The sequence below is a fragment of the Physcomitrium patens genome, chromosome 19 (assembly GCF_059467195.1).
Source record: "Physcomitrium patens ecotype Gransden chromosome 19, ASM5946719v1, whole genome shotgun sequence".
Lineage (NCBI taxonomy): Eukaryota > Viridiplantae > Streptophyta > Bryopsida > Funariales > Funariaceae > Physcomitrium > Physcomitrium patens.
In genome coordinates, this window is record NC_143428.1 from 2,664,286 (window position 1) to 2,808,464 (window position 144,179).

General features: G+C 32.7%; 9 protein-coding genes, 2 long non-coding RNA genes and 1 pseudogene across 12 annotated transcripts; 6 read left to right on the forward strand and 6 right to left on the reverse strand.

The window, feature by feature from the left end:
* The first annotated feature begins 53,059 nt into the window (after positions 1–53,059).
* LOC112296107 (uncharacterized) lies at positions 53,060–55,056 on the forward strand. The gene is made up of 2 exons (XM_024548279.3): positions 53,060–53,448; positions 54,256–55,056. The coding sequence occupies exons 1-2, from the start codon at positions 53,281–53,283 to the stop codon at positions 54,826–54,828; spliced, it is 741 nt and encodes a 246-aa protein (XP_024404047.1). The 5' UTR covers positions 53,060–53,280; the 3' UTR covers positions 54,829–55,056.
* Positions 54,792–56,038, reverse strand: LOC141044501 (uncharacterized). Its single transcript, XR_012216067.2, has 3 exons — positions 55,905–56,038; positions 55,379–55,731; positions 54,792–55,192 (listed from the first exon to the last, which is right to left on the reverse strand). It is a non-coding gene; the product is annotated as an uncharacterized LOC141044501 (long non-coding RNA).
* Positions 55,987–60,253, forward strand: LOC112296106 (squalene epoxidase 3). Its single transcript, XM_024548278.3, has 8 exons — positions 55,987–56,721; positions 57,247–57,358; positions 57,653–57,827; positions 57,983–58,151; positions 58,291–58,509; positions 58,686–58,961; positions 59,249–59,527; positions 59,696–60,253. The coding sequence occupies exons 1-8, from the start codon at positions 56,443–56,445 to the stop codon at positions 59,801–59,803; spliced, it is 1,617 nt and encodes a 538-aa protein (XP_024404046.1). The 5' UTR covers positions 55,987–56,442; the 3' UTR covers positions 59,804–60,253.
* A 15,465-nt stretch (positions 60,254–75,718) lies between these two features.
* On the forward strand, positions 75,719–79,223 carry LOC112272696 (uncharacterized). Its single transcript, XM_024500721.3, has 2 exons — positions 75,719–78,250; positions 78,896–79,223. The coding sequence occupies exon 1, from the start codon at positions 75,961–75,963 to the stop codon at positions 78,217–78,219; it is 2,259 nt and encodes a 752-aa protein (XP_024356489.1). The 5' UTR covers positions 75,719–75,960; the 3' UTR covers positions 78,220–78,250; positions 78,896–79,223.
* A 1,646-nt stretch (positions 79,224–80,869) lies between these two features.
* Positions 80,870–86,587, reverse strand: LOC112272697 (suppressor of mec-8 and unc-52 protein homolog 2). Its single transcript, XM_024500723.2, has 15 exons — positions 86,382–86,587; positions 85,948–86,236; positions 85,538–85,624; positions 85,055–85,204; positions 84,849–84,898; positions 84,616–84,724; positions 84,386–84,434; positions 83,979–84,068; positions 83,738–83,806; positions 83,385–83,468; positions 83,078–83,114; positions 82,441–82,838; positions 81,938–82,087; positions 81,412–81,663; positions 80,870–81,315 (listed from the first exon to the last, which is right to left on the reverse strand). Exons 2-15 carry the CDS (start codon positions 86,148–86,150, stop codon positions 81,031–81,033), a joined length of 2,013 nt encoding a protein of 670 aa, XP_024356491.1. The 5' UTR covers positions 86,151–86,236; positions 86,382–86,587; the 3' UTR covers positions 80,870–81,030.
* Positions 86,588–88,534: 1,947 nt separating this feature from the next.
* Positions 88,535–90,147, forward strand: LOC112295871 (syntaxin-125). The gene is made up of 2 exons (XM_024547890.3): positions 88,535–89,198; positions 89,349–90,147. The coding sequence occupies exons 1-2, from the start codon at positions 88,684–88,686 to the stop codon at positions 89,773–89,775; spliced, it is 942 nt and encodes a 313-aa protein (XP_024403658.1). The 5' UTR covers positions 88,535–88,683; the 3' UTR covers positions 89,776–90,147.
* A 13,844-nt stretch (positions 90,148–103,991) lies between these two features.
* On the forward strand, positions 103,992–105,637 carry LOC112296063 (H/ACA ribonucleoprotein complex subunit 3-like protein). The gene is made up of 2 exons (XM_024548193.3): positions 103,992–104,120; positions 105,170–105,637. Exons 1-2 carry the CDS (start codon positions 104,067–104,069, stop codon positions 105,308–105,310), a joined length of 195 nt encoding a protein of 64 aa, XP_024403961.1. The 5' UTR covers positions 103,992–104,066; the 3' UTR covers positions 105,311–105,637.
* A 3,285-nt stretch (positions 105,638–108,922) lies between these two features.
* Positions 108,923–112,543, reverse strand: LOC112296064 (uncharacterized). Its single transcript, XM_024548195.3, has 2 exons — positions 109,459–112,543; positions 108,923–109,207 (listed from the first exon to the last, which is right to left on the reverse strand). Exon 1 carries the CDS (start codon positions 112,045–112,047, stop codon positions 109,957–109,959), a length of 2,091 nt encoding a protein of 696 aa, XP_024403963.1. The 5' UTR covers positions 112,048–112,543; the 3' UTR covers positions 108,923–109,207; positions 109,459–109,956.
* A 13,141-nt stretch (positions 112,544–125,684) lies between these two features.
* Positions 125,685–128,658, reverse strand: LOC112272718 (leucine-rich repeat receptor protein kinase EMS1). Its single transcript, XM_024500757.3, has 2 exons — positions 127,644–128,658; positions 125,685–127,433 (listed from the first exon to the last, which is right to left on the reverse strand). Exons 1-2 carry the CDS (start codon positions 127,893–127,895, stop codon positions 126,240–126,242), a joined length of 1,446 nt encoding a protein of 481 aa, XP_024356525.1. The 5' UTR covers positions 127,896–128,658; the 3' UTR covers positions 125,685–126,239.
* Positions 128,659–129,097: 439 nt separating this feature from the next.
* Positions 129,098–129,979, forward strand: LOC141044536 (uncharacterized). The gene is made up of 2 exons (XR_012216102.2): positions 129,098–129,380; positions 129,787–129,979. It is a non-coding gene; the product is annotated as an uncharacterized LOC141044536 (long non-coding RNA).
* A 3,314-nt stretch (positions 129,980–133,293) lies between these two features.
* On the reverse strand, positions 133,294–135,112 carry LOC112296000 (phragmoplastin DRP1C-like; annotated as a pseudogene). Its single transcript, XR_016498428.1, has 6 exons — positions 135,108–135,112; positions 134,839–134,866; positions 134,499–134,642; positions 134,198–134,398; positions 133,941–134,071; positions 133,294–133,755 (listed from the first exon to the last, which is right to left on the reverse strand). The product of XR_016498428.1 is annotated as a phragmoplastin DRP1C-like (transcript).
* Positions 135,113–138,778: 3,666 nt separating this feature from the next.
* On the reverse strand, positions 138,779–143,243 carry LOC112295998 (chaperone protein ClpB1-like). Its single transcript, XM_024548078.3, has 7 exons — positions 142,407–143,243; positions 141,884–142,165; positions 141,513–141,682; positions 141,243–141,388; positions 140,498–141,106; positions 139,446–140,264; positions 138,779–139,301 (listed from the first exon to the last, which is right to left on the reverse strand). The coding sequence occupies exons 1-7, from the start codon at positions 142,814–142,816 to the stop codon at positions 139,011–139,013; spliced, it is 2,727 nt and encodes a 908-aa protein (XP_024403846.2). The 5' UTR covers positions 142,817–143,243; the 3' UTR covers positions 138,779–139,010.
* Positions 143,244–144,179: the final 936 nt, after the last annotated feature.

Genomic DNA, 144,179 nt, shown 5'->3' on the forward strand with positions numbered 1-144,179 from the left:
ATCACATGACCAAAGATTGTAGGTTTAGAAAGCTACTACAAAATGTCAATAAATCTATAACAAGTATCATTAAAGCTAAAGACAAATCATCAAATTTTGAATAAGAAGCAATGTTTTTTGAAGTAGAAGTAAATCTTACCAAAATCACAAAAAGAAGAAATGAAGACTTCAATTATTATCTTAATAGTAGAACTTTACAATACATAACAAGTACCAAATCACCATTGAGTTCTCTCATATCAACAAGATAACTTCATAAAATAAAAATTATTGGTGGTGAATCACATCACACATTTGATTAAGAAGAAATTTTTATAAAAACATATAATAAAAAGCCAAAGAAGATAAGTAATGTTTTATTTATACTTTCTTTAAAACAAAACTTGTTATCAACAGATTTTTTTGCAAATGAAGAAAATATTGTGATCTTTTCAATTAAAAAGTACTAAATTATTGATCAAAAAAGAGAACAAAGTATAATTATCATTAAATTTTAAGAACCAATTAATAGTTTATATCATATAAATCAAATTACACTAAAAGTTAATTCTAATATTACAAAAAAAACCAAATTATGATAAAATAGATTTAGATATCTTCTTTATTCAAGTTTGAAACAACTTTATGCAAACAAAAGAATTTGAGGCTTGCCTTCTATTGATATTGTACCTAAAGAAGTATATAGGGCTTGTAATGTTAGTTATTAATATATGAAAAAAAATTCTAATCAAACTCTCAATAAATCTAAGAAATCTCTACAATTAATTCATGCTGATTTACTTGGACTTATTTCTAAAATTTTGCTAAGTGGCACCAAATTATTTGTTGTATTTATTGATGACTATTCTTAAAGAATTTGGATTTGCTTTCTTAAATCCAAAGGTAAAGCTATCTCCAAATTTTACAAATTCAAGCTATAAACAAAAAAATAAAATAAGTGAAAAGGTATCATTATTAAAAAAAAAAATCTTATCACATTAATTTCAAGGCTTTTGTCAAAAATATAGAATAATAAGACATTTAATTCAAGCACTGATTTCTTAGCAAAATAAAATTGTTGAAAGACGTGTGAGTGTAAATTTTCACTCCTCAATCCAAGTTACAAGATGGCCTCAATTAAAAGTTGCTTGTAATTGGTGGTGTGAAGTGAAGTAAGAAAATAATAAGAACAAAAGAAGAACAACCACAAAGCAATTGAAATAAATGACATGAAGCAATTACAACATCCAAAACTAAATCATAGTCTGTTCACTGTGTTTTCATTTAGTAAAATTAAAAGTGAAAAAATAAAAATTATATTTTTAGATAGTTAATTTTATTGGGTTTTTTTAATGACATTAGAAAAATATGAATCCGAATTACTATGAGTAAGTTATGAAGTTTTAAAGATATGAAGTAAATAATTGAAAAGTGAAGTGAAAATATTTTACTTCAAATGTAACTTGTTTATAGATCAAGGATTTGAGCCTCACGAAGGCTCACATGTAGTATATAAGGGTGTTTTAGAGAGGCCACAAAGCCTTAGTCTTATCTTCCTAAGAAGATAATTCAAGGTGTTATAATCCATATGGGACTTGTGCACTCTCCTTCCTACAAGGACTACACTAGCTATTGGTCTTCCTATTTTCTACTACAAGGACCAAATTTTTTGCAATTTTGACCTAACCATGGTGTTAAAAAACATCCAATTAGCCTATGAAGCTCGTGTGGCCTTCAAATCTTCCTCCATTTCTTCATAAAGGCTTCCAAAGTAGTAAAATTTATTTTTACTAAGATCTTGAAAATTACTCTAAAAATTCTTAACAAATTCTAAATAAATTTTAAATAAAGTCTAAAAAATTCTATATATTTTATAATTATAAAATCCATTTAAGAATAAATTTTTCTATCTTGATGATTTTTGATAATAATAAAAATTAATTTAAATCTACTATAAATCCTATTTTTTATATTAATAACTAAAATGATATGAAGTTCTTTTTCATGCTTCTTCTAACTACTAAAATTTATAGTTTTTATAAGTATTACATATAGATAGAAGACCAATATAAATATTGATCTTAATAAATAATCCTTAATATTCAATAATAAAATAAAAATACTAAACCAATAAGGATAATTTCCTCCAAGACTTATTAAAATTCTATTTCCACCACTAACATTCTAATTTTCTATTTTTCTAAGGATTTCTACACTAATCACTATATATTGTGATTTGGAGCATTCTAAATGCATATTTTTATCCTAAAATAATAAGTGAGTCAATTTGATGACTCATTAGACATAATAGAATCATTGTTAAAAAAGCAAGAAGCTTATTTTATGAAAGCAAACTACCTTCAATTTTATGGCTTGAAGCCATCAATAGAGCAAATTATCTTATGGACTTATGTCTAATAAATTCCAACAATAGAAAGATACCTATGTAATTATATTACAAAAAAAACCCTAATATATATCTTCTATGGACTTTTGATTGTATTACTAATCTATATGTGCAAAAAAAAAAAAAACAACATTTGAAACTTCATAGTAAAAAAAGAAAGTGCATCTTTATTAGATATGACTCCAATAATAAAACTTATTGAATTGATGTTCCTACAAACAAAAAGTTAATCATTACGAGAGATATTATTTTGGAAAAATTAAGAATTAAATATCAAAACATTAAAAATAATAATAGTGATAAGAATCTTGAAGATGTGTTCTTTATACTAACTAATAATATAAATAGAGATATTATACCAATACAAAATGAAGAAGAACTTGAAAAATATAAAAGTCAACATATAGAGCTAAAAGAGTTATTTTTTTTAATCCACAAACACCAATACAAACAATAGAAGAATCTTTTTATATTATCCATTTATCAACATCACCAATTTCATCTATTCAAGCTAAAAACCTTTTTGTTTGTAGGAGAATAGATATGCACAAATAACCTCTTGTTAAATCTAGAGATAATTGATTATTAAGTATATATGCTGAATTAGATCCAATTAATTACTTTGAAGTAAAAATTATAAAATAAAAAGGCTATTGAATAAGAAATTTAAATTATAAAAAAAAATATATATATGAAAATCTTTGTGACTTATTAATTGAAAAGAATCCCATAACATCCAAATAGATCTTCAAAAAGAAAATTGGAACTAAAATAAATCTTAAAATATACAAAGCTTAAATTATTGCATAAAGATTTGAGCAACAAGAAGGAGATGTTATAAAAACTCGTATGATGGAATTTAATCAAAATAGTTTTTATGTTAACTATATCCTAATAATAGAAAATAAAATAATATACTTAATATTTAAAACCATCTTTTTAAATATCATACTAGAAGAAAAAATATTATTATGGACATACACATTTATTCTAATAATTACATATATAATTAAGTAGAAGTAAATAAAAGTAGATTAATTTTATAATATCTTTTAGAGATGCTTCTTATAAGCTTCATAGATATGGTGTTATAATATACTAAATTTAAATATATTAAAAATATTTAAAAGATAATTAACTTTATTTGTAGGAAAGAAGGAATATAATGTTAATATATTTATAAATTTGAATGAAATTTATAATAGAAGATTTTTGGCTTAAAAAGATTATTCAAGCTTTGAAAATACTATCTTTTAGGATAGATATCTAACTCTATTGTGATTCAAGGCGGATATTGAAAAAAGATTAAGATAGGGATTTTGACATCATATGGGATTTTTTTTTCTCTTTTTATTTAAGTTTGAGTATGTAAGAAGAGGGGTTGCTAAGATTTTGAGGTGGTAAGTTTCAAGATTGGCTTGGGATTTTTAATGCCACTTATTAAATTCTTATCTTTTTATATTGAAATTTGGAAGAAAGTTAGATTTAGTTGTAATCTTTTTAATAAGCTTTAGCATGCAAGAAGAAGATCTATAAGTAAAGAGATCCATGTAAGTTTTTAGGAAGAGAGGCCTTTGAAATTTTTGTGCAATATAATTTGAAATTGGTTTAGAATTTTCTATGCTAATTACTATGCTTTTATTATTATTTTTTGAGATTTTGAAAAAAACTAGATCTTATTGTTAGTTTTTTAATAAGTTTTAGCATGCAAAAAGAAGAGTTGTGACAAAGAAGGTCCATGTGAATTTGTGAGAGGGGAGTTATAAGAGTTTTTAGGGTGATGTCATTCAAGACCAATTCGAAATATTTTGTGCAATTCTTATTTTTTTTTTATTTTTATTTTTATTTTTTTTGATTTGAGATTTTGAAAAAAGCAAGATCTTTTTTTTAACTTTTTAAGGAGTTTTAATATGCAAGAAGAAAAGTTATAATGAAGGAGATCTAAACTAATTTGTAGATGGAGATTTTGAAAGCAATGGTTGCAATAAGTGGCCAATTTTTTTTTTCTTGATTTGACTCTCATTTTTTCAAAATTTTATTTATTTACTTTGATAATTTAAAGTTTGTAACTTGAATTAAGCTCAATGAGCTATAATTTACCTAGATTGAGTTAATAATAATTGAACTATAGGTATTTTACTAAAAAGAGGTTTCAATTTAAGATTAGAATTACTGATTAGGTACATCTTAGCTTAAGAAAGAAATTAATTTAAAGTTTTTACTCAGCCTTTGGACTAATTTTTTTATATTTGAGCTCATTCGGGCAACATTGTGCTTCTTACAATCTACTTGCAATTAAGGACCTTGTGTTTTCTTCATATAAAATTTGATGTTTCTTTTAAGAACATCTTTGAGATAATTGAAAGTAAAAGTTGAGTATAATGGAGTTATGGAGCTAAGGTGCAAGCTTGGAGCATGAGAATGAGTTTAAAAGTTAAAAAGAAGAAGTAAGAGATTTTTGACATTTGAAGATGATAGATGATTTTGTAAGTGCGAATGCAAATGGCACTAGAAGAGCAAGTACCAATGATTTGTTTTTAGCTTTAGATATGTTTATAGAAAAAAATAAAATAAAATAAAATCAGATGAGAAAGAAGTTCTTAATGCATTGCAAGGCATGGTCAATAACCATAAGAGGTTTGATGGAAGAAACATCACCAAATTTCTCTAAGTATATATAGAAGAAATAGAAGTACATCAAATCCTCGAGTCTCAATATATTCTTAGTTTTGAATTGGTATGCATTCTTGAAATTAACAAGAAGGTCAAGGATTTTCATGGAGATGATTCAAAGGCTTGAAGTGACTTTGAGGAGAAATCAAGAGATGAACTTTATAATGAAGATTCTAATAGAATCACAATGAGTCATCAAATCAATTCTTTAGTTGTTTTAAGACAAAAAGATGCATTTAAAGAGCCAAAATTATAATATATGATGAATAATATAGAAATTTTTAGATAAAAAGAGAATTAAAATATTAATTATAAAAATAAAGTCTTAATAAATCTTAGAAGTAATTATCTTAGTTGATTTAGTATCTTTACTTATTGTTAAATATTAAAGATTAGTTATTAAGATCAATATCTAATTTTTTTTGTCCAAATGTATTATTTATAAAAAACTATAAATATTAATTAATAGCTAAAAGAAGCATAAAAAAGAACTTCATATCTTTATAATTATTAATATAAAAAAATAATTTAAATTTGATTTATATTGATTTTATTATTATAAAAAATTATCAAAGTAGGAAAATATAGAATTAAATTTATATTAGCATTTTAAGTATATCATAAGAATTTTTAGAGTTTTTTTTTAAAAAAATTAGGAATTTTTTAGAACAATTTTCAAGACTTTGGTGAAAATATGTTTCATTACTTAGGGAGCCATTATGAAGAAATGGAGCAAGTTTTAAAGACCACATGTAGGTTTCTAGGCTAATTGAATATTTTTATATACCATGATAAAGTCAAAAATATAAAAATATTGATTCTACTAGTAGAAATTAAGAAGACCAGTAGCTATTGTAGTTCTTATAGAAAGAGAGGCGTACAAGTTCTATATGGGTTGTAGCACCTTGAATGTAGTTAGGAGGATAAGACTAAGGCCTCATGACCTCTCTTAGATACCATTATATATTATATGTGAGCCTTGGGAGGCTCAAATTCTTAATCTATAAACAAGTTATTTTTGAGATTAAATATTTTTATTTTTATTTATTTATTTGATATTTTTAAGCCTTCATAACTTATTCATAGTAACTCGGATTTATAAGTTTCATATATCATTAGAAAGATAAAAAAAAATTATCTTTTTAAAATTAAAATGTAAAAAATTTATTTTTTATTAAATAAAATTTTTGTGAATAAATTAAGATTAAATTTTAAATTATATAAATACTTGATTTTATTTTATTATTTTATTATTTATTTTATTTTATTATTCTTTTTTTATCTTTTTTATTTTCTTCTTTTACTTCACAATGCCAATTATAAGAAATTCTTAATTGAGACCATCTTATAATTTGAATTAAGTGGTGAAATTTACCTTCACAATAAGCATTAGGTAGTTGAGATTCTTTGCCTAGTCCTTGTACTTGGAACTTGTGGCTAGCTTTGCAAAATTAGTTTTCTCTCCTAAGAAGTAACAATAATTTTTTTTTGTGTATGCATAAGGATGATAGTCTTTAGTTTTGATGTTGTGTGTCTTCAATTAAATTCTATCTGTACTAGATGCTTGAAGCAATTAATTGATAAAGTATACAATCTACAACAATAGTAATTTTAGAAAGATATGTTGTATTTAAAGGTGGATAGTTCACAACCTTTAAACCACAATAATAGAACTAAGATAAATTATTCACTTCTAAAACAAGACAAGAACAATAAGTTAGTAATCTTATTATATTATCAATAATATGAATCTTTAAAAAACAAATCCTCAATATACTCTTATGTCACTCAAAAAGACTAAAAAATCACTCAAAGATAATAATATATTAAAGACTTCTCTAGAAGATTATATGAAATTAATCTATATTTACTTACTTCTACCTAATCATATCAGTAATAATTGGAATAAATGTATATGTTTTTGACATTACCTTATTTTCTACGAACGAGTTCCATGAGGAGTAATCATCATCTTTCATGGATCTTTGCAATTCTTCATCTTAATTTTGATAGATGTCATTGATAAAAGACTTCAATTTTCTTTCTTGTATTTATAAGATTCTTTGATGGCTCCCATGGACATTCACTAATATCATATCTGTACCAATGAATAAGATAATCCAACCTATTTTAGCATTGCCTTGAGTCTAAGACTTCATCCACCTCAAACTCGTCATTATTATCTACTTCTATAGAAGAAGGTGGCATTTGTCTTCTTTCCAAGATATTCATTGTCTTATATGACTTAAGAAGAAACAAGTAAAATACATGGTAAATCTTCATAGACTCCGGTGGATGTAATCAATAACCAACATGATTGATATGTTCATATATAAGAAAAGATCTCAGTCTATAATAGCCCAACTTATCACAAGGAGGAAGAATCTTGATATTGCAAAAAAATAACCATACTTTGTCACCTACATTGAATTATAATTGCTCCTTGTGATAGATATCCATGTAAATCTTTTGTCATTCTTGAGCTTCTTTTAATTGTGTCTTCATTGTTGCATGTAGCTCTTATAGACGATTTGCTAAATCTTTCATTTTAAGATTATCAACTTTTAAAAAGTCAAAAGTATGAAGTCATGGATGATAACTATAATTGATAAAGAAAGGTATTTGTTGAGTAGAAGAATGTACTAAATTATTATATGAAAACTCTCCCAATAGCAAAAGATTTGTTCAATCATCTTAATAATAATTAATAATACATCCCAAATATTGCTCTAGAACTTGATTCACTTGTTCTATTTGTCTATCAATTTGAGAATGAAAAGCCAAAGAGAGCTTTATATCCACCTTTAGAATCTTGATACAAATTGAGTCTTCCTATCCAATATAATATCTTTTGATAATCCATGATAGCAATAGATATTTTTAATGAAAAGCTTAGTTATTTTTTTACCTAAAATAGATTTTTTATATGATACAAAATATGCCATTTTCATGAAGCGATCTATAATTATGAATATAGAATCATATAAACTTGAACTTGAAAGATCTGTAATAAAATCCATAGAAATAAAAGACCATGGTTGTTTGGGTATAGACAATAGAGTCAATGATGAAGAGTTTTTGATCTTGAACAACCATCACATGACTGAATAAAGTCTTTTATTACCTTTCACATTTGCGGCCATGAAAAATCTCTAGATATAAGCTCTAAAGTCTTGTTTTATCTAAAATATCTTGCTGCTATAAAGTCATGACATACTTGAAGAACACTTAAAAGTACTTCTTTTTTTAGAACATATAGACATGCTTTAAAGTAGAATAGGTTGTTCTTGAATTCAAACTTTGATATATTATTAGACTTAGAAGAAAGATTCTTGATATCATGAATAAGACGATCACAGGATATACTTAATTGAATTTACTTGACAAAGATTGAATCAACAGTCAATGTTGATTTCATTGTTCAAAGATGAAAATGCTCTAGCTTCAAGAAGATTATTCTTTATTGATTAAAAGATACGTCTCCTTCTTTTGGTACAAGATAAGAGCATCTAGAAAGAAAATCTAATAAACCTTCTTGTTTTTGTGTTGGAAGTCTTATAGAATATCAACTTTCTTTACTTCATTTACAAGATCTTTCAATCTATATGGAAATTGATTGATAATGGATTTGTCATTCTAGTCAACATCACAAGGGAGGTTTTGGAATTCAATAGTATATATGGTGGCTGAACGAGATCCTTGTTGTAAAGATAAGAACTTGGTCTCAACTATTCTTTCTCAATTACTTTCTCCAAATGTAGCCATAAACACTTCTAAGAATGAATTCAAATCATAAAAGAGTCACAAATCTTTTTCCATTAAAGGTGTAAACCAAGAGAGAGTACTTTGTGATAGAAGTGCGCTTATGAATCCAACTTGAGTAAATGCATCAGAGTATTGGAAAGGGTGCAACCTTAGATAGAGCTTGAATTATTGAAAAAATCCTCAAAATTTTGATTTTTTTTCATCAAACTTCTTAGGCATACTAATCCTTGTCTCCACCATACTTATAGAAGCAAAACTCCTTGGATTTGGTTATAAGATCGATCTACTTGTTTCTTTCAACTACACAACTTCTTGCCATTGATTCTAACCTACTTTCATATGCGTAGGTAGAATACTTCCATAATTTACATTAAAAATACATGAGATTTTTATTCTTAGAGTATTGACAAATTCATGAAGATTTACAATAGTTGCAAATCTATTCTCACCTTAACTAAGAATAGTATCCACAATCTTTTCTTCTATAGATAACTCAAACAAATTCAAAAAGTTAAATTAAAGGAAGGTAATCCGTAACTTCTAATAAAAATTTCTACAAAGAGGAGTAATGCACTCTCTTTAAAAAAAAGGTTAATATTAAAAAACAAGATTTTTTGTTTAAAGATGAATAGTCCACAACCTTCAAAAGACAATAATAGAAGTGAAGTAATCCTTTTACTTTTAAAATAAGATAAAAATAGAATGTTAGTAGTCTTTCCAAAATGTCAAGGATATGAAGCTTGAAAAAAAAAAATCCTCAATACACTCTTCAGTCACTAAAAGGAACTAGAAAGTCACTCAAAGAAAATATAATATTGAACTAGAATGACTATTGCCAAGAATAAGAAGACTAAAAAGTCTTGGAATAAGACTAAGGACTAGAAAGGCATTGATAAGAGTGAAGAAGGCTTTACTCTTGCCTCTACATATACTCTCTAACTAGGAGATACGTTGTCGTGATGTAATATGAATAATAGGTGAATGGGTGAAGAAATATATCATGTTTTGAGGATCTCAATTCAAAAATATTGTAGCAAATTATCTTCGAAAAATAGATATTAATAAAAGGGTAGAAAAATTAAAGGTGCTAATGCTGCCTTGTTACAAATTATGCTTCTATTTACTTTGTAAGGCCATAAATAAAGCAAAATAAGGTAGATTAGAAAAATAAAAAATAAAGAAATATTAACGGAGGAGTTAGGAGTGCAAATTAGTAAAAATTACCTCGAGAAGATGAAAATTGATACCCAGAGAGGGCCGGTTATGAACCAGGGTCGAAATCAGACCCTAAGGCACAAAACCGAGTCTCGACGACGACTCCAGGACTCTTTGGCAGATCAGAGAAAGGGGTTTAATAGAAGATTGGATAGGGTTTCTATAGGCATTAATTTTGGGTGATTTGGAGTTGATATGACTTTGTAAAAGCTTTGCAAAGTGGAGGTTTGTTTCAGATGACTTGGGTTTTATAAAATAAAATAGGATTTATGTTTTGAGTGATTTCGAAAGTTTTGTTGCAGATCTACGGATGAATTTTTTTGGATTTATGATTATAGTTGTGTCAAATATATGTTATAAATTTGAGCTCGATCTAACGGTTGAAGTGAGAGATATTGAGGTTTAAGCAGGTCAAGGTCTTAGAAAGTAGAATTTTAGGTCTAGTGAGGGTTTTTAAGATTTCCTGCAATCTACTAGTTGGATTGGAGTAAAACTTGTGTGAGAGGGTATTAGACTTGTTTTTCTATGTCCATGAGAAATTTGAAACCAATTGAACGGTGCAATGAAGAGAAATTGGCTCTAGAAGGTTGGCATCAAGATTGGAGAAGGAGGCCGGCTAACACCCAAACACATTTTTGAGGTTTTCGTCAATTTGGTAACTTCGATCCTTTTCAAATTTTTTTGTGCTTGTTTTAAACTTGATTTTTAAAAATTATGAAAATTTTGAATTGAGATCAACGGTTTATTCATTAGATATTGAGGTTTAAATCTGTCATAGGAATTACTAGGATTTGGATTAGGGTTTGGCTAGGGTTGGATTTAGGATTTGATTTAGAGTTTAGGGTTTGGATTAGGGTTTGGTTAGGGTTTGATTTAGGATTTGGATTAGGATTTGGATTAGGGTTTAGAATTTGATTAGGATTTGATTTAGGATTTGAATTAGGGTTTGATTTAAGATTTGGATAAGGATTTAGGATTTGATTAGGATTTAGAATTTGGTTAGGATTTAGGGTTAGATTAGGGTTTAGATTAGGGTTTAGAGTTTGGTTAGGATTTGATTTAAGGTTTGGTTTAGGATTTGGATTAGGGTTTAGGGTTGATTTAGGATTTGATTTAGGGTTTAGGGTTTGAAATAGGATTTGATTTAGGATTTAATTTAAGGTTTGTTTAGGATTTGACTTAGGGTTTAGGATTTATTAGAATTTAAGATTTAATTATGTTTGGTCTAAAGTTTGAGTGAAATTCAATAGGGTTTTAAGTAGAATTAAATTAAGGTTGAATTGACATATATTTGAGTAATATTTGTGATCATTCTAATATTTCTTTAAGAATTTTATTGTTTGTTTGAAATTTCTTTGAGTTGTTTTGAATTTGATTACGTTTATTTACCATTATTATAGTCTAATTAGAGCATTGTTAGTATTCTATTAGAATCGGGATTTTGTTATCACAATTTCTATTCTTTCTTCTACAACCAGGTGCCCGGAGCATTCTCAAACAAGACTTCACACATTACGACATATTTGGTGAACCCGACGTGAAACGCTTGAGGTGGAAGGAATTTATTATTATTTTTATTATTTGAATTTTGGAGAAGGAATTAAAGGAGAATGGAAGGATGCAATTTGGATAGTGCTTCAAGTGGAGTTGGAAGAAGAGCTTCATTTGGAGGACAAGGTATGCATTTTGATCCTAACTCTGCAAGCTTGTTTGAAGCTTTGACCTTATTCATGCAACAAAAAGAGTAACAGGTTAAAGATCGCAAAGAGAGTATGGCTAATAAAGCATTACAAGCGGTCGTGGACAAGAACGATCAATTTGAAGGAAAAGATATTACAAAATATTTAAGATGTTATGTAAAAGAAATGGAATTGAAGCGTATTTCAAAAAGCGAGATGGTTCAATTATTTGAATTAGCCTCTGCATGAGAGATAAGAAATCAAGTTAAGTTTCTTATACAACACTTTGGAGGTTCATGGGAGAAATTTTCTCAAGCTTTGAAGGATAAGTTTTTCTTAGAAGATAGTAATAGGGTTACAAAAAGGACTTTTTTTGAATGGATTGAAAAGCCAGAGAAGGATCTTCTAGCAATAGAATTATTAAGGGAGTTTGAAAAGAAATATTTTTCTTTATCAAAGAAAGAAAGATAATTATTGGATCCAAGTAAGGTGGAGCTCTTTCTTCAAGCAGCTGATGGGAAGTTGCAAGAAAAGTTGGAATTTATGCTTGAAGTTAAAGAAGAAGCTGAAGGACTGACAACAAATTGGGAAAGGGTAGAGGATGATATAAGGACGTTGATAAAAAGAGAAAGGAAAAAAGATATGGGGGGTGACCAAAGACCATTACAAGCATCTAAGGTAAAGGTGTGTAGTATCCATCTGACATCTTTAATTCAACCTTCAATGACTACAACAAAGAAAGAAGAAACGGGAATTGATGAAATCATATGTGGGATGAGAGATTTGTAAATAAAATTTACAAAACTTGAAAAGAAAGGTCAATCATCAAGAATATCAACAAAAAAAAGACCAAGGCCAATGGAGGGTGTAGTACATAGATGCATGTGGTGTGATAGCATAGATCACTCGAGGAGGGAATGTGAAGAATTTACAGAGGCATTACGTGAAAGAATTTTTTTTTTTAGAGATGGTATGATACACTCAAAAGAAAATAGAGAAAAATTAGAAACAAATTTTGGTAAAGGAGGAATGAAGTTATTTATTGGAGATACTTTTAAAGTGTAGACAATCTCAAGCAATGAAGCATCAATATATTGGATAGAAGCAGATCCTAGTAGATGTTTAAATATAAATCTTGAGTTTTTGGGAGAATCTAGTTCTTTATGGACAAGTGCAATAAGGTATGCTGAAAGGAGAAATTTTACAAGAGATGATTTAAAATGTGTTGGTAATAACATTCGATAAATTACTGAGTGGGATGATCTAGTAGATAGATTATCTGTACATGCTCATATTGCAAGGAGTCAACATGAAGCATTAATAGAAGAAAAATGAAGGAGAGATGAAAATAATGAAGGGCCCTCAAAAAGAACTACAAAGGGAGAAAAAGAACGACAACAAAAGAATTCTATTCATGAAGAGACAATGGAGAACATTTCTACAAAAGAGAGGGAAATTGGAAAAGAAAAAGCAAAGGCTCCTGCTTATAAATTACAATCAATTATTGAAGTAGCTACAGATTTGAAGAAGGTATTGGAGGAGCGGATTTTAAGTGGAAAGGTTGAATTCACAATTGGTGAAATTCTAGAAATTATAAAGCGTAAATTTCATGAAGTTATTATTGATACAATAAAGAGAAAACGACAATCTATAAGAGACTCTATGACATCAAATGCACAAGGAACAAGAGCAATGGAAAGAAATGAAGATGAAGAAGATGAAATAAAAAATTTTAGAGATGTCTTGTGAGTAAGGTTTGTAGAAAAAGAAGATGTCATTCAAGCTTCTAGCCATTATTCTAGAAGTCATTGGGCAAGGGCTACAACGGAGACTTTAATAAAATTGAGAAATTTAGAAGAACCAATTGTAGCATTAATTGATCATGGTTCTGAAATCAATTTGATGTCAAAGGAATTATATAACAAGAAAAAATGGCCTATTGATACTGAACATGGGTGGATGATAAGAGCTGCGAATAATTCAAAGGGAGATTTGTATGGAGCATGTCCAAATATCAAAGTGACAATTGGAGATGTTATTCATGAAAAAAATTTCTTTGTGTAAGACATGTCTACATACCCTATTATATTGGGACAACCATATATTATTTCCACACGAATGGAAATAAAAGTAATGGATGATGGTTCAGCTTATGCAAGAATAAGAAGCCAAGATGGGATGAAAGTAGTTCAATTTTTAACTGTTTGTACTAATCATGAGAGAAATCATGATAAGTCGAGAGAGAAACCAATATCAAATGAGAAATTTCAAGACCTTCAGGGTTTTTACCACACACCATTGTAAGGTAGGGTTGCAATGGATTAGAGAAAGAAAAGCTTCCGCTTAATTTAAAAGAAGAATTGTTATCTACCGGACTTATTGGAATGACACAAGATTGTGTATTGACTTTTAAGACTATTGACAAAATGAAAAAGAGAGACAGATGTTATATTAAATATATTGAGAAAAATTTGAAAGAAAATGGAGAATTGGTTGAAAATGAATTTATTTCAGGAGCATATGAAGAAGTAGGTTTTGTAGATACTATGGAGGAATTAAATTATCCATTATAATGTGGGTTACAAGTAGAGAATAGAATTATTAATGTATGTTCTAAAGAATTTTATGATGAAATTTAAGGATTTAAAGAAAATTTAAGTCGCCAAGAGGTATATGTTGAAACTAAGTATAAATCAGTAGGAAAGAAGATCAAACTAATGGCTTTGCCACTACCATCTGATTGTGAAGAAATGATAAGTGGAGCATCGACACAACCAAATCTAAGAGATCCAAGGAAGATAGGGCATAAATTTATGGATGTTATATTAGATGGGTTAAATGTTGGAGGTGATGGATTTTTGACAAAATATGAAGAAAAATGTTTTAGGGATATGCTTTTACATCATGGAAAAGCTTTTGCATTTGAAGCACATGAAATTGGGTGTGTTGATCCAAATATTGTAGCACCCATGGTTATTTTTACTATTCCTCATGAACCATGGAATTTGCAACTAATTCTAGTACCAAGAGTGCATTTATCTAAGTTAGTAGATTTATTCAATGAAAAGATTAAAATAGAAATTTTGGAACTATCTATAATACCTTATTTTAATCGATGGTTTACAATGCCAAAGAAAAATGGAACAATGAGATTTATATAAGATATGCAACCCGTAAATAAAGTGACTATTAGAAATATGGGTTCAAGTCCAATTGTGGATGAATTTATAGAAGCATTTGCTAGAAGAGCTATCTACTCAATGGATGATCTTTATTCAGGTTATGATCAATTTCAATTGGCAATACAAAGTAGGGATTTGAAAACTATGAAGACACCATTAGGATTGGTTAGAATGTGCACATTACCACAAGGGGCTACAAATTCTGTAGCACATATGATGAATGGAATGCATAAGGTATTAAGAGATTTTATTCTAAGAATAACAATGCCTTTCTTGGATGATGTACCTTTTAAGGGATGTGAAGAAGAAAGAAAGGATGAAACTTTAGATTTAAAGGGATGTAGAAAGTTTGTGGCAAACCATATTAAAGATTGTGAGAAGATTTTGAAAAGATTGGAAGAAGTTCATTTAACCTTATCGGGGACAAAATCAATATTTGGAGTAAAAGAAATTTTGATGGTAGGACACATATGTGGTTCATATGGACGTAAGCCAAGTATAGAAAAGATTGATATTATTAAAAAGATGAAAGAATGTAAAAATACAATGGAAGTGAGAAGATTTTTAGGAGCATGTATTTTCTATCATATATGGATACCTCACTTTGCACATATAGTAGATCCATTGTATGAGTTGTTAAGAAAGAATTAAAAATTTCAATGGAAAGAAGAATAACGGAAAGCTATAGAAAAATTGAAAGAACTTCTTTTTTCATCTCCAACTTTGAAGAAAGTAAATTATGAAGGTGGAAGGCCAATGGTATTAACAGTTGATGCAAGTCCAATTGGAATAGGTTGGGTGGTTGGGCAAGATGATGAACAAGGAAATAGATATGTAGTAAGATTTGGAGCAAAGGTATTGAATTCCAGGCAAAGGGCATATGCGCAAATCAAAAGAGAATCATGGAGTATAGTAATAGCTATGAAAAATAAAAAAGAGTACTTGATTGGAGCATCAATAGTTATAGAAACAGATTGTCTATCTTTGTTAGGCATGATTACAAGTTGTTCAACTCTTGATATTGCTATGTTGAGGTGGATAGCATATATCAAATCTATGAATCCTGAATTTAAACATATTGCAGGGAAAGAAAATTCAGTTGCAGTTATGTTATTGAGAGCAAGGTATAATGATAAAGAAAAGATGATTGATTTAGAAGATGATGTGGGTACAAAATTTTATACCAATGCATTATCAAAGAAAAAAGGTGTATGTTTTAATATACCATTGGAAGCATTTTTAAGAGATTTATATGAAAATGAATAGAAAGATGTTGGAGAGTATTTGAGCACATTAAAACGACAAAAAGGTTGGACGGATCAAGAATTTAAGAAAATTTGTAAGAAAGCCTATGGATATTTTTTACATGATGGATATTTATGGAAACATCCAAAAAAGAGAGGAAAAGTACCACAAAGGGTGATATGTGGTTTAAAAGCTCAACAAAGGATTATTAAAGAATTTCATGAAAATTTATGGGCAGGGCATCAAGGTATTTGGGTAACATTCACTAAATTAAAGGAAAAATATTGGTGGAAAGGAATATACAAAGACATAGCAAAATTTGTAGAATCTTGTGAGACTTGCCAAGTGTATTCAAATATTCGGTATTGAGATGGGTTACATCCAACATACCTTTTGGCTTTACATTACAAGTGGGTGGTGGATTTAATGGCAATGCCTATGGGATTTGGACAAATGAAGTATTTGGTACTTGTACGAGAAGATTTATCGAATATGGTTGAAGGACGAGTATTAAAAACAAAAGATACTAAAGATGTATGTCGATTTCTATTAGAAGAAGTTATTTGTCGTTATGGATGTATTGGAAAAATTACGGCAGATAGGAGTGAATTGGATGCAAAAGAAGCACGAGAATTTTTTAGTAGAATAGGAATTAAACTTTCTTTGACAACGGCATATAATCCAGAAGATAATGGAAAAAGTGAGTGTGGGCATTCACCTATTGTTAAGGCATTAGTAAAGACATGCAATGGCAAAGCACATGAATGGCCTAGACTACTACCATTTGCATTGTGGGCAGATCGTACAACTCATAGTTCGGTAACATGTTATATGCCTTCTGAATTAATATATGGACAAAAGCCAATAATGCCAATAGAAGATGAAGTACATACATGGGGTGTATTGCCTTGGAAAAATGATCTCAATAGAGAAGAACTTTTAGCATTATAGATTCAACAGCTAGAAAGAAGGCCCAATGATATTAAAATAGTAATAAAAAAATTGAAAGAAGCAAGGAAAAAAAATAAAGAAAGATTTGATAAAAAGCATCGACTACGACCTAAGGCTATTGAAGATGGTGATTGGATATTAGTTTATGATAGTAGCTTAGACAATCAACATAGCACTATGAAGAAGTTTGCAAAGAGATGGTTTAGACCATATATTGTCAAAAAGGCACACAACAATGGAACATATTCATTACAAGAACTTGATGGTACAGAATTGAAGGTACTCATAGCAGGCAAACGAATCAAGTTATTTAAACAAAGAGATGAAGACATTTTTTTTGATGAAGAACAAACTTCAATACAAGATATTGAGATTGGAATAGAAGAGTACACTGAAAATCAAGAATTATACCAAGATGAAGAACATTCCACATCAACATATTGAAGAATTGTTGGTGCATGCCAGAGGATGCACAAATAGGGTTTATGTTTTGAGTGATTTCGAGAGTTTTGTTGCAGATCTATAGATGAAATTTTTTGGATTTATGATTATAGTTGTGTTAAATATATGTTATAAATTTGAGCTCGATCTAACGGTTGAAGTGAGAGATATTGAGGTTTAAGCAGGTCAAGGTCTCAGAAAGTAGAATTTTAGGTCCAGTGAGGGTTTTTAAGATTTCCTACAATCTACTAGTTGGATTGGAGTAAAACTTGTGTGAGAGGGTATTAGACTTGTTTTTCTATGTCCATGAGAAATTTGAAACCAATTGAATGGTGCAATGAAGAGAAATTGGCTCTAGAAGGTTGGCATCAAGATTGGAGAAGGAGGCCGGCTAACACCCAAACACATTTTTGAGGTTTTCGTCAATTTGGTAACTTCGATCCTTTTCAAATTTTTTTGTACTTGTTTTAAACTTGATTTTTAAAAATTATGAAAATTTTGAATTGAGATCAATGGTTTATTCATTAGATATTGAGGTTTAAATCTGTCATAGGAATTACTAGGATTTGGATTAGGGTTTGGCTAGGATTCGATTTAGGATTTGATTTAGAGTTTAGGGTTTGGATTAGGGTTTGGTTAGGATTTGATTTAGGATTTGGATTAGGATTTGGATTAGGATTTAGAGTTTGATTAAGATTTGATTTAGGGTTTGAATTAGGGTTTGATTTAGGATTTGGATAAGGATTTAGGATTTGATTAGGATTTAGGATTAGATTAGGGTTTGGATTAGGGTTTAGAATTTAGTTAGGATTTGATTTAAGATTTGGTTTAGGGTTTGGATTAGGATTTAGGGTTGATTTAGGATTTGATTTAGGGTTTAGGATTTGAAATAGGATTTGATTTAGGGTTTAATTTAAGGTTTGTTTAGGATTTGATTTAGGGTTTAGGATTTATTAGGATTTAAGATTTAATTATGTTTGGTCTAAAGTTTGAGTGAAATTCAATAGGGTTTTAAGTAGAATTAAATTAAGGTTGAATTGACATATATTTGAGTAATATTTGTGATCATTCTAATATTTCTTTAAGAATTTAATTGTTTGTTTGAAATTTCTTTGAGTTGTTTTGAATTTGATTACGTTTATTTACCATTATTATAGTCTAATTAGAGTATTGTTAGTATTCTATTAGAATTAGGATTTTGTTATCGCAATTTCTATTCTTCCTTCTACAGCCAGGTGCCTAGAGCATTCTCAAGGAAGACTTCACACATTACGACAACGTGGCAATATTATATAAAACCTCCAACTTGTGTTGACTTTATTAGCCACATATTCCAACTTGCAAGGCAAGTTATTTATGTATGTGCCACATAATTAGTTTGTTTCACAAGCTATTATATGGAGTTAATTTGTTCCATAAGCTACCAACACGTGATTAACTTGTTGGCCAAGTTTCTAACCTACAAATACATTTAAATTTAAAACAGTATCTATGAAGCTTCTAAGAAGCTTTTCTAGAAGACTTTATGAAATTAATCTATATTTACTTACTTCTATCTAATCATATAAGTAACTATTGGGATAAATGTATATGTCTATGACACTAAGAAGATATTATGAAGAGTGAAGAACGCCTCATTCTTACCTCCAAATATACTTTTGACTAAAAGCATGTTGATATTCTATATGACTTCCAACACATGTTGACTTTGTTAGACACATGTCTTAACTTGCAAGGCAAATTATCTATATGTGTGCCATTTAGTTAGCTTGTTATATAAGCTATTAATATATATGATATGTTACTAATTTCTTGACCAAGTTTCTAATCTATCAATTCACTACAAATATATGTAATATCAAAGCAGCATCTATAAAACTTCTAAAAAGATTTTCTAAAAGATATTATGAAATTAATTTATTTTTATTTATCTCTATCTAATCATATAGGTAATTATTGGAATAAATATATATATCTATGATACTTGGTTTTAAAGAACATGAAAATAATAAAAAGATTTGTAAACTCAAACAAGCTTTATATGATCTTTGATAATCTCTTCATATTTAATATAGAAGAATTTACAAATATCTACAAAAGATTGGACTAAGATAGTCATTTTCAAATTTTAATATCTACATTCATTATTATATTTTTTTATTACTCTATATAGGTGATTTGATAATTACAAGATATGATATAAAAGAAATTTTCAAGATTAAGAAAATATTTATATTTCAATTTGAAATGAAAAATATAGAAGTTTTTTAAATTAATTTTGGAATTAAATTCAAAAACTTTGAATGTGGCATAATTCTTCATGAAAAAAGTTATATAAATATTGTGCTTAATGAATTTGGAATACTAGACTACAACCTTAGTACAATTCTTATAGGTAAAAGAACTAAACTTCAATGTATTATAGGAGGTAAACCAATTGACAATACTAAATATAAAGACTTGTTGAAAATTTTATACTTATTCTACATTGAAAGACACGATTTTAGCTTTAAGGTTAGTAATATAAGTTAATACTATACATCACTACAAAAACTACTATCGTATTATGTAAATTCTTGCTTGAAAATACACTAGACACTTGGCCATTAAAAGTAAAAGAAATTTGCAGCAACAAGATTTAATAATTCTAATATAATCATATATAAAATAAAATTAATAATTAAAAAATATAATCAAAAATTAATTAATTCCAATTAAATTTTCATAGAAATTATAAAAGAAACACGAAGAAATCCTAAAGAATTTTTATAGATTCATAAAAAAATAATAAAAAAATCCAAAAAAAAACCAAAAAAAAATCTACAAGAATCTTTAAAAAATCTTAAAGAAATTCTAAAGAATTCTATAGAAATCCTAAATCTTGAATCGATCCTAATTAGATCTTAAATCCTTAATTAATAATATTTAAAACTTAAATCCTAAATAAAATTCTAATCAAATCATTAATCTTAAATCAAATTCTAATTAATTCCTAAAAAAATCCTAACTAAATTCAAATAAATTCAAATCAATTCAAATCAATCTTAAGCTAGCTTTAGAACCTCAATATCTATTGATTAAACCATTGATATTGCTTAAGTTATTTTTTATATCTTAACTTCTTAATTAACAATAAGTACAATAAATTTGAAGAAAATTGAACTTACAAAATGGAAAAAAACATTGTAATCCACTTGGATGTGAGTCAATTTCCATCTTTGACCTTAATGTTAATCTTCTAGTAGCAATAACTCCTAATTGCTCTCAAATTTTGCACAAATGATGAAAGACAAGTAAACTATTAGCTTCAATAAAAATCAGTTCAATTCAATTAATAAATTATTGTATATCTTCAATAATCTTACTAGACCTAAAAATCCAATGCTTGAGACCTCGATCTACTTGAACTTCAATAACCTCTAATCTAATTTTTCAATTAAGTTAAAATTCATAATATATATTTAATACAACTATATTTATAGCCTAATAAAATTTTATAAATAGACTTGCTTTAAAATTCACAAAATTTTTCAAATAATAAATCTTATTTTATTTCACAAAATCCGAAGTCATTCAAAACAACCTTAACTTTTCAAAGTTCTTACAAAGTTATTACAAACTCAAATTTCTTAAAACCAATGCTTTAAAAAATTCTATAAAGTCTTCTCTTAATTTTCATTCTTTGAGTTACAAAAGAACTCCAAAGTCACCATAGATGAGCACTTTTGTGTCTTAAGATTTGAATTTGATCCAAATCAACAACTAATCTTTTCCAAGTATCAATTTTTATCTTCTTGAGATAATTTTTGCTAAAATCAATTATTAATTCTTTCTTGTATATGTTTATATCTTTTGTTCTTCTAATCTATCTTAGTTTACCTTATTTGTGGTTCTATTAATTAAATAGAAGTCCACTTTATAAAAAAAGAACATTTATATTTTTAAATTATTACCTTTTAAATATTATTTATATTTCTAAGGTGATTTTTTATAATATTTTGAAAGAAAATCTTCTAAAATATAATATTTTCTTCACTCTTTTATCTATTAGCTATGTTGCATCATAACATCATATTAGAAGGCTAGAATATATATTTTATGATATGTAAAAGATATTATTGATCTAAAAATTTATTATCAAAACAAATTGGTGAATTAATTGCTTACATTGATATTAATGGAAGAAAAGATATTAATTTGCAAAGGTCAATCTCTAGTCTTTTTTATATAATTAGAGATACTCTTTTCAACTAGAATTTCAAACTATAAAGCACTGTTGTTTTTTCTACTATTGAAATAAAATATTGTATAATATTTGAAGCTATAAAAGTCATCACATAGCTTTGAAGGCTATTCAAAGATTTATACATAAAAGTTAATGAAGCAACATCAATCATTAATGATAATCAAACATGCCTAAAGTTTTTAGTTAATCTAATATTATATGTAAAGAATCAAATATATATAGAGATGCACTTTTACTTCATTTAAAAAAATATTTAATTTAGAATGATTAAAGTTTTATATATTTAAAAAAAAACTAATAGATATATTAATTAAATTAGTTAGTAAAATTTTACATACTAAGCTAATTAAAAAAATAGAATTAACTCATCTTTGTTCCTAAAATTTATATTAATTGTACATTCAAACTTCAACTTCTATTCGTCAATAAAAAACTTATTTGATAAGTTGTTTTATAGACTATTATAAACAAGCTATTCTCATTTTTAAACCTATGAAATAAATACCTAGATTATATGATTTTAGCCATGATATACTATTCATATCCAAAAGCATCAATTTTTATAAATATCAAGATACTTCAATAATTTATAGACTCTATCTCTCTTCTATAGTCTATATTTAAACCTTGTAATTAAAAAAAAATATTAATTTTTAATAGTCCATTCAATATCTCTCTCTTTATAAAACTTATATCAATTTTTAATTAAAAAATTAATATATTCATAGTAATAGAATTCCTAAAACTTTTATTACAAAATTTATACTCATAATTTATATCACAATATAAGCTTTTGCTCATTTTCAAAATAAAGGTTTATAAGTCGATTTAGGAACTTATATAGTAAGTGATAAGTATATGTGATTATATAATCACAACATTTCTTCAAAAATGTAACCAAAAACCATTCATTTAACAAAAATACCTCATATTAAATCAATATAAAAATAATTTATATAAAAAAAGTAAAAAAAAACATAAATAAAAAATAAAGAAAAAAGATATTTACTTATAAGAGGCAATTGACTTACTTGCTCAATACATACATGGAAAGAAAACAATGTTGTAGCAGAATTTCACCACATAAAAATATAAAAATAAAAAAAAATCTTAAGCAAGATGTGAAATTGGATAAAAAGAAGTATCTAGGATTTCTTCCTCTTAAAAAGTTGATACTTGCCTGAAATCCTTACATATAAGGATGAACTTGATACCTACATAAGCAACCCATAGTAAAGATATCAATAGATATGTTTTAAGATAAAGAATAATTCAAATACATTGTCAAAATATAATGCATGAAAAGAATCCTTGAATACATCACGTTCTAAAGTATATAAATTGATTATATCATATGAATATATATATATATATATATATATATATATATAATTTTTGTTGTACATAAATAAAGTTACAAGGTCTATATGTTGGAACTAATGGTTTAACCAAAATACTATTAAACTTGTAATATATGTTTAATATCACTTTAAATTCTAAAAATATAATTATTGAGAATTATTTTATAAAAAATATTTTAAATAAATATTTTAGATTATTAAAATATTTTATATATATATATATATATATATAATCTTAAAATAATCTTAAATTTGAAATTGATATTACAAATAAAATCAATTATTATCACAAAAATATATATTTAATCCAATAATCACCTATATGATTACATAGAAGTAGGTAGAAGTAGATTAATTTTATAATATCTTCTAAAAAAGCTTCTTAGAAGCTACATAAATATTGCTTTGACTTTACACGTATTTGCAGTTAATTGATAGATTATAAACTTAATCAACAAGTTAGCCACATGTCACACATATTGGTAGCTTATGGAACAAACTAATTATATAGTATCTATACAAAAATCTTGCCTTAGAAATATGTGTCTTACAAAGTCAACACATGTTAGAGGTCTTGTAAAACATTGCCACATAACTTCTAATTAGATAGTATGGAAGTAAGACTAAAGCTTTTTTCACTCTTGTCAATTCCTTTCAAATCTTTAGTCTTGTTTCAAGAATTTCTAATCCTCTTGTCTTTAGCAATAGCCATTTTAGTTGAATATATTATCATCTTTGAGTCATTTTTTAGTCATTTCAAGTGACACAAGATTGTATTAAGATTTTCTTTCATTGAGATTTATGTCCTTAACATAGATAGTATATATGTAAGCAAGAATAAAGTTGTCTTCACTCTTATCAAATCCTTTCTTGCTTCTAATTTAGTTTCAAGTATCTCTAGATTTCTAGTTTTTTGCAGTAGACATTTCATTTTTTTTTAAATATATATATTTTTTTACTATTATTTTTTATCTCTCTTTGACACTTATTTCATTTATTTATATATATTCTTTCAGGTTCTTGACCTTGAAAATTACTTTTAAAAAAAAAAAAAAAAAAAAAAAAAATCTAAAATCTATTAGATATATTCAAATATTCTTGAATTTGTATTTAAATTATTAAAATTTATTTTCTAAAAAATTTCATGATTTAAAATCTAAAAATAAACAAATAAAAAATAATTATAATTAAAAATAAAACTCACATAATTTCTAATAATAATTAATAAAAATTTAGAAAAATATAATGATTTTAAATCACATGGTTATATTATAAAATAATAAAAGTAAAAAATATATATAATTATAAAATTAAATATAAAATCAATATATATAAATTTTAAATTTCATATAAAAATAATATATTTATTTATACTAAATTGAACTGATTTTATTAGTTCTATTTTATAATATTTGGATAAATTTGTGTTTTGTATTGTTACTGAAAAAATAAAAATGCTCTTATCACAACTTGATACTTAAATTTATTTTTAATTTTTATTATATCCATATTAAAAAAATCATGAATAAATTATTTTAAATTTTATTTTCTTATAATTAATATAATTCTATCTAATTATCACTTTTTTTTTCTATTTTATTCTTTCTATCATATTTGAAAAAAAATCTAATAATATAATTATAAAAGATGATAGTTATCTTAAGTGAAGATACTTCAATAACTAATATCTTTTATTAAATTTATATTTAACCTTCTTAATTCATTATTAACTCTTGTGAAGGAATTGTAAGTAGATTTTGAAAAGTTTCTAAACATGCATCTTTTGAAACAAGTATATCCTTTAGATTTTAGTTTTTTTAAAACAAATATATAATTTTATAGTTAACTATTAAATATATAATTTTAAATCTTTTTTATTACTTTCAATATATATTTTAATTTAAAAAATATATATTTATAATTAATAATTATATAAGAATTACAAAATATTTTTAGACTTACTATATTTGAAGCTCATGACCATCCAAAGTAAGTATATACAATACTTTTGATATTATTGTACTTAAATGTTACCGAACAAAAAAAGATAGAGACAAAGCAAAAAATTTGCCTTACAAGAAACAAAGAGCCTAAAGTATTTAGAGTGATTATAAGATATCTTCTAATAGAGACCAATATAAAGTACATAGTCACCACCTTTGTATTGATGTTCTACTCTTAGGATATTTGAATATAAATTTCGACCTAATTGTGCAAGACATAGCTTAATATTTATTAATTAGGTAGTTATCTATAGTAAGATCTCATTGGATATAGGTCTAATGTTTCTTCAAGTAGCAAATATACTTAATTAGAATCTGGTCCTTGATTTTGTATGTATGTGTGCTCTTATTTTTTTTAGATATATATATATAGATATATATATATATAGATATATATATATATAGATATATATATATAGATATATATAAATATTTTAAATTGAACATGATATTAGAGCAAGTTTTGTAGTTTAGCTTATCTTTTGGCAAGAGCTCAGTTCTATACCTTGTTAGTTTGGCCTAGACATATCAATAATATAAAGTACTATTCCAAAAGATCTATTTATTAGTTTGCATTAATAAAACAACCATGCTCAAGATGGCTTTTAATTATTTTTTTTGATAGTTTTTTGATGACTTGAGTAAGCTAGTTGAATCAATTAATTATCATAATTGGAAGATGAACATTTTATAGAAAGATAGAATTTAGAATTTTTTTATTTTTTTAAGAACATTTTTTTTTCTTTATATATTCAATAACTTAGTATAAATCCAATCCAAAGTGCTCTACTAGCTCATTTTATTTAGCTTGTAAAAATTACTCTATAAAAAAAATTTGTAGATAGAGAGATAAAAATTCAATGGCTAGTAGTAATTCTTGCAGCATTGCCAATAGCTCTAAAGGCTAAAATAATTTGAAAAGAACTTGAGATATCCTATTGTCAAAACAAAATAATAAAAATTATCATAACCTTTGTCAAAGATGATTTATTATGTAAAGTATTCAAATTTTTTGATCCACACTTAAATAGAAGCATCTTTAGTTAACATATAAGATATAAGATATAGCCAAAAAAAAATATTATTATATAACCACCATTATACCTTGATGGTCACTAAAGGTTCTAGTATTGATGGATATTTAAGAAACCTTAAGGACCAAATTTCAAATGTCTTGTACATGCTTGTCCATTGCAAACAGAAAAAAAGGTAGAAATTATCTCAAATACTTTACCTACTTCATATGATTCATTTATTTATAAAATATGTGGAACAAGAGTTAGTCTTCATTTTAAAATAATAATTGAATGATTACACTATGAAAAAAGTTGTTGAGTTCTAAAGTATAGATCACAAGCTTAATGAAGAGGCTCTATTTTTTAAAATCAAGTGATTATCTTAATAGACATACTATTATATTTTTTTTATTAAGGTAGATTTGGTCACATATTCTTAAATTGCTGTAAGCAAAAAAGTAACATCAAGAATTTAGATTTGGAGAGCCCACAAAAATTTGAAAAGCATAACATACATGCCTTATATGAACATTCTTCTATAAAAATTCTAAAAAAAAATAATGAATACACACAAAAATTATTTGATATAGTATTAGTCAATATTATTGCCACTCTAGATTATAAGTAGTGTATTGATTTTGGTGCCTCAATTCACGTCACAAGGCAAAAAGAACTATTTTAAAACCTTCAAAGTCTTTTGGACTAAGATTAATCAAAATTGCTAATGGATATATGTATGCTACTAGTGGCTTTAGAAATGTAATTGTTAGAACTTCTATATGAAAAATAAAGAGCCTTCATATTATTTTATATATATTAAGTAAAAATAATAACTTACTTTCAATAAAAAAAATTATCAAGGAAGAATATAATGTGATATTTGATGAAAATAATTGTGTTATAATTTGAAGGAGTGACAACAAGGTTATTTCCAATAAATCATTAGATATAATAAATGGCATATATTAATTACATCTTCAACTACCACAAATCAGCCTTGAAGTACGTTTAAAGGATAATGTCTTAATAGTCAAACTTTGGCATATACAACTTAATTATTTGTATTATTATACTTTCAAGTTCTTATTTGACAATAAAATGGCCATAAAAATCCCAAATCTATTGTTGATTAATGATGTATGTTTGAGGTATCAATTGAAGAAGCACATTTGAGAAATTTTTTTGCATAGTTAAATAAGAATCACTATTGTACTTAAATTGATATAATTTGATATATGTAGTCATTTTCTTATTAAATCAATAGTTAGATTGTTCTATTTCATAAAATTTATTAAAAAATTCACTTGCAAATTTTGGATTTACTTCTTGTATCAAAAATCCAAGGCATATTTTAAATTTTTAGAATCCAAAAGTGAAGTTAAAAAATAAAGAATAAATTGCTTTCAACTTTCACATAAGAATCAAGGGAGGGAGAGATGAAGGAAGATGGGTGCAAAAGGAGGAGTATATGTCACGTATTTTTCTAAAATATTTTTCTAATAGAAAGATTGTAAGATAATATACTTAAGCTTAAATATCTCAATAAAGTGGAGTATCTAAGCAAATGAATCAATTATAAATTATGTGAACAAACATAGTCCATGATGCTAAAAAATAAAGTATCTTATTTTTTATAGATAGAAGGCATTAATACATCTATTTATTTTTTTAATTATTTTTTTATTAAATTTAATTATTAAATCACATATTAAAAAATATATTAAAAAATAAAACCTAATTTAAAAAATCTAATAAATTTTTGATGTAGAGTATTTATAAATGTGCCAAAAGAGAGAAGAAAACTTAAGAGTAAGAATAGCCAAAAGAATCATTGTATAATATAATTTACATTCTAAGAAATTTGAATGCTATAGTCTTAAGTAGAAAAAGATTTTAGTAATCAAAGATGTTCAATTTAATAAAGGATCTATAAATTTAAAAATTAAAGTTGATCTTGATCCATTATCAAATAATTTAACTAACATTGATGAGTAAAAATCTTAGATCCATACTAATCTTGTGCTGCTAACTTACACTCCTTCATTTAGCCAATCTTAGACAAGTACATAAAATTCTAAGACAAATTTAGTAAATACATAAATATTCTCTCAAATCAAAGATGAATCTCAAGAAGAAGCCAATTGGCCTATATCAAAGGAATCCTCTAATAACAAACTTGTAAAGTCGTCTTCATTAATACTTAATTTTTATTCTTTAATGGCAACTCTACCACACCTTTTCCATCAATGCACTAAAATATGACCAATATAAGATATAAAGCGACTTTGATAAATATAAGACTATCAAATTACATTTATTATAGTTCCAAAATTACACAAATTTGTCAAAAATGAGTTTATCATAGCCATTGTATAATCTAAAGAGCTAAATAATTTTTACAATGTATTTTATTTTGAAAGATGGTTGCAAGATATGAATCATGAAATGGATTTTATAATAAAAAAAAATCTTATTTGATCTAATGGATTTTTTTTTCAATAAGAAATCAATCACATTGCATTGAATTCATAATATAAAAATAATACTTGATGATAAATTAAATAAGTTGAAAGTATTATTGGTAGCTTGAGATTTTGAGTAAGAAGAAAGCATTGACTTTAATGAGACCTATGCACCAATGGCTAGATAGAATATAATACATTTAGTTGTAGCTCTAATTACAAATCAAAGATAGAAAAAGCTACAACCTTCATGTAAAAGAAAAGCTTTCTCAATAGAAACCTGTAGTAGGATGTATATATCAAATAAACATACGAATTTTAGGTACTAAGATAAGAAAATAAATTTTATACACTTGCTTGCATGATATATGGACTATGCCATGTTTTAAATTCATAGTATATTAAGATCAATGAATACTCAAAAAAATCAAGACTTATATTAAAATGAGTTCGATTATAACTTACACTATCTACAAGATAGTCAAAAGTCAATTTTTTTAATTTTATATATCAATGATTAATAATAAATAAATTTAATAGTTGATCAAGCAATTGAAATGGTATTTTTAAATGACCAACCTTGCTTTGTTGAATTTCTATTCTAGATTAGAATTTTCAATTTTCTATAGAAGGATTTTTATGTGTTAAAAGATATATACTATTAAACTCTTAACCAACTTTAGTATGGTTGGATATATATTTTTTTCTACTTCCTTTTCAAAAATATCATAACTTGGTGCCAAAGAATAAGCCAAATTCTATGATGCGCCTATCTATTAGAGATAAATTAACAAATTATTTTATCCAAAAACTTTACTAGACTTATTTTTTGTCAAAAATTTATTTGATAGGTATATTAGATATTCAAAAGTGTCATATGGATGATATAATTTATTTACTTTGATACTTAGTAAGAACAATAAATTATAATATTTTATATTATATGAAAGAATCTAATATTTTTTTTGGCTATATTATTTTTCTTAGCTCAAAGAATGTACTAATTAAAAATCTACATCAAGCTATGTATTTTCTTTGAGGTCTTGCCAATTACCTATAGTTCTAAACAAATAATTGATTGTTATGCTATTGTAATACGTGAAGTCTTGCTTCAGAATGCTCCAAGTACTTGGCTGTGGAAAGTAGAATAGAAATTGCAACAACAAAATCCTAATTCTAATAGAACACTAACAATGCTAAAGAAGCTTTAATTAAATTCAAAGAAACCTCAAAGGAATTCCAAAGTAACAATAAAAAATCTTAAAGAAATATTAGAATGATAACAAATATATCTCAAATACATCTTAATTCAATCTTAATTTAATCCTAGTTGAAATCTTACTTCATTCAAACTTTAGGCCAAAAACTAACTAAATCTTAAATTCTAAATAAATTCAAATAAAATCCTATACTCTAAATCAAATCTTGATTAAATCCTAACAAAACCTTAAATCCCAAATCAAATCCTAAATCCTAAATCAAACCCTAATCAAATTCTAAATCCTAAACTAAATCCTAATCATAAATCAAATCCTAAATCAAATCCTAATTTTACATCAAATCTTAATCAAATCCTAATCAAATCCTAATCAAATCTTAAACCCTAATCCTAAATCAAATCCTAACCAAATCCCAATCCTAATCCTAAATCCTAAACTAAACCCTAACCAAACTCTAACCAAACTCTAACCAAACCTTGATCCTAAACCAAACCCTAACCAAATCCTAAATCCTAAACCAAATCCTAATCTTAAATCAAATCCTAATCAAATCTAAACCTTAATCCTAAATCCTAAATCAAATCCTAATGAATCCCTATCCCTAGATCAAATCCTAATCAAACCCTAGTAATTTCTACAACATAATTAAACCTCAACAACTGATGAATGAACCATTGATCTTAACTCAAATTTTGCACAATTCTAAAAAACTAAGTTGAAAACAAGCACAAAAATTTTGAAAAGGATCGAAAGTACCAAATAGACAATAATCTCAAAAATGTGCTCAAATATTGACCAGCCTCCTTCTCCAACCTTGATGCCAATCTCCCAGAGCCAATATCTCTCTTTTTCACCGTTCGATTGATTTCAAAATTCTCATACATATAGAAAAATAATTCTAATATCTTCTCACATAAATTTCACTCTAATCCAACTAGTAGATTGTAAGAAATCTTAAAAACCCTCACTAGACCTAAAATTCTACTTTCTAAGACCTTGACTCACTTAAACCTCAATAATCCTTAATTCAACTATTAGATCAAGCTAAGATTCACAATACATATTAAGCACAAGTATAACCATTAATCTATAAAATTTCACTTATAGATCTATTAAAAAATTCTTGAAATCACTAGAAATATCAACCCTATTTTATTTCACAAATCCCAAGTCATCCAAAAATAATCTTGACTTTGTAAAGCTCTTACAAAGTCATAAAAACTCCAAATCACCCAAAATCAATGCTCATAGAAATCTTATCCAATTTGCCATCAAATCCCATTCTTTGATTTGCAAAAGAATTCCGGAATCATCATCAAGACTCGGTTTTGTGCCTTAGGGTCTGATTTTGATCCTAGTTCATAACCGGCCCTCTTCAGGTATCAATATTTAGTTTTTCTAAGTAAATTTTGCTAGAATTTACTCTTCACTTCCTTCTAAAGATGCCTATATCATTTATTTTTCTAATCTACTTTATTTTGCCTTATTTATGGTCCTACAAAGTAAGTAGAAGTCACCTTTCTAAAAGGCAACATTGGTACCTTTTAGTTTTAGTACCCTTTTGACTATTAACTATATTTATAAGATAATTTGCTCTTATACTTTGAACTAAGATCTCCTACATTATAATAATTTCTACACTCTTTCACCTATTAGTTATGTTACATCATGACAACGCTCTCTTCGACTAAAGCAAAAAATAAATCTTTATTAATTGCTACAAAAGATGATTTGTAATTACAATCATTATTAAAAAATATCAAGAAATTTCTAATAACTACGACCATCTTTGTTGATAATCAAAACTACATGAAAATTTATAAAATGCAATATATCATACAAGAACCAAATACACTACAACTCATTACCACCTCATCAGAAAAAAGATTATTTCAAAAGAGACTAATATGACTTATATTATCGTAGGAAACTAAATAGTTGACATTCTCACAAAAGCACTAAGCAAAACAAAGTTCCAAAATTTTAGATGAAGATTATACTTACATAGTATGTCTCAAGTCAAAGCTATTTATGGATTATAGAAATAAGACTTAAACTTAAGTTGATAATTTAGTCATAGTTGTCTTTTCAACTTTGAAAATTAATGTGTAAAAATAAGTTCCTATTCACTTATTTCTTGTACTATCTCTTTATTCTTCTTCTTCTACCTTTTAATCTGTATCAAATTTTTCTTCATAAGCTTCTTAAAATTATTAATTTCTATCTTAAGATATTTATTTCAAAATAATCTTATTTTTTTTATTATTCTAATACACTTTAAATATCATATAATATCTTATTTCATGAATTATAATACATTCTATTTAATTGTAGTCTCTATAAATCTATGCTAGTCTTTTTGCACTTGTCATAGAAAAAAAAAAAAAATGGTGGTGAAAGAGATAAGTTTAGCTTAGACTACAAGACACTAACTATAATTGAGTTAAAAATTATAGTGTTGTTGATGTCTTAATGTTACTTAATAGCAAAGATCTATTGATTTCATTCAAAGCTTCTAAAAGCCACTACCATAAAGATGATGGCCTACTTATGATATCTTCATTGCTATGACAAGAACAAATTAGGTTGTAATAAAATACATTAATATTAAAATCAAAATTTCTTTTGAAATATCACTTGTGCCAAGATAGTACTTTAATTCTTCATTTAAAAAGCTCGAAGATAGAGACTCAAGTAATGAGGTGACATATAAGTACTTAAGAGAATAAAGGAATGCTTCACCTAGCAATGCATTTATATAATTAATTAATTATTAAAAAAATAAGCACACATTATATATAGACATGATAAAAATTTCTAATTATATAACTTCTAATCAATACTTATAGAAGTAAAACTTCTATTATTAGATTTAATTGATATCATTACTAAAAATAAATTATTTTTAATTAATAAATATTTTTAAAAAACTTTTAAAAAAAATTGATAGGATTTGTTCATTAATTCATGTGGATACTATTGCTTTGGCTTCAAAATGATGTGTAGGTGGACAGATTGATGTATACATGTTCAAATATACCTTAAGTAAAGAATGGTATTGATATTTTATTCTCAGGGTACTTGAATATAATCATCAATTCAATTGTACAAGATATAACTTATTACTCATCGACTAGGTAGATACTTGCAGTGAGATTTCATTAGACATAGATCCAATGTTTTTTTAGGTACAATAGGTATTTAATTAGAATCTGGTCATTAATTCTATGTGTATATGTACTCTATTTTTTTTAGTTATATTTGTTTAACTTTTCTATATTCAATACTTTAAACACAATCTGATGGTAGTCAATAATTGCATTGTAACAAAGAAGGCAAACAAGTATAAGATCAATTGTAATGAAGGTGTATAAAATAATGCTTAACTAGCAAGCACTATTATATCTAGAAAACATAAAAGATGGCCATACCTACCTTGATCTTTGTTGTTATACCATCCATAACTCCACTTGTATTAAAGACATGAATTTAAAAAAAAAAAAAAAAAAAAAAAAAAAAAAATCCTTAATATATTCTTGTGTCATTCAAAAGAATTAGAAAGTCATTCAAAGATGATATAATATTAAACTAGAATGGCTATTTTTAAAGATAAGAAGACTAGAAAGTCTTGAAATAAGACTAAAGACTTGAAAGGCATTGACAAGAGTAAAGAAGGCTTCACTCTTACTTCTATATATATTTTTAATTAGAAGCTACTTGGTGATATCCTATAGAACCTCCAAAACATATTGATTTTGTAAGACATGTATCTTAACTTGCAAGGCAAGTTTTCTATATGTATACCATATAGTTAACTTCTTTTATAAGCTATCAACATGTGGGTAACTTATTAACTAAGTTTCTAAGCTATCAATTAATTACAAATACATGTAAAGTCAAAAAAACATCTATGAAGCTTATAGGAAGCTTTTCTAAAAAATATTATGAATATAATTTACTTTTACCAAGTTCTACTTAATTATATAGGTATATATTAGAAAAAATATATATGTCAATGACATTATCTCTCCTTCTAAGAATAAGTTTCATGAAGAGTGGTCTTCATATGTTAAGAAAATCTATGATATAATAAATTGTATTTGTTACATACTCTAATCTTTATTTTCTTCAAAGATGGTTCATAGGTCTTCTCAGCCATCAATAATGTTTTACATCAAAACAAGAAGTCCACCCTATAATTTAGTCATTATTGAGGCCTTTGTAACTTCCTTCAAATAAAATATTTGGAACACCGTTAGGAATTGTTTTTACATCTAATAAAATCATCCAACATTGAGAGTCTCTTCAAAGGTCATGATATCAAACATGTTGTATTACGTGAAGCCTTGCTTGAGAATGAACGAAGCACCTCATTGTGAAAGGTAGAAGAAAAATTGCAACAATAAGATTTTAATTTAAATAGAATCCTAAATAATTTTAATTAAATCTTAAAAATACTACTCAAATTATAATAAAATCCAAAAAAACCTCAAAGAAATTATAAAAGAAGCATGTAAAAATCCTAAAGAAATTCAAAGAAAGTATTAGAATAAAATCTTAAATATATCTTAAATAAATTCTAATCAAATCTTAATTTAATCCTAGTTAAAATCCTAATATTTTTTATTTAAATCTTTGGTCAAATTCTAATTGAATCTTAAACAATCCTAAATCCCAAACAAATCCTAAATCCCAACCAATTCCTAAATTCTAAATCAAATCCTAATCAAATTAACCTTATCCTAATGTAGTTTAGAACCTCAATATCTATCGATTATACTATTAATATTGCTTAAGATTTTACACACCTCTCAAAAACTAAGTTTACAACAAGCATATAAAATTTGAAGAAGATCAAACATACCAAATAGAAGATCAAACCTAAATTCTACTTAGGTATTGGCTAGCCTCCTATTCTAATCTGAATGTTGAACTTCTAGCGTTAATATCTCCTTCTTGAATTGTTGAATTGCCTCTAAAATATACAAATTTTTTTAAAATTAAGTCTAGTCTCCATACAAAAAAAATCACTTCAATCCAATTAACAAATCTCTAAAGATCTTAAAAATACTCATTGACCCTCAATTTTAATTTCTGAGACCTCAATCCACAAAAACCTTTATATACTTTGATCTAATCATTTAATTGACCTCGAAATTTGGGCACATTTTAACTAAAATACTAACACACTACCCAAAATTTATCCGTACACACACTTATTGATAACTTCCTCTTAAACATGTTTATATCAATCACTTATCTCATTTACTTTGCTTTGAGGTATTTATATATCTACAAAGCAAATAGAAGCTTTTTTTCTAAAAGACAACATTATGATTAAACCTTTTATTACCATTCTATCATTTATTTTTTATTTTTTTTTTCTATTACATCTTTTTACTAGACTCTTCTATAATAACACCTATGTTTTCATTTTTTATCATATAGTCATGTTACTATATGACATCCATCTCCTCTAAACTTTACATCCTTTAATATGCACCAAATATCTTCACTCACTTTTCTACAACTGATATTTTTAATCTTATTCTATCTAATTTTTATAATAAATAAGTTATATTATCATATAAAATTATTACCTCATATGATTCAAACTATTATTTTTAAAACTTCTTTAAAAAATTATATTGATTGTCCAAGTTACTATCATAGTCTAATATCCAATCACCTTTTCCAATTGCTTTCGGTCTCAATTGATGTTTTTTTATCAAATTGTACCTTATTTTATAACCTTATTATTTTTAATCTTTCTAATGCCATTTATATATCTTTAAGTCATTTTTCAAGTTATTAAATTTTAATAGCTAAAAGTTCCTCTCTTATCAATTCATCTTTCTATGGCAGCACATTCCAAGTATGTGTCATAAATATATATCTACCATAATTATTATCTAGGTAATATGAATACATAGAAGTAAGTAAAAATAGATTAATTTCATAATATTTTCTAGAATAGCTTCTTAGAAGATTCCTAGATATTTTTTTGACTTTAGATATATTTATAGTTAATTGATAGATTGGAAACTTAGTCAACAAGTTAACCATGTATGTAATGTATTAGTAGGTTGTAGAATAAGCTAACTATGTAGCGCCCATATAGAAAACTTGCCTTACAAGTCAAAATACGTATCATACAAAGTCAACATGTTTTTAGAAGTCCTATAGAATGTTGCCACATAAATCTTAGATAAATAGTATATATCGAAGTAAGAGTGAAGCCTTCTCCACTCTTGTCAATTCTTTTTTTGCTTCTAATCTAGATTCAAGAGTCTCTAGTTTCCTTGTCTTTTGGTAATAGCCATTCCAATTTCTTTTTAATATACATACTTCTTTATTTCTATTTTGTCACTTTTTTTTTTACTTAGATTTTACAGGTCTATGCATCTTCTTCAATTCATGTCATTGACAAATTTCTAAGAGTACATTTATAATATTAGAGCTTTATCTTATCTTGATTAAGAGTAGATTATTCCTTTCTTTCAATAAGAAATAAGCATATTAGAGGTTGCAGATTATGCTCTTCTAAATTAATATTGTTCTAGGTATTTTTTTTATTTTTAAGTCCTTTTTTTTGCTTATCTTGAGAAATATAAGATTTTTTTTTGTAAATATTATCATGGCAGAGCTTCTTGAAATAAAAAGTGCAATGACACAAATGCAAGAGAAATTGAAAGATTTGATGCTTGCTATGCATCAACTCAGTTTATTGCCACTGAGAATAACAAAAATGACAAAAAGTGAAGATATAGACATGATTGGAGCCACTTCAACATCTACTCTAAATCACACTTCTTCTTTTATAATAGAACATCCTTTCAATATTAGAGAATCCAAAGTTGTCTTATCTATTTCTATAAGAGGAGGTGGATTTGTCTTCTTTTCAAGTTATTCATTGTTTTATATGGCTCAAAAAGAGATACATGAAATATAGGATGAATCTTCATAGACTATGGTAGATGTAATCAATAAGCAATAAGATTGACTTATTCACAAATAAAAAAAAATCTATGTCTTTAATAGTCCAACTTATCACAAAGATAAGTAGTCTTGATATTACAAGGGAGTAATCATATATTGTCATCTACATTGAATTATGGTTTTTCTTTATGATAGACATCTACATTGATCTTTTCTCATTCTTGAGCTCTTTTTAACTATGCCTTCATTGTTGCATGTAACTCTGATAAATGATTTGCCAAATCTTTTGCCACAAGCTTATTAACTTTTAAAAAATTAAAGATATGAAGTTATGGATAATAGCCATAATTAAAAAATAAAGGTGTTTATTATATTAAAAAAAGTATTAAATTATTATATGCAAACTTTATCAATGGTAAATAAATTTTTCAATCATCTTAATGATAATTAATGGTATACCTCAAGTATTTCTTTAGAATTTAATTCACCTATTTTGTTTGTATATTAGTTTAAAAATAAAAGCCAAAGGGAGCTTTATATCCACTTTTAAAATCTCCAAAGGCTTCTCTAAAATCTTGATATAAATTGAGTTCCTCTATTTGATATAATATCCCTTGATAATCCATGATAGTGATAGATATTATCAAGAAAAATCTTAGCCATTTTTTTACATATAATATATTTTGTACATAGTATAAAATAATCCATCTTTATAAAATGATCTATTGTTACAAATATAAAATTATATAAACCTAAGATTAGAAGATCTGTAATAAAATCTATAGAAATAAAAGACCATGATTGTTTTAAAATAGATAATGGCTAAAGAAGTTCATAAGGTTGATGGCGAGGAATTTTAGATCTTAAAAAAATATTATATAATTGTATAAAATCTTTGATTGCCTTCCCCATTTGAGGCCACCAAAAGTCTCTTGATGTTAGCTCCAAAATCTTATTGTATCCAAAATGTCTAGCTATTAGAACATCATGAAAAGCTTGAAAAATACAAAATTGTATCCCACCTTTTGGAATGTATAATTCTCCATCAAAATAAAGTAGGTTGCTTTTAAACTAAAACATGGAAGTATCATGAGATTTAGAAGAATTATTCTTGATATCATAGACAAGAAGATCAAAAGACATATTTGATTGAATTTTCTTGACAAAAGTTAAATCCATAGTCAATTTTGATTTTATTGCTTAAAGGTGAAAATGATCTAGTTTCAAAAAAAATATTCTTTGTTAATCAAAAGAAGCATTTTTTTTATGCAAGTTAAAAATATTTTAAAAGAGCATTCAATAAACCTTGTTATTTTTTAAGTCGATAAGTGATTTTGAAATCAAAACTTGATAAAGACATGTTCCAACAAGCTTCGTGATGATTCAAAAAACGTGATGACATGAAGTACTCAAGGTTCTTGAAATTCGTATACATGGTGTCATATTGTGGTTTGGCTATTATGTGAAAATAATACACATATATATTTAATATATGATTTATTATATAATGTAGTGAGAGGCATGTTATTAGATTTTAGTTGGTTACAAAATGTGATTAGATTACTATTTTGAAGTAGTTATTTTAAAATGACTATTATTAAAGTTGATTTTATACTGATAATAGTTTTATATATTCAGAGCTACTTTTATTAGATATTGACAACTCTTAAAATATTATTATATTTCTTTTATTTGATGTTTAGGGCATATATTATATAAATCTTATAAGAAAAAGAGTTGAAAGAGGTTTTGATAGCAAAAAAAGTAGTTAAGACATCTTTATAGATGAATGGAGATGGATGATAAGAATCTCTATTGCTATTGGCCAAAAGGCATGCCTAATGAGCTTCAAGGAGGCTGCCTAAGGCCTTATCAATAATTAGGATTATTATTTTGAAGGAATTCAAATGTAAGAAACTAGGATTAGAAACTTTAGGTTTTTGGCTATGGTTTTGGTACAAATTTTGTGTAATTTGGAGTTTTTATGAAAGTGATATAGGCATTGTATTGATTTTCTATCTACTATCATTCTTTTAAACATAACGCACACATACAAAAAGTAATGAAGGATCAGCAACTAAGATTAAAGAAAGCACTTTTTTGGCTATATTTTTTATATAATCTTTAATAAATTCTAAGCTAAGATGAAGGAATTATAAAAAGTTGATGTCAACACTTGCAATCTAAGGATAGTAAGTAACTTAATTTACTAATGGTTATGTTTTGAGCTATAACTTAAGCAACTTGATAAGATTTTAGCCAAAGATTTCTAAGAATGTATATTATCATATTGCTAAACTTTTTTTGTAGTAAAGCTTAAGAATAAATTCTACAACATCTAGATATTTGAGAAAAAATGAGTAGTTGAATCAAGAGAGTTAAATTTCTAAAGTTTGAGGGAAAAAAATCTTTTATGGAGGAAAAATATTTTAAAAATATTTTACTATATTTTGGATATTTTATACAAAATAAAAGGAGTCTTGAGTGCCAAGACTTTATATATATGTTGAAGATAGAGATATAGAACTATAGCAAAATTATGATATAAAAATGGATTTTTGTAAGAAGATTATAGATTTTCTTTAAGCTTATTAGATTTCATGCTTATTAACAAATGATTTAATTATGATTCGATATAGCAAAAAATGTTACAAAATTTCTAAATACTTTAAAAATCCTTATGTATAAAGCTTTTCAAATATAAAAGAATTTTATCAATAGAATATCTTTTGATGTTATTATATTTATTTGGCCTTTATAATAAGAATAAATTATTTATTAGAACTTATCTAATAAAATAAAGCTAAATTTTCTACAACTAAGTATCCGGTACATTCCCAAATAAAAAATCATTCTTCACAACAATTATAACTAGACTCAAAGTGCCTTCTAAATAATAATGCCGTTTTTAAAATGAATCTACAAGAGCAAGGAACTCTTTGTTATGGATGTCATAATTAATCTTGGTTGCTAAAAAAATTCAGAAATGAAAAGCTACTAAATGGAGTTTATTATCTACTCCTATTTGTATCTTAATGAAGATCTAATTCTTAATGAAGATCCAAATAGTAATTACTATTATACATCTTTAATTTTTCTTTGAATCTTCTAATCTATGATAGTCTAGACCTTCTTTGAATCCATCATTAGACCTTTGTTGGAAATAATGTATCTTAAGAAGTCAATTTGAATAGTTTAGAATATACACTTTTTTAACTTGGCATATAATTATGTATCTTTAAATTTTTATAACACATAATGAATATAAACTTTATGATCTTCTATATTCTTAGAGTAGATTAAGTTGTTGTCTAAATAATAAATGACAAAACCATCAAGAAACTCACAATAGACATCATTCATTAGATATTAAAAAGCAACTAGTATATTTATAAGTCCAAAAGCCATGACATTATATTCAAAATGCTCATACTTGGTTTAAAATATAGTTTTCTATTCATCTCTTTTTTTAATTTATATTAAATCATATGCTCCTTATAGATCTATTTTTATATAGATCATTGCTTAATTGAATTGATCAAAAAGTTTTGAAATCAAAGATAGAGGATACTTATTCTTGATGGTAATCTTGTTGAGTCCTCAATAGTTGTGATTCTTTTTTTACTTACTCTAGACTAATCTAATCAGAATAAACTTATATAGAGCAATTCAAATATGGAAAAAGACTATTTGCATGAGTTTTCATATAAAGGTCAGACAATTAACTATCTCTTGATCAACTAAAATATCCAGGAATGCTATATGTCTTTTGCATTCTATCAAAGAAAATATTGCAATTGATAATTCTATCTTATCTATTCACTATCTCATCTCTTTTTCAAACTAATGTCAATAATAGATAATACTATACTATCTTAAAATACTGTATAAAATATTTCATAATGCAATCTTTGAAATTCTCCAAAACTAACTATCATCTCCAGTAATCTATTTCATACAATTCTAGACTCCATAGACTTCTTCTTAAATCTCAATATTCAATGTATTATAATTCTCTCAATTATATCTATACTTCACAAACATCTTCAATCATCAACTTTCCAATCCTTTACTGATAATTCAGCATACAATATATTCAATTTCTCATTTAACATCATCTATATCAAATCTTTCCTTCATTCTAGAATTTCACTTCATATTATTCAAATTCTATCCATTACTCTTCTTCTACAAGAAAACAAAGAAACAAAGATGTAGCACTAAGCTTATCCTAGCTCATGATTATCACAGTTTGGCCTTTTCTTCTTCTTCTTCAAACTACTTATGTTTTTCTTCAAAATGCTAACCACTACACAATTGATGATAATTACTTTTTTTGACTACATCATCCATCATGCCTTCTTAATTATCCAATCATTAGTTTATTAGCTTCTCTTAAACCTACATACTATGTATTATAAAATAAAAAATATCTCACCCATTCTACAATAGTCAACATATATTTGTAGAGATCCAATTTTTTTTCTTAACAAATAAGATAGGAGCCCTAGTTGGAGATTTTAAATGGCATAAGAAATTCTTAGCCAAATTCTCATCAATGTATTCTTTAAGAGCGGTCAACTAGTTTCATAATAGGTTATAGATTGGTCTAAATGGTGGTTGAGCTCTTTCTTAAAGATCAATAGAACAATCAAAAGGATGATGTTTTAAAAGATTATCTACATTTTTTTTTTCAAAAAAATCTTGAAAATCTTAATACTAGCTAAGAATATTATTTGAAGTCTTTCTACCATCAAAAATAAGCATGGCATATATAAAAAAAGATGATCCTTCTTTTTGTGGCATGCATGAAAGCTCTTGCACCAACCTATAAGGATTTGGATATACTAGACTTATATATTTTTATTTAACTAATGAGATTTTAGATTAAACTATCAAAAAAATTAAAATTATAAAAAATCCAATTTATTTGAAGATTATATTTTTTTAAGTAAGATAATCCTAATATAATCCAATTAAACAGAGATTTTATTACATTAAGTATTACTATACTATTATAATCTTTAATTGCTACATCTAAAGGAACAATCTCATGTATAATATTTGTAGAAGATAGCAAATGACCATCTATGACTTCTATATGTAAAGATTTAATTTTCTTCATTAACAATATCTCTTATTTTTTGACAAAATCTTCATCTATAAAATAGGTTAAGGCTCCTAAATCTAATAAAGCTAAGATTTTTTGATTTTTTGGTGCTAAATAAAGTTCTATTGTAAAACAAGGTGAAGGGTCTGAGGAGAAAATATGACCTTTATTAGAAATTACACAAGATTTCAATTGCATGGTCTTCATCATAGTTGGAAAAACTTTTTTTTTGACATATTGTCTTCTTTTGCAACCATAATTTTCATTTTCTAGTTGTGTTTTTTCCTTGGAAAATATTGAGTACTATGTTTAGCTTCTCCATAATGTAAACATAAGCCTTTTTGACATTTTTGAATCTTTTTTTGTTGAGTGACGGATTTAAAATGTACCATATTACTTTATATTGGTTCTTGCCTTCATGAATAAGTTTCTAAAAACTTGAGAGTTGTTGTCATTATTTGATTTGTTCTTCTCCAGCTAAGTTTTTGTTCTTGACAACTTTCAAATAATCAATTTTTGCATATAGTAGCTTGAGCAATAAATTGTTTCAAAGATTTTTCCTTTGGCATTGTCAATAATAAATCTTTGACATTATCCTTCAACCTATATTGAAATTGATTGGTAAAGGCTTTGTCATTCCAATCTATATTGCAAGTAAGATTTTGGAATTTAACAGTATATATGATGCCTAACCGTGATCTTTATTGTGAAGATAAGAGCTTAGTTTTTACTACTTCTTTTTGCTCACTCTCTCCAAATATAGCTGTAAACACTTCTAAGAATGAATTCAAATAATAAAAGAGTTGAAAATATTTTTTATTAAAGATGCAAATCAAGAAAGAGCATTTCTTGATAGAAGTATGCCTATGAATCTGACTTAAGTAAATCCATTAATGTATTAAAAGAGATACAACCTTAGATAGAACTTCACTTATTGCAAAAATCCTCAAATTTTTGATCTTGTTCCTTCAAACTTCTCACACATATTAATCCTTGTCCTTATCATACTTATAGAAGTAAACTTTTTAAATTTGGTTAAAAAGTCGATCTACTTACTTTCTTCAATTGTACAATTTCTTGACGTAAACTTTGAATTTTTTTCATAGACATAGGAATAATACCTCTATGATTCATGTTGAAAATACATTAAATTTTTATTCTTAGAATATTAAAAAGCTCGTGAAGATCTGTAATAGTTAAAAAATTATTCTTACTTCTAAAATAAGATAAAAATAATAAGTTAGTACTCTTATCAAATTATCAAGGACATGAATCTTGAAAAAAATAAACCTTAATATACTCTTGTGTCACTCAAAAGAACTAGAAAGTCACTCAAAGATGATATGATATTAAATTAGAATAGCTATTATCAAAGATAAAAAGATTAAAAAGTCTTAAAATAAGATTAAAGAATAGTAAGGCATTGACAAGAGTGAAGAAGGCTTAAGATTATATATGCCTCCATATATAATTTTAACTAGGAACTATGTGGCAATATCCTATAGGACCTCCAAAGCATGTTGATTTTGTAAGACACGTATCTTAACTTGCATGGCAAGTTTTCTATATGTAGACCATACAATTAACTTGTTCTATAAGCTACCAATTCATGGTTAATTTTTTGACCAAGTTCCTTATCTATCAATCAATTATAAACACATATAAAGTCAAAACAATATTTATGAAGCTTCCAAAAAGCTTCTCTAGAAAATATTATGAAAATATATTATTTTTACTTATTTCTATTTAATCATATAGATTAATATTAGAATAAATATGTATGTTCATAGCAACTTGCTACATTCTTAGATAAATGTATAGTAATATTTGCATTTAATTTAAAACCACATAAGTCTAAAAGCTTCAAAAGTTCTTACAAGCTTTAAAATTGAGTCAACTTGGACTTTAACTTGGTCTTCCAAGTCTTCCAAGTATTATAAGTTCTAGATCCAAATCAAATATTAATGGGCTCCACAAAATAATACAAGTGGGTATTTTATTGCAAAAGAATTCTTGTAGTTCTACTAGAATCACAAGATATATTAAACAAAATCACAAGATATACTTCTATTGTCAAGGACAAGAACTCGATGAAAAAGTAATTCAGACAAGTGAGCCTTTACTCAAAGAAAGGTAACAAAATATAAATAAATAAATATGTATATTGAAAGAGAAACTAGAATGGCTATTGCCAAAAGTCAAGAAAACTAGAGACCCTTGAATCTAGACTGAAAGCAAGAAAAGAGTTGATAAGAGTGAAGAAGGCTTCACTCTTGTCTCTATATATATTATCTAACTAGGGGCTATGTGGCGACATTCTATAGGACCTCCAATATGTGTTGACTTTGTAGGACACATGCCTTGACTTACAAGGCAAGTTTTTCTACGTGTGGGCTACATAGTTAGCTTGATCTTCAAGCTAACAATATGTGTGGCACATGGCCAACTTGTTGACCACGTTTCTAATCCAAAAAGTCAATTAAAGACACCTGTGAAGTCAAAGAAGTGTCTATGAAGCTTTTGGGAAGCTTCCATATTAAATACTACAGAATTAACTTACTTTTATCTACTTTTACTTACTTCCACCTATTTGTATATGTAAGTACTAGCTTACATGAGTATGTCCATGACATTATCCTCCCTTCTAGGGATGCGTTCCATGAGGAGCGATCACCATATGTTGAGAAAATCTATGATGCAACGAATTGTATTTGCCACATACTCTAATCTTTGTTCTCTTCGAAGATGATTGATAGGGCCTTTCAACCATTGGTAGTCTCCCATACTAGGGCGGGAAGACCACCCAATTATTTAATCATTATTGAGGCCTTCATAACTTCTTTCGAATAGAACATTTGAAACACCATCAAGAGTTGTTCCTACCTCTAGCAAAAACACCAAACATCGAGAGTTCTTTTCCAAATCGTGATACCAAACGTATTGTATCTCGCCATCTATTCGAGGAAGAACATATCATTCTTGAAGATCTTCATCTCGATTGTGTCGTCTTGAAGGTTGTGATAATCATAATATCTCGTCTGGTGTCGTATTACGTGCTTTCTTGCTCGAGAACGCACCGGACGTCTTGCTGTAGAAAGTAGTATGGAGATTCGCTAATATTCAAGCAGTTTATCGGTTTTTGATTATTGAAATATAAACGATTCCAAGAATATATCATAAATCTATACGCATGTCCTTCGATTACTTGCCAAAATCCATTTATCCCAGCCGGTAGGTCTCTAAACATTACAGAGAACCCCAAACAACCCAATCTGCTAATCTCCGATACCGCTTTATACTCACGACCTTGTATCCACTGACTGTCTTGTTAGATTAACCCAAAAATTTTCATTCACTCCGCATACTCAATCCTATAGACACCTTTTTAATTCTTCAATCACAGACATAACTTCGATTTCACAAAACACTCAAGAGTAATCACACTCACTTCATTAAAACCCCGATTCACCAGTACAACACATTGACCTTTCAGCATTGATTGCCAGAAGTCTTCCCAAAATCCTATGAAGAAAAAAAAACTCCAATTCTCTGTCTTTTCTCCCCAGAAGCATGAAGCTAGCTCTCCCCCCTTAAAACCCTGATTCTTTCCTCCTTCATTTCTTAACCTATCCTCTCCTTTAATCCTAATTCTCCCTTCTTTCAAACCCTAGCCTCTGAATTTCTTCAATCTTTCATCTTGGATCTAAAATTGGCTCTGCCATCAAAACTTTCTCCTCTCTTTTTTACCTTTTAAAAGGTTCTTTTTTCCAGAAACAACATTCTCTGAAACGGCACAGAGAACAGGACAACCTAAAACAGAATCAAAACCCCCGTAATTGGGACCACATAGAGTGGCGCGACCAATTCAGGTCTCATATTGGCTAAGAGGCCCGTAGTAAGACCTGGATGTTTCCGTAATTGGGTCAAATTGGTCCTTCGCATCAGGCTTGCTCAGTCATCGATTTAATCCTTTCAATTCTGTTGACTCCCACTATTGGACTCGAATGGAGTATTTCGTTACTGATAAGTGTGCCCTGACCGACTATGACGGGGTGTCTGAAACTGGCCCCTGAATATTGGCACTGGAATTAGTCGTTGCTCCCAATATTTGAGGTAACTAAACATTAATAAAAGTTCCCTTTCTTTATATTTTCATGGTATACTCATGTTACAACACGACATCCACCCCCTCTGAACTTGTGCATCCTCCGGTATGCACCAATTTACCCAATTGCTGTTTGATTTATAATATATTCTCTACGTCTTTGTCCAGTTCATCTTCGTCACCTTCATTATCCAAATCACTTTCATCTTCTTGTTGCATACCTAACTTGCATAATTCTCCTTCAATATCATATAATCTTTTTCTTTCTTTTCTTTTAAAATCATCAACTTTCTTATACATAATATTTCCATTCTCCAAAATACCAATAAAACTCGCATCAAAGGCACCTTCATCTCGCAAGAGTACCTCCTCTTTTGTACCTCCATAATCTCGCTTTATAGTGGAATTGGCTCTACCGTCAGAGCTTTCTCCTCCATTCTTTGCCTTTTAAAAGGTTCTTTTTTTCAGAAACAATGTTCTCTGAAACAACACAGAGAACAGGACAACCTAAAATGGAATCGAAACCCCCGTAAACGAGACCACATTGAGTGGCTCGACCAATTTAGGTCTCATATTGGCTAAGAGGCCCGTAGTAAGACTTGGATGTTCCCGTAATTGGGTCAAATTGGTCCTTCGCGTCAGGTTTGCTTAGTCATCGATTTAATCCTTTCAATTCTGTTGACTCCCACTATTGGACTCGAACGGAGCATTTTGTTACTGGTAAGTGTGCCCTGATCAATTGTGATGGGGTGTTTGAAATTGGCCCCTGAATATTGGCACTGGAATCGGTCATTGCTCCTAATATTCGACGTAACTGAACATTAATAAAAGTCTCCTTTCTTTATATTTTCATAGTATACTCATGTTACAATACGACACCGATAAGTCAGCAAATGAAGGCTCTTGAGTCAAATCCGCTGGTTGTTGGTTCTCCATCTCCTGAACATCACAACTACAAAGAAGCTACAAACAAGGATTGAAAGTAGAATGTTATCTTGCCTAGATGTTGTTTCTTTTATAAAGAAGGTTTTCATCTTGATTTTGATGGATGTCGTCAATGAAAAGCCTCCACCACCTTTATTGCATTTATAAGATTCTTTATTGGCTCCCATGTGCATTCACTAATACCATATCCGTGCCAATAGACCAGATATTTCAATTTATTTCGACGTCGCCTTGAATCTAAGACTTCTTCTACTTCAAACTCTTCATTATTGTCCACTTCTATAGGAGGAGGTGGAGCTTGTCGTCTTCTTGGTATGTCTACTATCTTGTATGATTCAAGAAGAGATACGTGGAATACTCGATGGATTTTTATTGACTCCAATAGATGTAAACGACATGCAACTGGATTGATTTGTGTAGAAATAGAAAATGGTCCTAGTCTTCGATAGTCCAACTTGTCACAAGAACGAGTGGTCTTGATATTGCGACAAAGTAGCCATACCTTATCACCCATGAGGAATGGTGGTTGTTCCTTTCGATAGACATCCGCATTGACATTTTGTTGTTCTTGAGCCTCTTTTAACTACGCCTTCATCATTGCATGTAGCTCTGATAAATGAATCGCCAAATCTTTTGCAGCATGATTATCAACTTTTGAAAAGTCAAAAGTATCAAGTCGTGGATGATAATCATAATTAGCAAAGAAAGGTGTTTATTTTGTAGAAAAATGTACCCTGTTATTGTAAGCAAACTCTGCCAATGGCAAAAGAATTGTTCAATCATCTTATTGGTAGTTAATAGTACAACTTAAATATTGCTCCAAAACTTGATTAACATGCTCCGTTTGTCCATCGGTTTGAGGATGGAATGTCGAAGATAGTTTTATATCCACTTTTAGAATCTTGAAAAGAGTCCGCCAAAATCTTGATACAAATTGAATTCCCTTATCTAATATAATATCCTTGGATAATCCATGATAGCGATAGATATTGTCAAGAAAGAGCTTAGCTATTTCTTCACCTGTGATAGATTTTGTACATGGTACAAAATGTGCCATGTTGGTAAAATGATCTACTATCACGAATATAGAATCATAAGAACCTGAGATTGGAAGACCCGTGATGAAGTACATAGAAACAGAAGACCATAGTTGTTCTGGAATGGACAATGGCTGAAGAAGTCCAAAAGGCCAATGACGAGGAGTTTTTGATCTTGAGCAAACATCACATGATTATACAAAATCTTTGACTGCCTTTCACATTTGAGGCCACCAAAAATCCCTAGATATCAGTTCCAAAGTCTTATTATATCCAAAATATCATGCTGCTGAGAAGTCGTGACGAGCTTGAAGAATACGTAAACGTGCTTCTCCTTCTAGAACATATAGGCGTCCTTCAAAATAGAGTAGGTTGTTCTTGAATTCAAATTTAGAGGGATCATGAGATTTAGAAGAATTATTCTTGATATCATGAACAAGAGAGTCTGAAGACATACTTAACTGGACTTTCTTAAAAAAAGTTAAATCAACAATCAATGTTGATTTTATTGCTCGAAGATGAAATTGCTCTGACTTCAAGAGAATCGTTCTTTGTTATTCAAAAGCTGCATCTCTTTCTTTTGGTCTAAGATAAGAACGTCTAGACAAGGCATCGGATAAATCTTGTTGTTTTCTTGGCCGATAAGTGATGATGAACTCGAATCTTGATAAAGACATGCTCCAATAAGCTTGATGATGATTTAATACGCGTGTTGACATAAAATATTCGAGGTTCTTATGATCCGTATACACGATGACTGAATTGGAAGCGCCTTCTAGATAATGACGCCATTCTTGAAAAGAATCCACAATTACAAGAAGTTCTTTGTCATGGATCTCATAATTGATTTTTGCTACTGAGAATTTTCTTGAATGAAAAGCTACTGGATGAAGTTTTTCATCTGTTCTCATTTGTGATAAAATCGCACCCAGAGCAAAGTCTGATGCATTTGTTTCTATAAAGAATGCTTTGGAAAAATCAACACTATATAAGATTGGTACAGAAACAAACACTATCTTCAAAGATTCAAAAGCAACTTTTGCTTCTTGATTCCATTCGAGTTTGTTTTTATTAGTCAAATGTGTAAGTAGAACTGCAACTCGATAGAAGTCTTTCATGAAGATCCGATAGTAGTTGGCAAATCCCAAAAAACATTGAACATCTCTTACCATTTTTTGGATCTTCCAATCTATAATAGTTTGAACTTTCTTAGGATCTATCATAAGTCCATCATTTGAAATGATGTAACCTAAAAAATCGACTTGAGTAGTATAGAATACACACTTTTTCATCTTGGCATAGAGTCTTGCATCTCTTAATTTTTGTAACACACGACAAATATGAAGTTCATATTTTTTTGGATTCTTAGAATAGATCAAGATGTTGTCTAGATAATAGACCACAAAATCGTCCAAAAACTCTCGAAAAACATCATTCATTAGATGTTGAAAAGCTGCTGGTACATTTGTAAGTCCAAAAGGCATGACGTTGTATTCAAAATGTCCATACCTAGTTTGAAACGCAGTCTTCCATTCATCTCCTTCTTTGATGCGTACTAGATTGTATGCTCCCTGAAGATCTATTTTTGTATAGATCTTAGCTTGATTCAGCTGATCAAAAAGTCCAGATATTAAAGGTAGTGCATACATGCTCTTGATGGTAATCTTCTTGAGTCCTCGATAATCAACACACATCTACAATGATCCATCTTTTTTCTTCACAAATAGAATTGGAGCTCTTGTCGGAGATTTAGAATGGTGTATGAAATTCTTGGCTAGATTTTCTTCAATATACTCCTTGAGTTCAGTCAACTCATTTTATGATAAACTGTAGATTATTCCGAATGGCGGTTGTACTCCTTCTTGAAAGTCAATTGAGTAATCATAGGGACGATGTTCCGGGAGTATATCTGCATTCTTTTTTTTGAATACATCTTGAAATTCTTGATATTGGCGTGGAATGCCACTTGAAGTCTTTTCACCAGTAGAAACAGGTGTGGCATAAATAATATATGGTGATTCTTTCATAGCAGCATGCAAGAAAGCTTTTGTACTTATAAATACGGGTTTAATTGAACTGTACTTATGACTCTCTACTTGATAAACAACACTGTTAGTTATAGTTTTAGAGAAAGTAAGACTTTGGGAAATCCAATCTATTTGAAGGTTGTATTTTTCCAACCATGATAAACCTAAAATGACTAGATTAGAGGGAGATCTAATGATATTAAATACTACAAAACTATTATGACTATTGATTATTACTTCTATAGGAAGGGTTTTGTGAGTAATATCTCCAGAAGACAATGGACGACCATCTATGACTTCTACATGAATAGATTTAGTTTTCTTTACTAAAGATATGCTATGTCTTTTAGTAAATTCTTCATCTAAAAAACATGCTGAGGCTCCTGAATCTAACAAAGCAGAGACTTTGTAATGTTTAGGTCCTAAAATAATATTTAATGTAAAACAAGGAGAGGGCTCTGAGGAGAGAATAGGACCTTTATTAGATGTTGTGCAAGGTTCCATCCGCATGGTTCCTATTATAGTTGGACAAACTCGTTTTCCGACATATTGTCTTCTTTCACAGCCATACTCCTTATTTTGTGATTGTGTCATTTTTTTAGACAATGTTGAGCAGTGTGCTTTGGTTCTCCACAATATAAACATAATCCTTCTTGACGACGACGAGTTTTTTCTTGCTCTATAAGAGGTTTGAAACTTACTGCATCAATTTACATATCCTCTACTTCTGAATGTATGTGTTGAAGAGGTGTTGGTGTTGCCATTGAATTATAGTAACATTGAGGTCCACTTGTACGGTTCTCAGATCGGAATTCAAAAAGGTGATTGTCCCACTTCATAGCAAAGTCAATTGTTTGACTCAATGTTTGAGGATCAGGTAAGTTGAGCATTAACTTTTTTACCTCATATTGTAATCCGTAGAAAAATTGGCTAATAAGTGCAGCATCATCCCACTTGATATCAATTACAAGTTGTCAAAATTATAAAGCATACAATATTACTAATCGATTGTCTTGTCATAAAATATGGATCTTATTGGTTGCAACACGAATTGCATCATGTTGTCCATATATGGATCGAAACTCTACCAAAAAAGCCTCTAGATTATCTAATATTGGATCTCGTCGTTCAAGAAAAGATGAAAACCACAATAGTGCTGAACCTGAAAGAAGCGTACCAATGAATCTAACTTGTGATCTTGGAGTTGGATAGCTTTGGGATTGAAGTTCAATCACAAGTTGCACTTGATTGATAAATCCTCGAAACTTGAATCTAGTGCCATCAAACTTCTTGGGTAGGACAATTTTTGGTTCTCTAATATTTGAAGGGCGTTCCACCATAGGAGAAAGGACATGGTTTGGTGCAGATGTTGATGCAGCTCCAACCATTTCTATATCTTCACTTCCTACCAATCTTGTTGCTCCTTGTGGTGGTAAATTGAGTTGATGCATTGCAAGCATTAACTCCTTCAATTGTTCTTATATTTGTGCCATTGCACTCTTCATTTCAACAAGTTTTGCCATAATAACACTTAGAAGAGAGAAGATGTCTAATATTGCTCAAGACAAATAGAAGAGAGGAATTGGGAACAAAGAAAATACTAAGAAAAATATTAGTTTAGAAGAGGGTAATCCACAACTTCTAATATGCTTATATCTTATCAAGAAAAAGAGGTAATCCACTCTGAATCAAAATTAGACAAAGCTCTGATATTGTAGGTGTATTCTTGTCAATTTGTCAAGGACAAGAACTCGATGAAAAAGCAATTCAGACAAGTGAGCCTTCACTCAAAGAAAGGTATTAAAATATAAATAAATAAGTATGTATATTTAAAGAGAAACTAGAATGGCTATTGCCAAAAGTCAAGAAAACTAGAGACCCTTGAAACTAGACTAAAAGCAAGAAAGGAGTTGACGAGAGTGAAGAAGGCTTCTCTCTTGTCTCTATATATATTATCTAACTAGGAGCTACGTGGCGACGTTTTATAAGACCTCCAATTTGTGTTGACTTTGTAGGACACATGCCTTGACTTACAAGACAAGTTTTTCTACGTGTGGGCCACATAGATAGCTTGATCATCAAGCTAACAACATGAGTGGCACATGGCCAACTTGTTGACCACGTTTCTAATCCAAAAAGTCAATTAAAGACACCTATGAAGTCAAAGAAGCATCTATGAAGCTTTTGGGAAGCTTCCATATTAAATACTATAGAATTAACTTACTTTTACCTACTTTTACTTACTTCCACCTATTTGTATATATAAGTACTAGCTTACATGAGTATGTCCGTGACATCTACAGAGTAAAAACAATTTATGTCAAAGCAAAACTATAATATCATTTATCACGATGGATTATACAAGGTTTTGAATAATTGCACATTCATTTCAAACTGGCATTGGTATACATATTTGTTATTTCTACAAAAGTATATTTTATTTCTTTTATATCATTCTAAAATTAAAAAATATTTTTAAAAATATTATTAAATAAGAATTATAAGAATAAATAATAGAGATATTATATTTATAAGAGAATAAATATAAAAAACCATGTATGTATATATATATATATATATAGACACCTAGCTACTCCAAACTCTGAATACTTTGAGTAGTTGGTTCCATTAATTTGCATGAGATGTAGAACCTATGGGCACAATTACCTATGCACACCATTTTTACAGGCCTCCTATGTCGGGATTTTGAAGCATATCTTTTGACAATCCGTTATTGTAACTTCTACATAAACCTTAACAATAAATAGAAAAAAAAATAGAAAAAAAAAAAAAAAAGAAAAAAAAAAAACATGTCACCTATATCTGATGGACCTCATATCAAACGCAATAATTGTAAGCTTTGTATTGGCCAATATTTTTGGTGTACGTCACACCAGAATCTAAAGTCGAGTCCCATAACATGAATTGGTCGAAATGCTCCAACAGGCTCTGCGGATACACCCACGAGATCCTTCGATAAATCCTAAACCCAGTAAGGACAGGGTATATTGATCGGGGTATCTACAGCGCCGCCGTAACTCGTGTCGAGCCATGGTGACCGTGCGAATTGGATCCTCCGGTTGAATGTCTGTGCGCTGTCTTGCTGGTGTGACTTGTAAGATGCTTCAACTGAGAAGGATCGATGTTCTCTCATTGGTTGCGATACCAATCCCCGCGCCGGAATCGGATGTGCGATTCCTAGCTATGCCGGTTTCGTTTTCCAAGTTTTTTTGAGAATTCTTAGATGCGGGCGAAGTGCGGGAGAGGTAGAGATGGCTTGGGAGTCGAGGTTTCTGGACATGGTGCTGGTGCCGCTGGGGATCTTGCTTTTGGCAGTGTACCACGCGTATCTGTGGTATATGGTGAAGTTTAATCCGGAGAAGACCGTCATCGGCGTGAACCACCTCAACAGGCAGTCGTGGGTCCGTAACATCATGAGTGTGCGTCGATTTTTCCTTCGCCTCGGTTTCGCCTTTGCGTTTTGCGCACTTTGCTTGAAGCTTCGAATGTGTGTGTCAGTCCAGGGACCACCACGGGCCAGCTGCTAACCACGTGTAGTCTTGTTTCTCGTGTAATTTTACTCTCTGCAATTTTCGGGAAGCATGTAACGTTAGTTTGTGGATCCTCTGTGCGCTTGGCACATTGCTTTGCATAATCCGCACCCGTTTTCGAGATTTTCTCGGAGCTGTGTGTACATGACTGTGTTTTAGTTCCTGAATATTTGTGGCATCCGATGTTTGTGGAGTCCAACGTGAATGGCGAAGAAATCATGCTCATGAATTGTCCGTAACTGCTCACGATTAGAATTCTTTGTGCAATCGGTCGGGGTGGGAGTATTTGGCGGTTGATGATTACAAAATTTAAATACCATTTGAAACACTGTCGATGATACGTGATGATTTCTAAAGCCAGGAATTAGGGCTTTCTGTCGTCTATGGCTACATATTGGAATGATTTATTCAGCATAGAATTCACATGAAAACACGCCATTTCTGAAGTATTTCGTCTGGCAATTTTCGAGAGTGAAGAATTTCATGACTTTCTGTTAAAGTTTTTTTTGTTTTGGACATAATCTGGAGTGACCGCTGTTTTGGAAGATTCTTGCAATCCTCATGTAACCAGGGTAATATTGCGGTTGCTACTTTGCTCTGAGGTGTATGAAATCGCCAGTTAAATCTTCAATGTTTAAAATTCTATTGTTGAAGAGTTTGTTCCAGAGATGGTAATGCTTTTTGTTGAATCCACAGGATAGCGAGAAGAACGGTGTTTTGGCAGTACAAACTCTCCGCAACAGCATCATGGCTTCGACGTTATTGGCATCCACAGCCATCACTCTAAGCTCTATCATCGGAGCGTTAGTAAGTAGCACATCCGGAGGCACAAGCAGGACACTGACGCATTTTGTATACGGAGAGACCGGAAACATCACTTCGACTCTCAAGTACCTGTGCCTCTTACTCTGCTTCCTTTTCTCCTTTGTCTGTCATGTGCAATCTATCCGGTACGCAAGCCACGCTAGTTTCCTGCTCAGCATTCCTGTTGGCGACAATTCTCCAGGTTTGACACCTGAATACGTAAATGAGTTCATTTTTCGGAGCCAGAACTTCTTTACACTTGGCTTGCGAGGCTACTACTTCTCCTTCCCCTTGTTGCTTTGGATTTTTGGACCGATTCCTATGTTTGTCTGCTCCATCGTTATGATCTTCTTGTTGCAATCGCTGGACATGGCCAAGGAATTCAACGTCACATTCAAGATTGTGCAAAAGAAGGAAGCCAGAAATGAAAATGACACTGAGCTTCATCAAATCCTGACTCCATAAGACAGATGGTAATTGGTATTATGTTTGGTAAATATCCTTAGACATTTGGTAATTGGTATTACGTTTCACAAATCTTCCTTATTCTGAGAAGGTTTATTACTATTGTGTCGCTTTATCAACTTCTCGTTGATTCCAAAGTGTTTATTTTACATGGGTTCTCTTAAGATTAAATTAAGAGTACTTCAGTTGAGTAATATTGATTTCCTCACATTGGGGTAATTGTTTTCAGACACTGTGTTCCACTCGTAGACATGGGATTGGTTCCTGTTCAATTTCTGCTTGTAGTGCAAATTATTCCCAGATTTTGTGGGCGTATCATGTCTCGTCATGATTGGATGTTGCCTTGGCCACCCATCACATACACCTGAAACAGAGTAGGTATACATTCTTTATGTGTTTACACGCATCCCCGCGGAATGTGGCATGTACATTGAATTTCTGTACTGCAATTGCCAGCTGTTTTATTCCCATTTATGCTCTTATAGAATACGTTCATGTTCTTTGAACCATAGATGCGATCAAGTAACTTTAATGCAAGAGAATGCACTACCTTGAGGACACAACCTTTCAGGAAGATTGTTGTCCCATTTAGCTCACAACCTCAAGTGGAGGGAAGCTCCTACAAGCAATGCTCAGAGGATAACATCTCCCTTGCAAACACCTGGTTGTCAATTTAATAGTAAGCTTTTCTTCAATTAAGATCAATTAGAGAATGTTCATCGTAGTTCAACTTTGTGTGAGAAATCCGATGAAAGTGCAGGGGCTGTGATCCAGAGTAAGCTGTGTTAGACACAAAGTCACTTCTCTTATAAATAACCAGAGTTCGAATCGCAAGTTCATGTCTCAATGAGCACCGATCACTACATTAGCCATGCAAGTCACCTTGGCACTTGGTCAAATAATCTGAAACCACATCACTTGAAATTATCCACAATTCACCTCAGTATTGAAAAAAGAAAAAAAAAAAAGAAAAAAAAAAAAAAAAAAACCAATTCAACAGTGCATCCTGAAATACACATGTGGCTTGGCCAGAAACGACAATGCAAAGCTCCACAACCCCATGACAGCTTCCTTACCAGGTTTGCACCGAGGGACGCAAGCCAAGCCGATGGGGAAAAGGTCACCTTAGGGAAGAGGAGAGGCGGAACTTTCAAGTGTCTTACGATGAGTGCGTGACAAGCACCCACGCTCGTGATGACGCAGGTGGAGCCGCGTGGTTTAACAGCCTGTTGGCACAATAGTAACTGTAAGGCAAAGGAAGGTAAGTGAAGCGGAAGATGTGATCCAGGAGCAACCACAAGGCCCCCCCTCCGGAGGTGAAGCTCTCGCTCCCCTGGAGCCTGGCATGACGGCGCTGGCACATGGGTTGAGTCGATCCGGATCCCTCTCTTCCTCGACGCTCCCCTTTGCCTCGTCTGCACGGGATCACCTCCGCTACCGTTACGTCCCTCTTGATCGTTGTCTTTGCTTCCACTGACCTGCTCTATATGGTTAAGTATTCGGGGACTTGTGAAACGGAGAGCTGTTCCCTTTCTGAATGACTGTGCTGGTGGGTTGAAGCGACGCGAGAGGCGAGGGAAGTTGCCTCATAGTGTCAAGGTTTCGGAGGTCGCAATGGGGGTGCATGGCGAGGAGCAGTGTCCGTTTCATGATTTGGGTTGGGCGCAGATTGGCGGATGGGTGGCAGTTCTGGGTGCCGTGCTGGTTGGAGCCTTAATGGCGGGTGTGTTCCTGCGGAAGACAAGGACTAAGCCCGTGGGGAAGAAGAAACAGGGCGGTGGGGTTGTGTCAGTGGGTGATGCTGATGGAGGGGTGCGCAGTGATGGCGATTTGGATGCTATTATCGTTGGGGCTGGTGTTGCAGGGTCGGCGCTTGCGTGTACTCTCGGAAAGGTACACGCCTACTCTTCTCTCGGGAGACTGTCGTCTCGATAGTGGGTATAGCTGGAGGTGGGTTAAGAAACACAGACGATATTATCACGAGTTATTCAATGCTGCATTTGTTACACATTGTGTCTCGCCGGGCCTGTGGGTTACGATCTGCGACCGTTAGCCGCCCAGGCGTGGCTCATAATTCAATGTTAAGGACTCAAGACGCGTATTGGCCTCATTCTGTATCCAACAAGTTTGCATGCATGCATGATACTTATCTCACCCATTTGTGTGTGGAGACTGCACCTATGAATTCGCATCGCCAACCGCATATACAAGGAGTGACGGCAGATATACATTACCCTATTTTCCGCAAGAACCTATTCATCGTTGTTTGTGCTCTTCTTCCATTCTGTACTTGGTCACGTACGGGATACATTGGTATCTACCACTGGAGCTAACCTGGTTTATGAAGCTTATTTGCGAGTATGGTATTTGCTTATTTGACCGAAAGTGGTCTAGTGACGATGCTCGGTGTGCTGGTAGGATGGGCGAAGAGTATTGGTGTTGGAGAGGGACTTGAGCGAGCCAGATCGCATTGTAGGAGAGCTGCTGCAGCCCGGAGGATACCTGAAGCTTCTAGAATTAGGTCTAAAAGGTGCTACTTCAATTCAACTTATGATATCTGCTGTTTCCATCTTTTCTTGTCAGGGCTATGAATTTGCACGTCTATTCTTAACTTTACTGGTTTTGAGGTCTGGTGTAGGAGGACCATTTCCGTGGGTTTCAGAGTAAAAGAGAATATCCATTATCAACCCATCGAGTCTGTTGAGAAGGTCAACAACACTTTTCTGATCAAATTAGGGATAATTCTGTATTTCCCAACTAGAGGTTGGCTTGTAGTTGTTTACACCAACAGATGCTTACCTGGGAAGCGTTGAAACTGGTGCAGATTGTTTAGAAGGTATCGATGCACAGAGAGTGGTGGGATACGCTCTGTTTAAGGAAGGGCGAGATGCTAAAGTGGGATATCCTCTTGAGGGATATGGAGATGATATAGCTGGACGCAGCTTTCACAATGGTCGTTTCATTATGAAAATGCGGGAGAAAGCTGCCTCGATTCCTCAGTAAGCAACTGAACCCCCCCTCAAATACGGAATGACGGCTGTACTCTCGTGATTGCTTTGGAGCTGTGTACAATATTTGTGATTCTACAATTCTTCATTTTCTTTTCATGTATGGCGTGGTAATACTGTTTCTGGGACTACATTGACGTCTGCAGAGTGAAATTGGAGCAAGCTACTGTCCTCGGCTTAATCGAGAACGAAGGTGTTGTCACCGGCGTGAGATACCGAACACCTGATGGTCAAGAGCAGGAGGCCAAGGCTCCACTTACATTCGTCTGCGATGGTTGCTTCTCAAATTTGCGTCGCAAGCTTTGTGAGCCGAAGGTCCCGTCCCTTTTTCATGAATCATTTACTCCATAGATCACTCTGTGTGAGTTTTGACGAATACTATTGGTACAACTTAAGTTGCTCTATGGCGCTACTTCCTTGACCAACAATATGTCAATTTCTCTTGTTTGTGCAGGTTGATGTCCCGTCATGCTTCGTCGGACTTGTGCTGGAGAACTGTGAGTTGCCTTACTCTAGCCATGGGCACGTTGTTTTGGCGGACCCATCCCCCATCCTTCTTTACCCTATTAGCAGCACAGAGGTTCGATGTCTTGTGGATGTTCCTGGCCAGAAAGTGCCCTCCATCGGTAATGGTGATATGGCCAAACATCTTCGCACTGTAGTGGCTCCTCAGGTAATTGCTCTCTCCCCTTCCCTGCGTTTTCTCGATCAGGATCTCTGCAATACTTGCTGTCTCCTTGCCTTTGTTGGTTTCTGCTGAGGCTTTGGAGAAAGTTATACAGTAAAGAGCATGATATGCTATTCTATGTGGTGTTGGTGAAACCTCATGTTACTTGCAATGCTTTTCAGCTACCAGGGCAAATACAGTCTTCGTTCCTTGCTGCTATAGAGAAGGGAAACATTCGATCCATGCCAAACAAGACCATGCCTGCATTGCCAAGGCCTACACCTGGAGCTCTCCTTATGGGGGATGCATTCAACATGAGACATCCTCTGACAGGCGGCGGCATGACCGTGGCTCTTTCCGATATTGTTCTGCTCCGGGACATGCTCAGGCCTTTAAGTAGTTTTCATGATGCTCAATCATTATGCGATTACTTGCAGGCTTTTTACACGCGACGCAAGGTGTGCTTTCTATTCTTATTGTTTATTTATTTTTGTGTATATGTGTCTGCATGACCAGCATTATCTTATACACATAATGTCAGTATTTAATCATTTCGAGCATGTTGGAAGACACTGATTAAACTTGATGCAGTACTCATCTTAACTGCAACATGGCTTTGGAAAACAACGAAGTGTTTTGTTTTCTAAATTTACTGAAAGGGATTAGCGCTGACGTAACTTCTGCAATGCCTTTTCAACTATTATTTTTAACACATGCTAGGTCTTCCCTGGTTTTGGTTGTGCAGCCTGTTGCAGCCACTATCAATACTCTTGCGGGAGCCCTTTACAAAGTGTTTTGTGACTCCCCTGATTTGGCGATGAAAGAAATGAGACAGGCTTGCTTTGACTATTTGAGCATTGGAGGTGTCTTCTCAAGTGGACCAGTTGCCCTTTTGTCTGGACTTAACCCTCGTCCTTTGAGTCTAGTGGTCCACTTCTTTGCGGTTGCTGTATATGGAGTAGGGAGACTCCTTGTTCCTTTTCCTTCACCGTCAAGGGTATGGATTGGCGCACGTCTCCTACGGGTACGTCCCTTCTTCTTTAGCTTCAAACTCGATTCAATTTATCTACGGTTTCTGATCACTCGATATTTGGTTCAAAATCAAATCGCCATCTGTCTACGATTCCATACCTCTTTCCACACTACGATATTACGATTTCTTCATAGCTTCGCAACTGTGGTTGCTTTCCAGGGAGCTGCGAATATTATATTCCCGATCATTAAAGCAGAAGGAGTCAGGCAGATGTTCTTTCCAAATATGGTTCCTGCATATTACAAAGCACCACCGGCAGAGGAGTAAGTGAAATGTGATGGTGCGGTATTGAAATTAACCGGTCTCGTTTACTAATAAACAGAGACTGGTCATTAATTCAACCAGTTCCTCCTGTCTCGATTGCTTAACTTTCAATGTCGGTCATGACTTGCTTCATAACAGTTTTATAATCGACTTCGTGATTTGGATGATGAGCGCTGCGCTTGGTAGACATCCTGAAGAAAGATATTCCAATGGTAGTAAACTTTCCTTCCAGCTACGGTTTAGGCATTGTTGTTTGTGACGTCCAACTTCCTGCTGATTTGGCAAGTTGCTAGAATTTGAGCTTCGATGTTCAGGGATCAGCTCGGTTAATTGGAGCTAAGCATACAGGAAAAAGATTCTGAGAGCATAGGAGCTAACATTTTTGTCACTTGTTCTTCAGTGTTATGTACCATATGATTTAAATAGCAAGCTGATTCATAGATTTTTCTCCCATCATGGTTCTCAATTGTGACAGTAGGCCTTAAATTAGCTGAATGTTCTGCAAAGCTCGCATTAAATCTTGTTTTCAAAGAGTGTTTTCGAAGAGAGACATGGAGATGTTGCTGGGGACGGGAGTACCTGACCAAGAATGCAGTGGACATTCTTGGCAACACAACTTCTGCCTCGTAATTGATATCATAGTTTATACTTGTTGAATACGCATGAACATGAAGTAACAGTAAAAAATGAAATTGTTTCATGAAGTATCATGTTCCTTGATTGCATGCTTTTAGCAGTGAATATTGGTATGAAATTATTTTGTTTTCACCATAACTCAATAAACTAATAAGGTGTAACTTTTATGTGTTTTCTGCACAATTGTGGCCAATTCAAATTATAAGTACTTAAAATATGCGTATTTTCTCTTGTAAACCTAACATATTTTTCTTCAACAAATATTCCTTGTGAATTTAATTTAATGAAAAGTAGCTTACCAAGATTTTAGGATTGTTGAGGTGATTTGATTAGTGAGACTTTATTGTATCTTTGGTAATACTTTTCAAGTAATTACAATAACAGATGCCAAGTTTTCAAAGTATTAAGATTGCTCTTTTTACAAAACTACAAGTTTGATCATGAGTAAGAAGAACAATATATTGGGTATTGTTATTTCGACTAACCACATGCCATAATGTTTTTATTGCCACCACAAGCTGCCACAATATTTGACATAAAAATATAATTTAATTTTTTAAATCATATTTCTTAAAAATTAAAATATATGACACAATAAAATAGTAGATTAGAATGAGAAGAAAATAATCATAAATGTTGTTAAAAATCTATTAAACAAACTTTTAGAACATGTGTATAAATGTAGAGATATATATATGTATATGTATATATATATATATATATATGTATTAGAAAGAGTGGGAAAAAACTATTCCTATTATTAAATAAATGATCTAGAAGAAAAATTGCTCAAATAATAAGATTTTATATCTTACTCAAAATGTATTAAAAAAACATTCTTCACAAGTTTAAAAAGCATTCATACCACAATTCCCATTGCTAACATGGAAATTGACAAAACCATATTTTACATATACTAGTATTCTTATAAACTTGTAGTAATATTATTCAAATTGTATAATGCATTATTTATGTTCATAACTTTGTAATACTATTTAAAAGAAGTGTATAAATAAATAATAAATTTAATCATTCAAGTTGATGTCTTATTAGAGTGGATAAAATCATAGACAGATTGAATAATTTGATATGTTATTTACAACAAAAAAAAATAATGCTATCACTATTATTTATAATAATTATAATAAATTTAAATAATATAAAATATGATTCTTAAAGTATAACATCACAATTATTAAAACATAACCAAATACAAAGGTGTAACAGATGCCTATATTACTTAAATAAATAGAAATAAATTGAGGTTTGAGAAGTGAATAGGAATATGTGAAGTAGATAATATCTTCTTCATGAAACTTTGAGAAAGTTTTGTGGATGTAAATTATAAATTTAGACTCTTAAGCATATGTCATTTGACTATGAAACTTATTCTATTTGTAAACATTTTCTTACTTGTAGAAAGCAACCTACAACCTCACACTTGAGCCAAAGCTTCATGGTTTCTAAGAAGTTTTTGTAAGGTTTTTTTAGTAGCTAATATATATATGGAGGCAAGGTTGTGGCCATCTTTAGTCTTATACATATCTTTCTTGTATTCTAATTTTAATTCAAAATTCTCTTGCTTTTGTATAAATAACAATAATCATTCTAGTTTTTTCTATAATAAATATCTCTTTTATTTGCCTACTTTCTTATTTCAATGATACAAGAGTGTATTATCTTCATTTAGGTCCTTGACTTAAAGTTATTAACAAGAGACCAAGATTGTTAAATGACTCAAAAAAATTACATTAAAATTGTTTTAGAAACATAATAACATAATATTCAATATATAATATTTGATCTATAAGTTGAAGAACTTTATTATAAATACTCAAATGTTTTGCATATATAACATCAATTCAATATATTTTCAAATCTTTTCAAATCTTTTCAAATCTTTATATAAACTTTACATAACTTTTTTTGGTTTTATAAAATTAATTATTACTTAAATTTATTAGATTGTAGAATATTTAAAAACATTTGCTACAACCAAAAATATTTTTAAATTTTACTTTATAGTTTTTTTTTATAAATTCTATAAAACAAAGTAATAGTTCTTGCTTTATTTTTTATTATTTTCTTCAAGGTATGTAGACATTTTAAAATGTATCCATATATTTATTAATTTTTTTTATAAAAAATATTAAAAAAACTCAAACATTCTATTTATTATAATATATATGTAGACTTACACATATAAAGATTTATATTTATACATCTTTATACTTATAAATCTTATACTTGTAAATCTTATAAGATTTATATTTACACATATAAATCTTTATACTTATAATTATAAATTTTTTTATTTACTTGTATAAAGATTTGGACTCAATTTTAAATATCATTTTTAAAATTATTTATGTGTAAATAACTTATCAATTAAACATAATCTCATAAATAATATCCATTTTTTCTCTTTTTCTTTTTCATAATTGTTGTAAGGAGTACTATTCTACATTTAAAATGTAAACGTAATCTAAATACTTCAAGAATGTTTTTAGTATTATTTAGTATTTTTTTTCTGTATTACTTAAACCAAGGGTTTTTATTTATTTAATTCACTCCATTCTAAAGAAAAATATTGTAAGTCTTTATAGAACTCTAAATTAACATTCTTTTATGTTTTAATTCACCACCTTTGATAATAACTTTACTTTAAAACACAATGTAAATAATAATATTTTTCAATTGTCTGTAGTTAAAGATTCACTGTTTTACTTTATTTCAGTGATACAAAATATAGTTTATCCAAAAAAAATATTAATGGAGATGAATTAATAAGAATATATATATATATATATATATATATAAAAATATAAATATGTATCCGAATTGTTTATTGTGTGGTAGATATAAGAGCAATAAGAACCTTCATTAGATCCTAAAATAAGCTACTTATCTAAATTACTAGGCCACATTGAGACATACTTCAATTCTATTTAGCTATCAAATTAAACTTATTCTAATTACATTTTCTTGCCATGCATATTTTTTTCTATTTTCTTTACGAAAATTTCTTGATGTTAGGTACTTTTCCATCTTTTTAATTAAAACTTTCTATACTATTTGATCATATCCAATTAATCTTGACTGAATTATTTTCCTCATATGGAGGTCATTATACATTTTTTTCTCAAACACATATCTACTTTTTGAAATCAAATAGTCCAAATATAGATTTCACATTGGATATCTTTTGAATGAAAGTAATTAAATAAGTGCAACTATATTAAGGAATTATAAAGATTAATTAAAACAAGTTAACAAAAGTATAAATAATTTACTTTCTTTTTATACAATTATCACTCAAATTTTTTTCTTGTACTCTGATATAATCTTAAAAAGTAGATCTACATATTAAATTGTAGTGGCTTTTAAACATGACATATCTCTTAGGACCTTTCACACAACCAAGATTTAGAACAAAAACTTTAGAAGACAAAAATTGTTGGTAAATAAATGGGATACTAAAGCTAAGATATACTCTAAATATTCTATAAGACTATTTAAGAGTTTATTTGCTTTTGTATAATGCTAGTAATATTAAACAAATCCTAATTTACAAATCTCTCTCCAAGATTTGGCAATGTTTGTCTTTTTCTTTTTCTTTTGTATTTTTAATTTCTTTTTGCAGCAATAACTATAATCTAGAATTAAAGTATTTTTTATGTTCAAAAGACCGATTGACCTTTGGAGGCACTCATTCATATTTATGAAGGCATATTTTTTTTGTATAAAAAACTCTATTTAAGGAAAACTTAAATTTTTAAGTTGGTATGAAGTGTATAGAATAAGCATATCTATTACATATATAAGTATATATATATATAAAATATATATATATATATATATATATGTGTAATTTTTTATATTAATTAAATATTAGTTATACCTAAATATATTCATAATATATTTTAGTAATATAAGAAATATTTTGAATACATTTTTCTCATAAATAAATAAACTTAAGTAAGACACTTATATATTTTAATATATATATATATATATATGTGTGTGTATGTGTGTTTGTGTGTATGTGAGTGGGTGTATGTGTGTGTGAGTATAAGTATTTACATAAGTATAAATAGAGATACAAATATTAAGGTATGTGTGCACATACTAATGTATACGTAATTTATTTATTTTTATGTTATTAATTTATGTAAAGTTTATAGAGACATAAATAAAATAATAATATTTTTTAGTGTATTTATATATATATATATATATATATATATATATATATATATATATATATATATATATATATATATCAATAATTTTAAGCGCTTCTAAAATATTTTCTAAATTGAAGTTTGTTTTGAAAATATACAATATAATAATAACTCATATTAGTACATTTATATTCTACAAAAAATAATTCACTTAATACAAATTGTATGATTTTTTTAACAAGCTAAAAATTAATCATTTTTTATATTTAAGTCATAATAAAAAAATTATTATTCATTAAATAATATTTTTCTAACTTTGAATTTTAATATTTGTTCATAGTTAGAATTTTTTTATATTAAAATTATTTAATAATGATGTAAACTACAACATATATTATTGTATTTTTTTCTTACAAAACTACCATGATGATTTAAACTTAAATTTATATTTTTTTATAATTTTGAAATATATTGAAATTATTATTTTTAATTGTTGAAAAAAAATATATTATGCAATAAAAAATATAAATTGAATCTTCATATTAATCTTCTTTTTTAAAATATCTATTTCTTATGCAAAAAAGAAAAATGAATATAATTTATGTGTGTATCTGAATATATATATATATGTATAAGATTTTATCTAATTTTAATATATGCATAATTATTTTTGATGCTTAAAAATAATCATTATATCTTTACTATTACACAATGGATAATATAAAAATAACCTATTGAAATTATAGACTTATTGTTAAATGAAATAACTGTACAGTATGGTTAAACGTTTTTTATAACTTTTATATTATTTTGATCTTATAAACAACATATATTTAACTAGCACAAATCATTATAATTAATAAATATAATGATATGTTGAATCACATGTAGCATGAGATCAAGGTAAAAAATAGTGTACATACAACATATTATTATATTTCTAAAAATTCAACTATGTAATTTTAAAATCTATATAATCTTTTTTTAAAAGGTTTTTATTTACTATAGTGAGAGACTATGATACAGTCATAAGGTGTAGAATTATTTCATAAACTCAATTTATTAATTATGAAAATATTTAAATGCTATTTAAATACTATAATAATAAATAATTGATTTAAAATATTGAATAATCTTTCAAATAAACAATAATTCTTAAACCTCCAAATAAATTTTATAAATAATTTAAAAATAGCTATGTTTAAATTATTTAGACCAAATTTTTTTTTTAATTATAGCTATGTTTTAATTATAAAAGACCACAATTTTTTTTTTTTATTGTATATTACTTTTTTTTTTTTTTTTTTTTTGTACTCCTCTTGACAAATCCAACTAAATACTTCAGAAGATTAAAACATTAGTAAAGACGTTTTTGTAGAGAATTTTCTTATTTATAGCATATTTCGAAGCAACTTTTAAACTTTATTTTAAACTAAAAAAATCTTATTATAAGTGAAGTAAGTGGTTTAGAAATTACAAATTCTAAAAGACATCTTATCTTTGATGTTAATCACGTAGATAATAATGTCTTTTGAATCAAGTAATTTTAATATTCAATTATTTGAATGATTTAGATACAATTGCATAAAACCACATTAAGGGACTTTTGTGGTCTGTTTTTATATCAATAAATGTCATTTTTATAAATAGAGCATAAATCCTAAAAACTCGTCTACAAAGTACAAGGTATTAGGGACATATTCCTTAGAACCTTTTAGAGAGAAGTTTCTAGAAGCTCTAGAAAGGAAGTCTCTGGAACCTTCTAGAAGAGAAGCTTCTAGAAGCTTCTAGAAAGGAATCCCCTGGAACTTTCTAGAAGCTTCCTAGTTAATAGAAGTAGCTCGAGAAGTTTCTAGAACCTTCTAGAAATGAAGCCTTTGGAACCTTCTAGAAGCTTCCTAGTTAATAGAAGTAGCTCGAGAAGCTTCCTAAGTAGGAGTATATATAGGGATCGAGGCTGAAGAGTTCTTCAGTCTCGACAACACATCTCTTGGAGTTCTAGCTCACCTTTCTGGTGTTGTTCTTGTACTCATCTGTTTAATCTAGTTCTGCCACTTCTTCTTGAACTTCTTGTTAGATTTCAAGTCTGTATTTTGTGTCCGTGACAGTTTGTCGAGACTACACTAACTTGAGATATGAGAGCTAGTTCTTTCTTAGTAGAGTGTGGATTACCCCTCTACTTGAAGGTATACTAGCATTTTTTAGAGGTTGCGGATTACCCTCCTCTAAACTGATACTTCTTCTGTTACAATATTGGAGTCTTATTCTTCTTGGAGAGAGTGGATTACCCCTCTTCTTGAAATTCTTAAGGCGTTTTATAGGTTGTGGATTACCCTCCTATAAACCAATATTGCCTCTTATAGGGTCATTTTTGTCCTTCTTTTAGAATGGCCAGAGGTCAAGACATTAGTATGACAAAAAGTTCGGAGTCTAAGTTAGATGCTATTATGAATGCCCTCGCTACGTTATGACAAAGAATTGCAGAGATTGAAGGAGTGGTGGCAAGGCTTCATAATGATGGAGTATCTGGGATAGCACAATCTAAACTACACCAGCCTCAAATTTCGGCACTTGGAGAAACAACTTTACCTCAGGTTCGACAAGAACCACTAGTTCTACAACATAAGGAGCCTCGAGTTAGCCTTCCAGATAAGTTTGATGGAACACGTTCCAAGTTTCGAGGATTCGTCAATCAAATCAGGTTGATAACAGTTTTACAGCCCGAACGATATTCAACGGAGGAGTCACGTGTTGGGCTTGTTAGAACCTTACTTACGGGACAAGCTCTATCATGGTTTGCTCCTTTGTTTGAGAAACGATCATCCATATTAAATAACTTCGAAACCTTTTTGGAAGCATTTGCGGAAGCATTTGGTGAACACGATAAGGTTCGATGAGCTACAACAAAGATTCGGTCGCTACGACAAGGGATGCGTTCTACATCAATCTATGCTTCGGATTTCAGGCAATTAGTATGCGACATCAATTGGGATGAAGAAGCGTTGATGAGTCAATTCTATTGGGGTTTAAGAGATGATGTGAAGGATTTGCTGTTAACTCTTCCTGATCCACGAACGCTCAATGAAGCCATTAGCCAAGCTGTGAAGTGCGATAATCGCCTATTCCAATGTCGCCAAGACCAACGCTCAAGACAACATACAATTCGCCATGCTCCAACTATGTCGGCAAGCGGTGTGAATTCGCATTCAGAGGTGGAAGACATGCAAATTGATGCGGTACGTATCAAATCTCTTACTATAGAAGAAAAAAAGCGACGTATGGAGGAAAATTTATGCTTGTATTGCGGTGGAGAAGGCCACAAAGTCGGAAACTGCCCCAAAAAGCAAAATCGAGGCATAGTCAAGACTAGGGGAGTATTTGTTCAGGAAAACGAGGATGCCCAACCACAGTAGGAACCGTGCGGCTGGACAATGAAATATCCCAACAACAATCAGGTTCCTTTCTTTCTGCCCAACCTGCACTTTGTTTTACAATCCCTCTGTTTATCGGCCCTTAAAAACTGAGAACCTTAGCACTACTAGACTCAGGATCATCTGCTTGTTTTTTAGACAAAGAATTTGCAAAGCGTCATAAGATCCCTTTAGTACAAAAATCAAAACCTGTTCATGTTGAGGTCATAGATGGGCGACCTTTATTGTCTGGTAGCATCACCCATGAATCAAAACCTATAGAAGTAACGTTTAAAGACCATAGTAGTCATATTATTTTTAATATTATTAGAACCCCATCAAATCCTATTATTCTTGGTCTTTCTTGGTTGGAAAAACATAATCCATTGATAGATTCGAGGTTGCGGAAGATGACTTTTCTCACAAAACCACCCAAGAAAAAACCTAGTAAAAAACCTCGAAAAAAGAAATCCTTATTCATTGGAGCAAGAGCGTTTATAAGATCATCTAAGGAAGGCACTCTATTTGTCATTTATGCGGCTCCAACTACCGAGGAGAAGATCTCAACAGCAAGTATACCAAAGCAATATAAAGATTTTGAAGACGTGTTTCAAAAGAAGAACGTCGACATACTACCGGAACACCGACCATATGATTGTGCCATAGACTTGCAAGAAGGAGCACAACCACCTTTTGGCCCAATCTACAATCTATCGCAAACGGAGTTGGCAGAGTTACGAAAGTACATCGACGAGAATCTAGCCAAGAACTTCATTCGTCATTCAAAATCATCAGCTGGAGCACCCATCTTATTTGTGAAGAAGAAAGATGGATCATTACGGATGTGTGTGGACTATCGAGGCCTCAATAAGGTAACAAAGAAAAATCGTTACCCATTACCCTTGATTTCTAGTCTCTTAGAACAACTTGGACGTGTGAAGATCTTTACAAAAATTGATCTAAGGGGAGCTTATAATCTCGTACAAATCAAGGAAGGAGATGAGTGGAAGACAGCATTCCGTACAAGGTATGGTCATTTCGAATATAACGTCATGCCTTTTAGTCTTACCAATGCTCCAACGGTTTTCCAACATATGATGAATGACATCTTTCGAGAACACCTCAACGATTTTGTTGTCATCTACTTGGACGATATTCTAATATTCTCTAAAAACGAGGAAGAGCATGAGGAGCATGTTCGTTTGGTCTTGGAGAAACTACGCAAGTGACGACTATATGCCAAATTAGAAAAGTGTTTATTTCACCAGACGGAGATGGAATTTTTGGGGTTCATTGCGACTACAGAAGGTTTGAAGATGGACCCCAAGAAAGTAGAAGCAATCATGTCTTGGGAGGTTCCGAAGACGGTTAGAGACGTACAATGCTTTCTTGGTTTTCCTAACTTCTATCGGATCTTCATCAAGAATTATTCTCAAGTTGCTGCTCCTCTCACTCGATTAACATGCAAAGATAAGTTGAAATGGGGACCTTTGGTGGAGAAGGCGTTTCAAGATTTGAAGACAGCATTTACTACAGCTCCAATTTTGGTACATCCAGACTTTACAAAGGCCTTCTATTTAGAAACTGATGCTTCAGATTTTGCTTTGGGAGCTGTGCTTTCACAAATGAGTGAAGATAAGAAGCTCTATCTAGTTGCATTCTATTCTCGGAAGTTCTTTGCTGCTGAAATCAATTATGAGATCCACGATAAGGAACTTCTTGCTATAGTGGATTCTTTCGAAGAATGGCGTCACTTTCTTGAAGGAGCTACAAATCCAATAACCGTATATACGGATCACAAGAATTTGGAGTATTTCATGACAGCTCGAGTTTTAAATCGGCGTCAAGCTCGGTGGAATATGTCGCTATCTAGATTTGATTTTGTTATCACTTATTGACCTAGAAGGAAGCAAGGACTATCTGATGCTTTATCAAGGAGATCTTATCTTGCACTAAAGGCTAGAGAAGCAGCGTTTGATCAACAATGTACAACGTTATTGAAGCGAGAGAGATTTCAACTTTGTGCTACTATTGTATCATTTGATGCTGACTTCCTAAACCAGGTACGTGCTATGACCATTAAAGATTCAGTAGCCATTGATATCAAGCAAAGTACCAATGATGACAAGTTCAAGGTGGAGGGAGATCTTTTATACTTTGAAGAGCGATTGTACATTCCAAAAGGACTAGCACTACTCCGAGTTCTTCAATCTCGCCATGATTTTCCAGCTGCAGGACATTTTGGATTCAATAAGACCTTGGAGCTTATTTCCCGAGATTTTTGGTGGCCCCAAATGTCGAAGGATGTGAAAGATTTTGTCCTCTCTTGTGACATCTGTTCAAGATCTAAGAATCCTCGGCATCGCCTTTATAGACTTCTACAGCCATTGCCAATTCCATGTCGACCATGGTCTTCAATTTCTATGGACTTCATCACGGACTTGCCATCATCAAACTCATTTCACAACATCTTTGTCATGGTAGATCGGCTTACGAAGATGGCACACTTTGTTCCTTGTAAGAAGACATCGTCCAGTGAAGTCACAGCAAGACTCTTTCTCGATAATGTGTATCGATATCATGGACTACCAGATGATATCATATCAGATCGAGGTACCCAGTTCGTGTCAAAGTTTTGGAGATCTCTCTTTGGGATATTGAAGGTGGATATCAAGCTTTCTTCAGCTTTTCATCCTCAAACTGATGGCCAAACGGAACGGGTGAACCAAGTCTTGGAGCAGTACTTATGATGCAGCATCAACTATTAGCAAGACGATTGGACTGCATATCTACCGCTAGCCGAGTTTGCATATAACAACACCCTCCATGCGTTGACTCAACAAACACCATTCTTTTCCAACTATGGGTATCATCCGAAGCTTGATTTATTGAGTCCGTCAACAAATAACAATCCAGCAGCTGAAGGATTTGCGAAGCAACTATCAGAGCTTCAAACTATGTTGAAGCTTCAATTACAATCCGCTCAAGAATCCTATAAGACGTCTACAGATAGATTTCGGAATCCAACACCTACTTTCAAAGTTGGAGACAAAGCTTGGCTTCTTCGACGAAATATCAAGACCAAGCGACCATGTGATAAGTTGGACTATCGAAGATTGGGACCATTTATCATCCAGAAGCAAATTAATCCAGTGGCATACCGGCTAGAGTTACCGGCTTCTATGAAGGTACATCCAGTCTTTCATGTTTCTCTGTTGGAACCTTATCGAAAGTCATCTTTTCCTAGAAGAGTGCAATGTCTGCCACCTAGTATTGAAATCGAGAACCACGAAGAATACGAGGTTGAAAAGGTATTGGATTCACGGCAAAGGTGGGAAAAGTTAGAATATCTTGTTCATTGGTGCAGCTATGACATTAATGAGCGAACGTGGGAGTCAACTGAAAATCTTGCGAATGCGCCACAAAAGGTACAGGAGTTTCATCAACGACATCCCGATAAACCTAAATCAATTCGATGATAGCTTCTTTCTGAAGCTTGTTCTCCCAACAATATAAGAAAAAGGGAGAGCACCAGCAAAATTCATTGTTGATGTAGTTATTTTCTCCAAGATAGATCGTAGTTTGGTCTTTTGAAATGGATAGCCAAGAGATAGATACTATGCCAGTCAGAGTATCGCAACCAAGTAGCTCACGAAGGCGACCCCGAGATGAAGAACTACATGTACCACGACGACGACGGAGGATACCGAGTAACCGATCACTGGTGATCGTATTTGAGATCGAGCCTGCTTACAATGGTCAACCAGAAGGCGTGTTTGCAGGACAATTTCACAATGAGGACACGGAAGTTCATGCTTGGTCAGAAGTCAAAGGCGTGGGCCACTACCGTTGGCTTCAAGGGTCGATGAACCACTTGCCTCGTGAACAACAGTTGGAGTTCATAGCAGAAGTTATGCGATAAATCTTCATTTTCTTGCGTTGGTACTGATCAACAACATTGCTTCTCAGAGACCTCGAAGCTAAAGGAGGGGGTGATGTTAGGGACATATTCCTTAGAACCTTTTAGAGAGAAGTTTCTAGAAGCTTCTAGAAAGGAATCCCCTGGAACTTTCTAGAAGCTTCCTAGTTAATAGAAGTAGCTCGAGAAGTTTCTAGAACCTTCTAGAAAAGAAGCCTCTGGAACCTTCTAGAAGCTTCCTAGTTAATAGAAGTAGCTCGAGAAGCTTCCTAAGTAGGAGTATATATAGGGATCGAGGCTGAAGAGTTCTTCAGTCTCGACAACACATCTCTTCGAGTTCTAGCTCACCTTTCTGGTGTTGTTCTTGTACTCATCTGTTTAATCTAGTTCTGCCACTTCTTCTTGAACTTCTTGTTAGATTTCAAGTCTATATTTTGTGTCCGTGACACAAGGTCGAAAAAAAATAGTAAATCATAAATACATTGAACTTTCAAAATCATTTTATTTGATGTATAACATATATTTACAACAAAGCAAATAATGTTTACTAATTACAAAACACATATCACTTACCAAAGTATCAATCTTACACAAATAAAGAATATAACACAATAATGACATACTATTTATATATATAAAAACACAAAAACAAACAAAAGAGAAAAGAAAAGAAATCCTAGTAGATTTAAATCCGGTAAAAATAAAATTAGAAATTAAGAATCTTACTATTTAGATTTAGTTCTTTGATTTATTTCAATCAAGGTTGCATTACGTACTTAAAGTAAGTCCTTAACTACCAATAATATACATTGGTTCAGACTGTTATAATATATAATTCTATTTGAAGTATTAATTATTGAATTTCATACTTACATTCTAACAAAAAAAATATCAATTCCTATGTGTTTTAATTTCAACCTAAATGTGTTGAAAGTGGTATGTAATGTTTAGTTTTATTTTAGAACAAAGAACCACAAAATCAAATTATAATCCTTTAAATAAATTCTATTTTATATTAAAAATATTTTATGAATAAATATAATTAATATTTTATAATATTAATTTTTTTAATCTTAATAATTTTCTAATATTAACTTATTTCTATAATAGATTCATATAAAGAAATAAAAAAATAAAAAATAAAAATATAATCTTATCAAATAAAGATATAAATTATTATTTTTTTTCTAAAATAATAGTTTTAAATTATAAGTATACAATTTTTCTTAGTTTAGCTTTGTGATACTTAATTTATATTTATTTAGATATAATAATATATAAATTCTTTTAATAGAAAAATCTAACTCAATATTCAAATTAGAAGATTGATTAAACATGCTTAATCAATCTTAGTAGATTTATATAAAATCATATATAATGAAAATAAAAAATAAAAATAAACAAATAAATAAATTTAACAAAAACTTTATTACTTAGTGGAATGATTGTAGATAGCACTTAAACTATGAACCTACAAAGATAATTCTCTATTAAGATGGTCCTTTGGAACATTGGATAATTAATCCACCTCTTATCAAATATATCAACTCATAAATACAACTTTCCAAATTGCTCAATTTGTTTTTACATCTTTGAGATATTAAGAACTTGTCCAAAAGTGCATTCTTTTGGCTATTTTATCAAGAAAATAGAAACTCACATATCAAACAACAACAAAGCAATTGAGAGAAAAGAGAGAGAGGCAAAGTATATGGGAACCAATATCCAAGGAGTCAAACTCCACATAAGCACACACATACTCAAACAAGAGACAAAATGATGCACTACAATGGAAGTAAGAAAACCCAAGAGCATCATTGTACCAACAATGCAAAAGAGGGAGGAAGAAATATATATATACATACACACACACACACACACACATATATATATATATATATATATAATAAAATAAAAACACAAACAAACAAACAAAACATAACAAAAGAGAGGGAGGGAGTGGGGCGAGAGAGCCAAAAGGGGTGGTGGAGAGGGAGTGCTTGGGGAGAGTCCACATCCCCAATGCCAGATTCGCATTCTCAAAGTGGACGGCATTCAATCTTTACGCCGGTCCGAGGCCACGGTATTTATTACCCACTCGGGTGTGTCCAAGCCTCGCCCCGGTAGACCCCACCCGCGATCGCCTTTCTCACCCCCTTCCGCCGCAGCCGCGAGGCAACGCCTCGAAAGCCGCTGTCGTCAGGATTGGCTTCTACCTTCGACACACTTCGGAAAGCGTCGCGTCCACGCTAATACTCCAAGTATTGGAGCCTTTTCCTTGCGGATATTCTGCCCAATTTGCAACTAGGGGTAGCACGTGTGAATCGAGTGACGCGAGAAAAACTTGGGTGGGGTTCAAAGTGCGGTGCTTGGAGGCGCAATGGTTCGCGTCGACGGTTTCGCATTTCAGTCGCGATGTTGCGGGGTGGATGCGATGCTTTGTACTTTGGATCTGCAATGAGTGGGCAGTGGGTCGTGGTTCATCCCTTTCGTCGTGGCCCTCTCGTCCCTCCCTTCCCTCCGAAGCATTTAATCCCGTGAATTGAATAGGGGTCGGAGTCTTCTAATGCTATCTATTAGAAGAACCCAAACCCCTAGCTTTTACGGAGTGTTCGTACTTGAACAGGTGTTCAAGTGATAGTGTACGAAAATATCGAACTCCTGTCCATATAAAAGTAAACATCGAGTTGAAGCCTAAAGTTGTGGAAAGAAATAGTATTCCATCCTCATTAAATCGATCCAGATGGATATGGACGTTCCATTACATGCTGTTTTCTTTCGCAACCAATAACAATTGTTGGTCTACGAGTTTTTTTTTTTTTTTTTTTTTTTTTTTTTCTTTCGTCGACTGGGTGGGGAGTGTGTTTGGATTTTGAGGAATTGTCGTATTGGCGGGGTCTAATTGTAACTGGGTCGTAAGGGGATCCTGAGTCACCACCTTCGACCTCCCGAGTTTTGGACAAAACCAAATTTGTGCTTAGAAGCTGCCAATCATGGAAGGCCTGACAAATGTTTCAAACCCTGCGCTGACGATGATGTTTCAAATGCACCAACCGTGGAACTGGTGATCGCAGCCAGTCGTCAACCTAACAGCTGTCACACTTGGAGATCGCACAATCCTGTTGCAGGTAATAAATATAAACCAAAACCTGGAAAATCGAAGGATTTTACCGAGAAGCTGATGATAGGCAGAATTTCGTCAAATCATCTCTAGACTAGCATTTGGGTGTCACCAATGGTGCTGCAGCTGCGTCGATCTATTCGATGAGGTGAACCAAGCAAACCTTCTCGAAAGTGATTCATCAATCGTATCACGGAGCCAGTCACATGGTTCGAATCACATTCATTATGAGATCAGTTAATCGCCGGATCGTGAAGCAGAATTAGAGCATTAAGGCAGGTCACGCTGAGGGAGCGGCGGATACTTGGCCCCAACGGACCGTAAATCTTTGATCGCTATCGGGATTTGACTTGTGACGGGAGAGGAGGGGCTGGGAGGGACAAAGAAGGTAAAGTTTATTACCGGTCAGGTATCAAACGTTTGGCTTTGCAGGATCATTTACTGTTCTTTGGTTCCTTAACCTGCGTGTCCGGAGTCTATGGTTGGGGGCATTCGTAGGATTTGTGGCTCTCTTGTTATTATCCAGGTTGTGGATGACGGATTATCGTTGCCCCCTTTTCTGCGGATGCCCGTGCGTCCTGTTTCGGAGGTAGGTTTTACGTTTTGAGAGTTGGAGGTTACAACTGGGAGCTCATGGAAAGAGTGCTCAAGTTCTGGAGCACTGGAGTATCGGATTCGTTGGGCATGTGTTGCAGGAGGTTGTTAAGGGTGTCGAGTGTGTGTGGGAGTTGATGGAGTAGAGGACATGGGGGATTTTGAATTGAAGGCGTTTTAGGGCTTGGGGCTGCTAGTCCAGGTGTTGCAGTTTGCAGTGGAGCTTTGAGGAGGAGGTGAAGAATTGAGGGAGAGTTTACTGTTGAAGTGATAGGAGGGAGTCTGCACTTGCAACGATGGCTGTTGCGGCATTCAAATCCACGACCCGTCGACAGTGGGACATACGGGGGGTAGAGATTGAGCCATACTCTTCGCTGAACACGAGCCCGACGAGACGGTCTGTGTCGCGCAATATCTCTCCAACGCGCCGTTCGACGTCACGTAACCCTAGTCCAACTCGCCGCTCAACGTCAAAAGCTCCAAGTCCCACACGTCGTCGTTCGACATCCAAAGATCCTAGTTCCACGCGCAGACGTTCAGTTTCGAAGGCTCCCAGTCCAACTCGCAGACGTGCGGTGTCCAAGGCTCCTAGTCCAACTCGCAGACGTTCGGTGTCCAAGGCCCCCAGTCCAACTCGCAGACGCGCGACGTCTAAAGCTCCCAGTCCGACTCGCAGACGCTCGACGTCCAAAGCTCCCAGTCCTACTCGTGGTCGTCGCGGAGTGTCGCGCAATCCAAGCCCAACTCGCCGCGCCGTATCCAAAGCTCCGAGCCCCACGCGCCGGGCCGTATCGAGAGTTGTGAGCCCTGTGAAAGCCAGGAGGCGCTCGCCCTCGCGAAATCCAAGTCCCACTCGCGGACGTAGAGGTGTGTCACGGGGTCCGAGTCCAACTCGGGCTGCTCGTCTGACCCAAGTCACTCCTCCAAGCACTCAATCTCACCCCGCCAGTCCATCAAGACGACGGGAGCCTTCTGTAGGACTTCGCTCCCGTGCCACTTCTCCCCAGAGGAGCAGCATCGTCAGGCCTGGGGAGCGCGTCCGTCGAAGAACTACTAATGCTGCCACTACCGACGTGCCTTATTCACCATTTCTTCCCGGCTCTCCTGGTGCCTCCGATTCTTCGCTCATTCCGACTCGTCAGAGTGGAATTGGGTTAAGGGGATCGTCTCGGATGGTCCCGAGCGATTCCGAGAGAAGTACGGTCAGGACTCTTGCGAGCGACTCTGAGAGCGAGGTAGAGCCACGGTACATGCGGAGAGCGGATAGGACCGGAAGCATAAGCACTCACCGGGATAGCTCCGATAACGAGAGCGTTCAGTCGTCAAGATCTACAAGGAGGAACCCAATTGGAATGCGAGATAGAGTGTCGCGAAGAACTTCGAGCACGCAAATGGAGGTGCGAAGGTCATTGGCCAATTTGGAGCTCTCAGACTCAGCTACACCAGTCTACTATCAGAAACCCAAACCTGCAAGTGTGGAGGATCATCACCATCGCATTGTTGGAAGAACCGATGGAGACGTCCAAGTGGAGGGGAGAATTGAGGAGAAGACTATTCAAGAGGTTCACACGCAAACGAAAGTTCATACCCTATGTTACAATTGCCTGTATGATGTGTCTGCGCCCACGGATGCTCCTGTGGATGCTGTATCTCCCGTAGGGCCCATAAAATTGAAAGTGCTTGGCACTTCGAGAGAGGCTCCTGCGCCTGGAGACGTAGACTTCATGGCTTTATACACCGCGAGATGTGAAGAGCTTCGGAAAGCTGTGTCAGATGCGAGGAACGAGCTGGAGAATGTCAAGGAGGAGAGTCTGCGGAAAGTTATAGAAGCCAAGTTGGAGGTTTCAGAGAGGAAAGTCTCGGAACTTTGGTCACAGTATGCCACCGAGGAACAAAGATGTCTTCATCTGGTGAATGCTGTGAAGGACATCAAAGAAGGGTCCGTAGACTCTTTGGATGTGGAAACGGACGAACTACAGCAGCGGATTCCTATTCCGGTGGAGGACATGAAGCCCCAGCACAATCACCGATATCCAATGGAGGACATGGACGAGTCGGACTTTATTAGACAATCCCTAGATGAGGAAGCGGCACGGTACTTTGAGGAGTGCGCGATCATTGCAAACTTCGATGCAAATGTCATAGATGTAGACGACATATCCGTGAGTAGTGGCAGGGTGAGTGACGGCGAGACGACGGTGTGTGACGATCTCAGACCATCTTCGAGGAGACAAAGCTCGGATAGTCAAGAGGTAGTGTCGATAAGGAAGAAGGAGATTAAACCCCTTGATGATGAGGGCATGCTATTGCCTTGGTTGGATTGGGAACCGGAAGTCGATCTCGGAAGGAAGGAGCGCATTGAGAAAGCAGTATGCGACTTTCGAGAATGGAAGAGTGCATGGGCTCAGAAGTCAGTGGAGTGGGGGAGGAGTTCTAATCGGGAGCGAGGAAAAGATGAAGGTGTCGTGAACGTTGACGAGTTCCTGTTTGAGAGGACCCGATTGCAACCTCGCATTTCACAAGGCAGGATGCTCGTCTGCGGCGGAAAGCGGTGACTGAATTGTGACTTTATGAGAGAAGAACGGGGTGAGTTGTGTGGATGGTGCAAGTGTATTTTATCGGTATCTCATCTATGTGATGACTGTCGTCTGCTTATCTCCTCGGAGCTGATTTCTCCCTAGGTTTGGAGGTAGTGGTCAGCTTCTGCCAGATATCTTTTATCTTGCTTCTTTCAGTCACCACCCAGATGGTGTCCAATCGATACCGATTTCTTTTACGGCTTAGTTTTCGAATTCTCCCTCCCCTGTCAGTCTGAAGTGAGGTCTGTGGCGCCATCTCGCGGAGTGGGTGACTATGAATCACATGATAGAAAATGTCTTCCCCTTAAAGAGTTGATCAGCAGAGTTGAACCTAACGTTTCATCGGCAAATGTTAGAATACAGTATAGTTTTTAGCATTGTCTTCTGAGCACGAATATCTCGGAGGCTGCTGGAGAGGGTAACGGCTGTCTATGAGGAGGTATAGTACCTCTGTAGACTCAGTTTTGATGTTAATACATCTCCGTTGCCGAGTTTTAGTAATCTCGTTTGCAAGGAAGACCCTGTATCACTAGTGTTCATCGCTTTGTGTACTATTTTTTTGATTGGAAGCGAGTGCCATGTATGAAGCTTAGATTGAAACGACGAAGAATTCCTTCAGTCGCCCACAAAATTTCTCTCTGGGGTGTAACAGATGAAGATGTAAAGCAAAATTTCATTCACGAAATCCACTCCTGAAGGCTGGAGAGGATGATGTAGTTTATGGCGGGTAAAGAGCATGGAATGGATTACTTGATTCGTTGGAACATGTTGAACATGACTACTTGGATATCATTCTCAAGGAGATGCAGAATTGACGGCAAGAATTGCCTGTTACAACCAGCAGCTAGAAGAATAACTACGAGCTACGTTTGTTACCTTGATCTTCCCTTGATTCGTAAAAGTCAAAGTTTGTAATGTATTGTACCACTTTCTGGATTGTCATTTCACTTCAATCTGAATAGAGAGCTGTGGTTTCCAAATCATCTTGTAATGGTCTTTTATGGCCCATATAGAGGTTCACTGCTGTGCACTATTTTGATTCTCACTCTTGGTTGAATACATCCAACTTTCGGTTTCGCTTTTGTTAGGACAATTTCTGCAGAGATGTGCAATCCAAGTGTCAATCCGCCGCAGCATCCCCGAAATATTGTAAGCATCAATATTTTAAGTTGATCACTCCATGACTTTGGTTTGTATCTAGTAAAAAGTCTGTTGAATGTTTCAAACTTATCCTACTCTATTGTTTTGAATCATTTAGCTCACAATAGTACAACCTTGTTAAACTCGTAGAGTAAATGTGCATATGCTGTTACTAGTTGTACCACTAGTCACCCATCTTGGGAATTCCATTTCGTGGATGTTTGCAAGACTTTGAGGAAAGGGTAATATATATGGTAGTGAAATAAAACGAATAAATGAAATTTGCACGTGTTACTTTGGTAGTAATGTTGAAAATGAGTAGCCTTTTCCACTTTTGAAATTCACTCAAAAGAAACTGAGCATGTTATATTAAATTTACTTAGCAAAGCTTATGACTTCAATAAGATTTGTTTTGTGTATGAGTCCTTAAATGTTTGGTGAAATGTTTTTAATCATAAGTTCATTACAACTAAAAAAAATTAAAGTGCCAATTGGTTAACTAGATGATCTATTGTCTTTGGTATTAGTTTTTGAATAGGAGTATAGATAATTGAAGGTCTATAGTTTTTAGAGTAGTAAAGTATGTATTTGTAGCAAGACAATATTGAGGTTACTTATAGGAGTGTTTGAATTTAGGAAGTTGTAGGCCAAAACCATAGAATAGTTCAAAGTGTTGTAAGCATTTAGATTAGAGACAAAAGCATGAATTTTAAAAATCAAATTAAACCAAAAATAAATTATAATATTTTTTAGAGTTTTATTAAGTAAATATTAATAAATTTAATGTCTTATGGCTATTAGAAAGTATGAGAGAGAATAAAAATGAGAGGAATTAAGATTAAGCTATCTATAATATAATGGCACAAAACTCTCTATTAAATCTCAAATATATACAAGATCTAATGATAGTTCTTAGCACTCACAATTAATAAGATTGCTTCCACCAAACAAAACGTTTTTAAGATAATATTTTTGTTACCTAGTTATGTTAGAGAAGTTATGTCGGATTTATTATAAATAGAGAGGTTTATGTTATTAAGGTGGATAATAATGTAATAAAGAAAAAATTAGAGTTCTTGGAAAAGCATGTAGTTATAACTTGCTATACTATAAACAAATGTCTAATAAAGAAATGTGTCTGCTAATTTATTGTATTAGAAAAATTTTCCAAAGTCACATATAGTATAATACCTTACATAAAAAAAAATATATGTATATATATATATATATATATATATATATCTCAAAAATACTACAAGACTTAAAAAAACATGAATAAAAATGCTAAAACACAAAGAGTCACATGATGATATAATTGTCAGAAGCTACCTAATTCTATAGATTAATGAATGCACTTGTTGTCTTTTAATATATGTCGTCTTCCAACCAAGGATAATCATTTTCTGACATTTGTTATCTTCCAACACCTCTTCTTGCACTCATTCCTCTACACTCGTTTATTATTGTTCTTTAGTTATCAAACAAATTTAATGGAAATTTTTATTATTACTATATTTTAACATTCAAAGATGTCAAATAGCTGGGTACAATATTTACTGACAACTGCAGTGATCTAAATACTGAAGCAAGTCTAAACAAAAATCAGAACTCCTGCAAGAACTACGATATAGGATGTTGCAAAAGTACTTAAGCTCGGGAACGCTTCGCAGGAGTGCCCTCCTCTTCGTAACCCCCCCGATCGTCATTCTCATACCCACCACCTTTACCAGTCTTTCTGCGATCCAATATCTTATTGATTTTGTGAAGCTCATTGGTAAGCTTCTGGTCTTTGTTTTGCTTTCGTGTTTTGCGGCCATCCTGCATTTTAACTCCAAACTGGAATGCAGCTTTAGGCATAGCTTCTTTTTGCTCATTGTATTTAGCCCAATCATCCTCAGACTCGAAATCCCAACGATGCAACCTTCCTTTGGCCTGCAACAACAGAGCATAGGCATTATTAACCAAGCGTTAAATGAAAGCTATCTAATCAACCATGTAAGAAGATAGCATAAAGGGTTATGTACGTACTCTGCCACCCATATCCATCTTGGTCAGATCTTCGTCATCGTCACTGCCCACAATTTCACGGTTGTACTCTTGATATCCAGGGTAACATTCAGAATAGCTCTCTGAGATAAAATTGGGGTCCTTCTCACGAACATCACGTTCTCTACGTTGCTGCAACCGCTGATCATCACGCTTGAAGACAGACCCAAGCCCCCTGTCTTTCTCTTCTTGCGTCATCAAGTGTGGATCTCCTTGAACCTCCGGATTTGCAACCTGAGTTTTTCAATACTAAATCTCAGTAACAATAGTAATTACTTTTGTACAAAATCACAAAATATTCACAACTAGAGCTAATTTCCCTGAATATTATAAACGACCAAATCAATACCATCGGTATAGGTGGCAAACTTTCTGTTAAACATATAGAATCTGATACCACAAGCATATAAACTCCAAAAAACAGACTTTATAAACGTCACAACCTCAATAAACAAAGTAAGTTAAACATAAGAAGTGAAGTAAAATAAGATAAGAAGAAGAAACTCACGGCTGCAGTTGGATAATGTTCCATATATCCAGGATACTGCTCAGGTTGCCATGGTCCTGCATATTGTTCTGGAGGAGGTTGTGGATACTCAGTCCATTCTCCTGATGCATACGGCATTGCTGGTCCTTGAACAGAAGCATCATAGGTGGCCTGATGAGAGCAGATTTTTATTAGCAACTGAGACAAATTCTCAAACTGCTCCTCACAATAAAATAAAAATAAACAAAAAATTTAAAAATTGTAGAAATTAACGACTTGTACTGTCAAATTTACATGCTGAAAGTTCCCACGAATATGAAAACTCACAAACGGCCATGTTGTAAACAAGTTTGCATTAAAAGATCTAAAAACTTAAATTTAATTAAATTTATAAAAATAAAAAATAAAAATAAAAATAAAAAAAAGAAGAAGAAGACATCCCAATGTACCTTGAACGACATATTAAGAACTAGTTAAGTAATATGTACAAGAGAATGTACCAAGAGAAAGAAAGCTATACATACTTGATGCTGCCAGATTGGATTCAAGTCTTGAGAAGGTGGCATGGGACCATAATGTTCACCAAAGTAAGGTCGTTCATTATCCCGACCAGGAGACTCCTCCATATCCTCAGACTTGGGGCTGTCGTTGTCTCGTACTGTTGGCACATAATCAGTCCCTACACCTTCGAAAATATCATCATCCCTAGAAGGTGGATGTGGAGGTGGAGGAGGAAGTGGAAGATTGCTAACAGCAGCCTGATCTATACTAATTGATTCCCTCATTTCACCAAACCTGCGAGGTGGAAGGGGGGGAGGTGGTGGGAGGTTCTCCCACTCATGGGACCTATTTGCTGTCCCGTTAGTAGCGCCTCTCTCCCCGTCGTGTAAAGGTGTTTCACCCCCCAGAGATACACTTTTCGCTGCAATCCGTACCATGATTCATACCACAATGTTAAGGCCCATTCAATCCATTCATGTTTAAAATCACCCGACATCCTGGAAGTAGTGGATCCACAGTTCTAGTACACTGAACTATCTCAATCTACAGGTCTAGTGTAGTAGCAATGCAAATGTGGTATACAAATGTAATCTTCCAAACAAGCTTGTAGCCCTGGACAGTCTGTACATTTCCAGAAGAGAGGTCATGAAGGCATATTACCTCTAGATTCCTTGTCTTTCTTCTTCTTTTTCAAGGGCTGTACAAGAAACATAACGAAATAAACACTCAAGCACTCTTCATAACTATCAATATATATACACACACGAACAAACAAATAATGACTGGCTCTGATGCTAGCATAATATGAAGATGATATGAAGACTATATAATTTCATGCTCCTAGCTGAATCAAGACCAAATTTCCCTGTGTTCTAAAAAGCAACAGTCGCTACGTTTGTCACAGTGCTTGAATTTATATACACTGTGACATTGGACAAGATTTTTTAAAGTAGGAAAAAGAGAAAACCTTCCCGGCACCCAGACGAAGATACGTCATGATCTTTGCAATGCGTTCCAGCACTGTCCCATCCACACCCACTGTGACTGTTTCCTGCAAGGATTACGACACATTGTGAGCATGTTGTTGCCAGCTCCGAAGTCACTTGGCGATCATAAAAAGATTTCAATGCCAGTAAAGAGCATCGCAGAAATAACCAAAGGCAGAATGATTCAAAAAAAAAATGCCGCATGGGAGAGAAAAAAAACAAAAAAACAAAACAAAACAAAACAAAAAAACAAAAAAACAAAAAAACAAAAAAAAAAACGCAGGTAAAAATAGAAAGCTCGCCAGCCAGCCAAGAAAGTTAGCCGATAACAGACCTGTGGAGGAGGACAATCTGCTTTACTTCGATGAACAGTAGTAGGGATGTCATGTGCAAATTCTCCATCCTACATCACAAGAATTGAAAGAGAATTTAACCATCCATCACTGATTATAATGCCTGACTAACTGCTGGCAAACTTCTAAGGATTTGTTGAACTTAAGAGGCCGTCGATTTTCAAATGGATACAAAATTTCATCCTCCATAAAGTAGGATATTGAAAGTTAGAAATAGTTCACCATGTCGAATACAAACGCTGTACGTCCTGGTAGAAACATTGAATTGACTTTACTAACTGTCTGCGGCTTGCAAATCCATTGATACACCATCTGCACACAAATGTTCGGCAGCAAAGCTATAAAAAGAGTAAAGGGGTGATTGGCAATGTGTCGTGAGCTACTAATAACGATAAGCTCACCTATCAAATTCTAAATCTCGTCTGTAAGAAATACGAATACAAATTCCCCAGGTCACAAAACTCAGAGGACTTTCAATAATCTCGTAACACACTCGTCTGTCTACACGTGATTTTAGTCATCATTACAAAGTCTTAATAACCCTGAATAATCCATGTGATTGACTTGTGACAAAATAAAACCTGTCAGAGCACTGCACTCAGCTACTCACAGGTTCTGATTGGTTATACCTTAGCAGTAGCCGTGCGAAATGCCATGGTTTGATCTTCTTTCTGCTGCCTGTCAAAACATAAACGTTACCACTAGAAATCAGCTGAATATTAATTAAATGACACTGTACATAGAAAACATCGAAATGCTCATCTCGTAAACAGACCATCCGAGGGCAAGTAAACCCCACAGCAATAGAAACCATCAATGATTCAACAAAATCCAAGATAACACAAACACCATAGAGTACCTCTGACTAGCAGGATCCTCATTCTCAGGTTCTTTGTCAATCTCACTCCTAACTTTGTGCAGAAGAGCAAAATCAAGCCCCTTCACCAAATGCGTGTGCTCAACATCACCTACAATGAAGGGTGTCAGAATTGATACAAAACAGGCGTACGTTTGAACTGAGCGAAGCCTTCCGAGGTACTTCATTCATGCTAATACGACGTTGGGCACGACACTGAAGTTGGGACGACTTACCTCCAAGAAACTTGGAATTCTCGATAGAAATTCTGTGTGCATCGGTTAACCTGAAATGAAGCCCAAAACAGACTATGATTAATATGGGTTTAGGATAATGCTGCCGTTCAGCGTGGAGATCAGAATCCTGTCCCTCTGAGGGAAAAAAAACAAAAAACGAGGGAAACTTACAAACGTGTAAAACCAGGATTGTAGGATTCAGATACCTCATGTCAGCTGTGCCCGGGGGTCCCAAAGCATGCAATGAACCAAGCTCAGCAGATGTGTGATCATAATCGGGATTGATATCCTCCCGCCTCTCCTTAGCTCGATCACGATACCTCGGTAGATTGGCGTCCTCGCCAGCATTCTCCTCTCTAAAACAATTCCATGTTGTACAGGCGTTAAAATGCGAGTTCAAGCTTAAAAGTCCCAGTAGGTATCCATTCATAAAAGTGTGCTGAAGAGTGCAGTAATAAATCATGACTAACAAATCAGTGGTTACGACCTACTTACTTCAAGGACCAGTATGTAGAAACGCGCAAAAACTGTAAACAGCGAACTGTAAAAGCTTAGAAGTACAACTCTCACAGTATGAGCAAAGCTGTTACCTCATTCACAGAAACTGGGCCAACGATTTAGAAGTGGCCTTGTCAAATATTGATAATGCTAGTTTTCAAAAAATGGAAAGAAGGAAGCACAAAACGTACTCTTTCGGCTTAGGACGAAATTTGCGCTCCTTCCGCTTCTCGCCATCGACCTCACCATCAGCACCATCCTCGGCACGCCTCGGACGACTACAAGTTCAACCAAAAATTCATAAAAAAAGCTTAAGAAATTGAAATATTGGACAATGAAGACAAACGTTGGAGAACAGCACATGACTACTTTCATGTTCCTAAAAATTCCAATCACCAAGAATTTGAGCTTAACACTCTGAAGATACTTAGATTAAACTCATAAACCCCTAGTAGTTGCTGCATATGTACGTAAACTTCTTTAATGCAAAATAGAACAACATGATAAATCAACGACAGAAAGGACCCAACAAAAAATCAAATAACAACAAACTCTGAAGCATGATAATATCAAAACCGATAATAGCAAGAGAGCGTCCAACCCTCGAGGCCGCTCTTTCTGTTTGTCCTCCCCTCGTCGCGGCGTGTCCATCACCATCTTCCGAAAATCAGCATTGGACAAATTCTCGGCACGAGCTGCAGCTGCATCTAAGCTCTCCCTGCGATTATTCTTGCCCTGTGGCCGGGGCGGTGGCGGCAGCGGATTCGAGATTGGCATGTCGTCCATTTCCTCCTCAGAACCCATACCTTCACGCTCTCTATCAAAAACCCTGGCTCTTGAAAAGCTTCAAAACGAACACAAGAAAATGCCCCCACGAACCCTACTCCAATCTGCAAAACCCTCCAAATTCATACAAAACCCACGTATTGAGAATTCGGATCCAGAAAACGCCAGCATTAATCGCACCCCAACTTTCCGAAATCCAATCCTAAGGGTTAATAAATGTTTGTAGTTGTAAAGCGCCTTCATACTTACCGTTCTCACTGAAATGACGTCCAAATTCGATGCTGCAAATTCAAGCGGACAGCCTGCTGGCTAAAGTTTCGCGAGCGCCTTCACAGCAGCGATGTATTCCCATCATCAAGCGCTTCAGCAGCACAAAATCCTACTGTCCGCCATAGCACACAATCGGCCTGTGCGAAACAGCAGCGGGCAGTTCCAGGCCCTCGTCGATGGAGACTGCGGTCATGGGAGGAGCACCGTTTAAAGAAGACTATCTCAGTCTGGATGCAAGACCGTGGTCCTTCTCGTATTGTTGAATTGATTTTGTATTCTTTACTAAAGTTTTTTCAGAAATGAATCAAATAACTTCATTTGTCTATGCATTTTTTTAATATGTATATATTATTAAAATAATAATACCAATTCTATCTTATTCAATTGCTCAATGTCACTTTATATATATATATAAAGTGACATTGAAAATATATATTTGTATTCCATAAATATCTCTTACTCCTTTAAAGAGTATCTGAAGTTTGTGTAACTCATAAGATTTTACATTTAAAATATTTTCATTATCGTGTTATTATATTAACAAAATTATTTTTCTTAAGTTTGAGATAAAATTAGCATTTAAACTTAAATTGAATTTCTACAAAAGTTTTGTGTGTGGCCTCATGAGATTATTTTTCATAACAAGAACCTATCATACATTTATATCCAAATAATTTTGATTGTGGCTAGTATTATCATGCTCGGGTTTTTATTGTACATAAGTTTGGGTAATGTTTTTGTAAAATATTAATAAAGTAGTAGTATATGTAGTATACTTTTTTTTTTTTTTTTTTTTTTTTGATTGCTTCCTTTTTAAACCAAATTTTAGTCATTTCAATATTTGAGTTTGTATCAATGATGATTTTATCTGGCAATAATAATTTCAAATTCCTTTTACAATCAATACTTTAAACTTTACCTTCAAGATATGTTATTACTCAAATTTTAAATATTTATAATGATTCATAAAATAAAAATAAAACAGTATTTTGGTTTATATATATATATATATATATATATATATATATTTATCATTTCCTCATTTATGTAGTATGTTTTTTAAAATTTACAATAATAATGTATTAAAATAGTTTTTTAGTTTAATATTAATAATATTAATAGTTTGAACCTTAAATTATTTTTCTTTATTTTTAGTGTAGATGTGATTTTAATAAAAACATGGAGTATAGATATTTTCTATTTTTAGAATTTATTTTGAATAGTATCACATTGATAAAATCTAAAATTAAATATTATACCATGTTGCTTACAAAAGGTGTCTTTGATTACAGATTTTAGAATGGATCTTGTCTAGTGCATAAGACCTATGGATCTAGTCATGGATGCAAGAATAACTATTCTCTCTCTCTATATATATATATACACATTTCAATCAGTTTACTTTTTACTAAATACTTGATTATCAGCAAATGTTTCCTATTAAATATTATAATAATAGAAAATCCATCCACCTTTCAGTCCGTCAACCATGTCATCCATCTTCCGCCATCTCTCATCATCCATAACGCGTCGTTCGTTATTCGTCTTATATCATCCATCCGTCGAACCCCATCGTGTTGGCTTCGGGCTTCGGCGGAATATCGCAGTTCATTGGTCTCACTTCGTTTGTGCCTTCATCGCCATAGCCAGTCCATTCGGTTCTCCCTCGGGATCCATCTCCGGGCCCACAGCCTGCAGAACAACCGATTCGCATCCCTGGTTTCCTCTGAAAGTCCCTTACATCAGCTGCGGAAAATGGAGTGACCTCCGTGTCGATAACCAGGGCGGCGAGCTTTCAGAGAAGTTGGTGAGTGCCGGTGTCCATGCGCGTCTTGCAGCACCTGCAACGATACACCGTGAGACTGTAAAAAAGTGCTTGAGTCATCCTCGTCTTCAAAGTTGCACGTCACCTTCATGGATTGTCTCGACATACAGTTTTCTAGCAGGAGAGGGCGCTCCGAAGCGGGGACGAAGCGCTTCCGAAGGGTGTACTTAGTACATATGTGTACACGTCGTACTCGCATGATGTAGGATTCAATTGCATGCTTCAGGACTGGGATTTGGTAGATCTGTCCGCATCCTTCCGGGACTGCTTGCACTTTCGTCTCGGAGATTGTTTATGAGATCTTAATGTGCGTTCCGAGCTGCGCTTTTTAGCGATCTTGAGAGTGGCAGTTCAGGAACGCTACATTTTAGGTGGTGTGCGTGAGGTGTTTAGGTTTAGCATCTGTAATTGGTGAGCGTGTTCAAGCTTCTGTCGCGATTTCACAGTCTGATAACCATGAGTGACTTGTTTAAGGGCATTTGGAAGGGCGGGAAGGGCGGGAAGGTAGGAAATGGCGAAGATACCTTCGGAGATGTTGAGAGCGGTTGTGTGATTCAGATGACAAGCTTAGACGCAGATCCGAGTAGCATGGCAGATTTTTTTCGTGAGATAGGGGTAGTGCAAGGGAAAGTGAACGATGTCAAAATCCTTCTCCTTAAGCTCCAGAGCGCACATGAGAAAACCAAAGGAACTCACAAGGCAAGCGAGCTGAAAGAGATTCGGGCGGAGATGGACGGTGACATAGAGTCCGTGACTAAAGCGGCGCAATTCATGAAGTTCAAACTGGCAGAGCTGAGTAAATCGAATCTCGCTAATCGGCAAGTGAAGGGCTGTGAGGAGGGAACCACCACAGACCGCCAGAGAATGGCATTGACGAACAGCCAACGCAAGAAACTTAAGGAGCTCATGGACGAGTTCCAGGCGCTGCGTGCAACAATGATGGACGAGTACAAGGAAACCATCACTCGCAGGTAGGTCCCGATCACCATAGATACACTCTTCAAAAAAAAAACAAAACAAAACAAAACAAAAACAATAACAAAACAAAACAATTAGAACGTTTCGTCATTGCAATAAATTTCTTCACATGCCTTGGACTGATCGCGATGTGTTTCATGCAGGTACTACAACGTCACCGGGAAGCAAGCCGACGAAGAAACTACAGAGAACATGATCCGCACCGGCGAGAGCGAAACCTTTCTGCAACAAGCCATCCGACAGCAAGGCCGAGGCCAACTAATCGAGACCATCCGAGAGGTTCAGGAACGGCACGACGGCGTGAAGGAGATCGAGCGGCACTTCATGGAGATTCACAACATCTTCACGGACATCTCCGTGCTGGTGGATGCGCAGGGCCAAATGGTGAACGAAATCCAGGACAACATCAATCGCGCGACGTCTTTCACGCACCGCGGTGCCGATCAATTGGCGACCGCGAGGCGGCGTCAGATCAGAAAACGGAAGTGGACCTGTGTGTCCATCTTGTTGCTCATTGTTCTCATCCTTGTCCTGATCATCGCCTTAAAAATTGCTAAAATAATTCCATAGGAAAGCTCAGAAATCTGAGCTCGCTCTTGAAAAACAGGGGATGGCGCAGGTTCACCGGCAAACTTACGTTACCCCGTGGACACTTGCTCTTTCCTCGAAGCCTCGATCATTGACCTGAATTCTCGGGGTCAACCCGCAATTGCGTCGAAATTTGTGCCAGTTAAATTAATAGGTTTTGAATTGAGGCGTTCGAGACTCGGCTTGCTTGGGGTTGGACCAATGAGCATTATTGGATTTATCAAACACTACTATTTTACGTGATTTAGGGTTGGCAAGGCTAACATTGATAAGGCTAACAAACTACAACAAATATTTTTGACTTGTTGTAACAAAATGAATCATACGTGTGCATATACAACTATTTTATTGTTATTTGTAATACTTGAATGGATTTATGTATGATTGGGTAATATATTGCAATATAAAGTTTTGTGGGTTGGTAAGAGAAGTATGTTATTATTATTATTATTATTATTATTTATATATTAGTTTATTTTAATATTCATATATTTTCAAAATATAATTTATAATTTCTGATATCTTCTCTTATTATGTTGAATAAAACATTTAAAGCTTCAGTGGACTCATATATGTGTTTGATTTTTCTTATATAGCAGATCAGTGACAATTTGGTTTCGAACATAAAATAAAAATTGTGATGAAATATAGTTTACTGATATTTTTCGGTAATTTTTTTTAAGTATGTTTTTGAAAATTTGAAATTAAAAATAATTAATTAAGAATTAATAAACATATAAAATCCTATTGATTCTGTAACATACTCTGTTAATATTAAGTAGGTATAAAATTCTTTGCAATGTGCAAATAATAGAAACAATAAAATTATATTATTTGATAAAAAAATATTATAAAAATTTAAAAGAAACATTTTATTTTAATATTTTTTTATGTATACAAATTAATTCAACTATTAATGCAAGTGGTAATCCAATATTTTCAACTTGTTTCTTTAATCTAAAATAGTTTATCACTTTCAATAATTATGTTTTAATTTTTTATGTTTTATTTAATTAGCATATATATATATATATATATATATATATATGCACATACTTCTTTCTTTACTGCATGTGTTATTACATCTTTGTGTATTATAAACTTACTAAATAACTATTTATCAATATGAATCCAAATTATTTTGTTGATAATTTTAATTTGTATTGCTTTCATTGTGATTTATATCAATGATACAAATTAAAGCACTTATATGTTTTTGCCATCCGGGCTTGATTTTGTGATTTTAGTTTACAATAATTATCTTTTTACTGTGAAATGATCATGATGTATTTGCACTAAATTTGTAATACAACAAAAAATGGATTGATGTTGTGCTTAAGTAGGAAGTCAACTGATTGATTAGGTGATTGAAATATAAATCAGATTTGACATCAAAGTTTGGGATTTATTTTTTAGATTATAAAATAAATCATTTCAAGCAACATTATTTTATTTTATATTAACAACAAATTAACCACTTCTCAATGCATGTATAGGAACCAAAATACAGTACCCCAAAAATGATGATGTTCATTGTGGTAAAAAGTACTTACAATGTTCACTGTTATGACAAAATTGTGAGGATATTTAATTATATATATATATATATATATATATATATATCTTATATCAATGTGAATATATCCTATTACAAAAAATAATATTTAATAGTATTGTAATTAAATTTAATAATCAATCAAACTAGATAAGTTTATTATTATTATTATTATTATTGTTTATATTTCATAATGAGACAATTTTTATTGTATGAAATAAATTTAAAAATAAAAAATATTTTTTAAATATAAAAGACACAATCTCATAACTTAATTATTGCATTAGATATATCAAAACTTGAAATGATTATTAAAACCAACTTGATAATTTTGTGTACTTTTAATGAAAAATATAAGTTGTTTTATGTGTTATCACAAGGCCTCTTAATACTAGGACTTTCCTTGAAATACCTAATTTAGCTTATTTTAGGATCATAGTCAAGTTTTATTTAAGGTAAATTTGAAATGGATGAAATTCATCTATAAAGTTGTCCAAAAACATCAATCCTCATCAAATTAAAGAAAGTCCATCAAATTGTTTAAAGGGTAGAATACTCTTAAGCAAAAAATCCATGAGGCATTGCCTATACTTGTTTTTCTCCCACTCAATCATGGAGATGTCACATTTGACAATGATAATATTACAAAAATAGAGGCCAATCTTCTACAATTTTTTTGAAGTTGTGAAAATTCACCATCACAATGACTCCATCTAACATAATTTTGCTTTTGCAAATTAGAGTATTTATCAACAAAGTCCTTGAAGATGATCTCCTTGTCATAAATATGCACCATAGTTTGGTGGTCATTTTCAATATCCTTGATGGATTGAGCATCCTACCTAGCTGATTCTACCAACAATTTGTGCTGATAGATAGAAATGTATAATAGAGATGTTTGTAATGCACACAAATTAAGGAGCAACACTTGTCAAAGATACAATGTAAAAGAGATCCAACAAGAAATAAAACAAAAGAATTTCAATAAGAAAGTTAATAAGAACTTATTTAAGTAGATAAGTATAAGATTAATACCAAGAGAGGCAAGCTAGAGCTACAAAAAATATATTTTTGAGACTAAAGATTCCCTCGATCTTGACTCCAATATATATTAGGTATTAAGAAGCTTCTTAAGAAGTTTCTATATTGGTTAAAGATGAAGCAACCTTAGAAAGCTCCTCAAGAAATTCCTATGTTGCTTGAAAATAAAACAATTCTAAGAACCTTCTAAAACAACTTTTTTAATTCTCTTAAAACTTTTTAGAACCTATTAAAATATTCTAAAAATATTTTAGAATCTTCTAAAATATTATAAGAATATTCTTAAAATCTTCTTATTGGATGTCAATAACAACACTATTGAAATGTCTTTATTGCATGCATCATTATTGTGACAATATTTGACAATAATAGATGTAGTTAAATCTAATAAATATGACCTTGACTTCTACTATGCATAGTGAAGCCATGAGGCTCATCACAAAGATGCCTTGATCTTGAATGCAAGCCTCTATACTTGTAAGAGCTATACATTAAGATTTGCAAATGATCAGTTTTGAAGTAGTATAAGCCATGGTTAGAGTCTTTGCACTATATGGACCTTGTACTTCATACATATCCACCAAATATCAAATGAAGCCTTAAAGTTGAGCTTTCCATTGATTCAAAATAGTATTCAATTTTTACAAGCGAGTTACAATAGTAGAAATTATCTCCGTTGTCATATTGTAAGTGCTTATAGTATGTAAAAGTTAATTAAGACATATAATATGTTTGTAAGTCTTGATGTAGATTAGAATGGTTAGTAAATAAATTTAAAGAGAATTGATATAAGAAAATTTAATTGGATATTTATCTATTTTGATTATAGTGTTTATATTATGTAGGATTTAGATATTTAGTATAAAGCTTAAGAGAAGGTTGGAATTTAAAGCTAAAAGTCTAAACTATTAGAAGGCTTTTTGGGAAGGATGAAAGCAAGGTATGGTTGGATGAAGGCAAGGGGTGAAGACCTTCATGCCTATTGATCAAATGTCATGTCCAATGGGCTTCAAGGAGGCTGCCTGAGGCCTTGTTAGGGATCAAGATTTCACTTTCAGGAGCATTCGAGCTTTGGAGGCTAGGATCAGCAAGTTCAAGGTTTTGGGTATAATTTGGATGAAGAGTTTGTGTGATTTTGATTTTTTATGAAGGAGATATAGGTGTTCAAAGTTAAGGTATCAAATTTGTATCTACTATCACTCTTTGAAGCATAACATATGTATACAAAGAGCACTAAAAGATCAGCACCTGGAATTGGAGAGAACACGTTTTTAGCTACACTTTACATATATTTTTTGATGAATTCCAAGTCTAAATGAAGGAGTTATAGGGCATTGAAGACAACACATGTAATTCAAAGGCAATAAGTGAGTCATTTTATTGATAGTAATGGTTGGAGCCATATCTTGAGTTTCTAGATGAATTTTTGGCTCAAAATTTTGATAAGTGTGAGTTATTAGGTTAAAAAGCTATAGATCAAAGTTTCATGGTATTTGAGTATTTATTTTGTGAGATATGAAGAAAATAACATGCAAGTATATGTAAGCTGGGGTTTAAAGCTATTATTAGAATTTTGGTGATATCTCAAGATTTGTAACGAATTTGTAGTTGAATTTTTTTGTGGTAGTTTTTGAAAGTATATTAATACTTCATGTAAAATTTTAGGTTTTTTGGACAGTCCGATCATGAGATATAAGTTGTTGAAGTTCAAGAAACATTTTTCATAAGGATATATAAGGTTTTAGGATACTTTATCATATATTTGGGTCTTTTTTTTTTTTTTTTTTTTTTTTTTTTTTTCTTGGTACTTGGGCTAATGTATTGATTTAATTGCCCTAAAAGAAAAAATATCATATATATAAACTTGGTACTTTTATATCTTAGACTTGATTAAGTATTTAATAGCTGTTAGAAGCTCAGCGCTTTCTTGAAGCAAACTCTCTCTACCCCAATACCGCAATGTCGTTGAGTGTGAGCTGTATCACCTATCAAGAAGAGAGAGGAATATGTGGAAGCAACTTTTGTGCTAGATACTCACAATTTATTGTATGCACTTGCCATAAAAATTCACTCAATTTTTTTTTATGGATAACCATTGCATATCCATAAAATTTAAGAATGTACAATCTATCTTCTTGATGAGATTATACTACTAATAAAAATAAGAGATGATGCCCATGAAGATGTTGATGAATTGATCATTAAATAGCTTGATGTACTCAGCTTAAACTACGAGGTCAAGTTTGTACAAAATACAGCATACTTGCAAACATCTTTAGCTTTCTCAACCATCCTCACAATGACATCAAAAACTTGTCTAATCATCATTTGTTTGCCATCCGTGCTAATTTCAAATAGTTTTATTTTCCATTTTGGATAATGACATGTAAAAGTTTTGCACTTCCAATAAAGATTACTTCAACTATCTTATAATTGAAAAGCAAAATAGTAAGATAGTTGAGGTTGTGCAACTTCAATTGATGGTTGAATTAGAGTCAAAAGTCAAGATAAGAAGTGTCTTGCTTTGAGTCAATATTAAGAATGAGTGAAAACACCCTTTACATGCAAAAGAACTTAGTGATTTTTTTATAAGCTCATAATACAAAGTACCTTCGTAAATAAAGCCACATAATTGTCAATGCACCTGTTAAAGCAATCCATGTGCAATATTATTTTTGAAACATCCATGAGACATGCTTCCATTTGAAATAAAGCTTTACAAGAGACAAAGTTGATTATGAGATGAAACAAATGGAAAGAATTGATCTCTATCTTGTATGCTTTGCAATTCAAAACTTTTTTTTTAATAAATTCAACTTGGTCATTTTTTATATCTTTGAATAATTTAAAAATTGGCAATGTCTATTCATAAATTGACACAAATTTTTTATCATCCATATTAAAGAATTTTCATCAATAACCACATCCTTAAATATCTCAATTGATTGTAAATGTTAGTGCCTTCTCAATCTTCAAATAAGCTATAAGAGTATTTTTGAAATTTATTTGATCAAAGAACTATTTTTTCAAGACATTTAAAAAGTCATTGTATTTTACTCCATGCTTTCATGTCCTACAACTTTATATGTGCCGTGATATTGTTTATGTAGAAAAGAATTGAAATGATTTCAAATTCACTATTTACTCTTGTTTATGCCTTATAAATTGACTTCTTTGTAGTCAAGCTTCATCTCTACAAGAGATTTTTAAAGGATCTGTAATTTCTTCATTATTTTGAATTCAACATGTATAGGTCAAGGAGAAGAACCTCAAAGAAATAAAAGGTCAATACACTCTTGTGCCACTCAAAAAGACTAAAAAATCACTTGAAGATGATAATATATTAAACTAGAATGGCTATTGCTAAAGACAAGAAGATTAAAAAGTCTTGAAACAAGATTAATGACTACAAAGGCATTGATAAGAGTCAAAAAGGCTTCATTCTTGCTTCTATATATACTATCTAACTATAAGTTATGTGGCAATGTTTTATAGGACCTCTAATATGTGTTGACTTTACTACACATATGTTTTAATTTGCAAGGCAAGTTTTTTATATATGCACTACATAGCTAACTTATTCTATAAGCTACCAACATGTATAATATATGGCTAACTTGTGGATCAAGTTTCTAACCTATCAATTAATTAAAAATACGTGTAAAGTCAAAGCAACATCTATGAAGCTTCTAAGAAGCATTTTTAGAAAATATTATAAAATAAATCTATATTTATATATTTTTAGTTAATAATTTAGATAATTATGAAAATAAATAATATTTCCATGATATTATCTCATTCAAGGGACGAATTCTATAAAGAGCAGTCATCATATGTTGAAAAAATCTAAGGTGTGACAAATTATGTTTACTACATACTTTAATTTTTATTGTCTTTGAAGATTATTGATTGGTCTTCTCAGCCATTAATAGTATTCCATATCAAGGTAAAAAGACCATCATATTATTTGATCATAGTTGAGGCCTTCATAACTCTTTTCAATATAATACATTTGAAACACCAATTAAAGTTGTTCCTATTTCAAATAAAATCACAAAACATTGAGAGTCGCTTCGAAAGTTGTGATACCAAACACATTGTATCTCATTATTTATTTAATAAATGACATATTATTCTTGGGAATTTTTTATCTCAATTATGTCATCTTGAAGGTTGTAATAATAGCAATGTCTTATTCGGTAGATCAATAAGCAATAGCTCTTGTATTCAAAAAGCTATGGTAACATGATTATATGGTAAAAAATAAAAAAATAAGGATGTTATTATAGAAGAGCCTAATAAAAAGATGAAATCAAAAAATAAAGATAAATGATAAAAATATAATATTTTTTTTAATCATAGTATTATTTTTTACAAAAGAAACTTTTATTTATTTTGTAGAAGTATAAATGAATCAAATCAAAATAAATGAAATAAGAAATTAATACAAGCATATTAAGAAGAGATTTAAAAATAGATTATAGCAAAAAATACCTCAAATTATCAAATATTGATATCCAGAGAGGACCAATTATTAACTTGAAGCACAAAACTATACACATATGACAACTTCAAGATTCTTTTATAAATTTGAGAGTGAAATTTGAGAGAAGACTTTATAGAATTTCTTTGAGTATTAGTCATAGGTAATTTGAGTGTATAAGATGATTATAATTTTTCTTATCATGTGTTATAAATTTGAGCATGTTCAAACAATCAGATTGAAAGTTATTGAAGTTCAAGTGGATTGGAGTCTCAAAAATGGGGTTTCAAAGGTCAATGAGGGTTTTAAAGATCTCTACCAATTTGCTAGTTGGATTGAGATGAAATTTATGTATGTGTATAGTAGACTTGATTTTTAACATATATATAAATTTAGAGAGGTATTTAGTAATAGAATTAAGAGATTTTGGCTTGAGAAGATTAGCATTAAGATTGAAGAAGGAGGTTGGTCAATATTCAAGTGGATTTTAGGATTTATCATCTATTTGGTAAGTTTAATCTTCTTTAATATTATTTTATTTATTTTTTAACTTAGTTTTTGTAAAGCATGTAAAATTTGAGTCAAAATCAATAATTAAATTATTTTTTATTGAATTATTAATCTCCTATAAGGTTATATAGAATTTAGTTTAAGATTTAGGATTTGATTAAAGATTGATTAGAATTGATTTTGAATCTAAGATTTATTTAGAATTTAGGATTTTTTTGGATTAAGCTACGATTTAATTAGAATTTTTCTAAAATTTTATTAGGATTTATTAAGATTAATCTAGGATTTAGGATGTTATTAGGATGTTATTAGGATTAATTTAGGATTTTACCTAAGATTTAATTAAGGTCCATTAAGATTTTAATTAATATTTTAATTAGGATTAAATTATGATTTAATTAGGATTTATTTTGAATTTTTATTTTTAATATTTTTTTAGGATTTTTATTTTTTTTAATTTCCTCTTTTAATATTTTTTAAGATTATTATCATTTCTTTAAAATTTTATATTTATATTTCTTTAAGATTTCTTGTTGTTTTTCTTTGATATTAATTTAGGACTTTTTTGTTTCTTTTGTAACTTCTTATAAATTTATTTTTGATCGGCTAAAATTTGATTAGAATTATTAAAGTTTACTTAAAGTTTATTTAAGATTATATTACTCTTAATAGGATTGTTGTTGCATTTCTGTTTACCTTCTTTATCTAGGTGCATGATGCATTTTCAAGCAAGAACATACATAATATGATAGCATATAATTCTACATCTTTTAGTTTTTGTAATACATGTCAAATATGAATTTCATACATTTCTATGGTCTTTGAGTAAATTATGATTTTGTTTAATTAATAGACAATAAAATCATGAAGAAAATCATAGAAGACATTATTTATTAGATGTTGAAAAATAATTGGTCTATTTGTGAATCTAAAAGAGATGATATTATATTTGAAATGCCTATACTTAGTTTGAAATGATTTTTTTTATTCATCTTCCTTTTTAATACATACTAGATTGTATGTTTTTCATAGATTTATTTTTGTATAGATCTTTGCTTGATTGAATTGATGAAAAAGTCGTGAAATTAAAGATAGAAGATACCTATTCTTGATGGAGATCTTTTTTCCATCTACAATAGATGTAGCATATATATCAAAAGTTCACCCTTCTTTTGTAGCATATATGAAAGCTCTCGCACCTATTAATAATAATTTGGATGTATTGGTCTAATGGGTTTTTATTTATTTAATAGAATCTTGAACTAAACCTTGAAAAAAATCAAGGCTATAAGAAATCCAATCTATTTGGAACTAATACCTCTTTAGCTACAATAATCTTAAAATAATTAAAATAAAAAGAGATTTAATCACATTAAATATTATTAAAATATTATGATCACTTTTTATTACATTTAAAAGAATACTTTCTTATATAACATCTCTAGAAGACAAAAAATAACAATATATTATTTCTACATGCATATGCTTGGTTTTTTTAACTAAAAATATATCTTATTTTTTGACAAAAAAATTATTTATAAAATATACTAAGGCTCCTAAATATAATAAGGATAAGACTTTGTGATTTTATTATCTTAAATATACTTCTATTGTAAAAGAATTTGAAGGATTTGAGAAAAGAATAGAACCTTTATTAGGAATTATGCAAGATTCTACTTGCATAGTCTCTATTGTAATTGGAAAAATTTATTTTTTTGATATCTTTTCTTATTTAACAATCGTATTCCTTATTTTGTGATACATTATTTTTTTATGCAATATTGAAAAATATGCTTAGATTCTCTACAATGTAGGTACAAACCTTTTTGATACCGATAAGTTTTTTTGTTTAATAAGAAATTTTAAAAATATTATAACAATTTGTATAGACTCTAGCTTAAACGACAAGCTTTCGAAAACTCAGAAGGTATTACTATGGCTTGAATTATACTTCTTCAACCAAATCTTTGTTCTTAGCATCTTTTAAAGATTCAATTGTCACATGTTGTCATAGACAGAGGTATTTTTTTCAATATTTATCTATATGATTAGGTAGAAGTATATAAATATAGATTAATTTCATAATATCTTCTAAAGAAGGTTCCTAAAAGCTTCATAAATACAATTTTGATTTTATATATATTTATATTTAATTGGTAGATTAAAAACTTGGTCAATAAGTTGATCACAAGTCACACATGTTGGCAGTTTGTGGAATAAGCTAATTATGTGGCATATATATAGATAGTTTATATAGAGACAAGAATAAAGCCTTTTTCACTCTTGTCAATGTCTTTCTTGTCTTATACTTATTTGAAGTTTTTTTAGTCTTCTTATCTTTGACAATAACTAATCTAGTTTAATACAATATTATCTTTGAGTGATTTTTTAGTCCTTTTGAGAGACATGAGAGTGTATTGAAGATTTCTTTTTTTGAGATTCATGGCTTTAACACATGAAATGGCTTAAGCAATAAATTACACTAATGAATTTGCTCGTGATATTTTCAACATTAAATCATTGACATTATCTTTTAATCCATATTAAAACTAACTAATGAAGGCTTTATCATTCCAATCTACATCACAAAAAGATTTTAGAATTTAATAGCATATGTAGTAGTTGGATGTGATTCTTATCATAGTGATATGAATTTAGTCTTTGCTATCTTTTTTTAATCACTTTCTCCAAATGTAGCTATAAACACTTTCAAGAATGAATTTAAATCATAGAATAGCCATGAATCTTTTTCCATCAAAGGTGCAAACTAAGAAAGAACACTCTTAAAGAAAAGTGCTCCAATGAATTCAACTTGAGTAAATCCATTAAGATATTGAGAAGGATGCAATTTTAGATAGAGCTTTATTTCTTCTAAAAAATTTTAAAATTTTGATCTTATTTCATCAAACTTCTCTAGCATACTTATCATTTTTTTCTTATACTTATCATAGCAAGATTCCTTGAATTTAATTGTCATCTTAATTTGCTTATTTTTCTTAATTGCTTAACTTATTGGTACAAACTTTAAGCTCTATTGTTGACTTCTTCTATAGTCATAGAAATAATGTTTCTATGATTCACATTGAAAATTTGTAAGATTTCCACTCTTAGAGTGTTGATAATCTCATGAAGATGTGCAATAGTTGCAAGTCTATTCTCACTTTTCTTGAGAGTAGTATCCATGATCTTTCTTTTCATAGACAACTCAAGTAAATTCAAAAATTTAAATTATAGGATGGTAATCTGTAACTTCTAATATTAAATAAAAAAATTTATAAAAAAGGATAATCTTCTATCTTTGAAAAATGAAATCAGTGTTAAAAAACTAAACTATTTGTTTAAAGATACATAGTTCACAATTTTCAAAACACAACAATAAAAGTGGAATAATCCACTCACTTCTAAAACAAAACAAAGACAATAATGAAGTCTTCTTCATTCTTGTTAATGCCTTTGTAGTCCTTAATCTTATTTCAAGACTTTCTAGTCTTTTTATTTTTCACAATAGCCATTTTAGTACAATAAATTAGTACTCTTTTTAAATTTCCAAGGACATGAACTTCAAAGAATTAAAAGGTCAATACACTATTGTGCCACTCAAAAAGACTAAGAAATCACTAAAATATGGTAATATATTGAACTAAAATGGCTATTGCCAAAAACAAAAAGACTAAAAAGACTTGAAACAAGATTAAGGACTAGAAAGGTGTTGACAAGAGTGAAGAAGATTTCATTCTTGCCTCTATATATATTATCTAATTAAGAACTATGTAGCAATGTTCTGTAGGACCTCCAATATATGTTGACTTTATTATACACAAGTCTTAACTTACAAAGTAAGTTTTTTATATGTGCACCATATAATTACCTTCTTCCATTATCTACCAACACATTGTCGTGATGTAACAAGACTAATAGGTGAAAGAATGTAGAGATTATTATAATTTAGGAGATCTTAGTTCAAAGTATTAGAACAAATTATCTTAGAAATATAGTTAATAGTCAAAGGGGTAGTAAAATTAAAAGGTACCAATGCTACCTTTTAGAAAGGTGACTTCTACTTACTTTGTAGGACCATAAATAAGGCAAAACAAAGTAGGTTGGAAAAATAAATAATATAGGCATCTTTAAAAAGAAATTAAGAATAAATTCTAGCAAAATTTACTCAGAAAAACTAGATATTAATATGCGGAGAGGGCCGGTTATGAACTAGGATCGAAATCAGACCTTGAGGCACAAAACCGAGTTTCGATGATGATTCTGGGGTTCTTTTGCAAATCGGAGAGTGAGGTTTAATAGCAGACTGGATAGGGTTTCTATGAGCATTGGTTTTGGATGATTTGGATTTTTATTGACTTTGTAAGAGCTTTGCAAAGTCAAGGTTTATTTCAGATGACTTGGGTTTTGTGAAATAAAATAGGGTTTACATTTTGGATGATTTCAAGAGTTTTGTAATAGATCTATGAGTGAAATTTTGTGGATTAATAGTTATAGTTGTGTTCAATATATGTTGTAAATTTGAGCTTGATCTAATAGTTGAATTGAGGATTATTGAGGTTTAAGTGAGTCAAGGTCTTAGAAAGTAGAATTTTAGGTCTAGTGAGGATTTTCAAGATTTCTTGCAATCTATTGGTTGGATTGGAATGAAATTTGTGTTAGAGGATATTAGACTTGTTTTTCTATGTGTATGAGAATTTTGAAATCAATCGAATGGTGGAGAGGAGAGATATTGACTCTGAAAGATTGGCATCAAGATTGGAGAAGGAGGTGGGCCAATACCCGAGCACATTTTTGAAGTAATCGTCTATTTGGTAATTCCGATCCTTTTAGAACTTTTTGTGCTTTTTTTCAACTTAGTTTTTAAGAAGTGTGCAAAATTTCAATTAAGATCGACGATTTATTCATTATTTATTAAGATTTAATTCTATTATAAAAATTACTAAGGTTTATTTAAGATTTGGTTAGGATTTGATTTAGGGTTTGATTTAGGGTTTAGAATTTGGTTTGGATTTCATTTAGAATTTAAAGTTTGGTTAGGATTTGGTTTAGGGTTTAGAGTTTGATTAGGGTTTCATTTAGGATTTAGGATTTGATTAGGATTTGGTTTAGGATTTGGTTGGAGTTTGGTTTAAGGTTTGTTTAGGATTTGGTTTAGGGTTTGACTTACGATTTGGTTAAGGTTTGGTTTAGGATTTAAAATTTGGTTTAAGGTTTAGGATTTGGTTTAGGGTTTAGGATTTGATTAGGATTTGGTTTAGGATTTAGGATATGATTTAGGGTTTAGGATTTTATTAGGATTTAAGATTTAATTAGTTTTGGCCTAAAGTTTGAATGAAGTCCAATAGGATTTTATCTAGAATTAAATTAAGATTGAATTGAGATGTATTTGAGAGATATTTGTGATCATTCTAATATTTCTTTAAGATTTCTTATTGCTTCTTTGAAATTTCTTTGAGTTTTTTTTTTTTTTTTTAAATTTGATTAAAGCTTGTTTGGCATTATTATAGTCTAATTAGAGTTTAGTTAGTATTTTATTTTAGTTAGGATTTTGTTGTTGTAATTTCCATTCTACCTTCTACAGCCAGTTGTCCGGAGCATTCTCAAGCAAGACTTTACATATTACGACAACATATAATACAAGACTAACTTGTTGACCAAGTTTCTAACCTACCAGTTAATTATAAACCTGTGTAAAGTCAAAGCAGTGTCTATAAAGCTTTTAAGAAGCTTTTCTAGAAGATATTATGAAATAAATCTATTTTTATGTACTTCTACCTAATCATATGTATAATTATTAGAGTAAATTTAAATGCTCATGACAACATACTCCAATGTAATTGCTATGACTATAGATCAACATTTTGTTGCACAAATTGCATCATGTGGCACCTCTCTCAACCATGCCAATGAATACTATTGGAACCTTATTTTAGAACATCTTACTAAGCTTATTTTAGAAATTTTAGTGTATTTTTAAGAAAAATCTTTAATTTAAAGAAGCTTGATTATCATTATAATATTATTTATACTAAAAAGATAAATATTCTAATCACAATATTTGTTTTAAAAAATATTGTTAGCTCAACTTTTATATCATTTTGATCAATTTACATATTTATCTAATGGATTTTAGACCATGCATGTACAAATACTCTTTCTTCAACCATGATTATACAATTATTACTATTATCATCATGGTTTAATACTTTCTCCATAAATTTTGTAAATTATATCTATATATATATATATATATATGTAGATGCACAAAAACATAAAAAAACATGTATTTAAACTAAAAATTAAAAGTAGTTATATTAATTTGGTATCCTTAACACATTTCAACAGACAATGCACAAAGTAACAGTTTTATCAAGCAAAACATTCATTTGCAAGTGAACAGAACGGATGGATGAATTTCTCGAACATCCTAAACAATACACCCAAACCTACTTCCGAACCAACTCCCAAACCTGTTCACCGAACCTCAAGCCGTGAGGTTCGGGGCTCAGAATTAGGGTTTAGGTTTTGGCGTCGTCCTCGCGAGGCTCTTCCGCCTGCCTCACCGCTTATATGAGTGCTCAGCATAGCGAAGCTGGCATGAGGTGAACTTGTGCCGCACCTTTTGCTTGCTTTGGCTAGACTTCGGATTGTTATCCAGCAGCGATTCAAGTGCTAGCTTCAGCCATGTATCTCATGTGCTACACTAACGAGAATGGCGACAAGGTGTACACTCTGAAGGTCAGTTGCTATTGAAACACTAGGGTTCTATTCATTTCAGGGTTTTGGTTGTCCTGTCTAGATTGGTGGTGATTCGTGATGTCAATGTTGGGGTTTATAGATTTGTGTGTGAGAGTACTCGTCCGCAGCGAATGCTTTCGCTCTCGGTGCCGTGTTCGCATTACGGTACTGAGTGGGTCCACATAGCTGTGCTTTATTGGATTTGGGTTCTAGAGGTTTGGTAAATCGGTTGAGGGTATTGCTGTTTCCTTATTAGCCTGGCACTCGTTTAGCGGTTAGGTTCCTGCGTATTTTGTGGGGTTGCACGTTTTGCGTTCTGTGGGTGCTGCGTTGCACTTTTTCCTCAACTGAACTTGTAATACTACCAAAATCGGTTAGATTGAAATTATCCTAATTATGTTGAAGGTCACCTCAATATTAGGATGTGTTCTTTCCAACTGGGGTTCTGGGTTACGCTCGTTAAATGTCTCACCGTGCTCAGATGATGACGTTATGTTTCCAAATCCTGAACATCATGAGAATAGCACTCCATTTCGCCACAGAAAGGTAGCATATGTTACAATTCTGAAGAGTAGCATCTCTGCTAATGGTGTTCGTGGTTGGCTGTACAACCGGCCGAGAGGAACTGATACTCCGGGATGGTTGTCAGTTACGATACAAATTTCACAGTATCATGAACCCTATGGAAGCTAAGAAGTCTGTAAGCGTACTCACAGATTTAGGGGTTGCTATAGTTATTAGCATTTCTCCTCACTTGGCTCATTGAGTCACGGGGTTAACCGTGTTAAGATGTTCCGGCTGATGATGATAAGTTTTGTCCGTACCATTTGAGACTACGTCGATGCTGAAAGACAAACTCTGAGGCCTTGGGACTGTGGAATGATGATCTAACCTCGAGGTGTACTGCTCCTCGGATTACTTATGTTGATTTAGTGTCTATGTAACGTCCTCACCTCATATGCAAGCTTTGAAGTTATCACCTCGTTCAACAGGAAGCTTTATTAGGGCAAGCAGCTACAGAGAGTCTAACAATGATGTACTTTACGCAGAAAGAAACGCCTGTGGGAGAGGCAACTCACTCAGCTCACCCAGCACGTTTCTCACCAGATGATAAGTTCTCAAAACATCGGATCATTTGCAAGAAGAGGTTCAACTTGTTGCCCACACAGCAGCCCCCTCACAACTACTAGACAGTAATAGATGAGAACCTGATTGCAGGTTGTCTCATGATTAGAATGGAGGGTCAGTTTTGTACATAGACATCGTGGCGATTTCTTTGCGCTTGTTTTCCAATGGACGGCAAATGCTCCACATTTAAAATAAGAGAGCCCGTTAAAAGGAATGACTTGTGCGGTTTAGCCTTGAACGTCTTATCGGTTGGTGGTCTTTTGTCCTCTTGAGTTGAGTCCTTCACAGTAAAGATGATCGGGTGACAATGAGATTGCTGTATCAGCTACTCTATTGATAACCATTCTTGGTGAAGTAACATATCATTTAAACCCCTGTTTTTTCACCTCTATAGTGATGGTTCTTTCAAGATGTTTCATGCTTTAACCTATTTCATTCTTGGTCTAGTGAAATATAATCCCACATTTATATGCGCACTATCCTCTGCTAGGGATTTGATTCAAGAAGCCTGCTATAATCAAATTCTAACGGTTGATGCCCCAGTAATGTTGACAATTTCCTTGAATATGTCTATACACTGCTACTTAGCTGTGGAGGAACAAGTAATTCCATCATCGACTCGTGCAACGCCTCAACCTCATCTGATCAATTTCTCGCAGATTGTATGCAAAGTATGTGCGAAGGAGAGGACGTACGCAGTCAAGCAACAGCATATTGGTCGTCAATTCGATAGGCCAGCCTCAGAATAGACGTACACCACAACGAAGACTTCGTTTAGCAACAATTTCCACACCAATTTCCAGAATCTTGCAGATGAATTCTTGGCAATGGATAAAAACCCCCACAACTAAATCATTATTTAGAAAAATTGGTTACAGTATACTCTGCTCCAACTTAACTTTAAGAATCTATTTGGATTGTGTTCTTTGATAAATAAAATCCATAAAATAATAAATGAAAAATATATATTCATATGTATGTATATATATATATATATATATATATATACAAATAATAATTATAGAATTTTGATTATTACAAGAATGATTTAGTATGTCCTTATTTATTTATTGAAAGTCCATGAGCATTTAAGTTGGTTTTGAGATAAAAAAATTCTCGATAATCTATTTTTTTAATATTAATATTCTAAAATCTTTAAACAAGGTTTCAATTTTACCTTATATTATTATAGGGTTCTAATATGTAGGGGATTGATAGTGCTATTAATTGACCTTTTATCAAATAATGCTTGTTGAAATAATGCTCATTATTTTCCGTTAAAAGAATTTAAAATATATATATAAAGTATATTAATTACTTTTTTCAACAAAATTTGAATTTAAAAAATATCAAGTTATTGTAGTTAGAACTTGGCTACAAAAATATTAGGAAAAATATCATACATATCCTTAAAATATGCAGAAATATCAAGAATATCCATGTATTCTTGATAATAGCAAATCTATCCCATACTTTTGTGATAATTGCAAATTTACCCTTGGACATGATAAGCTATAATCATTTCTTTTTTTAGTTGCATTTGGGCCCAACCGAGGCACTATTCCTTATATATTGGGCTCCTTATGAAATGTAATCAGTGACAGTCATAAACATTTGACCACAAACTTAACAAAGAGTCATAGAAGCAAGTTTGCATTTTTGTGGTGCTGCATTTGTTCGGCAATGGCTCTCAATAGAGTGATTGTGCTAAGCCTAGGATTCAACTCTCTCATTTTGATCTTGAATTTTGGCAATAAACATCTTTGTCATCTCAAACATATGTTACTAAGTGTCTTATAACTTACCTAATAAGGCAAATCGTATTTAGGGTGGAAGGTGAGACTAAACTCTAGGATGGTGAGAGCTATAGCAAAAAGTAGCACAATGGGGTTCAAGGTTCAAGAAAAGTTGGGCTTTTGTATTGAGATGGATCCTTCGGAATCTCACCTCATGAAGCTTAGCATTTGCTCATGGTCCAAATAGACATGTGCACCTAATAAATTTCTATAGACTTACAATACCATAGAAATGTGCTACCTTACAAAAGGCAAGGTGAAGATCTATCCAAAGGGATGATCCATATTTGTTGAATTCAAAGTTGGGAACTTAGTTGTGTTTTCAAAGGGCATGAGTTGCACCTTAGACACTTCTAAAATTGTCAATAATCATTACAATTTTAAAAATTGATCTACTAATAATGGCTTCATGCACTTATTATAGTCAAGGCTTCATGTTGTATTGATTATAAATCTCCACTTGAAGTTTTTTAGGTTATATAATTATAGCACCTTTGCAACATATCTTTTCGACACCATGTCAAAAATCCACAAATAAGACAAGTTGCGGAAGCATTAATATTAATTATTAAAAAAGGGGATAATGTTAATTATTAAAAAAGGTGTTTGTCATGTCGTTATACAAATCCTATAGAGCTTATTGTTCAACAATTTTCAAGGAAATATTAATATTAATTATTAGAAAAGGATAACCAAAAAAGAAAAAGAAAAATGAAATACAAAGAAGACTCTAAAAGAGCTCAAAAAATTATAAGAAAAAGAGCCAAAAATTAGAAGAATGCCACTAACAGAATAAATAAATAAATAAATCCACATTTAAATTTTTGTAATGAAAATTGAGTGTTGTAAAATGTTAGAGTGCCTAAAACCTCAATCACAGTTCCAATTTTTACCAACCTCCACACTAAAGTGCAGCTTCATAAACATTCACACATGCACAGTGACTATTCCTTCAGGCATTCTCCTGGTTTTGAGACCCAGTGTTGCTTTGCAGTAACCTAAAATTGATGGATGAGCTACTTACCTATCATTCTCAGTGCCCATTGCTTCATTCCAGATTCATGAAGGCCAGCTGCATAGTGGGCAACTGAGTTCATGAGAGTCCCATCTCACTACCGCCGCGCCACAGAAGCATTTATTGGCACAAATATAGTTTATCACTTTCTCAGTAAGAGAAGTTGTGAGTCGCTGTTGGTAACTGAAAGATGACAACCATCACACCCAGTTAACAGTATCGAGTGAGGTGTGAACAAAGGATAGCAGCGAAGATCATCATGCAAAGCATCGACACGTTCCAATCCATTTTCGCTCAGTATGCGGCTTCATGATGCAGTAAATCAATGCCTAGAACATTCAGGTCGCTGCATGTTGACATGGTGATAATGGATGGAGTGTTTGATAGCTGCAGAAGATGTGAATTATTGCTAAGTGATGAGGGATTGCAAGTATGCTTGCATAATCACTGACAGAAGGATGATCAGTTGGACTTCGTACTTGTCATTGCCACATGACATACGCAATGAGTTGAATGAGTCCGAACTGCTACACATTGTGTGCTATTCACAGATGTATATCACTCTTCTCCACTTCACAGCTGAAACAGAAGAAAGCACCTTTCTCTGATTTACAAAATGCATTACTGTGGTTGGAGTTAGAAAATAAATTTGGCGAAGCTTTTGGAGGGCAATGTACTGTGTCCAGACAAGTCTTTTTGTGGTTGGAGGCGCTGAATAATCAGTAACCTTCCACTACGCACAACTTTTACATACTCATGAGTAGCTAAATAAAAGATTTTAGCTACTCATGACAAACACACCTGTAAACTGTGAGACAAACCAAATGTAACCCACTCAGAACGCAACACATGATACTCGTCGATTTAGAATGTGATCCAATTAACGCCGTGTTACTGGTACAATACATTACATAATTGATCGTTTACAGAACAAGGCAAGAGCATGCTCGCAAATGCAACTAGCAATTACAAAGTTTAGTGCTTATTTTTTCAAGCAATTCTTGCCATGTGCCTGCGATCCTAATTAACAGTTCCCTATATCTTATAATTCACAAGAACGCTATTAAAAGATGATCCACCACCAGGCGCTGCATGAAGAAAATGAACAGAGTCCAAGCCCGTCCAATCGAAAATGCCTTCACTGTAACCTGAACACCAGGTACAAATTTAGAGTTCAACTTCACATTTTGATATGTTGCTACCCCACACAATTTGACTGGCTTATCAGTAAATAATATATGCTCGCTCACATTCAGCTCCAGATAACGCACTCGCACTTCCGACCAAATAAAAATTGTGTACATTCAAGTGGAGCAGGAGAAAAAAAATAGGAAAAAAACAGACATGGGATGGTAGATGCAAGAGGAGATCGAAATTGAGTCTTGAGATGGTAACATACCTCATAACAGACGCTAACCCCTCCAGTAGCATCCAAAACCTTCAACTACACAAGACAATTTTTTTCGGAACATTTGCCCTCGAGATGCTGGTTTCCAAACTCCGTAACGACGTACTTAGAACTCGTCGATCTCAGATCATCGTCTAAAGTAGTACATACTGCTCAACCCACTCTCATATGAAGGAGAATCTATCATGTAATTCACTGTCACCTCCTCTAAAGTATTAGAAGACTCAGAACACCACATTCTGTAAATGAACACCTAGCATAAAATCACTACCGATTGACAGTAGCGTTAACAGGACCGCAAGAAGAAAAAAAGAAAAAAGAGCAGAGATGCTTGTCGTACGGGTGTTGTAGGCTCCCTCTCGATCAAGAGAAGAAGCCACCCTACAGAGATTAGTATCTGATATTGGACACAAAGTTGAGCTACCAATATAATACACGTGCATCATCCAGATGATCCATCCATTCCGCTCCTATGAAATTACAAATCAGTCACCGCTTTCCACCGCAGACGAGCATCCTGCCCTGCGAAACGCGAGGCTGCAATCGAGTTCTCTCAAACAAGAACTCGTCAACATGCACGGCACCTTCATCTTTTCCTCGCTCCCTGTTTAAGCTTTTCCCCCACTCCTCTGATTTCTGATCCCATGCACTCTTCCACTCTTGAAAGTCGCATATTGCTTTCTCAATGCGCTCCTTCCTTCCAAGATCAAACTCTGGCTCCCAATCCAACCAAGGCAGCAACATTCCCTCATCATCAAGGGGTTTGATCACTTTTTTTCTTACCGACACAGCCTCTAGACTATTCGGGCTCTGCCTCCTGGACAATGGTCTGGGATCGTCACACACCGACGACTCGCCATCACTCGACCTGTCGTAGCTCACCGATATGTCGTCTACAGCTATCACATTTGCATCAAAGTTAGCAATGATAGCGCACTCCTCGAAGTACCGCGCTGCCTCCTCGTCCAAAGATTGTCTAATAAAATCTGACTCATCCACATCCTCCACCGGGTATCGATGATGGTGCTGGGGCTTCAAGTCCTCCTGCGGGCAAGGATCTTGGGACTCAATACCGTCGGTTTTCATTTGTAGAGGATCCACAGAACCCTGCTTAGTGTCCTTCATGGCATTTACCGAGTGTAGACATCTTTGTACCTCAGTTGCGTACTGCGACCAAAGCTCTGAAACTTTCCTTTCCGACATCTTCAGCTTTGCTTCTATAACTTTGCGCAGACCTTCCTCCTTCACATTCTTCAGCTCGTTCCGAGTATCCGACACAACTTTCCAAAGTTCAGCGCATCTCGCATTGTACAAAGCCACTAAGTCTACGTCACCTTGCAATGGAGCTTCTCTCGAATTTCCGGCCACTTTCGACTTAACAGGCCCCATGGGCGACAGAGCATCCGTAGAGGCTGCCACGTCGTAAAGACTGTTGTAACAAAGATTTTGTACTTTTGTTTGCGTGTGCACCTCTTGGATAGTTTTATCTACAACCCTCCCCTCCACTTGTACATCTCCATCATCCGTCACAGCATTGCGAAGTTGGTGATCCTCCGCACCTGCAGTTTTTGGTTTCTGATAGTATGCTGGTATGGATACGTCCGAGAGCTCCAAGTTTGCCAACGACCTCCGCAATTCCATCTGCGTGCTAGAGGTTCTTCGTGAAATTCTCTCCCGAAGTCCATTCAAATTTCTTTTGCTTGCCGATGTAGAAGACTGAATGCTCTCATTATCAGAGCTATCACGGGGAGTACTGAAGCTACTGCTCCTATCCAGTCCCCGCGCACTGCGTGGCTCAACCTCGCTTTCGGAATCGCTCGGGTGCATCCGAGACGCACCCCTTACGCCAATGCCACTCTGATGGGTCATTACAACTGGAAGAGGATCGTATTCGACGGGCGAGTCAGGCTGAACCTGAGGAAGGGCCGCATCGGCAGCGCTTCGCAGACTTCTGAGCGCACGCCCTACAGCCCTGGCAGTGCCCAATCTTTGAGGAGAAGTAGCTCGGGAGCGAGGCCCCACTGAAGTATCTCGGCGTCTCGTTGGGCTGGCGGGTCGAGAATGGACTCTTGCGGGAGTAGCTGGAGTCAGACGAGTGACCCGAGTCGGGCTTGGACCGCGCGATACTCCCCTGCGTCCACGAGTGGGGCTCGGGCCTCGCGACATTCCTCGACGCCCGCGAGTGGGACTCAGGCCTCGCGACATTCCTCGGCGCCCGCGAGTGGGACTTGGATTGCGTGACGGAGAGCGTCTCCTAATTTTCGCAGGACTCGCAGCTCTCGATGCGAGCCGGCGAGTGGGGCTCGGATTACGAGATACTCCGCGGCGACCGCGGGTCGGACTGGGAGCTTTCGACATAGAACGACGTCGCGTAGGGCTGGGAGCTTTGGACACAGAGCGCCTGCGCGTGGGACTAGGGGCTTTGGACATTGAGCGGCGCGTGAAAGATGGTTGGCGCGACATTGAGCGTCGGCGTGAGGGGCTTCGATTGATCGACCGCCCTCCAAGTGGGTCTTCAATTTCTACCCCCCGAATGTCATACTGCTTACGAGTCGTGGACCTAAATGCCGCAACAGCCATCGTTGCAGCTGCTACTCCTTCCTTCTTCCTTTTTCACTGCGCAATGCTTGCGAAATTCTTCACCTCCCACACGAATTTGTTCACAACCCGGAATGACTGGATTCGTTCAAACCCTTAAGAAACATACACAAGCAACCCCATGTCCCCCATTCCACCATCTTCAAAACAATATCCTTCACTCGCTCTCTCCACCTCGCTCTGTCGACGACACCAATGTGACAATCGCGAAAAGCAACTCCCACCCACAACTATCAAAACAACCGCATAGTTTTCAGACACTCAAACCCAAACCTAGCTCCAACGGAATCCATACAACAGCACTGCTAAATTCAAAACCCCAGAACAAGGGAGCGGTTGTGTCTCATCCACAACCTTGCAATCCAAACGAACCGCTTTCCACTGAAAACTGGCTTCGAACCCCTCAAATCCCCACTCCCCAACTGCCCAATGCTCCGCCCGCGCAGGATCGGGGAGTAGCCATGGCCTCATCAATGCTTCCTTCAAATGCCAATTATGACTCAACTTTCTCCCCACCTATATCAATCTGATCGAGCGGCTCGATATACTGCTGGTCCGTGAGTGGTCGGGCGTGTGTCAGCCTACTACCTCCCGACCTGCCCACGAATTCGAATCCTTTGCCCGCCCTGGCCCGGGCAACGAATGAGGTCTCCGTGGAGCCGCCTCCTCATTCCTAACATTTGAGCATTCAAATTTTGCCAAACCCTCCAAAATTCCTTCTGTCCTCCAATTGTTTTTTATTTGTTTCCGTCCCCCGATGAGAATGCTCGCCGTTGGGGGGCGGTTTAAACATGCCCTACGCAGTCCTCCCTTCCTGTTTCTTTGCGGTCTTCGGTCTTATTTTGCGTTAATCTCACAACCTACAGTTAAATTGTGTGACCAATTTCAACCCCAGTTGTTGCAGTTCCTCTTTTTCTGTGCGCAACGCTGGCCGGGCAGTTGCATTTAAAACTTGACACATCGTCAGAGTTGAATTTGAGACGTTGTCAGTTCCGTGCATGATTGGGCAGTGCCCCATTTCGAACCCGCAAATTCTTCAGGAATGTAGACCTAGAAACCGAGTTGCAGATGGTGCATTTTTGAACCCCCGAGAGTCAGGGAGAGCCCATTTCTGGCCCTACGATGAGGTTTTCTCGGTTCATTCAACGAACGTCATTTGCCACCTCGTTGACGATCCATACAGTACGATCTTTGTTTAACATGCCATGCGTTTTTTTAGACTATTGTGTCGTCATTGTAATCGCAGGCAACCAGCATACGTTTCGGAAATACCACCGGACGCAATCAAGAGTCGCAGAAGACAGAGTTTCAACTTTTGTGCAGTTTTTTGTGCAATCCTAAGATAGCATGCGCTTAACACTTTCGCAGGTTTGTGTTTGTATCACTTCCTTTGAAAACATTTGTTCACATGATTAGAAGACTTTTACACATGCTGCCAGAGAATTTCTACCTCGGAAGTTCTTCACTACCTAAGCTATCTAGAATTTATGCTGCAGAGATATAGTTATACACACGACACATGATGGAAGATGAGAACTGTACACAGCTTAGGCATTTAATCATGTCATTTTTTATTGTATTTTTCAATGTGTATGCAATTGATTTATAACAGTTTGCATGAGAGTTATGTTACGTTTTAGGACTTTGCTCATATTGAGGTGATCAAGTTGAGGGATGTGCTCAATATACACTAACATTTGGGTTCCTTGCTGTGTTTTGAAAGCAATTATTATTATTATTTTTTTAGATTTTATTAAATTTAATATACAAGTCTCAATTCAATTACTAAAAAAAAAGTAAAAAATACTAACATACTAAAACAACTCAACACATATATTATTTTGTTTTATGTAAATTATTATGATATATAGTATTAGCTTATTTATATACCAATATTTTTAGAAAATACATAAGTGTCATTGCAAATAATATTTTAACTAAAATATATAATCTTATTTTATCTTTTATAAATTTATAAACTAATATAAATTCTCCATTTACTTATTATGGTATTATTTCAAATTCATTATGCTAATTTAATATGTAATTTAATTGTACTTACAATAAGTTTTATATAATTTCTATTCAATAGTCACTATTTTATCAATTTAACTTTTGTAACTTTAAGTTCATTTCAAATAAGATAAAATACAAAATATATGCTCATATGTATTAGCCAAGAAATATAGAGCTATGGCAGTTTAAGTGATCTTTATACTTTAGATTGTCAAATTAATCTTCATTGGGATTAATAAATGCTAAGCATTTATAATAGATATCCATCTTACTTGAGTAAACAAAAGTAAATAGAAGTAGGTAGAAATACACTAAGTGGACAATTCTTTTTTACAAGACTTTGAATAGATTTTTTAGTATAAATTAGATCTTTAGAGTCCCATACATATTTCATATAATTATTTAAACTTGTCTTGGAAGTTATTTACTTTTAAAAAGTTGTATTAGAAGCAATACAACTTGATGTTTAGGCCACAAGTCTTGTGGTCTTCAAAATACTTTTAAAAGATCTTCTTGGTAGATAATGTATACAGAACCAAAATTGAGATTATTATCAATTTTGTCAATACCTTTCTAATATTCTAATTCTGATTTGAAACTCTTTAGATTCTTCATATTTGAAAATAGTCATTCTATTTTTTGTATATCTTATATTTAGTTCTTCTTTTTTACACTTTTTTTTGTAATAATATAAAAGGATATTGTATCTTTAAAGTTTTATTGAAATTTGCTTCTTCAATATTTTAACTATACTACTATTATGATATAGGTTTTTTGTTTAAGAAGTGAGTAATTTATTCTATATTCAAAAAGATGTATTTTTAAGATTGCATATTATTTACTATTAAACTAATATATTATTTTTTAATATATATATTTTTTTATGTAAGTGATAGACTATGCTTCATATGGAAATCTATATTCAATGTTAAAAGTTATAAATTATCTTCTTCTAATTTGACTTCTATTCTCACTAGTATTTTTAAATTTAAGTCTAAATCATCTTAGATAGATATAAAAAAAAATTGTAGAATGTTCACTTTAAAGAAGTAAAAATTAATTTATAACTACTATCAATCTTCAAAATCTCTTTAATAATTTTTAAACAAAATATCACATATACTAATAATATCAATTATAAAAGTACTATTAGTACATCAATAAAATAAATAGACTATAAAGTTTAATATTTGCATTAAGTAATTGTATAATTGAAAAAAACAAGTATAAGTAGATCAACTCCAAAAACGGGTTTTAATTATTTTTCTACTATATGAACATATATATATATATATATATATATATATATGCTAGAGAGGTTTGATGGAACAAGATCAATTGCTTTTAGAATTCTAAAACATGTCAAATTCTTCTTTTGCTTATATCATTTTTGATGTCTTGATAGTAACACTCAATTGAAATGTATAGATACTTTTCTATCAAAAAAATTTTCTTTTTATTTTTTAGTTTGTATCTTTGATAGAAAATAATTATTAACATTTGGATTTTTAAAAAAAATTTAGAAGCATTTATAGCCACATTTGGAAAGAGCAACCAAAAATTCTTTGAAACAAAGATTTTTAGAAGCATTTATAGCCACATTTGGAGTAGTAAAAACAATTCCAATCTTTGAAACAAGGGTCAAATTTAGTTGCTAATTATCTTTTGGAATTTCAACAACTTACTTATAATATAGTGTAGAGTGATTAAACTCTTATTAATAAATTCTAAGACTAATTAAAAGATAATATCAAAGATACGTTACTTACAATATAAAAAGAAAATTTATTAGAGAAATTAATCTTTTAATCAATTACATATAATAACGTATTTTATTAAAGACATTTAGAATAAAAAATTGATTAGAAAGGGACAAATCAAGCAATGACAAGGAATTTTGAGAGTCCAAAGATTTATATATTACAACAAAATTATAAAAATATAAAAAAATCAAAAAATAATTAAAACCTATGTAAATTGAAAAAACCCAATCTAAAAAATTAACAGTAGAGATTCAAAACATGAATTCAAACATGGAAAAAATAAAAAAAACAAAGACACATGGTTGTTGTAGCAACTATGTGATTTAAAAAATGCAGACTATAACCATTAAGTGTATGTATCTTGCTATCACCAACTTTACATCTTATTGAACTTCCTACAAATATTGTAACTTTATATTATAAATTCTTAATTTAAAGTTTTCTTGATACTAGAGCCTCAATTTGTTTTATATTTAAGGACTTTGTACCACAACACATGTTAATATTCTTAAAGAAAATTTTTACCAACTCTAGAAGATGTAATTGGTGAATAACCACTTGCATTTGAAGATGTTATTGAAGAGACGAAGTAATTAGAAGTGAAATTAGAAAATTAAGTAGTAGCTTTTTATTTTATTTTATTCTTTGTTTTGTTTGACATCAATTAATTTTGTTCAAAACCAGTAGTACTTGGCCTCTTCTACTTGGCTTCTCTTAATTTGAATTCAATTTTTTTTTTATCTTATTCAGAAACTGCAAAAAATTACATTGAGACTTAGTCTAAAAATCAACAAATTATTTTGATTCTTATTTGTTTGTTCTAAAATATTTATACAAGTTGCAAAAGAAAAAATGAGTGTTAAAAAGACGACTGTTAAAAATTACAAAAATGCCAATCTTAAAATTGCACTATTGATCTTTAAAAGAAAAATTTAATAAATTTTGGACCAATTTCTAGTCTATTACAATGGATATATATATATATATATATATATATAATACTGAAGGAAAATATTAAAAAAAATCTTGCAAATTATTTAATATTACATAAAATAATTTTCTTGCAAGTGCACTATTCTTCATTGTGAAGAAAAAAAATAGGTCCTTACATATATGTGTAGATTATTATCAACTTAACAAATAGACTATCAAGAATTGTTGTCTTTTGTTTCTATAAGAGGGGCTTCTTAATCAATTTAGTGAAGTTAAGATCTATATTAAAATAAATCTATGCTGAGTTTATAAATTGATGCTCATAAAACAAGCAAATGAATAGAGGACTATATTTCAAACTAGATATAACCAATTTAAGTAAAATATCATGCCATTTGGATTAGCAAATGCTCTAGCTACTTTTGAGCATTTGATAAATGATATATTTTAAAAAATAAAAAATAAAAAATAATATGTGATCTTTAATCAATATTCATTAGTATACGAAGACTACAAAAAATAAAATAAAATAAAATAAAAAATAACATTTTTGTCTCATATTATTAAAATACATGCATGCATAATTATATATTAAGATATAGAAATATAATTTTTATACAACACAAGTAATTGTTTTTGGGTATTTCATCTCCATTGATAATTTCCAAATGGATTTTAAGAAGGTATAAATTATTAAGGTATAAACTATTCAGATTTTTTGTAATTGGATATAGCCATTTTGATTAATCTTTAACTTATATCTATCTTTTATTTTTCTATCTTCTCTCTTTTGATAACAGAGGAATATATTATCTTTTCAAATTTATGTCTTGATTTATGACTTTGAGGCTTAATTGATTTTATAGAAAATATAAATGTCTTTTGAGGGAAAAGAAGTTTTTTTTAATAAAATAAATTCTACAAAAATTATAATGCTTTTAAGTTTAATATAAAAAGAAATTAGTGACATAATTTAACAAATTTTGTCAAAAAATTTCAAGGAAATACTATTTTATTTAATAAATTAAAAATAAAATTCTCTTATGTTTTAAAAAAATTCTCATAAATTAATATATCAATTTATATTTTTTAAAATTTTAACATGAAAAAAATCTAATAAATTAAAATATCAATTATACAATAATACAATCTTTATACTGTACCAATTATTTTTTAAGGATTATAAATGGTCCAAATAGAATTTGAGTTCCTTCTTAAAGTTCAAAAGCATAATTATAATAAAATGGTTCAATTAAAAATCTATGTATTAATTTTCAGATATATCTTTGAGGTCCTTATACTTTCTTAAGATATTAATAGCGATTAATCTAATAAATATTTTTATTTTTTATTAAATAATAGAAAAAATCTACGTTTTTCTATACCTTGAGTAAGGTATTCTTGCTCTAATAAATAGAAATTTGAATTTCTGGGACATAAAAAAACAAAGTTAAAATTAAAATAGTAAAAATTAATACTTTTGTACATATATAGAAATTTAAAATTTAATTATAATTCTTTATAATAAATGTAATTTAAAACTTAAAAATATATAAGAAACTTATATTTTTAGTACTGTTACACTTCTATATGCTTTAAAAAGTACAAATACTTGTAGGCATTTTGGGTGATATCTGTAAAAAAAAAATAGATCAAATATAAAATTTTATCTTGAGGATTTTATATGAAATTTTAAAAAACGATTACAAGTAATAGAATAAAAGGTTCTAAAATCTAATATAACAAAAGTAAAAAATATATGGTTTTTGGAATTTATCAAACTTGTAATATATATAAAATTAAAATTTATTAAAGGTAATATTAGATTTTTTTGAGTTGAATTTTCAAAAAACTTAAAATATTTAGTCTTTGTTATAGTTGGACAACCTTAATTTCTAACATATTCTCTTTTTTGTAATTGGACTCCTTCTTTGGTAGTTGAATGGTTTCTCAAGCTTAAACATATGTTTCAACTGTCTAAAGAAAAAAGAAAAAATTAATAAAACAAAAAAAAAAAAAAAAAAAAAAGAAATTGTAAAGTTTTTTTTTTTTTTTTTTTTTTTTTTTTTTTTTTTTTTGTAAAAAGCTTAGATTATATAGCATTAAATTTCATCTTCTACTTTTGATTTCATATTTTAAAAGGTTATAAAAATTCCTACAAAATTATTAAAATTTAAATGTATAATTATGTGATTTCATATTAAAAACTTTATTAGAAACTATTTTTACAGATTAAAAAAATAAAAAAAATAACTCAAAATTTAATGGAAATGCAAATCCAATATTGAAGTTGTAACTTGGTTATTTAATTTTAAAAATAATTGGTTAATAACTAGAACACCATTTTATTTAATATTAACTGTAAAACTTCTACTAAATAATGATAATAAATTATTGTTGTAAGATTTGATTCTTATTGGTAGTAGCACAAATTTTATTATATTTTTTAATTATACTTTCATTATAACTAAGTTATTTAATATTGGATCTTATAACTTTAAAAAATTAATAATTAAGATTAAACTAGTATATTATTATATGTTTTTAATAAACTTAAATTGAAAAATTGAGGTTGATTAATTTTGTTTTTAGAATTGATTAATAAGTTTTCATGAATTAACAAATATGTGATATTGAACTTATTCTATTAATTCTTTACTGGAACATTTTTTGATTTATTAATAATTTTTCATAATTCTATGCTGACTAAAATATCATAAATTACATGAGATTGAAAATTTATTAAGTAGAAAAATAATCAAATAGCTATTTTTAATTTTAAAATGATTGAGTCTTGAACTAAATGTGAAATATTTTAAAAAATGATGTCAAGATTAAAAATAATATAAAATTTATTTCTAATGATAATAAATAATTAAAAACTTCCTTGTTGCAGCTTCTTAAGGACCATAAGGTTTAAAACTTAAATATCAAAGATGCATGAAGCTTTCATAATTTTCGCTCAAACTTAAAATATTTCTTGAATAATTAAATAAATTTACATGGTTCAATTATAGATCCAGTTGATCTTTACAAAACTATATTGATGTTTTTCAAATAAAAGATTATAAATCTAATTTGATTCTACCAACTTCTATTTATTTAGGTAATGTGTATTTTCATTATAATTACAGCAGGCATTTCTTAGAAATTTTGAAATGTAGAAATCATTTAAAATAAAAATTATTGTATTATAAAAATGTTATTTTAAAGTATAAAATAAGCATATATAAGTTTCTTATTTTTTTATCTAATTTTAAAACATGTATATAGCTACCATGAATTTTAAATTTTTAGAAGACATTAAATAAATCTTAATTAATTCTTTAAAAAATTGGATAAAATTTTATTTCTTATTTACTTTAAATCATTTAAAATTATTTAATCTAAAGTGATGTAGCTTCATTAGAACATGCACTAATTTATTAATTTATTTGACTTGAAAAAGACTATATCTAAGAAATTTACATAAAAATATAAGTTCTTTCATTTCATGATTTAAAAAGCAATCTTCAAGTGCATAAAATATTGTGTAGGGCAAGTTTTAAGAATCTATTTTACAATAAGATATATGTAATTTTTTAGACTCTATAAGATTTTCACACCTAGAAATAAAAGGAATTAAAAATGATAGCAAAAAGCAGGGGTATAAAAGAATTTAGTTGTAATTATAAACAAAGATATTTCAGGTTGTTTAATTTTTATTCTTATATAGACATAAATCTAATGTTAATAATTAAATTATACATATCAATCTATTATTACTTTTGGTTTTCATTATAAATATAACAAAATGTATAGGTTTTCTATTCTACATTTGATGTGGTTTAAAAAAATAACAAAACATATGATAATGTACTAAACAAATGTATTAGCTTTAGATTGATTTAACATAGTAGTGAAAGACATGACAACTAAGAACTATTTAGGCTTACATAGCACACAGGAATTATTCTTCAATTATTTTTTGAGGGAATATTTTTCTTCTACAAAAAAAAAAATAAAAAAATAAAAAAAATCTACAAAATAATTCTAATTTTATTTTTTAAAAAACCGATAAAAAATATAATAAATAAAATAAAGAAAGATCCTATTTCAAAACAATCAAGTTAAAAGATGTTCAAGGTTATTTTGTAGTAGAAAAATCTTAAAGATTATATACTAAGTCATTAAGAATAAATAATTATAAAAATAAAATTTTAAAAACATAATAAAGAAATTTGTGTTATGATAATATATAGAAGCACAAATTAAGAAATTTCAAATTAATTTATAAATAATTTAATATTAAATATAAGAAGCTATGAAGAAAATATGAATAATTGATGTTAAATTTCATTTTTTTTCTATCAAGTATTAGGTTTATAAATCAATTGGTTTATGTTAGTAACATACTTATATAACAATATCCAAAAAATACTTTGTTCCAATCAATTAAGTTGTGCTTGAGTATTTATTAGTAATATTTATAGTTTCATTGATGATATTTTAAAATGTTTTTTTATAAAAAAATTTGAAATTATTTTTAATTAATAAAATAAATAAATATTTATATTTTTAAGATAATAAAAAATTTAAATATCAAAAAATAAATGTTATATTAAATATTTTATTTTTATCAATGATCAAATTTTTATTTATTATTTAAATATATTCTTGATTTTAGATTTATAAAATAAAAATTAATTTTAGAATTTTTTTTTTTATTATAATATCTAAGCTCTTATTTGTATAAAATTATTTTTAGATTGATTAGTAGTGGATTTATATTTATCAAAAGTAGCCTCACAAAAATTAATAGTCATGTTACGAATTTTTAAAACAAATAAGATTTGGCAATATTTATTCTAATGTGTCATTGATATATATATTTATTCCAATAATTACCTATGTAATTAAATAGAGATAGATAAAAATAGATTAATTTCATAATATCTTATAGAGATGCTTCTTAGAAGCTTCATAGATATTGCTTTGATTTTACACATGCTTGTAATTAATTGATAGATAAGAAACTTAATCAACAAGTTAGCCACATGACACACATATCAATAACATGTGGAACAAACTGACTATATAGTGCACATATAGATAACCTGCCTTGTAAGTAAAGTCATGTATCTAGCAAAGTCAATATGTGTTAGGGGTCCTATAGAATATCACCACATAGCTTCTAGTTAGAGAGTATATATGGAGTGAAGCCTTCTTTACTCTTGTCAACACCTTTGTAGTCCTTAGTCTTATTTCAAGACTATCTAATCTTCTTGACTTTGGCAATAGTCATTCTAATTCAATATATTACCATTACTTGAAAAGATTAAGATATATAATTTTTATAATAATTAATAATATATAAATATATAAATATTTTATGAGATATTAATTTAAATTTGAATAAGTTCTTGATACTAGTTAAGAATAGGACTTAAGATCAAAAAAATAATAAAATTTAAAACATATAAGCTAAGATATTTGATTATTTTTTCTTTTTAAACCTATATTTTTATCTACAAGTCTTAAAACAAAGTTTTCTAATATATATTAAAAAATTCAATTTATTCTTTAAAAATAGTTTTTTAAATCTTTACTTTGTATATATGTATATATATATATATATAATAAAATAATAAAACTTTATCACATTGATTTATATAAGACTAAAGATATATTTGATGTATCTTATCTTTGATGTATCTTATCTTTCTTCAAGGAAGTAAAATAATGCATAAGACACTTTTAATATACTTTTGAAAAAGAAATTACAAAACGAGCTCTAATTTTCAGATGTGGAATATTGTCATGGACATACACATGTAAACCAATAATTACCTATATGATTAGATAAAAGTAAATAAAAATAAGTTAATTCCATAATATCTTATATGAAAGCTTCTTAGAAGCTTTATAGACATTGCTTTAATTTTATATAATTTAATATACATACTTCTTTATTTCCATTTTCTTATACTTGTTTATTTACTTTCATCAAGTTCATTTTCTTGACAAATATTTACAAAATATGATTGATGATAGGATATTACCTCTTAAAGCTAGAAATTAAATACATTTATATAAAAGATAGATGATTATACTTTTATACATACCTTTCTATCACGACATTAATGTATTGGTTTTGAAGATAATAAGTATTTTGTAATGCCTATATTAAAAAAAACTTGAGTTTATAAAAAGGACATGAATTTTAAGATGTTATATGATATCAAAGTTTTTTTAAGTCTTTGGCATGTTGTTAAGCTATTTTAAAACTTGATAGTTAAGAAATTTATTAATCTATAATAAGTCACTTTTTAAATTTATTAAATTAAAAAACTTGTTAAACTACAAAAGAAGTTGACAAAGTCATTTTGTTATTTTAAAGAAGTGTAGAATATTTATAGTGTAATTCAAAAAATATATTATTTGACCACAATCTTATATTTGATAATGTATATAACTAAGCTAGGTAAGAAGTTGATTGGTATTACTTATAAGCATTACAAACTAGCTTTAAATCAAATTGGATAATTATTTTTATGTTTATTTAAAATCAATTATATTTATATTCCAAAATTACAACACATAAAAAAATTACATTTTTGTAGCTAACATGGCGTAGAAAGATTGTAATAATTGCATAAAGAGCTCAAAGTAATTTTTACATATCAATAGACAACACACTTCGTATAACTTGCAAACAAACACACACACATATATATATATATATATATATATATATATTAAAATAATAAAATAAAAATTATAATATATATGTACATATATATATACATATATATATATATATATATATATTTATTTAGGAGTGTTTTCAAACTTATTGTATAGTAAACTAAGATGCATCTTTAATATGTAAGCTAACTTCTATTCAAATCAAAGGTATTTATGATCATTAATAAATAAATAAATAAATAAATAAATAAATCTATGGAAATATATAATTTTCCATCAAAATCATGCTTAAATTTTATTTTTTCAACATTAATCTATTCTTTACTTTTTAAAGAAAATCTATGCTTTTTAAAAATTCAGATTCAACAAATTATTTGTATCTTTATAAATAAGATATGAAGCAACCTTCACACAATAACAATAATTCTAAGTTGATTTAGAATAACACAAAAGAATAGGAAATAAAATAAAAAATAAAATAAAATCTAAAAGATCTAAAAAATATCTTATAATAATTAATTAATTAATTAATTGAAACTAGAAAATTGTGTCTTTTACACAATTAAGTTGATTTAGAATAACATAATGGAATGTTAAAAAAATATACATATAACATCTTGGAATAATGAATAAACAATAAAATGAAAACTAGACAGTTGTGAGACATTTATAAAGTTAAGTTGATTCAGAATAACATGATAGAATATGACAAAATTTTCTTTAAAATGTCTTGCAATAATTAAATTATGAATATATATATATATATATATATATATATATTACAACTTAAAAATATAAAAATGTGAAACATCTATTTGTAGGAAAAAAATTTAAAAATAAAACAAAATGGATAACCGAAAGCATGTTTAGGATGAAAGTTGGTCATACAAAGATCCTTGAGACAATTGTCATGCAGAATGTGGCAAAAAACTCAGGAAGTAAAAGAAAACTTTAGGCTCTAGACAAGCTATGAATGTTCTTTGTTCTAGACTATGTACTACACGTAAGATTTAGGGTTTCATATGAGGATTTAAGATCCAATGTAACCTTTGCTCAATTAGTGTAGAGTTTCGGGTAAAAATCCAACTTTTGCGTCCAATAGAGTAAGGAATGCCAAGCTGCGAGAGTGAGTATATCTTCCATCGTGGATACGCGTGAGCCATGTCGGATGCAAGCGAGAAAGGGAAAGAAAAATGCATCGATCCCTTCGGCAAATCGAGTAAGTGAGTGAGTAAGAGTGAGAATGAGTGAGTGGGGGCGTTGAATGCATGTCGTGGTCGAGAAAGGTTCTAAAAAGAGAGACGACGTCGCACCAAGTGTGGTGAAAAGCAGGGCATCCATCTGAGTCTCTTTCCCATCGCGGCACCCCATATCCACATCTCCGCACCTTCTCATTCCACTCTATAACCCAACGCCAGTGTAAAAAAGAGCAAAGTGCACTTTGATTCTCAGTTGCAAAGTTCGAGGAAGCCGTGACTCCATCGGGAGAATTTTTCCTGTCCCGACCTCTGCATGCAAGGAACCATGCAAGCAGCACCAAACGGCAAGGCATCGCGCGCACCTCGACTCCCATCTCGAGGAGCTTTGGAGGTATTCATTCTTCTACTCCCTTCTGTGCGGCGCTCGATATTCGAGGGGTGGTGACTGCTAAATTTGGGAGCAGAGGTGTGACTCAGCCAGCCAACGCCTTGACTGTGTGTCCACTTTGGCAACCTTCGGAAACCGTTGATTGTCCACTACAAGTTCATGTAAATATCTGGGCCCCCCTGAAAGATTCGTCGCCTCAACGGCTACGCCCACATTTTATTATCCTTAGGTCTCGAATTTCCGTTCGCCTCGAATCTGCGTTACATTTAATGAGCTGTTATCGGTGCATGATGGTGTGGCGGGGTTGATGCGATTTAAAGCTTCTATTGCAGAGCTGTCACTTCGTTTTCCGTTCTACACTTGCCACCGTTCATGCGCATGAGGGTCCATGTCAGAAGATTTAGTGGGCTTGTAGGAAGCAGGCATGGCTTACAACGAAAGCAGGTCAGAGGATAAACGAATTTCATAATGACAAATAAGACAACACATTAAGTTTCAGTGCTTTGTCGTGGCGCAGCAAAGTACCCTTCAAACCAGACCGCAATGCACTGCGAAAGATGTTGACTAGGTGAATATGCACAAGACTTGACAGTAGAGATCAATTGCAAAGAAGGGATTATATGAGTCGGCACGAAAGGGATCAAACGCTGCCACAAATAAATACGAATAGGGTATTTTTCCGTGACAAGTCATGTATTTATAATTCTCAAGAGTTGCACAAGATCCCTTGGAGGCTAACCGTATCCTATGCACGGCCAGCGTGAGACAAATATTACAGTGGACTCCAATACATGGGAGTCTTTATGCGTTCCAACTGAATTTGACCCCTCCAAAGGCTCTCTGTCATGAGACCGTCCGTACTTACTGCAGGAAAAACGCTTACCTGAGAGAGAAAGAGAAAGAAAGAGAAGAGGAAAGGAGAGGAGGGTAAAAATTCACATAATCATACAAACAATAATGGAGGCTGGCCACAGCCAACAGAAAAAAATTCCCCTCGCCCTGCCTCAAGAAACAAGAGCATTCTACTTTTCTCTCGGCCCAAAAGCTAGTGTCAACTCCTAGACGCAGCCACCAAGTGCAACTGTGTAGCAATCAACTGTGAAGCCTGCAAGTGCAGTTCATTCTCTAAACGATTCCCCTTTTTTATTACCATACCTGCAGACTATACTCTTACTTTCAAGCGAATTATCAGAATGACTGATTCCGCGAGTAGTCCTTCTGAATATAATCTGCGCTGTCCGGACGGCGCGGTGAGTTGGCCCCAGGCGAGAGGGACGGTGAGTCCCCATTCTCCAGCCCAAGAGTGAGCTGCTGGCTTTCCAACCAAATATCTTCAATTGTCACAACCGCGCGAGTGTCGTCCGTTCCTTTCACAGCGCCACTCAAAATTGGGGTCGAGACTACCCTCACCATGTATGGCCTCTCAAAGGGAATGTCCAAAGCTTTACCCGGAAACACATCGTCCTCCACTCCCGATGTGGCAGCACTAGAAATTGCTGTGCCACTAGACTCTTCAACAACGGGGAGGACGGAGCTGTGCTCATCTTGCTGGCTGGAAGATTCACTGCACTCTGCCTCCTCTTCCCAGCGCTTCGCAGGCTCCTGCAGGCTTTTCAACTGCGCCACAACTTCGTCCATCGTCGGACGTTGGTGTGGGGAAGTTTTTGTGCAGTCCAGGGCCAAGTAAAGCGCTTTCGTCATGGCTTCTTTATTAGCATCCTTATCAGCGCAATCCAACATTCTCACATCAAAGAAATCTGGGGTGCTGCCCATTCGCCGCTGCACCCAGGCGATAATGTCAAAGTTCCTACCCATGGACGGGTCCTTTCCGGTGAGCAATTCCAGCAGCACAATCCCGTAGCTGTAAACATCGCACTTAACTGTCAATCTGAGGCTCTTCTGGTATTCAGGAGCAATGTACGCTTTAGTTCCTGCGATGAAAGTGGTAACGTGCGTCTTGGCCGGATCAATAAGCCTGGCCAGACCAAAATCGGACACCTTGGACTCAAAATCCTTGTCCAGAAGGATGTTGCTGGCCTTCACATCCCGGTGGATGATCCGAGGGTCCCGATTGTGAAGATATGCTAATCCTTCCGCCGCCCCCACTGCAATCTTGAGTCTAGTGTTCCAATCTAAATGTGCTTCCTTGCTGCCTGGATTGCGTCTCATGTACTTGTTGAGACTCCCATTTTCGAAGTATTCATATACCAGTAGCTTCCCATCCTTCGTCCTGCAGTATCCCAGCAGTTGGACTAGATTGGGATGGTGGCAATTGCCCACTGTCTCAATCTCTGCGCGGAACTCACGATCGCTTTGCTTCCCTCTTCCATAGAGTTTCTTTACAGCCACAACTCTTGAGTCCGGCAGAGTGGCTTTGTACACCTAAAACCCATAAACAAAGAAGAAACAGAGTTAATACCTTGATATATTTGAAATATTTGACATCGTCTGCTCAACATTCCATCTACATGACAACTATATATATATATATATATATATATATATTCAACGAAATGAATGAAACGACAATTTCAAGATGGCGGTTCATGAGAGAGTGTGTCAAGACAAAGTTCGTTTATTTTTAACGAGTACCTTTGCAAAGCCTCCCACCCCAATGAGATATTTCTTGCTGAAACCAGCCGTTGCTTCTTCAAGCTCTTTGTATTTAAAGGTAACATTAGATTTAAGTGTAAGCTGTTTTTGTAAATGTTCAACGCCATTAATGCCCTTGGGCCGCTCGATATCAAATCGTTTATTCCACACAGTCCAGATCGTCCAGCTCTGGAAAAAACTGGAGAGTTGGCTGCCCAGGTAAACATAAATAGGCGCGACGCAGGAACACATTAGAGATACCGAGGTAGTTCAGTTAGAACTCGATCGATAGTTTCTTGGGAATCGATTCACGGACTTGGTTGTCCTGGAGGGAGACTCTCTCCCCTATCACATAAGGGTTCATCACCAATGAACATCCCCGGAGTAAAAAAAAGACAAAAAGTCAAAAAGAAAAACACGGACACTCACACAACGCAAGCACAAACACTATGATTTCATGCACGTCAAAACCAACATGCTTGGACGCGATCGTTCCGAGACGCACGGCACAGAAGCCCCTCTCGCCACCCCCTCTCCCTCCCCAGAATAGAGAAACCCCCGGCACTAAAACTCGCCGTAATACTCAGGAACCAAACAAAACAAATAAACACTAAATAAGCAAAAATAAAAGTAAGCGACCAAGACCTCACAACCGACTGCACCTCTCCACAGTCCTCAAAAACACCAGGACTCGAGTTCAAATAGCACGGAAACGAGACATAGCAAGCAATTCCGCCCGCGGCGAAAAGGAATCGTACAAAGCGAAGTAAAAATACGCACTATTGAACCCTCGAGAGAAAGACAACAGGTGCTCTCAGAACGACTACAATCGGCCTCTAAGTCAACTAAACGAAGACACAAACGAAGCTTAAAAATGTCCCGAAGCCTACAAACAAATCCCGCCGTGGAACACGAAGGTCGCGAGCGAGCGAGCAGAAAGCACAGAAGCGAAGGCGAAGAGAGCGTTACTGCAAAGTAAAGCGAAGCAAGACACGAGAGAACACGAGATGACGAGAGAGACTGGAGGAGAAGTGGTGAAAACGGGGGACGCTGCGTTCACAGCAAGGGAACATGTGAACATGGGAACAAAGCACCCCGGGGCAGCGTTCCCGAAGGGGCCGATGTGGCAAGAGTGCCAGCGCGGCTCCCCAAATCGAATCTGGACTTCAGTTGTGGTTGCCGTCACAGGATGCTACTCGGCACGTTCGTGACGCCCTGTCAGCCTGTCCGTGTCCACCTGGCACATTCCCGGAATGATTGCATGGTTGGATCTGCCACGTCGGATAGTTTTTCCGGGGATGAGCACATCTCGCCTTCCAATCACGGTCCCCCCTTTGCCTGATTTTTTGAGGGCGCTAGAATGCAATGGTCACTCTGTGTTGTGGGGCTCCTCTTTTATGCCCTAATTTTGGTGGCTCTTGCCTCCCTAGATTATAAGTATATTTGAGGTCTGCATCTCTCCATTTCCCCCTATTCATTTATTGTATGTGAAGACATTGTTCTGGGTATGACTTGAATGGTGTAGACTTGGCCAAGTATGTCATGTGAGATTGGCATGAGTAAGTCGCAGTTTTGTAGTGTGTAGTCTTTTGTTTATATGAGGGACACTTCAACTAATTGGAACATTTGGAGATAGAGAGGGAGAAAAGAAAAAAAGTGTGCATTAAGTTTGATTATAAAAGGAATATGACATAATAGGCATGGAATACATGAGATGGAATTTAAATTGTTGATCTGGTATGCAATTTCCATCAATAGAGCAAAATATCAACCAGTGTATGAGAGTACATGGGAGTTATCCATGCATTCTACCAATGTTTAAATTTTTGAACACTTACATGATAAAATAAAACAATTAAATAAATACACTAAGTATATTTATATGCATCCATCCATAACACCTACATGTATGGATTCAAATGTCATAAAATAAAAGTAAAGAAACAATTGAAGAACCATTTCTAACAATGTTACATATAAGAACAAGTGTGTTTGTTCTTTAGATCTTTTGAAGTTTGGCATGATATAAGAATGACGAGTTTTTAATCATGGTAACAAAAATACTGTTTACAATTGATTTCAAAACAATAATACAGACAAACCCTAAAAATAACCATGGCCTTCCATTCATGTGGCTCCACAGATTCATGTGCTTGAGAAGCTGGGAATGGGCAGGAATTGGCAGCCTTTGAGCCTCAAAAGGGGCATGGCTTCCACAAAGAGTCCAAAATTAGGTTTTCTAACTCAATTGGTTTGCCAAGTGTAAGGTCCCCAATCTCCTTAAATATGCAAAGATTTTAAAAATGAAATAAAAATGATGCTCACTATGTAACACCAGAATTCCATCCATATTGACCCAAACGGATTTCTGTATATATATATATATATATATCTATACACATTAACGAATAGAGAAAGGGAGACTCATGTCGCCAATTCTGCCAAAGCAGGCCACAAGTGCTGACGTGGATTTCAGTCTTGTGCTTTTGCAGGCTGTCTGCATGAACAGGCTTTGTTTGTGATTTTTTTTTGTTAGTTTGTTTGTCCTTCACAAGTGCAGATGCAGCCATCTCTGAAGTGCCCATGTTTTTATAGCCAGTAATATATTTTTCCAAAAGGGCATGTTCTCTGTCCATTTGTTGCCTTGATATTGCATACACAAAACTAAGCTATAAAAATAAAATAATAAAATAGTAGAATAAAAACAGACAAAAAATAAAGTAGGGCATCACAACCTCCCAGGCCATGTGAGTCAATTCCAACAACTGACGGCTGAACATGAGAAAAAAAAAGAAAAAAAAAGAAACCCTAAAAGGTACAATGACAGAGGAAGTGTGAAGTATCTTTCATTATACCCCCCCCCCTTTCCTCTAAAGATCTATGGTCTAATACTTGTGTTTATATATATATATATATATATATATGAATAAATAAATATAATGTATAATATATTGTGCATGGGTATGGACGTGCAACAAATCATTGGCTCCATTCTCCCATGTAAATTCCACCATTAGTTTTGTACACATGATTATATGCAAAACACACATGTGACAAAGGCATGCATTTGGTTTGTATTAATTCTATTTATTTCCATGGTTCTTATGTTGACCTCCATTGGCCCTCATGCACACAATCAGTAAGGAAAATGGTATCCCATGAAGAATATTCCTAATGGTCCAATTCTCTTATGCAAATTATGCTTTGCTTTCAATTTGCTTTCAGGGTTGCCATGTGGCATATGATGCAAATATTTCATTCTCATTCCTTGTCTTATTTGCTTTTTTGGGTGGGCCTTGTTTGATGGTCAAATGCTTTGTGATAGAGTTTTATTGAAAATGGGTGTTGAAGTGAACATGCTCTTTTTGTCTTTCAACGAAATATACTTTCTTATGAGAAATTGGTGTCCTAACAAAATTGTAAGTGTGAGTGTCTTAGTATAAACCCAAATGTTTGTTTAATAAGTTTTTTAAAACAGAGTTTTACTTCTGTAAGTTATGGCTATAAAAATATAAAAACAAACAAACAAACAAAATTCTGGCAATACAGAATATTACAACTGATTATTTTGTAATTTTATGATTATGGCTTATTATTTTGCTCATTCTTACAAGAAATAAGATGTGAATGTGTGTGTCCATGCATGAGTGTGTGTGTATGAATATATATATATATATATATATATATTCATGCACATACATGTAAGTTTTGAAATATTATAATTCATATAAGTTATACTTTAAGTAAATATTATAATTCATATAAGTTATACTTTAAGTAAATATTATAATTCATATAAGTTATAGTTTAAGTAAATTTTAGTTGATAATTTCTTCCTATACCAATTCTTTGAATTCATAAAAAGCTGCAAATGATAAGGATACACCTAGCATTTTAAGAGAAAAATTATATATATATATATATATATATATATACACACACACACAGGAGAATGTTTAAATAGACCCATGCTTTTAGTAAATAGTCCATCTCTTGATGAAGAATGTGGTAAGCATGATGAATATGGTTGGTTTATATTGGTTGCAGATCCAATAGTGGAGAAATGAATCTATTTCTTTCTTTATTATTATTATTAATATTATTATCTTCATGATGGTTAGAATGGATGGGTCAGTTTAGTAGCAACTTAGGTCTATTTTAACATTTTCCTATATATGAATATATTTATGTATATATATACAAATACATGTATACACACATCCACAATTCTCAAAGAAGTGTTGTTTCAAAGTCAAGAAACACTACCTTCCAATTTGAGATTTGGATTTGATGATTTTGAATGTACTTTGAAATGGTATTAACCAACTAAAACAGAGTTGGTTATATGTACATTCTCCCATGCAAATGTATTTTTTTAATAACTTTTCAATATACTTCCATTCTTCTTCTTATTAGTATTACTACTACTACTATTACCTACTCCAGAGAATAAATCATACATTATTTTTATTTACAAACATTCACGTGGTATTGCACAGAAAAACAAAGAATGCCATGCTGGCACACAAGCAATTGTGGGACTTATTGCAAAAAGCTTTCGAATTGCTGATTCATGGGTCTCACATCAACTGAATCTTTGCCTTTTTTGGACTCTAAGCATGCAACACAACTCCAGCATTTGGTTGAAGATCTTTGTGAAAAGAATTCAATTGTGATGAAGAAGTAAAAATATGTCTACTTCTTAACTTTTTTGCTAACTAATATTAAGAAAAAAATTACTTAACTCTTGAGGGACCCACATGTTGTCATCAATAATTTGCTCTTTGGCCACCACATGTGTTGGATGTGAGTGCTCATTTTTGCAACAACAACAACATCAACAACATCACAATGCAGAAAGACAGACAGAAATAGAGCAATAGTTGTGTGTCACAACTCTAATCAGCATTTGCCTTTTTTTTTTTTTTTTTTTTTTTCAAAATGATTGTTTTTATGATTGAATCTGTAAATATAATTAGATGCAACGTTGGAAACAATTGATTCTTTTTACGTTAGCATCTTTTTGCCATTTGATCATGGACCAATCATGCTCATTGTACCTAAACTCAATTGTTTTCTTATTCTATCACATCAATTTAATATTTGTGATTTTCATGTTTAATATATACCAGTATATACTGTTTTATCAAATTGAAAGCATTGTGTAAGTGTTTTTATTTTTATTTTTTTATCAAGCTAATCAAAGTACTTGAATCATCCAAAAGAACTTTTAAATTCTTTACAAATTTTGTAAATGCAGATATTGAAAAATTGATTCAAAGAAAGATCGCTGTCTAATGTAACTGGGTTTATTACAAGAATATAATATGAACAATGAGCAGACTAATGATGCTTTAATTAAATGCAGTTTTTATATGTTACTACGTTCTCAGCTCATTCTACACATTTAAATTGGAACTAAAACTAAAAACGTACAAATCAAACTGGGGTGGCAACACATGAAAAAGTACCAAGTTGCACAAAACTTTGCACTTTCCAGTGACTAAGAGGAACAATGAGGTTGGTTTCAAGTAGATTCTCTGTTGGAGCTCATTGAAGTCAATGTTGTGACGCACCACCAACCTCAACCAAAGGAGCGAATATACCAAGCCAGATATGCCACAATCCATCACAGACATGAAAAATAATGTCACCTCACAAAAGATCCAGACTAAGATGGGTGTGCCTCCAAACAAGAGCACGAGTCCACTTTGCAGGAAACCAGCACAATTTGAAGCAAATCAGAGTCTACTTTGACTTGAGTGTCTCCTACTCACCACCAAGATGGAACGCTGCAGGTCTTCAGTTCTGCTATTTTTCTATTTCGGAAAGAAGAGTTAGCAAAAAAGCAAAAAAAGCAAAAATATAAATATAAAAAATAAAACAAAACAGGGATGACGGATACAAGTACATAAGTTGGGAGTTCCTAGGCTGCACACGGAAATCAGCTGCTATGGAGGGCTCAGGTTTGCGTAATGCCAGCATCGCGTGCTATCTGGCTCCATTTCAATGCCTGAGACTACCTGTGGCAGGCCCTACTTGTGTCCTGACCAATTTCACACCATGCGTTCAAAGCTCCGCTGAAGTTGCACCAGGCTTCTCTCGTTACCAACTGTCAGAGTGTCATGTGGTGCAAGTTAGTTCACATCCATGTTCTGGTTTCAGAACCACTGGGTTTGTATGTTGTGAAGGACACGAAAAAATACCCATCGCAGGTAAAGATGAGTATCGTTAACATTGGCATAGCGAGGTCAGAAAATGTAGAGCCAAAACACTCGAACACTAAGTGTGTCGTACTTGGTCTACATGCAATCAACAGAATCAATCTCGTCCCTGGCTTGCTCGTAAAGCTCGAGCCTCTTCGACAGCTGAACTCTACGTTCCATCAAAGCAGGGTCCTCGTCCAGCATCGCTGACAATTGCTTTCCCTGCTCAAGTGCAACATAGGTATCAGCCTCACCACCGGACTATTCCAAGTACAATTGCACACACACTCACGCTTGGCTCATCAAAAAGGCCCAGTCCCTTTCAGTATTCACTGAAAAGCTACTCACCTCCCGCTTGCCTATTTGAGTGTAAAAATGGTCCATCAATGACCGCTCCGCTTCACGAACTTAACAGTGGACAGCAGCTTTGAGCATAGAGTTCCTCAGCTGATTGCAAACCATGCCAACGTACGCTGCCACATTGGGACCTGCCACAGCGAAACCCAGCCAGAATCGAATCGTTTGGAGTAATGGAAACCCCTTGAGTTCCTGTAAGAAAGAAGGTTGACATCAGCACACCATTCTTCTTCTCGCTTCCTAGTTCGACTGAAGTCGGTGAAGTACGAGAGTTTTTGTTGTACCAATCAACGTAAACTGGAAAGTGACAACCACCACCCTTGGTGCTAACACGCGACAGGTTCTGATGGTAACCCAGCAAGTAATCAAAAATATTAAACCGTTTAAGTCTCAGACTGGTTCCGAACACTCCCGGACCGATTTTTGAACCAGATCCCTAAGATTGAAATACACCTGGGTTGTCACAGACCATGAATCAGCCCCAACCCCGTGCTACGAACTGGGCTATCCGCAAGTATGCAGAATGTCGTTAAATTCCTCCTTAATGAAAAAATTCCCACGAATGTGAAAAAATAAATCCGTAAAAATGTAGAATGCAACAATCCATATATTGTTGCAAATGAGTGACTTACTGCATCCGGTACTGGCTCCGCTGGGCCCCTGAAAAATTGCAGCGAACGTTTAATGAGCGGCCCTCGACCTTGTTCCGGAGCTACAAGATGAGCTGGTTACCATAGGCCTCCGATACAATCCCTCGGACATTCTGCTCAGACAGATGCTTGTCAAAAGGACACTCCTTTGGTGCAGCTTGTAGTTGATTGTCAAGCATTCCCACCAGAAGTTCTACGGTACGCAACAACCTCAGCAAATAAAAAATGCTCATTAACTTTCTGCCCCTTACCTCATAGTCAGAGGCTTGAAAAATCCATGCATTACTGCAGCGCTACTCAAGCAACGAGTGGGTCGCATCGTTCAAATCTCGAACCAAAAACACCAGTGACAATGGTCTTGCCGCTCCATCCAGATGGACTTCGAAGGTTTTACCGCCCACACCCAACTTGTCTTGACGAAGAGTGCATGTGATGCCATGTCCGCTCGTCACCGAGACCTTCAAGTAAAACCAACTTCAGATCACATGTTCATTCCACCCATTAACCAGTCCTCATTTACATCAAGGGCATACGTTCCCTTGTCCTTCAGATCCAACTTCGTGAGAACACCAAAAGTTATCTCTCCTGCAAATTCACACCCACATTACCGAACCATGAAACTTAGAAAAAGCTCTGCTCCAACCATGACCCACACGGAGCTGATAGTTAAGGTAAAACAGCGCATGCAGAGGAATTAATAAGTATTGGGCCACTGTCATAGCTGCCACGTCCTTGTTGAACGCAAACCTCAGAAGTAGGTTCATGCTCAACACAAAGCAGTCCGCAAGATAAAAGAGGAACCGAACAAGAAATGTTAGTATGCTGCCACATCCAGTAGGGTCCACTTCTCTGGCAATCTAAACAGCATCTGAAGTGGCGATGCCTTGATTTGCAGGAGACACAGCAAGAACGATTGAATTTGGCTGCAATGACACAAGCATTCAGCACATTCTATTCCCTCAACAGCAGCAATTCCGCAGTTTGATGATATTTTCAAATCTACACAGATAGTATCCGCTGTATAATTCATTTTCATCCTTGAAAAATAACTCACTCAAAATCGGAAAGATGATGCCTACGAACAGGACAGTAAAACTGGTTGCACCTTCTCAATGCAAGAACAGACCATGCTAACAATGTCTTGGCCGATGCTGTCGGATGTACTATCTGCACAACATACTCCTCAGAAACTGAAGATTCTTCAAGAAATAACGTACATTCATTAACATTTACGTCGCTTCTTTTAATACGGACCTGGAAAAGCAGGCGCTAATATATATATATATATATATATATATGTGTGTGTGTGTGTGTGTAAGACCCGGCAGGTGGAGGAGAGTCAAATTCGCAACTGCGAATATTGTTGATGCCAATGCCCAGTTCATGCAACACAGAACAAAACAATCAGAGCACTGAAACGTTCCGACTCAAAGCATTACCTTCGAATCTTCCCAAACTACGATGCTAGGGTCAATATAATAAGAAATGTTCTCAAGTGAGTGGCGCGAATGTACAGTTGAGAGGATAAACGCTGAGCTGAGGTGGCACAACCGTAATCCCCTGGCCCCGTCCTATTATTAGGACCCTCTCGTCTAAGATGTCTTTCCTCACGAATATCAGTTGCAAAGCAAATGCTAAACCACTCAACGACAGATCCATTGGCATTAAACTCATGCTTGGCGATCCTCACGAGGAAACTTAAAAAGGACGATTAGCAGGGTTAACTTTAGAACAGTGCTATCAAATCAATGTGTCACCAAAGGATAATGGAGTTTGAAACGTGCTCGAGAACTCTTACCAAACTGATTTTCGGGCATGTGAAGGAAATCTGCATACTCCTGTCTGCAACTGCAAAATCAACGGACGCCTAGTGTTGATTCCTGCCACCACATGTTGCTCATACTCATCAAACCAGAGCAGGTCATACATTATAAAGAACAGCGCTGGTATGACAAGGAGCAGTTCTCGATCACCACAGATATTGCATCTAATGCATACCCTAAGTTGAAAAGCAATGAAAACGGCATTGTTTGATATGAGGTTCATTCACAAAACTGTTGGTGGTTTTAGTTTGTGTGTGTATTCAAGATGGACGATTTTCATGATCGACGTTTGCAACTACACGGTTTGGTGCAATTTAAGAGGGATCTCAGCCAAGATTAGTTCTCTTAGACTAATCCTTCACGTCGAAATTCAAGCCTGGACCTCGCCGATTCGAACGTACTGACAAAGACTGTCTGAACTGCCTACATCATTAAAATATAGATCATGCCGAACTGGAATAGAATTATCATCTGGTCCGACATGAAACAGTTCAAGAACTCGAGTATAAGAATTGAAGAATTGACAAGATCGAAATGCACCTACACTGCTGTGATCACCAAGGGCAATGCAAGCCTGTTCACCAGCCGAATCAAATTATCCACCTTTGTCGTCTGTACCTCACAACAGCTCCCCACGCCTGCGAGTCACGTCCCACCAAATGGCATCGGGAATGCCACCCGATTCATCAATTTAGCAACTGAAATTATTCGAAGAATATGTGGAGTTTGCACCCAATTTATGAATATGAAAGAACTCTGCTTATGATTAGGCATTCTATAAACGAACCATCCGACTGGCATTTAGGTTGCATCGAGTTAAATCCCCTGTACATACATCTGAACTAAACACGGCAAATCAGATTTTACAAAGCTAGCTTCGTGGAGTCCAAAGCACGCGGCAAAAACTAAACATTCCAGATACTAAAGAATCTCCTTCCTTCTCGCTGCAAATAAACGTTGAAATTGGAATACGCTCGCCAAAGCAGTGGTTCTGCGTTTAAATTTGGATATTCAAAGGCGGAGATCTCTGAGGTGTTTTGAAGCATTTCAAGCTCAAATATAGATTAGAACAAAATTTGATCACCGATGAGCAATAAGTTCATTACTCCGGTTTCCAATGCAGCCCGAACATGTTTGAGAAAAACTCCTCAACTACATTGCGAAAGCCCCCAGACGGTAGGTCTACGTAAGAAAATCCATCCATTAACTGATTCAGAACTAGGAAAATCACGAAAACCAAAGCAGATCAAATCAGGAAGTTTAACTGTTCTTAGAATATGGACCCAATGGCCCGCCTAATGTCTTGGCCAGAAACCCGAACACTCAATCTCAAAACGACTGATACAAGAAATTTTTAAATTATTTTTTAAAAAATAAAAATAAAAATAAAATCATGACCTATATGAGCTCCAACGACCCAACGTAATACCCACCGAAGAAGAAAGAGAAAATAAAGTTTTGTGCGACTGAAGCAGGATGGACTGATTGAGGAGAAGTCTAAGGCAATGGGGGATAGTTTGCGATGGTTACAGAGCACCTACAACTAGGCCTTTAAACTTCGTTGTGCACGATTGAGTCGAGTCTGGAAAGAGGAGGTCCACGACAGGTGATATTAACACGAACCTTGGATGACGACCTGATGGCATATGATGAAATGAATGCACTTGTTGTCACTCTGGATCGTTACACTTGTCCTGAGTAGTACAGCTCCAGGACGATGCATCTCATTTGGCCTGGAAGCGGCCTGGATAGCAGTTAGAAAGCGTATCAAGTGCTACAACTCCTATCCTAAATTTCAAGGTTGTTCTCACCACGGCAGCATAGCCTTCGAGATTGGTTGCGATGCAACGATGTATTCAATTCTTGTGCGAAGGGCTCTATTTTGGTTGTTGCATTTAGGGTTACGACCCATTGGTGAGGGTTGATAGTCGACTTGCGGCTCTAAGCTCACTGAAAAATAATCAGTGTACATTTCCTTTGGGTTCAAATGACAACCATTCAACAAACTAGAGTAAGCTTAGAGGCATATTTTAGAGCATTGGCTTAACAGTCTAATATCTAAAAGACTCGCAACGTCCGAGGAGTTTGTACAAATACACTTGAAAATAATCCAAAAATTGAATTTCGCTTGGTTGTTGGTGAAATCTACAACCTTAATAACATTTACACTTGCGCTTGGATTTTTGCTGTGTTCTGAACCGACTGTAAAATTGCTACATATTTACGGCTACATAACTTGAGTAGTAAGCAGACCATCCCTGAAATACCAACAGCGTGGTCTTGATCTACCTGTTACAAGAATCTAGCTTCTATACCTGCCTGAAGCAAAAGTTAGTCTTCCATCTCATCATCTAAGTCACTGTCTGGTTCTTCAACCCTCATTCTTTTGAGATCATGCTGTTCTGCTCTCGGTACTTCAATGAGAATGTCTGCCTTCTTCCCCGTGACACTGTTTACAAGACCACCGTTGCGTTCCACAGTATATGTGAGTAGGTTCTCTCCAGGTTTAACGTCTATGAAGACGGTGGAATTGTCATCCACTTCATCGTTGATCAGCATCCTTGATAGGTTGGTTACCACTTTGCGTTCTAACCATCTTCGCAGCGGGCGTGCACCATAAACCTGAAGTCCAAGCATCAGAAAACGGTTAAGAATATTGAACACGCACGTCAAATAAAGTATATGTTGCAATGGTCACGTGACACACATAGTTTCTAAAATGTAGCATCTAGCAAGAAGAATGTTGACACAGGGGAAGATACTTACAGGATCGTAAGACTCCGTCAAAACAAGGTCAAGGGCGGCATCGGTGACAGCCAATGCAACGCCCCGCTCTGCAAGTCGCACGGCGACATCCTTCATCTGCATCCTGGCCACCTTACGTAGCTGATCGTGCTTGAGCGGCTCGAAAACTACAATTTCATCCAACCGATTGAGAAGTTCTGGGCGGAAGTGCACCCGAACTTGTTCTAAAACTTTTTCCTTGGCAATATCCATGGACATCATACCACTCAAACCCATGAGTAAATGCTCTGCCCCCAGGTTAGAGGTCATGATGATTACAGTGTTGGTGAAATCCACAGTACGGCCTTGGCCATCAGTGAGACGACCATCATCCAGCAACTGCAAGAGAGTGTTGAAAACTGCCGGATGCGCTTTTTCCACTTCATCAAAAAGAACAACACTGTAGGGGCGCCTTCGCACTGCCTCTGTAAGCTGACCTCCCTCCTCGTGTCCCACATACCCAGGTGGGGAACCAATCAGACGAGCAACTGAGTGCTGCTCCATGTACTCGGACATATCCATGCGAACAAGCTGATTCTCTTTGTCAAAGAGCTGCTCAGCCAAAGCCTTAGCCAACTCAGTTTTACCAACACCCGTTGGGCCAAGGAAGAGAAAGGATCCAGTTGGTTGCTGCTGTCGGCCTAGACCAGCCCGTGATCGTAAAATTGCTTCTGCGACAGCCTGAACTGCCTCGTCTTGACCAACAACCCGCTGATGCAGACGATCAGCAAGGCCCAAAAGCCGGGCCTTCTCATTCTGACCCAACCTAGTCACCGGAATTCCAGTCCACCGACTAACGACCTGAAGTACATCAAACGAAGATGTCGTTGGTACAAGGAAAATATAACCAGATAAAGACGGAGAACAATATCAATTCAAAATGTTTGCTAAGGTCTCCAATGCACAAAAATTTGTAATATTTGTTCTTCCTGCGTTAAAACATCTATCATGATCACTATCGTTACGCCTAATCAACTAGGAACACAAGACATGAAGAAGCACACAACAAATCATCGTATTTCGTTTAACATTACCTCCGCAATATGCTCTGGACCAACAGATTCCGTGAGCATAGTGTTCTCTCCAGACTCTTGCTGTTCCATTTTTTGGATTGCCTTGTCCACCTCCACTAAAGCCCCGTACTTAAGATCTGCTGCCCTTGCCAAATCATACCGTCGTTCTGCATCCAGCAAACTGGCTTGAAGATCTTCTCTCTTCTGCTTCAGCTTCCGGAGTTCATCGACCCTCTCCTTCTCTCTTTGATACTTCATTTTCAGAGGTCTCAATTGATCCTCCAAATTTTGGAGTTCCTGTCGTATCTCAACAAGACGCGCCTTGCTGGCTTTGTCCTTCTCTTTCTCCATAGCATGCGCCTCCACCTCCAGCTGAATTCTACGCCTTTCCAAGACATCAATCTCTTCTGGTTGACTATCCAGCTGCACACGCACGTTAGCACATGCTTCGTCTATGAGGTCAATTGCTTTGTCAGGCAAGAACCTGCTCGTAATGTATCTGCTCGAGAGTTGTGCTGCAACAACCAACGCCCTGTCTAAGAGACGGACACCATGGTGCCCTTCATATCGCTCCTTCAGGCCTCGTAAAATACTGATGGTGTCTGCTATACTCGGTTCTGAAACCATGACCTGTGACACAAAATAATCGAAATCAATCCGTCAGCGATCAGACGTTCCTCAAGCATACACTGCAAATTCAGCAGCACACGAGGTAAAGAGTTACAACGATTAGTTTAATAGGCAATAGAAAATTTCCCTAACTTACCTGCTGAAACCGCCGTTCAAAGGCTGCATCCTTTTCGACATACTTCCTGTATTCATCCAAAGTGGTCGCCCCAATGCAACGGAGTTGTCCTCGGGCCAGCATTGGCTTCAGCAAATTGGCTGCATCCATGGATCCTTCCGTACGCCCTGAAATTCCAGATACGATGCATTGAGGTGAGTGTATAAGCTCAATATGTGACTTATATGTGTAGAGTACAGATGAAGCACAATCACAGACAATGAGTTATGAAAATTCGAAGGCACCCCTCACCTGCTCCAAGAACAAGATGAATTTCATCAATGAAAAGAATAACTTTGCCATCAGAATCCTCCACTTCCTTGAGCACTGCCTTCAATCGTTCCTCAAATTCACCTCGGTATTTGGCTCCCGCAACCAAGGCTCCCATATCCAAGGCGACTAGACGTACTTCTAACAAATTGCTGTAAGGCACAACGAAGGTTTTATTATATTTGTTAACTGAAACCTCACTAAAACCTTGGGACCAAAAAAAAGAAGCAGCACTGAGAACATTCTCTGGCTAAATAAGATGTAAGGCATGTCTTGATCCTAAACGAAGAGGTTCTCTACATCCAATCCAGGCAGGAAATAACTTGTAGTGGAAATGTTAATGCAAGACTTACCTTGGCACATCTCCTCTCACAATACGTTGGGCGAGGCCTTCCACGACAGCTGTCTTCCCGACACCAGGCTCTCCAATCAACACGGGATTATTCTTAGTCCTTCGAGACAGGATTCTCACAACTCTCCGGATTTCGTCATCTCGACCGATGACGGGGTCCAGCTTGCCAGCATCCTCCACCAAATCTCGTCCATACTTTTTCAATGCTTGAAAATTAGAATCACCGGTAGCATTATCAACCTTCTTAGAAGATCCTCTCACAGCTTCAAGCTCTCTCTTCACCCTACACCAAACACACACGAGAAAACAGTAAGAAAAACCCTAAAACCCTCAACATTCCCTTTCCAACATTATGAGTGTTCACAATGCCATAGATAGTAGCATACGATAAATTGAAATCTCCCAACTCTTTCTCCAGTTAATTCCGATGAACAAACGACAAGAATGACGGTAAAAATCAAAACACATCGATTTGAACTTCACATACTAAACGCACAAATTCGAGAGATGCAACCCAAACTCACCTAGTTGCACTTACACCCGCCTCTTTAAAGCAATCTGCAATCTGAGTATCCTCGAGTAGCGCCAAGATCAGCTGATCGACAGCCAGATGCGAGTCGCCTCTGGATTTCTGCAAGCTCTGCGCCTTCTTTAAGCATTTAATAAGTGCATTATTCGCAGGGGAAGCATCAGGAGCAGGGCTCTGTGATGGAATTTTCTTCAGCGTGTTCTTCAACACGCGCTCAACAGAATTGATCGTCTGGTCACCACCCGACACAGTGGCAATAGCCTGGCGCAACAATCCTTCATTATCGTTCAACAGAGCAAGAGTCAAATGCACGGGCGTGTACTGCGCATGGCCGGCTTCGGTCGCAAGCTCTTGCCCGGCTGCCAACGCCTCATTCGTCTTGTGCGTAAACTTCTCCGGATTCATGATGCCCCCGAAACTTTAAACCTCCAATCCTCCACCTACACTACAACTAACCCTCAACTCTCTGGAATGCCTCCAAAACCAATACCCTTCCAAAAACCTCAAGAAAAAACTACGTATCAATTCCACCACAACTCTAAACCTCAGCTCTCCAAAAACTTTCCGTAATCAACTGAAGTAAGTTCTTAATTGGAATTCGAACGGAACTGTCACAACGGCTAATAAGTAGACACAAGTCGAAGAATCAACCTAAGGATGGCTACCAAAGTCTCCTTAACCATAACCGTCTGGGTCTGCTGAAGTTTGGACGCCGCAGGACCTGATATACGCTGAATCTAAGCATGATCGCGAGATCCAGAGATGGAGCGAGAGAAATCGAGCCTCGTGTGGAAGCGAGTAGAAGCGAGGAGAAGGCTCTGGAAGCATCTGGAGATAAGGAGGGGGGTTTGTGCATGGTTGAGACGACAAGTAAGCTGCCCATGGCACTGCCATGCTGATCTCTGCCAGTGGGAGTTCGAGCCGCGTCCTACGTGGTCTGTGACGTGGAAGACCTCTCTCGCTCTCTCCACAAATAACAATGCTTTAATCGCTCACTTAGGTTGCCTCTTTCATTTCAAAACAACGCAATTGACAAAGGTTGAAGGTCTGTAAACGTAGTAATTATGTACTGCAAATATCATTATGCTGAAATTGTGAGTTCAACATCAGATGGTTAATTCATGAGGAAGAAAATGAAAAACCAACTATAGAGCATTATTTTTATTATTTTTTATTATTATACATATATGAAAAATTATAATGGAACGATTATTGATTTTTGGGTGTGTTGTAACGTGTAAGTGCATTGGAATCAAAATTCTATATATTACAACTAGTGGTTAAACCCATTGGCTTTGTCAAGGTTCAGTACATTTCTGGTTTAATTAAATTGTGTCCAGTGAATATACAAAAGTACACAAACATGAAAATTTCATAATACATGTAATTTGATATCAAAATACAATCATTAAAAAAATAAACAAACATGTAAAACAATTTTTAGGTGCTTTGACTGATAATGCAACTAACAACCAAAGATTTAAACTTTTGATTTTTTGCAATTCTTTACAGAAGATACAAAACATAAAAATTCAATTCAGCAAAAGAAAACGAAAATAAAAAAAAAAAAAAAAAAAACGAAAACACAAAAAACACAAAATAGGATGTTAAAACAAAGAAGAAGCCCAAATTATAAATAAATAAATACATAAATAAATAACTTTGTTGATCTTTGTAAATTGCTTTGGTTTAAACAGCTATGACCACATGAAGGTAGCAATCCTAGTAGCTATTTTAGGCTTAGTGCCAAGGATTTTGAACCTTTAGA

What these genes read in the sequence shown, in the direction of transcription:
- LOC112295998 (XM_024548078.3), bottom strand. Translation starts at nt 142,816, where the DNA reads ATGAATCCGGAGAAGTTTACGCACAAGACGAATGAGGCGTTGGCAGCC. An exon ending in TCATCTTGTTCTTGGAGCAG is followed by an intron (nt 141,389 to 141,512) that starts GTGAGGGGTGCC and finishes CTGGAATTTCAG; the next exon opens with GGCGTACGGAAGGATCCATG. An exon ending in TGACGGAGTCTTACGATCCT is followed by an intron (nt 139,302 to 139,445) that starts GTAAGTATCTTC and finishes CTTGGACTTCAG; the next exon opens with GTTTATGGTGCACGCCCGCT.
- LOC112296064 (XM_024548195.3), bottom strand. Translation starts at nt 112,047, where the DNA reads ATGGCTGTTGCGGCATTTAGGTCCACGACTCGTAAGCAGTATGACATT.
- LOC112272718 (XM_024500757.3), bottom strand. Translation starts at nt 127,895, where the DNA reads ATGTGTTCCTGCGTCGCGCCTATTTATGTTTACCTGGGCAGCCAACTC. An exon ending in GGGTGGGAGGCTTTGCAAAG is followed by an intron (nt 127,434 to 127,643) that starts GTACTCGTTAAA and finishes TATGGGTTTTAG; the next exon opens with GTGTACAAAGCCACTCTGCC.
- LOC112272697 (XM_024500723.2), bottom strand. Translation starts at nt 86,150, where the DNA reads ATGGGTTCTGAGGAGGAAATGGACGACATGCCAATCTCGAATCCGCTG. An exon ending in CCGGGCACAGCTGACATGAG is followed by an intron (nt 84,899 to 85,054) that starts GTATCTGAATCC and finishes GCTTCATTTCAG; the next exon opens with GTTAACCGATGCACACAGAA. An exon ending in GAATTCCAAGTTTCTTGGAG is followed by an intron (nt 84,725 to 84,848) that starts GTAAGTCGTCCC and finishes CCTTCATTGTAG; the next exon opens with GTGATGTTGAGCACACGCAT.
- LOC112272696 (XM_024500721.3), top strand. Translation starts at nt 75,961, where the DNA reads ATGGCTGTTGCGGCATTCAAATCCACGACCCGTCGACAGTGGGACATA.
- LOC112296106 (XM_024548278.3), top strand. Translation starts at nt 56,443, where the DNA reads ATGGGGGTGCATGGCGAGGAGCAGTGTCCGTTTCATGATTTGGGTTGG. An exon ending in AAAGCTGCCTCGATTCCTCA is followed by an intron (nt 57,828 to 57,982) that starts GTAAGCAACTGA and finishes TGACGTCTGCAG; the next exon opens with AGTGAAATTGGAGCAAGCTA. An exon ending in GCAAGCTTTGTGAGCCGAAG is followed by an intron (nt 58,152 to 58,290) that starts GTCCCGTCCCTT and finishes TTGTTTGTGCAG; the next exon opens with GTTGATGTCCCGTCATGCTT.
- LOC112296063 (XM_024548193.3), top strand. Translation starts at nt 104,067, where the DNA reads ATGTATCTCATGTGCTACACTAACGAGAATGGCGACAAGGTGTACACT. An exon ending in ACAAGGTGTACACTCTGAAG is followed by an intron (nt 104,121 to 105,169) that starts GTCAGTTGCTAT and finishes TACTTTACGCAG; the next exon opens with AAAGAAACGCCTGTGGGAGA.
- LOC112296107 (XM_024548279.3), top strand. Translation starts at nt 53,281, where the DNA reads ATGGCTTGGGAGTCGAGGTTTCTGGACATGGTGCTGGTGCCGCTGGGG. An exon ending in GGGTCCGTAACATCATGAGT is followed by an intron (nt 53,449 to 54,255) that starts GTGCGTCGATTT and finishes TTGAATCCACAG; the next exon opens with GATAGCGAGAAGAACGGTGT.
- LOC112295871 (XM_024547890.3), top strand. Translation starts at nt 88,684, where the DNA reads ATGAGTGACTTGTTTAAGGGCATTTGGAAGGGCGGGAAGGGCGGGAAG. An exon ending in AAGGAAACCATCACTCGCAG is followed by an intron (nt 89,199 to 89,348) that starts GTAGGTCCCGAT and finishes TGTTTCATGCAG; the next exon opens with GTACTACAACGTCACCGGGA.